The sequence below is a fragment of the Lottia gigantea genome, assembly GCF_000327385.1.
Source record: "Lottia gigantea unplaced genomic scaffold LOTGIsca_140, whole genome shotgun sequence".
In the NCBI taxonomy this organism is placed as follows: Eukaryota; Metazoa; Mollusca; class Gastropoda; family Lottiidae; genus Lottia; species Lottia gigantea.
Genome location: NW_008707618.1, coordinates 401,713 through 545,891, shown reverse-complemented (window position 1 = coordinate 545,891; position 144,179 = coordinate 401,713). Strand labels below are relative to the sequence as shown.

Here is a 144,179-nt window from a genome sequence, read left to right as displayed (position 1 = left end):
TTCAAACAAAATCGTATGTTCTAGGTTTGCCCCACCCCACCTCAATTATACCAATGATAATATGGCCATTGATAATATAGATATCAAGTACAGAATTGACAAGTTTATGAAAAGGCCAAACCAATCAATAAATAAGTCCTATAATAGTATCTACAGTAAATCATTGGTAGATTATATCCCACTGGTAATTTTATTGGAAAACTGTGGGATATTGTATGAGCACAGATGTACCACGATACATGCAAATCTTATTCACGCATTTCAAGTTTCTTTTGTTCACAAAATGCAATGCCATAAGCCTTTGTATTTCAAAGTGCACTAAAAAGGGAACAAGAATTTACAAGTTTTGATCATTACATCATCTTTCAAAAGTATTAATTGTAATTATGGCATATTTAAGTACATTTTTGAGATACATTACGATGTATAGATTGACATAACAGTGGTATGATAACTTGTCAATCCAAATCCTCAGATATTAATCGTGCAATTGCATAGTTACATTCTATATTACAGCAAGCCAGTTAGTAATTTCATCCCAATCCTTCAAATCTACCCCGACTGGATATTTTGTATATCGAGTTACATGTCGTTGATTAGACATACCAATAATATTACTGGACCAGTCAGTGATTTCGCACGAAGCTCAAACAAAATGATATGATCTATAAATAATGTATCTGTAGCCGATCTATAAATAAAACTGACATTTTTATGAGCCACCATATAAACACAATTCGTTAAATTCGTTCTTTATCAAATTGGAACAATTCGGCATCCTCAAAGACTTTAAGACTTAAACCAAACGTTTATAAATGGGTTTAGATAAGTCCTCTCCTTGGAGGTCCAGATAGTACCTTCATATATTACCCCCTCTCAGAGTTGCAGGTCGGAGAGCGAAAATGAAAAAAGTCTAGGCGTTCGACTAAGACAAACGTTTGCGTTAACAATGAAAAACCAAAAAGGGCACATGCCTTACATGGTACTCAGACATGATATATGAATGTGAATTCGTCGCATAACAATTCTGGCTTTACATGGTCCCTACTTCTCAGACGTGATATACTGATGTTAATTTGTCCTGGCCCTACTATGTGATTTGCCGGGCTACCTTTCTCCAGGCTTGTATTATAACGGATCATAAGAAAAAACACAAATACTTAACTTTAACATGACCAGATCGTCAAATAGAATCACCATTAGTTGATTCAGAAGTTCCAGCCAGACTCGCAAGGCATTTTAAACCTCGTTATAACATTTCACCAGACACAAACTTATATAGCACTAGATAATAAACAAGATACAGGTTTATGTTTAATACCCATATAATTTACAATATCTGGAATAATCGCATAACGACTGATGAAAAAGATGACGTCGTAAAGACCTGCTAACCATAATCATATAATCGACATCGTTGAATAGTAATGCATGTAGATTTGGATTGTTCTATACCTATCAATAATTTACAGTATCTGAAAGCGATCGTTGTATCTTCACTTTCCTTCGCATACTTTAATCTGCAATAGCATCGTCCAGATATAGCTGCCCTGGACGCTCTTGAAGAGAGTGACGATAGTCTAAATTTTCACAGAACGTTTTTGAATTGTAGGGTGGCCGAAAGTATTATTTTAATTCTGAAAAGTAATGCGCGCTATCAGATAAATTAGGCATATATTTAGACGACTTTAAAGCAAGTAATGATCCATTTGAATAAGTTGAATAATGAATTATGTGCATTGAATATGAATAAAAGTGACAATTGCAAAAGCTTGCATAAAAATTCGATTAGAATTTTTTTTTAGATCTTTTTTCACATGAAAACAGTGAGATAAAATCGGTTAAAAGCATTTGATGGAAATATTATTCTGAAAATGTGCCTAAATTCTACGCAATTCTTAAATATTCAAACCTGTACACACATATCATTTTTGAATTTGCTAAAGTTAAATTTAGAAATTCCCAATTGGAATAATCATGGAATTTTCCTGGAATATTTCAGAATCGCTCACAATCATGTCGAAAGCGAAACAGGAAAGACGAGGTACTGTGTCCGGTGCTGTGTACAGTGCGGGGTTATCGATACGATAAAAAATAAAAGAAACGAATCGTGTCTACACCGTGTGCAGATCCGTACACCGCACCGTACACCACACGCACATCGTACCTCATATATTCGCGCTTTTATACTATCAAATGAAACTTGACTAGGAAATAGTCCAACGTGGAAATTTAGTAACGATCAATTTCTATATTGGAGTGTCTTTACGTTAAAAAAAACGAGGGGAGGGCGGTTTTGGTATATGTTTACTAAAAGGGGCATTCCGCTTTTTTTGTAAAACATTTTCATTATCAAAAAATTATACCTGAAAATATACCTATGTATCTACTTTATCAAACTGAATTTGTTTTAAAAGGGTTAATTTACAACTGAGAGTACTGATTGTTAAACGAACTTAAAAACGTTACGTTTTAAGTTAAATATCAAAGGCTGATTTTTTTTAGTTAAAACTTTCAGATAGGTTAAGGGATACATTTCTATAGATTTTGGTTTATATTTTTCACAAATTTGAGCAAAAAAAATTATTTCGACCTAAAATAAAATGGAATGTCCTTTTAAAGTAGACGTATGTGCGAGCTTAAAAAAAATACACGAATTGTGTCAAAAAACTTTCTTCTTTTGAACACAGATTGATTAATTTTGCCTTCCATTGTAAAATCTTTAATGTCTATAGATAGAGCAATCCTTCTTTTAAGGGATAGGTTCGCCATCCGTTTGACCAAGCATACTTTAGTCTCAGAAAAACATTTTCCTTACTGAAGCTCATAAGTAATATTCTTCACAGCTCGCAATCGAAATTTATGCCTTCAAATTCATGTCTCTAGAATATCCGCGTTTGAAAGTTATAGAGACGACTCGTTTTTTCTCTGACTCTGTCATATGTAGAAAAGACATATAAAGAAATACAAAGTGAAATTTATAGTCTGGAGTATTTTTGAAGAAATTATACGCTTGTCGTACATTTCTGGTACTTCTGAAGACTATATTCAAGATCCAAATCAACCGCCCAAAATGATGAATCTGTACCTTTAAAACATGTTACTGTTACCAATAACGTGCTTTGTAACTCTGCTTTTAGACTATCATACAGTCATTCCAAAATATATGAAATAAATCGGAGCATAAACCCACCCACATCATTGGTGTGGAAAGTGTGTGATGGGCTTTCTCCATTCCTCCATTAAAGGGACACGTTCGCCACTAATTCGACCAATGGTACCTTAGTCTCAGAAACGGAAAATGTAAGCTCGCCGTCGAAATTTTAGCCTTCAAATACGTGTGCGTCCAGATTTTATCCACGTTTGAAAGTTAAATTGACGACTCGGCTAATAAATCTGTAACTATGGTTTTATATTACACTCGTACAGCTTCAAATATGCAATGGCGTTCGTCATTTTTAGCATTCGGCACTTCATTTTTATTTTCATTAGTTTTGAATGGCTATGAAGAAATGGGATAAAATGGCGACCACAATTAGCGAAAGGATTTTAAATCCCATATAAGAAAAACTACTATCCTTTAAAGTAATACTACTTAATATTTTATATCCGATTGAGGTGGTTGGCATTAAAAACTTACCCACCATTATCCCACGTTATGAATCACTGACTCTGCAAAAGGTGAGTCGAGCAAATTGTGACCACGCTATCCGATTGGCTCCTATCTGGATTTTCAAAATGGCGCTTACGTGATCATATCTGGGGCATTTATCACAAGGTTGATTTAACCACAAGGCAAGTATCACCTTTAAGTCATTTAAACAAATTTATTTGAAATTAATCCTTCCCGTGAATCCACGAGTTTCCGGTGGAGCTGGAGAAGACTAATTAACGCTTGTGAAGTGGGTAAATATTGAATTACTAAATCTATGTTAGTCTCGTCGACCAGACTAAAACCTGCGTTACTTAGAGGAAACATCCGAATTTATTTTCCTTAGTTATATAGTAACTAGTTTCGTTCCGAGATTTAAAGAGAACTGACTATTTCAAACAAAGATTGAAATAGATTCTTACTTTCCACATGTGTGAACAGAATTATCTGCGTTTTAATGTTAAAATGATGACTCGCCAATTTAAGATACTTTATAAAGACATATATAGAAATAGTGAGTAAAATTCCTAGTTTTAAGTATTTTTAGTTTTTTCCATTGTAATCTACCGCGATTTAAAACAAGGTCACGTACTGGTGACGTTTCAAGTTATTTAAAAGCACAAACAACACGCGCCACTGTTCCGTCAATTAGAATCACCTTTACAAGCCAGTATCGACAGTTTCATAATCTCATTGGTCAAATAACACTACTTTTGGTTTCGCTATCCCACAATTCATAGTCACGCATGGATGCTACATGACGCGCTTTGATTGGTTAAAATGAACGTCGACAGAACACGACCTAGGTAAAAATCTTTAGATTACAAAAAAGAAAAACAAAAAACGAAACGAAATCGTAATCTAATTACAATTAGATTAGGCTATACGAATATCCGAACATCTCATTACAGCTTTTGATTTGGCAATTCTTCCCTTTAACTCTATGGGCCGTCTCCTTTAAATGTACTACATGTCCTCCAAGTATTTCTAGAGTCAGATCTGGTTAAAGAGACCATTACCACTTGAAGAAGAGCATAACGACTTGTAAAATGGCAAAAGAAAAGCTACTCCATAATGTTATTGCCTTGTATAAGTGAAATTCCACAAAAGCATTAATCAAAGCCTACCTAATGTCCAATACGGATGGCTTTATGATTCTGGACAGCCCAATGGTACTGCTACATTTTGCTTTCCAAAAAGTTTTACATCCAAATTGCACATGACTGAGATACTGAGGACGAATAATGTATGTAATATGCTACTTCAGTAGATAATAATATTAGTTTGGCTTAATTGAGAAAACTAGACGGAGGGAGGTATCAGATGGCGAATGCTTCTGAAAGCCTGTAGCTGTCAATCCTTCAGTGTCAGCAACAGGCGGCAATAAAACATAGTTCCGACAGTCATAAATTCCCTATTACCCTCTTTCATTGCTCTATTCTATAAAATTAATCACGACTGAGTGATAAAACTGTCTCTTTAAGCCGATAACTTATTTATTGATTTTTTATTGAGCTTTAGATAATCAATATTGCAGTGGAAAGTTCCGACACGATCGGCTTACTTCTTCATCGATCGTCCGCCATTTTCGACATTGATTTGTGGAAAATGAATAGCTCTTCAATATTGGAGGTTAAGACGTTTGGCATGTTTGCTGTAGAGCATGCTATTTTTGTCGGACGCTGTCGATTTAATACTTTTTTCCTATCTCTTAAGCATGTTGCTGTTGTTGATAAAAGCTATTTTGAAATCATGAAATTTATTTGTCTAGAAATTTAATTATTATGTGTTAGAGAAACAAAATGTCGATTCGTCAATCAAGTCGTTGAGCATTGTAGCCGAGCTCATATCTAATAAAAGTTTGAACTTGGACCCAAGAGCTTAAAAACAATAATTTCAAATTGAAGTCAAGGACAAACCTGTCCCCAAATAGCCATCGAACAATCGGTACATAATAATTACAACATCACTTGATATGAATCATGTGATATGTACTCTCCGGCAAAATCGAGTTTTTCTATTACCCCTTTCAGGTTCCTTAATCGATTTCTTTACTCCCTATAGATTCTTACTATTTCTTGATTTTCTCTCAGATTTGCCGATTTGAATATAATTTTGTAATGTACGCCATTGTTATAAATCAAATATTACGTTAAGATATTCCACTTGATCGGTCAATGTTGGTTTATATAATTTACATAAAAATACAACATGAGTTGTATTCTAAATATTGTTGTATAATACTCAACAGCGCAATAGTCTTAGATGTCAAGTTGCTTATGATGACCCATTGGCAGTCATCGCTGACCTAATGACCTAAAGCGTATGCTGCGTATTAGAGCGATTGACGTCGTCGAAAATATAAACTCAACTTTCGGTCAGAATTTACCTTCAGATTACCAAAATTTCCTAGTTCGATAACTCCATAATAATTTTGACAGCTAAATAGAGGTCAGATTTTGGCCCAGTGTGCCCATTGATTAAGTGTTCATACTAGTACTACCATCTGTTGCATTCTGAAAGACTTTGTTATCTGGAATAATGGTGAATCATGGTCACAATGGCTCTAATTAAAAAGTTATGCTCTAACTTCATATACAATAGCAGTTCGATTTAAACGTTTTTATTGTGCGCCTGATTCAAGCTGTGCTTTTATCAATGCTTTACGTCTGTCACGTGCGTAGTCTCGAGAACAAAGTCTTTGCTTTACTTTGCTTCAATGTCTTCAGTCATAGAATTTGAGACTAGTTTGACAGAGTCTAGACCTATTCCATATCAGCCTCTCCTACTTGTATCGCTGACAGAGGGAAACTAGGTTCGTCATTTTATTCTGCTTACTGTATCGGACTCCATAAGCTGCAACATTCAGAGAGTTTGAGAAATCAGAACGATACGTCCACATTGCACACGAGAATAGCACTAACGGACTGAAAGTTATTATCTTGAGTTGACTATAGTGGTTAATAAATCAATGATCTGGTATGAAATCGATGTGAAATGATTTGTATCCGAAAGAAAAGATCGATCTGCCAATTGTTGGGAATTCAATGGTTATTATTGTAATCATTAACAGATGTAGATTTCTTTGTTCGTATTTTCCGTCACTTTAGTACTGAGATGGATAACCGCTTTTGGGTTTAAGTATTTCGTCTCTTTTTACTTTATGGTACGATGAGTAATGGGGATGGGTACAAAAGGCAACAAAATGTAGGAAAGGTGTAGGGTGGACCCAAAAGGCTGTAAACCAGGAGTCTGGTAGTTCGGATGCGACAGTAGCCCGATGCCCCGTTCGCTACAGACTGTGAACGTTACAGATCCATCGACATTTTGCAAAAAAATAAGTTAATGTGGCTGTCCTGGATAGCTGACAGAGGAATGCTGGGTTATCATCTCGGCCTGAATCGAGGCTTGGACCGATAAGTTAACAAGTTAGGCATTCAACTAGATGAGCACCCAAATCACTGTGAACTTTTTTTGAATCATTGGTAGGGTGAGTATGGTACACAGAATGGTCAAGGTAAAAAAATAATGAGTGATGGGGGCCAACCATTTGTTAGATTTCTGGTTCAATCCATTTCTTCCTGGTGATATCGGGCTGTAGATTTTCGAGGAGTTTGATTCCAGAAGCTTCAATCAAACGTACCAGACATCCGGTAGACAAAGACAATAGAAATTGGGCTCGGCCCCTCTCAACTAATTTTTCCTACAAACTCTACTGTTTGTTTAGCGGTTAACCTTATGTTTACACTTGAATTGGAATACCGCTAACGTTTACGTTGCTATTGCATTGTTTCAATATTGCATAATATTCACGTTTCTTTACTGCTAGGTTACTTATTGTTTACGGAATATCTATCCTTTGTTTACTGTTTGTTTACTGTAAGTTTATTGACCGTTTACTGTTTATATTGGTTTGTCTGAATTAATGATTGATATATGACAACATATCACTTAGTATAATGGCATTGACATAAAATGAAGTCTTACGACCTTCTACATTCTGCTCCTGACTGATTGCAGTGAGAAATGAGGGTATATTTGTTAAATCAGTAACATTAATTTTCTTTCCGTGCACAATGTCCCATTCCGCATCTTACCAATCTGATAATTCTAATAAGTTTCTGCTATCGTAAATTCTTTACAGGGCTTTTGGGATTAAGATATAAAGTAATGAATAATTAACAATGAAAAAAATCCATAAAAATTATAATTAAGAATTGAATAATTTAATGCATTCTAATCAAGACTTAACGATAATGAAATTACTACTGACTAACAAAGAATTGAGTTGAAACAAAGTGGTTATGAATTAACAAAAAATAGCCTGATTCAATTTCACGAATGTTGATTATGTTTTTAATGCAAATCGAAAACAAAGCAATTAGAGAAAGCCGACAACTTATTGGATTTTAAAACCTGCTTTAAGTTTAACAGACAAGAATGAAATATTCGCTTAAACTTGTTGAAGTTAGTTTCTTTTCAAATGAGGTTTTACGTCCTATAACTTTGTAAAGTCGACGCCTTGTTTTCAAGTTTGACATTGTGAATGATTTTGGCAAAGAATCCCTTCCATAACAATCGACGTTATTGCATCTAATGATCACTGCAGACGCCATGTAGCTGTGCGGGGCACAATGAGTTCACTATTTACAATTGTTTCGATGATTGGTCAAAAGCCGCATCCTTGAGCTATTGGAATAATTGACGACAACATGATGAATCAAGAGAAATATAATCAAAACCCACTTTCATACCTTTGAAGAATCTAGATGTGTAATATGATGCATCTAATGGAATGGTATATAAATGTCGTCAAACACGATAAATTACTTGGCCTTTGCCCCGCCCTGTTAATTCTAAATGTATTTAAACCATATGCAGTAATCGACACTTTTGTCCTTTTGTGACCCGAAGACGTATATGTAATTTAAATTAAGAAAGCATAGGCCGAGGAAAAAATTCAGTTACACCAATAACTGTTTATATGTGCTGAAGAATTTGCAAAAGATAAATAAAGTGCACAGTGGCAGCGCCAGCCTTCCGAGACTATAGGGGGCAGACTCAATTATTGGCAACTGAGGTAAAAATGCGGTAAATTGATATGTGCACCCTGACTCATACTTTGGGGCAAACAGGTGTAATAATCATATTGATCATATTGAAATTTATTGAAAAAAACATCCATAATCAAAACCTGCTCGCAAAGAAATGGAGGCTATGGTTAGTCTACTGCAGAAAAATCACAAACATCAAAGGATACTAAATATTTATGAAGGTCAGATATAAACTGTGTTGGCAGAATAAACCAATTATCGGATTTTATAGGCCTTTAGTCAATTATTAACATAACTTTGCTTTCAATGCCTCATGTTCTACAGATAATCTTATTCAAGAGTATTCTTGCTAATACTGTTGGTGGTCTGTGTCCAAATCCGCCTATTAAAATTATTAGAACAATTATTTAATTCTATTCTATACTTAACATAAATACCCTTAGTTTAGAATTTGACACTGCATATTAATACCACTATGCTTTCAAGGAGTTAATGCCATTGCTGGATCTTACGTTATCATATCATATTCGGCTTGATGTAACCTTCAATTAAATATATTTGTGGTCTGTGTCCAAATCCAAAAAGTGACCGACCACTATAGATAATGCTTTTTATACGCCCACACGTAAGATGGGCGTATATTGTAATCACCCCGTCGGTCCGTCGGTCGGTCCGTCCGTCCGTCCGTTCACATTTGGCTCGTGCTCACTCTACAGGCTACAGTTCTTTAGGGATTCTTTTGATTTTTATTTTGTGTGCCAATGTCATTATGAAGATGATCCCTATTGATTTTCGTGATGATCGGATAATTTTTCACCGAAATATCGTTGTCTGACTTGACGTTTTTCTCTATTAGCTATATTGTGCAACTCGTGCTCACTCTACAGGCTACAATTTTTTACAGATTCTTTTGATTTTTATTTTGTGTGTCAATGTCATTATGAAGATGATCCCTATTGATTTTCGTGATGATCGGATAATTTTTCACCGAAATATCGTTGTCTGACTTGACGTTTTTCTCTATTAGCTATATTGTGCAACTCGTGCTCACTCTACAGGCTACAATTTTTTACAGATTCTTTTGATTTTTATTTTGTGTGTCAATGTCATTATGAAGATGATCCCTATTGATTTTCGTGATGATCGGATAATTTTTCACCGAAATATCGTTGTCTGACTTTGCTGAAAGTGGGCGTATGTTACCTTGCCTGGCAAGCTATCTTTCTATTTATGGTAACCTATTAACATAACTCCGCTTTCAAAGTGTTAATGTCATTACCAAAGTAGATTTTAAATTATCCTGAATATGACTATGTGAATGTCATTCTCGTTATTTCGGCTAATTTTACCATTTTTAATAACCAAAATGGCTGTCTTAATGTAAAAGTGCTTAGTCAAGTCAAAAAAGTCATTTTTCTATCAACTTGCTCACCGTTGATAAATCTAAAGCTGGATTTCGGGTTTGGATCAAGGACCCCTGAGCTACCGAGCAGTAGTCTACCTTACCGATCCTCTCCGGCTTTACTAGATTAGTTTTATTTTGGGGAGCGTGGGTGTACAGAAATGTCAAATGCAGAAAGAGAAGAATGTGCCTAGCCGGTAATATAACATTTTGCACCATACAGGTTGTCTTGACACTGATATACATTTCATTTAAAAAAATGAAAGGAGTTTTACGTACTACTTTTCTGTACCATGTGGACTAATGAAGACGGACAACTCCATGCAGGTCAATGAGAGAAATTTTGCCAGGACAGCGGCATTATCCTTCTCTTTTTCGATTTCCATATGTCCAGGGATCTCAACTGAGGCACACGGGGCCTCGGTTTATTGTCCCATCCAAACGACTAGGCGCTTTGTCCATTGTCAGTCCCTCTTACCTGCATCACTGACAAGCGTCTAACTCACTGATCCACCGGGGCTAGTATCATAGTACTAGATAGCAGACTATGTAGTGTTCTGTGATCGAAATGAGGTCTAGGGTTTATATTTTGGTATATTATTAGTATTTATGTTATAGCATTTTGGTAAAGCAAAGCAAATTTTGAGATTATCTTTTTATACAAAAAGCCAAAATATTCCGTTTTTTATGCTGTTTTTGTCAGCTCATCAGTTGTTTTATTTCAATAATCCATCTTACATGTATTCTCTTTTACAAAATAAAATTCCATTTTTAACGACAGACATATCTAGTTACATCTCAACACTACTGGTAAAATGTGGGTGTTAGTTTGATCATTACCAGATGTCAAACTTTCAAAGTTGATTCCGTGAAAATTGAATTAATTATCCACCGGCGTTTTTACGAATGGGTGAGAGTTGCGAAAACTGCGATGATATCATCTGTATCTTTGCCGGTATAAAACCCTGGTCTTTCAGGTTAACCACCAAGTGCCTTGCTCACTTGGTTTGTCCACATAGTTAAAATTGTTTATTTGCACCTATGCCGGTATCAAACCAATCCAGTTAAGCAAACACTTCGGCTACTCACTTCAGACTCTACAAGGCTAATTTATGTTTTAGGGCTTGGCGACATTGGCTAGCTAGCACCAACACTCTAACATAGCTAATATTGTTTATTTAGTATATTCCTGGCCACTGGGGCCCCTGAAGGATTAGTTAGAAAATCACCCAATATCTTCTGGCCGTCATCAAAATTGCAGGAAAGCGTGGATTATTGAGATCTTTCATTGTCAGTTAATTACGAAAGTTGGAGTTGACCCGAGGGGGTCCTTCTGTTCTAGCTTATTATATAGTTGTCGATCTATTGGACAGCTTTAAAATGATACGACAGTCTTGTTATTCAGATTAGTATTAGTATAGAATATCTTTTACCCAAAGATTTCCAGCTTTTTATTCAAACATTTCTGGCCACTTCCCTTAACACACACTCACACACACAAATGAAATGAATGGAGCTTTACGTCCTACTATACTGCACTAAATTGGACCAGACGAGAACCTACATGCAGTGTGTGCAACGGGGGGACTTTTGTCAGGACAGTGGTCTTAGTCCTTTTCGACTTCCAACTGTCTAGGGATTTCCAACGTGCACTGCCTGTAGCACACGGGGCCTTGGTTTACTCATCCGGGCGACTAGACGCTTTTACCATGTCAGCCCCTCTTACCTGCATCACTGACAGGGGGAACAGGGTTGAAATCCGATTTTTATCGCGACCTATGCCGGAAATGAACCCGGATTCTTCAGAATAGCGAGCATGTGTCATATACTCACTGAGCCATTGCGACATATTACCGTGTATTAGAAGATGTTGAACAAGATATCAAAGACAAATTCTAGTGTTCTCATTAGTCAAATGAATTATTAGTGATAGAAAACGTGCCGGGTCATAGAAACATTCTATTCCCTACTTTTAACTTACTTTTCGTGTAACTAATTTCCATTTATATGGCGTCGAAGAGTTTAGCTGTCTATACTTCTTTGATGTACAGAAAAGATACATGACAAAGCTATGGACGTTTTGAATGTCTTTTAAATATTGTGGAAAAAGTAAACCTAACTTTGAATGTGGAGCGGACATATACATATATATGCACAATATCAAGCTTGTTCGTACTGCGTATAATACCTTAATTTCATTGGGCTCTTGTCTTGTATCACGGAAGTTAGTAAATATAGGGATAAGAATATATTGTATTGAATACAGCTAAACAGAAAGTCTTTATACCATAGATATTATGTCGACTTATAAAATATAACTAATTTAAAAATTAAATGGAACTTCAATACTGCGTTAGACGCTTGCTTATGCAACGGTCCTTGAAAGTGGCGGCTGTCGAACTTTGGAATGGATGGCTGCTGTTGCCAAATCGTTTTTTGAAGAAAATGAAGCGGTGCCACGACCCAAAGCCATTATTAGGTGCTTTGGAACCGCCACTGGTCAATATTACCCCGGTATTCCCGACATGACGTAATTTTACACGGAAGAACGACTTTAGATTAAGATTATCGTCAGTTCCGTCCGTTTGATATTTAGAACTTGTAAACAAACTGAGTGTAGGCAATACTTCTAAACATTTATCTGAAATTGAACTCTATTACCTGATAACGTCAAACTTTAGACGATTAATTAACCTCAACTTGGTTGATTGTGGTTCATTTGAAAAAGGGCACACCATAAAACTAAAGGGCAGTAAACCTGTCATACATCTTATCATTCCAGGAATTTATTTTCACTATATCGATTGTTTCTGGTAGTCTTCAGGAGGTATATAGCCATTGCCATTGTGTACTGCAAAGCTTTGTCCGATAGACCAGGAGCATTCGACGTAAATTCTCATTTACTAAATAAATACACCATCAGACGATTCCGTCCCTTTATCATTGAACATTTGAAAAAAGCACTAAACGTTAGCTGGATCTATACTGACCATTTTTTAGGGGACAGCAACCCATAAACCAGGTGCCATGACTATGAAGAATAGATTTCTATATAAGACGATATATTGTAAGCGTGTTTCAAAATTACTTATATTAATGGATTACATGTTTTACTCTTTTGGATAAAAGAGGGATTCTGTTGTATGGTTTTCACACCAGTCTACAGATGGCTAAGGTTACATTTTTTTGCCATTCTAAGCTGTAGTATGCCTTTAAAAACAACAGTAAAGACCAGCTGTATCCATCTAGGTTTAAATCAATTTAATTACCGTCTGTCTACAAACCTGTCACACATAATATCGATTTTCACTTTTCGTCAAGTTTTCACAACACCATAGGGAAATATACGTAATGATATGAAAATTTAAAAACGTCTTGATAGCCATCCTGGCAAGATTAAAATATGTGGACGATAGTTAAGAAATTTCAACATAGAAAACCTTACCCGGGTATTTTTGCATTTTACATATGCTCTCATGCATTCTTAAACCCCTGTGTAACTCAATGTTTTTTTTGAGGGGGTGGGTGGGGGGGGGGGGGGGTTGTGGACTTGGTTCATCCAGTCTCTATGATAGAGTCAATAAACGGTTTCAAAAAACAACACAAAACACCATTCTAGGAAAGAGATGAAAATATTTGCCAACTTCTGATTTGACTGGTTTGACATATTGATGACCATGCATCTTCCCTCTGTATTTTAATCGGATTGACCAACTAAGCCTTATACCTTGATTTGATTATACACTAATGAATACAGCCAACCAGAGATCTCGACAAAATAGTGTAACCAATGTGGCTGAGTTTGTATCTACTAGATCTTGTCTGCGTTTTGAACTTGTGTTATGATTTACAAATACATAAGACAATGGACGTAATTTATATTCCATAATACAAGAAAAGTGTATTATGATGTCAAGGTATCAAACGTATGTCTTGATATTGGGAAGATATGACTCTTGTATGACTATATGATTAATACTCTTGTATGCTTTTAGCTCCTGCGTGATTTCGGCTGCTCTTGTATGATTCCCCAAAACGAACGTTTTAATGATTATAAAGTAAATATTTCTATGTATTTGGTTAGAACTTCTTTGTTGACCTAACACCTATTTTATAATAGAACCATATTGACACTAGCTTTATTATAGATAAATCTTCACAGTCAGCGTCTGGCACCTACAATGATCATATTCTTACAAAGATACAATCTAACCTTTGCTGTGACAAGCGTATATTCCAGTTACTATTTTTTTTTAACTTTCAAACTATAGATCTCGTTTTTGAAGGTATGTAGAGATTATACCATGGACTTAACCTACCCTCCCTCCAATCCCGGGTAATTGGCGTCAATTTCGACCTATCAAACTATCTTTAGGTAACGGCATCACTTTCACACATTTATCAACTAAAACCTTCTCTTTGTGAACTTAGATAGATGGCTTTCAAATGTTCACGAACAAAGAAATTCAAGTCAAGTAAAAGGCCATCAAAGAAGTTAAATTTTACTTTTCATCGCTAGAATTCTATAGACACTGAGAATTGTATTAAAAGCAAAGTGTACGGTGGTTCGTTTAGGACATGTTTTAAGATATTAAATCAATCATTTTTGTTATCTATATTATCTTATCTTAGCTTATCAAATTATCACTCAAGTTTTCTAAACAATCATTTGTTTTTTGATTTATCATTTTTATTTTTCTAGAAACGATTTTATTTTAAATATACAATTTCATTTTCTGAATTTTGATTCAGTTTCTCTTTTCTGAATTTTCTTTTAAAGAAAAACAAATTGTTATTCAGAAAAATAAAAAATCACATCTGAAAATCTTTAATTTAGTAAACAAAAACGTAAATAAAAAAACTTCAACACAAAAAAAAACATCTTTTGTAATCCCGAAAAAAATTATATTCACATACGGCCTCCGTGAAAGTTACGCTAGCGCTCTGCAACATATCACAGTAATGAATGACAGATAGTTTTTTTCAAAATTGTCACGCGATTCTGGTAATTTAGACATAAGATGCTGGTCTTTCAGGTCTACAAGTATTTGTAATCTAAGTGAATGAAAACGAAACATCTGTAAGATATGGATTTAATGTGATAATATAATGCGTTATTGAATAACATAATGCAAGTGTCAGAATTATTTCTGTCGCTAAATTTAACGACTATGTTTAGGTCGCAATATTAATATCGCTATAGATAAATCACCGTTAAATACCAGAAGTAACGAGTAAGAAAAGAGTCTCACCCGAGAGGATAGAACGGAATTCACCAATATTCATTACTGAGTCAGATACAACTTCACAGAAACTGTCGAGGATTGCCGAATGTGTGGTTGAATCTTTAAAAAGTTTCCAATTAAAATTTTAAAACCTTCTTTTCATTAATAATAGACCGATATAAAGCCGGTAGATGCTTGCTTTCAGCGAAACACGCGGTAGACTTGGCTTGAGCTCAGTATCCACACAAACATACCATTTTGATTAAACCTTTTGATACTTCATTCCTTTTGATTTGAATATGAAATGGAATGAAGATTGATGCATAATTTTTCTTTGCCTAACTAGCCCAACGAGGGCGAATTTTCTCTCCCTTTTACGATATATACGAATTAATAAGTTTTAAGCATATAGAATACATTCTTGTGTGGATGATGAATGATTTTTTTCATGCAGACAGGAATGAATGAATAAATGAACAAACGAATAGATGAATGGACGGAGTCACTTAATGGAGTATGGCATGGATAAATGAATAAATGAAGGAAGGAAAGAACAAATGAATAAGGACCCTTCAAAAAATAAGTTACATGACACATTAATTATTTAAATCTATCATTTCAGATAAGTTATACTCGTCTGAAATCTGTTCATCCAATGGGCATGACATCCAATGTGGAGAGGGGGAAAAGGTGGCCATAAAGAATCTAGAATGTGGGTCAGGCAGTCATGCATGTGCACCCTTTATAAACCGCACAATATTCGCAGTATGTAACGGACAGAGATACTGTGGTGACCTCGACCTGCGCTCTATGGTGAACGTGTATTGCGACAATCTTGTGGTCAGTGCCAGAAAAATAGATGTTTATTACCGCTGTGAAACAGGTTTGTGTTTTCGCATTTAAATTCAGTTCCCCGTATCTTTTTTTTCACATTTTGTGCCATTTAAAAACAAAAAGCAGTGTTGTCTTATGTTAGGCTACTCTTTAGAATGAAAATCAATCGACACGTGTCTCAAAGCGTATCCCGTGTGATGCACAAAAAAACTACTTGTTAGAATCCAGCCAACTTTTATCATTGTATATTTATGGCAATACTGTAATACCAACAAATTTCATTTCAGGCACATCAACTTCCTGTAGAGTGAATGTTTGTCCAGAAAATAGTCCCGGGTTAAAATGTTTAAACGGCGGAGTTATACATGTGAAAAAAGTATTTTGTAAATATGAAGGGGTGATTTGTTCGTGGGAAACTTACGTGACGTTATATACTCTATGTGAGGCAAGATCACAGTGCTCCGCCGGTGCCTTAAAGACAGTACTACCGGTTTACTGCGAAGAGCCGGAAGTTTCACAGCGCAATGTTTTGGTGGATTATGTGTGCATTAATAGTAGGTATTTATTTTTATTAAAAAATACAGATATAAGATAGATTATTGCAATGTAACAAAAAGCACAAACTTCATTTTATTTTATAAGCACAATAACTAATAGAAAATTACAAATTGAAATTTAGTTAATTTCGTTCAATCTTAAAGAATAAGAACGGAACGATGGGACGCAAATTTCCATTTGGTTTCATTAGACCAATACCGGTATGTAATAAACTACATTTCATTTGTCCTTTAAGGTATAGTGAAGTAAGACAAAAAATATTTTATTTTATTAGTCCAGTAAAGTACAGAAAAATGAACACAAAATACCAATTCAGTTCATTAACCCAATAAGGTATACAGAACAGAGGTACATAAGACTGTTTTCATATACAAACTATCAAGGTCTTACAAAATCCCCAGATGGAGCAAAATTAACAAGAACGATAAATAATTGAATCGTCTGCTGTGTGTTAGAAACAGGCAGACTGATCTAATTAAGAAAACTTGAAATCAGTTTTCACGGCGATTTCATAATTACCTCGGGGTTGTTGAATAAATTCCAAAAATAGTCACATAACACGAGACCATTTTAAGCATCATCGATGTCCTGGCAAATTTACCCCATGGTCAACTGTTTTGGATGCTAATTTCATTGTTAAATTAATTTGATGTAGAAAGGATCGCTAAAAACTGGACCCTGCAATCTAATGATTTGATGATTAACAGTAGGACGTAAAACTCTTTTCATTTCATTGATTCAATCAAATGTAGAACAGTGGCTTGAAAATTTTTCTAATCACTTGTCTAATCCCTTTTCCTTTCAACTCACTTATAAAAAACGGAAGTAATCCCAAGTGACGTAAAATCTAGAAGAAATTGTTAAAACTGGAAGTTTGTAACCCATCGAATGAAGAGAACAAAGACTGAAACTTTAGTATATGTCAGTACAAATGTACTTTAAATTAACTATGTAAAACCTTGAATACATTTTTGCATTAAACTTCTTCTTCTAGTTGACCCTAGCTAGGTTTGGACTTTGGCTCATAAAAACTGGTTAAACCCTTAATTAATTAATCATTAATTCTTCTGCCTGAGAGCGCAAGTTTAAAATTCACATAATGACATTGAGCTTACAGTTTCTAAAACCCATGTATTATGAAAGGAATTCAATTATTCGCTTCACAGCTTTTAGTATAAGCAGACGACATCGATTTCATATTCTACTGGTGATATTATTAAATAATATTAATCACGACTGCATCCTACAAACTACCATCACGCCATAGGAGGTCTGACTAGTACATCTTCAAGGCACCAATAAACCAATGCACCTTCCCGCACTTATGTACCAATTGACATTATATCATTGAACCAAAGGATCACTGAGCCACAGTATCACTGTGCACTACATCACTGAACCACTGCCTCACAACCTGACTGCACTACGTCATCAATGAACCACAACACAAATGAAGCACATCATCAATAGACACTATATCAAAGAACCACAGCACCAATTTACACTACGTCAATGAACCACTGAACTCTTTGTCATGCACCAAAGCATCAGCGAACAACCACCACTGTACCACTTGACAAATGGATCACTGCACGAATGAACAACTATGCTAATGAGTCAATAGACCACTATTAGATGCACCACAAAATAAATGCGCCAATGAACTACTGCATCAATAAACCACTGAATTAATGAACCAGTGTACCAGTGGATCACTTCAATATTGGATTACTGCAACAATGGACCACTGCACTAATGGACTGCTCCAACAATGGACCACTACACTAATGGACTACTCCAACAATGGACCAATGAATCAGTGCATCAATGAACAACTGCCAAATGGATAGTTTAAACAGTATTGTGGTACATCGACGATATGATCCCTTGATGGTTGAGGATGGTACGATGCTAAAATAGCACCTTGGAATGTCGACGATGATATGATGCTAAACTTGATGTAGTCTTAATTAATATTGACGATGAGTAAAAATGGAGGTCAGGAATCGACGTGAATTCGGTTATAAACGAGTAATTTGTTTGGGAAAATAAATGGTGCGTTTAATTACAGTCTATATAGAATAGTATAGTGCTCCAAGAAACGTTTACACACATAAATATGTTGATGTAATCAACGACATCACAGACTGTTTTAGAGATATTGGTCAGAAATTGCATTGTTCCGTCTGAGGTTAATAATGACTTGTTTGGATATCTCCGGAATTATCCGATTAACAGTCACGTCAGAAATTCTGTTGAAAATGTCAGGAATTAAGAACAAAAGCCATCTCTTTGAACTCCTTATCGAATATTTCCGAAATAAACTGAAGTTCCCTTCCAATCCAGAGGTTGTTTTGATATAGATTTCCGAAATTTGCCGAAATATTTTCCGATTGTTAAAAAATAAGCTATCTTTTCGTTCTCCTTATCCGAAAAGTAAACTCTTCAGCTTCAAATAAGGAGGCGGTAATTTAGTCTAGTACTTCCAGCTCTCTCATGTTGATACAAGAAATGGTTTCAACTGTTTGTTTTACGATTTTATGGTGTATAAAAACTCATTAAGACTCATAAAACGGGACTGAGGACTGAATAGCATCGATTTGCGATGATATCTCCCTACTTAAAGCCAATGTAGTGTAAAATACCATTAGCTTGAAGTGTTTATGTCCATATACGGTTTTCATTTAGCTAAATGTTGAGTAACTATGTTGAATATTGTGTCTTTCTTCAAACCGAATTACCTGAAGTAGCGGTGTCATGGTTCCTCCGACAGAGTCCGACAGAGTCCGACACTCCGACACTTACCACATAATTCATCATTCCGTGACACTATCCAAAATGAAAATCTGACGAGTGGTACATCTGCACTTAAGAAAGTACTAATTAAGTATTACAGACCTGAAAATTCTAACATCTTGATACTACTAATGAAGTTGCTATCAAAATATAAGTAGCGGCAATTCAATGCTGACATGGATACATTTAGGCTATTGTAACTTTTGTTATTCCTTAATTGACCACAAACTAGACGTCAGGTTTTCCTCATGCACGTGATATAGAGATTAAGTTTTAGTCGCCTTTCCATTATTCGCATCTAGACAGAATTTGGGAAAGCAAGAATTTAGATAATTTCAAATATTCTTTGAATCCTAAAGAATGATTTTCGTTGAGCAGACAAATTGTGTCAAAATCTTTCTTCCATCTTCAGACATCAACTCTCATGAGAATTTAGTATTGATGTCATCTGACAGGAAGTTGACCTTCTGTCTGGAATAGCGACCAGACGAATCGCTCATCTGGCAAACCTGGGGACAAATATATTGCTAAACAAAGGCTAAAACGGGTCTTTGACGAGAAACCTTTGCTCTGTCAAGCAAATACATTTCTTAATAATGATCACAATAAAATGATTTGGTATGAGTAACTTTGTCAGAAATTGGAATACCAGGTATACTGGGCTCTTTACTCAGCAACCATTTCCAGTAAGTGGTCAATTTTAGGCATTCCCAGAGCACTTGCTTAATAAGTCGCAGTTGAAGAAAAATAGAAGCAGGGATTACGCGAGAAATGTCACCGGACAGAATGTAGAAACAATTTGTTTCAATTTTAAGGAAAACTTTTTGAGACTTAAGTTTACGTTCATATGTTGCAAAAATAACATTTGCTTTGTCTTTTCAGAAAAATCAGTGGAAAATGTCTGCTCTGGAACGGTTCGGAAACTTCAACCGACTAATGGAATCATCCTGAGTCCTGGATTCACAGAACATACTGCTTCAGCTTCTAGTCATTGTTATTGGTCCATTGATCCATTTCCAGCCACAAGAGTCAGGGTCATAGTGCATCTAGCATACCATAAAGAATCCATGCCGAACTGCAAACAGAAATTTTTACAGATACAGTTCACGGGGTGTAACGCAGGTCGGATTGAAAAAGGATCGTTTTGCGACATCCGAAAAAATAATTTGGAGATTTTGTCATGTGGAAGTGTCTATATTAGTAGTCTCGTGTCTTCAAATCAGCCGGACTTTTCGGACAAATTTCTAATATCTTATGAAGGTGAGTGGATTATTTCGGAAAAGATATTTATCATTACAAATTCATAGTACCTGGCTTTGTCATTCCAGTCAAATAATCTTCTGCTTACGTCGTTTCGTATGTCTGAAAACATTCCTGTAAGATAGTTTGCCAGACAAGGTAACATACGCCCACTACCAGCTGTCAGAAATGATGACAAAGTCTAAAGAGGCTTAATTATGAATTTTCAAATAATCAAAAGTCTAGATCAAACCTCAAAAACAGTTCATCAAGGTCTCATCGGCGCACAGTGGCAATAACTTTAAAACCGTTCATCCAATTATTATCAATTATCGACTGAGATCTCAACAATATTTTCATCAAGATCGAATAATAACTGTATTCTCTATCTTTACTATAAGCCAAATTTGGGGCGCTGTTACTAAGTCAAGGGCAATAACTCCAAAACTATTCTTGCGAAAATTACCAAAATCGATCTTGACTGAGATCTCATCAATATATACCTGCATACTGTTGGCATACCAAATTCCATAAAAGATGGGTTTCCATATTTTGTAGTGTCAAATTTGATTAATGGTGTTTATAATGAAAATGAATTATAATGTATTATTCTTATTGCATATAATTGAGAGTTTTAACTAATCATAATTGTCCATGTATGTACAGTCTGGATAAACAAAAAAGACTTTTTGACATTTCTTGATGGGTCACTCATTGGAAATCTGCTGGTAATTCTCTTCTTATTTAGCTAATTATGAATTAATTATGGACATGGTATAAGGGAACCCATCTTTAAGATTAGATAAAAAAAAACTACCTACAAAAAATGTGGACGGATGGACGGACAGGGGAGACGGCAATATACGTCCACATTCCACGTGGGCGTATAAAAATGATTAATGCGGTGACCCCTCTTCGTTGTGAAATCATTCGGTAAGGGGTGTATCTATCTTAAAGTAAGTCACGTATTCATTTTATGTAAAATCATTCTGTAGCGCCTTTTTAAAGTGACTTATTCGCCCACTTATCAAAGTAAAATTATTATGTTATGCTACCAATCTTTATGTAAAATCATTCTGTAATGCGCCTCTTTAATCACCCATTTATCTTAGTGAAATAATTCTGTAGTGTGGGTACCCCTCTTTAAAGTGAGTCACTCGCCCATCTATCTAGGTGAAATTATCAGGTCAAAACAAGTCATGTATCTTCTTCTCAACCTGCCATTTTACTATCGATTTTATAAGGAGAAATGGCTAGTCAGTGTTGAATACACCAATCATGCAATCATTACATTGTTAGAACAGTTTAAAGGGAAGCCTCGATTCATTTTTAGTAGTTGGCCACTTCAAGGCACAATACTAAGACGTGTAAAGAACTTTCCAGGAATGTCTATGAATGCAATTCAAAAACCGAAAGAGGAATGGCCTACAAATATTCAACAATATACACCTGTAATCAATACGCATAATGCAGTCGCCATTAGCCCAAATAGACCAAAAAATCCTATCTGATTTGGGATGGTAGCAAAATTCTTTAAACAAGACAGTTTGTCATTCTGTAAAAGCATCACACGAACGATCCATCAGTCTAGCTTGTATTTCTGTCGAAACTAATAATGAGTTCCGTCTTGGCATGAAAGCTGAATGGAATAATTTACAGGATGTTGGGATGACATGGGCGATAATTAAGAAATGATACATTGCCCTGATGCAAATATTTGTCATATCGCACTACAAATCCGGGTTTCCCGCAGTCAGAAATGCAGAACGCAGGGGCTGACATGAAAACAGCGTTCATATATCTGTTTCACGTGTACGAGTGAACTATTGTTTTTATTTTTAATTGTAGACGACTACTAAATTTCCTATCTATAAAGCGACATAACTTATTTATCTTTTGAATATTTTTTATTCTATTATCGAGGTTTGAACCTATCATGAAATATCTATTTTAGTTACCGACGATGCATCGATCAGCACTTTCGATGGTTCTGCTGCAGAAACCTGTGGTAGTTTTATCCAGGTCTCACCGACCAGTATACCGTCCATAGCCTCACAAGAGGTAATTAACACTCCTGATAACACCATCGAGACCAAGTCACAGACTAAAGGTAAATCTTGCTATAATCCTTAAAAGTTTTTTGTTTCTTTTTTTCTACGGATCATTCTAGATATAATGACATGTATAGATAGATACCAGGTATGTTTATCAATTCAGGAGTCAAATACCTTGTTCAAGAGTTTAACATCCATACATTAAAGATCTCCATATTTGGATTAGAGTTTGGAGGATTTGTTACGGGGGTTATTTGTATTGGTATTGCGTATGGGGAAATATAAGGTACTGATCACACACTCTAGTTTTCCGAGGTAAACTCTGTTTGTGCTGCCGATGCCGTAATTCAATTTTACCAATTACTTACATAAGGAGTATAACACTGCTAACATGCTTGCTCAAAGGAAGGATGTCCAAAGTCACGATACTTCATCCATATGTTTGGTTGCTTTTCAGATGAATCACAAATTAAATATAAGAAGCCGATTCATATTTTACGTAAATTAAGTGAGTATATACTTTTTAACTTTGATCACAGACAGAGTTCCTAAAGCCCTGGTTCCCAAACTGGTACATATGAGCAGCTCAAGATGTACTGAAAACTTTCGGATAGGCTCATACCCGTTTTATTTTAACAAATTATGGTATTTAATTCATGGAATATTGACTCATTTCACCATGTAGATGTAGGGTGTACGAATAGACCGAAAAGCCCAGATGATAATGCATTCGCGACTGACATAACAACAACGTGAGCAAATTCTGGAAATGGTACTGATGGAGCCACCCATGCCCGTATTGCAAGAACCTTCGGTTGTTCCAGCTTTACTGTAACAAACTTGATGCAACGTTATAGGCAGACAGATGTCAGGCCGATGCGTAGAACTCTACGTGATGACTTGTATTTGTGTAGTTTACCCGTGGAATCTATTTCTAACAGTGACTTCATCAGCGATCTGATCTGATTGATATTGGATTTGCAACCATTTTCTGTTTCTAGTTTCGTTTACTTATAAATCTGTTCAAAACATTTCAATCCAATCATTTATATTGTATTGTTTTTTATCCCAGGTGTCTTGAAACCGTGGTAAAGTTTCTTTTAGCTTTCATTTTATCAATGTTTTGTTCATACCAATTTTGTATATATTATTTTTCTACTTTCCAGAAATGATGTTTTTGTATATATTTTTTGGACTGGTAATAGTGGCCCTGGTCATTTCCCTAGTCATGGTCATTATCAGGTAAGGATATCTTACACTGTCGTGAAAAAGTAACTTTATAGAACTTTTCAGGTCAGCGAATATGATACTTCAGATGCAAAATCTTAACGATATCAGCGATCAGTTTGGAACTAGGTAATAAATGTCCAATTATCAGTATCTTAGTCAAGACATGTAAACAAAGTAGGCGAAATCATCACTGAATAGGAATAAGAGTCAATTATATAGCTCTAAAAACCATTATCCACCAGCATAAGATAGATAAAAACACAAACACGATATGATGGGATTTTATTGATTTTTCTTGTCGTAAAGTCTTTAGAACGTGTTAGTACTAGTGGGAGATAAGTCTGTTTGATATTGATCTTTTTCAGTTATAAGAGAATGGGACACAGAGGCCGATATCGACGAGATGCCAGTGAAAAAGTCGTCCTCGTTAGGAAGGACGATTCGCCGCCTAGAAACAAGGAAGAAACACCAATGCAGACGATTCGGAACACTAATACTGTAGGGTCAAATGTGTCTAGCTCGACGCCTGACGGAGGAGACGTTTCGCCAACACACTATGATGTTTTAGTGCCCACTAATAGTCCAAACAATACTGTAATAGCAACTATTCACCTTCGTTCCGACGAGGACAAACGTTTGAGCGCCGGAAGTGGTTTTTCAAGCTTTCGGCCTAGCAATAGAAATAGTGACATCAGCAGTGTAAATCCTTATGCATCATATTCTAGTCTGAACTCAAATAACAGTCCGCAATATTACGGACGTACGCCGGCTCCGTCAACGCAACAGTATGTGCACAGTAATGGTCAAAAACGTTACATTAGTCCGGTACGTAATAGTGAACGGCAGCCGTTATTCCGACATTCTGCGTCTCCGGCGACGTCCGACGACGTGGACCATTTTACAATTAATGAAGATGACTATGCTATAGTGAAAAAGCCGATTGTGAATAAAAAGCAGGAAAATGATAGCGATCGTGAACCAACTTACGACAACATACATGATAGAGACGTCGGTCGCTTCCGTCCAACATCGGGGCCTTACGATAAGAACCGGACTTCAACGGAAATTAATTTCCAGTTTCAGCCGCCGAGTCATATTCATGACGACGATTTATGAATGTGGATTATTTCGCATTTGTTTGAGAAAGCGCATAATGAATATTGAGATGGTTTTAGATCAAAGAATCCTCATAACTTAAGATTATCGTATCGAAAATCTGATTGATTAAATAAGGGGTTACAACAGAATCAACCAATCAGAGTTGTTAGTTTTAAATTTTACAACTGTTTGAAAAATTGTGATGTTTCTGACAAGCCAAGTGTTTTTGAACTTGCAATTCTTGCCGGGAATTTACCTCCCGAAATATATATATTATACTCTTATCACTCAAAACTCAAAAGACACATGACTGATTGCATGAACGTAGAAACCTCATAGAATGAATCTGTGTTGTTGTTCTTTAAACGTTCTGGGTAAATCCATTTTGTAAATAAAACGATTCATCTCTTATGGTTTATAGCCTACCTGCCCTACTGAAAAACATTTTGAACCACGACCTAATCCTGCAACCCACTACCTTCAACTCTCAATCACTTAGGGCCACTTGGCGTCAGAAGTGTCATATACTTCGTAACCTTTATTAAATTATGTACAGAGCGACGAACACAATATTGTGATTTCTAGTTATTTTCCCACATCGTCAGCTATACTACACATAAGTAGCCTACATCTGATTTAACGCATTTGCACTACATCATACTAGTACCAAAGTAATGACATTACTACTGTTGTAAGCACATTAGGTAATGGCGTTACTGTTGGACAACATACGAGCACATTTGTCATGGCGTTACTCATTTTCCTTAAGCAACGGTAGATTGTCTAATCTATTCGTTGCTCTCGTGATCCCATATTCTCGTCATTAGAGACTAATAACCTCTCTTGGCAAACCATATGTCAATATTTAGTTTATCCAATCAGGAATCACGTAACAATTGGTGTAAAAGGAAGGTGATTTCAAATGGCCTCCATTGAATTATCCGAAAATGTTGCATTTTCGCACCAACTACCTTTTCGATAATCTATCGATGTGAAACTTGCCGAAGCATTGATTCGCATGCCATTTCAGATAAATATGAATATTCTGTTGTAAAGATTATAGAAGATATTCTTTTCATTTGTCTTCTGAAAACTAGATGTGAGCTGTTTGAAAATTGACACTATATGACATAGAACTCAACCGTGAACTTTGAGCATCAATTATCAGAAAGGAAATTTGTTACTAAAATTTTGTGTCTGGTTATTCCCGCAATAATTTGTTTGAAGGAATCTAATTGGTAGAGAAGTAAACTCTCTGCCAATAAAAATTAACGACGAGAATATGGGTCACCACATATTATAATCATTGAGGTAATGATGTTCTACCACTTACAAACACTAAGATAATTATTCAGTAAATCTAGTACCACATACAAGCACATAGGTTACTGTTGCACCTCATACCAGCGCAAACATTATCGTTACTAGCACACGAGGTCACTCCGGGCGACACTCTTGCACACAATGCAACCTTTGTTCGAATACAAACTAACACATAAAAGTGACCGGTACAGTAACATTTGCTCTTTCTTTCAAAGTTATTTCAGCTATATCATTGTTATGACCGTAATATACGACACTGTCAAATCTTATCGACGAAAATTACTGTTACACACATAAATATCATTTCAAAGTTTTATTATATTTATCTAACTGTCTTACTTATGTTGATATCTTTTTATGGCGCACCAAGAGAGACTTTGACATGCCAATGTATCATTAGATTATTTTGGGTATTAAACCTTGTTTCTCATTTGTCCAGTACTAGAAAAACTTCTGGTCGGTTGGATATGAATCTCACTGTGCAATGAATTCCATCGATAGTTGCAATCGAAAAATTCAAAAATCTCCCTCAGAACATACTGCATGACGTTAACCGTCTTCATACTAGCCCAATCAGGTGTAGAAATGCATGACGTAAAACTCCATTTCATTTCATATAGATAACTGTGTATTCAAATAATCGTGTAACTTATATTCATAAGAGGGGTGTAATATAGGCAATAGTCTGTTCACCAATCCCTTTCATTTTTCGTGTAAATAAAATAATGTTAAGATAAAATAAGATAAATAAAAACGAGTGACCCTCCATATATTGTCTAAGTTATAGTCAAAAGATGATGTAAAACTCGATTTAAATTCGATAATACTTAACACTCATAACAATATGATTGGACATTAAACCGAAGCCCTGTGTCCTACAGACTGTGCACGTTAAAGTAGTATGTAAAACTCATTCATTTCTTATTTTTTCCTTTCGAGGTAAACCCATAATTTTCCACACGTTGCCCTCCATAAAATGTCTTAATAACCGTTCAATAAATGACAATGTCAGCTAAGTGCGTGTCACGGGAAAAAAGGAGTTATTTCAAAACTGGGACTAGCCAATTGTCTATTACTAGTGCATAGCAAGTATATTGATCCACAAACTTTTGCATGATATGTTTGAAAGGCTCATTGCTGAGGCTTCTTTCAACACAGTTAAATTCGGATTGGATAACAACGAAAATCCGCATTTGCAGCTTGTAGTTGAGTGAACAAAGACAGAGTGCTGGAAAGTTGGTCAGTTGGTGGATAGGCAATCCTTCGAAAATAATAATTAGGAGATCGCCAAAGACGTTTCAAGTATCATATCTGAAATCCAAAAAGTAGAATGCAATCCTAAGTGGCTATCCTACTAAAGGCTACACAATGTCGGTAAGTACCCTAATTAAACCGGTGTAATCTCGATAGAAATGGATTGAAATTTATTTGAAATTAGGGGCCATAGTATGTAAAGTAAATTTCATTTCATACAATTGATTAGGTGGAAATAAATATTTTTTGATTTTTCGAATAACCAGACAAGATAACACACACCCAGTACCAGCTGATAAAGTCTTAGTATAGCTTGATAATGAATTCTCAAAAAATAATCTTTAAAATATTTATAGGTTAAGACAAATCAGTTCTTCAAATTATCAAATTCAAACAGGAACAAGTTCTCATTGACACACAACGGCAATAACTCTAAAACCACTCATTTGATTATAATCGATTTGGAACCTGACCGAAATATCCATTCTTCCAATAAATATAGAACAAAAAGTCGCAAAACTCACTTCGTTCCATACGTACAAGACCATAAAAGAAATAGAGCACTAAGACATAAAATTCATTGTATTTACCATATTAGAAACAGAGCACTAAGACATAAAATTCATTGTATTTACCATATTAGAAACAGAGCACTAAGACATAAAATTCATTGTATTTACCATATTAGAAACAGAGCACTAAGACATAAAATTCATTTTATTTACCATATTAGAAACAGAGCACTTGGACATAAAATTCATTTCATTTACCACATGAGCAACAGAGCACTAAGACATATAAGTCATTTCATCTACCATAAAAGAAACAGAACATTGAGACATAAAATTCATTTCATTTTTATTAATTATATAAGAAACAGAGCACTTGGACATAAAATTCATTTCATTTACCACATGAGCAACAGAGCACTAAGACATATAGGTCATTTCATCTACCATAAAAGAAACAGAACATTGAGACATAAAATTCATTTCATTTTTATTAATTATATAAGAAACAGAGCACTTGGACATAAAATTCATTTTTATTTATTATATAAGAAACAGAGCACTTGGACATAAAATTTATTTCATTTACCATATAAGAAACAAAGAACTAAGACATAAAATTCATTGTATTTGCCATATAAGAAACAGAGCACTAAGACATAAAATTCATTTCATTTACCACATGAGCAACAGAGCACTAAGACATATATGTCATTTCATCTACCATATAAGTACCTGAGAACTAAGACATAAAATTCATTACATTTACCAAAAAAGAAACAAAACACTGAGACATAAAATTCATTTCATCTTTATTAATTATATAAGAAACAGAGCACTTGGACATAAATTCATTTCATTTACCATATTAGAAACAAAGCACTAAGATATAGAATTCATTCCATTTACCATGAACGAAACAGAACACTGAGACATAAAATTCATTTCATGCGCAAAGTAAACTACAGTTGAATGTTTTTCATTACAGTCACCAGGAGTAAGTAGTAAAGGCAGCTGGGGAAGTCAACTGGAGTTTATTCTGACGTCTATTGGTTGTGCTGTAGGTCTAGGCAATGTGTGGAGATTCCCATACCTGACTTATACCAGCGGTGGAGGTAGGTAACGGAGAGCAAAATGGAAAGCAAAATAGTTTCGTCTAAATCAGTCAAGAATTTGTGGGTGTTTACCTGCCAGAAATATAACACTTTTTAATAACAAGGGCATATTTAATATTTTCCGATTTTTCTGCTTTTTAATAGGGTTCTATCTTATGACAATAAGCCATTACACCAAGTTTATTTGAAATCTGTCGAGAATTGTGCCTTCTAGGCTGTTTACAATCTAGAAATGCAACGCGTATCAAGAACAAAGGCAGTAACTCATATTAAATATTTTTACTTTTTTTTCGATTTACTATAGGGTTCACCTTGGGGTAACAATAAACTTAAGTTTCGTCTAAATCCGTCAATAATTGTGCCTAACAGGCTGTTTACTAAAGCTAAAATTGAACGCATTTTTAAGAACAAGATCAATAACTCTTTTTAACAAAGATGTTTTTGATTTTCAATAGGGTTTATTCAAGGTTGATTACAAACACTCACATTAATTTCTGGGCGTATAAAATGAAACAGAAGAGCAGGAACGAGCCTGGAGAAACTGCTTCAACAATGTACCAAAAATACATGTATCTAGTATTATATGAATCATATCTTGAGTTTTGATAGAAATGGTGGTATGGAGGGACTGCAACATAGAATTACAAACAGACTATGTTTTTATAGGTGTGATTATGTACATCTTTTTCGTCATTTCAGGGGCTTTTCTGGTGCCATACTTTATTTGTCTGGTTTTAATTGGCATCCCTTTATTCTGTATTGATATCAGTTTTGGACAGTTCACCAGTTTAGGGGCAATCGCTGCAACTGGGCGACTTTGTCCTATATTCAAAGGTAGATCTGATAATCCTTTCACCATTACCATTACCATTAATTCGTCAGACAGCACCATCAATATGGGAACATCAACCAGACAACATAGTTCAAAACAGCAACGTAAAGGGTAGATCCCGGATCATCGTCGTCATCATTATTATCGCCATCACTAATGTTATCATAATCTGTAAATAGCACCACCAACATCGGAATAATCAGACTGCAAATATTATGATAACTATGTCATCAGGTGGATGTAGCATCATCTTCGTCTTCACACAGCACCATCAAGCATCAACCAATAAGACCATCGTCATCTTCAATCCTAATCAATTAGCCTGACAGCAACAGCCACAACTTCTCAGGTAGCTGAAGCACAGTGAGGCATGATCAATTTTAGTCGGGATTCACTGGTCATGCGTATATGGTTATCTTTGTCATCCAACTACTTCATCGTCTTAGCCATAGTCATCATTATTGTCTAGTCATTATAATGTCAAATCTCTATTTCAGGTCTGGGGATGTCGATGGTGTGTATTATGACTATTATAATGTTGTACTATAGTGTAGTAATAGCCACTTGTTTCCAGTATCTCTTCGCATCACTCACCAGTTATCTGCCATGGTCGGACTGTTTAAACGAATGGAACACATGCAACTGTAGAGTCAATAAGAACGATACAGGGTATCTCAATAATACTTATATAAATTGTGGTACGTATAATTGTTTTCCTTGGTAAAAGATATCAACTTTAACTGACGTTAAATAAACCAAAAGCTTCATATAGTCTGCGATATTAGCTATTGCTGTAATCATCTTCCAACAACTAGTGTGCGATATCAGCTTTAGCTGTACGCGGACTATCACTTGTTATCAACTACCTAGTCTTCTCCGATATCAACTTCTGATTGAAGACGTTTGGTTTAGCTCGAAGGGGACGTACACTTGTCATCTTCCAACAACTACCTAGTCTCGGATATCAGCTTTAGCTAAAAGCGGTCGTTAACTTGTCATCTTCCAACAACTACCTAGTCTGCAATATTATCTTTAGAATTCAGCTAGAAGCGGACATTAACTTGTCGGAATTATTTATTCTTCATGATTTGTGATTGTTTCATGCAAATAGACATCGTTCTTCCACCCAAAGAGCTGTCCTGTTTAAAGGCCAAGGTCGAGGGTTAATTTGGCTCTTGGATATATATAAATAGTGTCTAGAAGTACTAGAACCGCACGGAAATTGTATATTCCCTTCACATAAGAAATATCACTTTCTATTTCTATATACATGTATGTCTTTTGTATATATATGTCGTCATTTCAACTTTCAAACGCTGATAATTCTGGACACACGTGGATTTGAAGGCTCAAATTTCGACGGTGAGCTGTCAACACTATTACTGATAACTTAGCTTAAAAGCTCCCATTTCTGAGACTAATTTATGATTGATTGGTGAATCTGTCCCTTTGTACCAATGTTCGACCAAGTTTTCTATATTTTCAGATGGCTATATTCCTAGTAAAACTATTTCAGCTGGAGAAGAATATTACACGTAAGTTAATTATTGGTCCTTTGAGTCTTTCGAAACGCCCACATTTCCAGCTCAACAGGTCAAATTCGACTTAAGGCTAGGTACACACAGACATAATAGATGGATAGATGCAAATTACAGAAAGAAACGCAATCAAACATGTATTGTGTTATTGTGGAACATACGGCCTGTTATAATATTTGCTCCACGAGAATGGATAATTTCAAGGATAGGCTACTAAAATGATAATAAATCAAATCCACTCAAATCAGACTATAAAATCTCTTATTATGAGAAAAATTGTCATCTGGGGGTTTATCTGGTAGCCATTTTCAAATATTCGTTCCATACAAGTTTTTGGTATCACTAGAGTGAACTATATTTTCAGGAACCATGTTCTGGGCTTGTCACCTAGCATAAGTGTAGCAGGGTCAGTACAATGGAGGCTATGTTTAAGTCTATTGTTTACATGGTTCGTCGTTTTCTTAGTTCTTATCAAGGGAGTTAAATCTATCGGCAAGGTGAGTCAATATTTTACAGTGCACAATAATTGTGTCTTCATTATGTTTTTGTGAAGTTGTCACTTTACTGAATGTTCGTTTGCAAACGACTGTTTCGATAATTTTCTATATGAATTCACCTAAACTCTCCAAGTTCTGAAGTGAACATGTTTTACTTTGGGTATGTTCTGTGGATTCACTGTCAAAAGTTCCATGGGAATTCAATTTCAACCGTGGCCACTTCCAAATATTTTATCGTTTTACATATTGAAACATGAAGTTTTGTGGCCCTTGCACGTCTCCCCCCCACCTAATGTTTCCTAAGAACGCTACTATGATCAGAGTTATTTGGTGTTCAAATGTTTCACCAAAATGTTGTTTTGGATTTCGGGTTTTATTTTGCGGTTCGGATCGTTAGTACTTGGTTTATTTATTTGTTATAGCGTTAATATTGGTAAGGGAGTGTGGTATTTTGATTGTTTCAGGCAGTGTATGTGTTTACCATTCTACCCTACATTCTACTGACAGTATTATTGATAAGGGGGGTAACTCTTACCGGATATCAAGACGGTATCGCCTATTACCTTAATCCTAAAGTAGAACTGCTGGCCGAGCCTTCGGTAAGTGTTACACAATGATTAACTCATAAATCCAATATGAGTATGAGTGAATATCCACAATTACCAGTTTATCTTGCTTAAAGGGTTGAGATATTAAGCACCGATTCCCGCTGAAGCCCCGCGTGCTACAGTCAGTCAGTGTGCGTTGGAAATTGAAATTTAGTAGTTATTATCCCTGTGCAAGCAACATTGTCCCCATTGCTCACAACGTTAGAGTGTACATTGGCCCAAAGTGAAGCACATACATAGGTCGTAAACATCCGTCGTATTTCAATACATGAATATAAAAAGACCGATACACCAAAAACTGCCAAAATAGCTATCAGAGACTGGATAAGCTGCAGATGTTTCGGACTAAAATATAAACAGCAAAACTCTTTCTACCATTTCATGAGCAGATGATATCATCATAAGAACGTCGGGGTCAAAAAGCAAATCAATTCGATTTTTTTACAGACATGGTCGGACGCAGCCGTTCAGATTTTCTACTCCACTAGTACAAGTAGTGGAGCGTTGATAGCTATGTCTAGTTTTAATAGTTTTAAAAATAATACATTTAGGTGAGTATTAACACCCTCGAGGTCCTAGTGCCCTGCTTTCAATGGTCAAACAAAGTTTCTACTGAACGAATCTAGTTACATTATTAGGATAAAATCCACACAAATAAAATGTAGTTTTCTTCATTTCGAAAGTACACTTTGGTGAGTTGTAACATCGTTTTAAAAATATTTAATTTCGGAAAGGGGAGTTCATGGAGAATTTTAGAAGAGGTGGTCTTTGATCAGTTGGGTAGTTTCCGTTAATCTTCATAAAATAATACATTTAGGTGAGTAGTGACGCCCTGGACCTTGTACTAATAATAACATTTATTGTTTAAAGACCAATACACATAAGTCTCAACAGTCTAACAAATAGAATATAAAGATACGCTTAAAAGCATTAAATCACCCTCTAAGTGATACTACGTCTTAGAATGAACATCAAATTTAATTCTCAAGAATGGTCGATATTAGTATATATTCATCAGCGAAATTACCTGGTGTCATAAAGTTACAACAGAATCCCTGTAAAATCTAGAAAATTGGAAAATTTATAAAACCAAGTAAATATTGAAAAACGCTTAATCATAATATTAGGGCAGAGGTGTCCTTGGCACCTTGAATATTGATTGTACATTTCCTTCAATGTATAAAACAAACTAAAATCCAAATAAACTACTCATTGAGGCCGTGAAGGATTATTATGTCCTCTAAGGGCGTCATGTATAGCGCAAACAAAACTGGCCTTAAGACTGATTCTGATTCTATAGAGCACACTGACACTTTTTGAGATCAACCTCATATCATATTGTTTATCTCGGTACGCAAACTGAAATTTGCCATACAAGTTGTTAGTAATAAAATAAGGACGAAAACGCGATAGAACATACTTCTCTAGAAACTTGTCCTAAAAAGAGCAGTTAGAAACAGGACGATAGTTTTTCAGGATATTCTGATCCATCCCTAGTGGACCCTAATAGTGGTAGCCATGTTTCGTATTTTCGTTGTTTACAGGGAATCACTGAAATTGCTCCTGGGAGAAAACAAATGTAATAAAATAAACTCTCATGATGTTGAGCTATGATAGTAGTGGCCGGTGTCGAGCGCGAAGCAGACAATGCTTACTCTTTTCGAAACACCTGATGGTACTTCTTCTTGGTCCACTACTATAATATTTTTACTCTTGATTTTGCCATTCTTTGGACGAGATTTTGATTACCTATGCTATAAATACACTCATATCCATTCCTCGAAATCCAATTTCATACTTATTGTTAAAAACTAAAAACGTCGACTCTCTCACACTTCATAAAATCGTCCTTGTTATTCCAGAAATTTTCCATCGTATGACGTAACCTCCTACTTGTCTAAGGTCCGCTTTTGAACAATACCTTTTTATAAAGATTTATATTCAATCGTCTTGCAGATTGGTTGGTAAATGGCAAGCTTCTAGACGCCTGCCTATTAATCGTGTACTTTCTATAATCAAGTGCAATCTAAACATCCCTGTGACAATGCTGTATTTGTTACCTCTAGGGAATATCTATAGTGCTGGGTATCGTCAATCATGCCACGATACGATACGTATTGCGATACAAGGGTTAAGAGACGATACATATGGGGTAATGGAATAAAAATTAACATTTTATCTTCACAGTTTTAATATTTATTCATTTATAACTTTAAATAACTGTGATATTTGGTTATATAGTTAATAGAAGTAGGTTAGCCTCCACTGTCTTATTTCGCCCCATTTTACACTTATATTTTATGTGAGATTGGCATCTCGGGGCCTAACTGGCACAAAAAAATTTCATTCATAATTCAATAGGAGACCATCGGAAAAAATCGACCAATTTTCAAAAATTGGCCATGTTGAGGCTTCGTCATTGACTGGCCAGTAACACAAAAAGACATGAAAATACCATTATATTGGAATTTTTGCGATAATCACAGATCTGAAGGCACACTGTGATTAGGTTTGTGCCAATTCCATCAATAAATACGGCAAAACCCTACTACTGGGGACTGTGCAAAAATTTGCCATATAGGGGCTTCGTCTTTGACAGGCTAGTCCTCCATATTGGGTATCCGTCGCTGGCCAGATTTTAGAAACTATAGGAATAAATAGCATTTCCACCCATTGTACACCTTAATATCTTAGATTGGCATCCCAGGATCTCACTGACACTAAATATTTCATTCATATTTCGATATTGGGCATGTAGAGGCTTCATCATTGACTGGCCAGTAAAACAGTTATATTGGAATTATTTTTTTTTTTTATCTGAAGGTAGCATGTGATTGAGTACGTGGTATGACGCGAGTAAGCAAAATGTCGGAGTTTTGACATACAAGAACAGTGATATAGTTCAGAGGATGTTTTCTCATGAAGGCTCGATTGATGTTCCGCTTTGTTTATTGTCGTCTATTATTTTTACAGAGATTCGCTACTGATTCCTATAGTCAATGCCTTGACCAGTTTCTATGGAGGGTTCGCTACATTCGCTATACTTGGATTCATGGCCAACGAACAAGGCGTTCAAGTACCGGATGTTACCACTCAAGGTATTGCTTATTATCACATAATAATATGTTGGACCTAAATAAGTTAAGGCGGATACCACGGTTCGATTAAGATTGATAAATTTTATTAGCAATGAATCACACAATTTCAATTTTGGCTAAACAAGTAAAATTTTGATTAGCATTTAATAAATAATCGGTAACAATTCAGAATTTTCTGGTTACTGGTTCTGTATACTTCAGATAAATCTTGTTAGACGTTAGATACTTGTATTATGTAGACCGCCAAGGGCTGCCGCATATTTCTAGTTTTGGCAATAATATACAGTTGTATTTGATTCGCAGATAGTTGTGATATATTCTTAAATTCGGTTAATCATAGTAAAATATTTGATCGCAAAAGAGATCATTTAGAGTGGCAAAGTGCAATTCGATACTGTTGAAATTGAACTCTGGAAGATACTATTATTAACCACAGCTCTACATATTAAATCACGAGAGAGAGTATTCTCGTTGTTGAGTCTTTGCTCCTATTCAGTAGGTTCGCTTGCTTTGAACCAAAGACGTCTGACTGAAAATTGAAATGGTGCAAATTGATGAGATCAGTGTTCCCGGTACACACAGAAAGTTTAGAAAACTTTAAAACAAATAGTGGCCATTCATTTATCATTTCTAATCACATCACACATGTGTCAAAAGTAAAAGAAAAATAGTTCAATATTACTCAGTAGAGTAACCTCTTAACACGTAACAAAAAAAACTTTAACGTTTGAGTAACAGCAAATGCAAATAGCGACAGTAGCGATTGGTCTCTACTTCCCAAATACATCTTTACCGTTTATAAGACGAAAATTATATAATTCTAATTGACTTTAGCGTTATTATTGCATGATAGCTTTTATGTATTTCAGTTATAGTTCTACTCTCTTTCAGGACCTGGATTGGCGTTTGTTGTGTATCCTGAAGCTTTGTCCAAGATGCCTGTGGCCCCTCTCTGGTCGTTTTTGTTCTTTCTAATGATGGTTTCACTTGGGATTAGTTCTATGGTAGGTTATCATCGGCTTTAGCTGACAGGCCGTATAATAATCATCAATAGCTTTCCTATTATCAGCATGAGTATCATTCTCAAGAGCAATACATATAATCGTCATTCCAGCATCACAACGTAGTCTTCGCTAAAAAAGAAATAATAGTGGGCCCACATTATCCTCATTATCATCATAGGCACCCTCAACAGAGTATTTACCGTCACCATCTCAGCAGCATCCACCACGCTGTCAATATCATTATTATCATCTCCAAAAGCTTACTTGCCATCATCATCTCCTTCATCTAGTCCGAAACATCTGCCTCTATTCCAGTCTCTGGTGGACATTTTGACAGTTGTCAGGGCTCTACACCAGCTGACATCTGTCCAAATAGCTATCAGTGGCTGGAATAGAGACAGATGTTTCGGTCTACTCCTTAAGCGTGCACCACGGTGAAATCACTATAACCATCATAGTCAAAAATCATCATCATTATATACTCCAGCCAAGTAAGCATCCACCACGCTGTCATTATCATCATCACCATCATTATTATGAGCAACATCAAAAGCTTACTAGTCATCATCATCTCCTTCACCATGCTCCGTGGTGACGTCACTATCACTATCATTAGTCAAATCGCCTGCATCTACATTATTATCATTATCATCATCATGTCCTACAGTCCAGCAGCATCCAACACGCTGCCATAATCATTATCATCATGTCCTACAGTCCAGCAGCATCCAACACGCTGCCATTATATTTATCATCATCATCATATCCTCCAACCCAGCAGCATCCAACACACTGTCATTATCATTATCATCATCATCATATCCTCCAACCCAGCAGCATCCAACACTGTGTCATGCTCATAAACAAAAATCGTCATCCTCAAAAATCCATTCAGATGAAAATCTAGCTCAACACTTTTATTCTTTTGACAGCTGACTGGTGTGGAAACGTTTAATATGTCAATAATGGACGCATATCCTAAGTATCTAGTACATTATAGAAGCTACTTACTCAGAGGTGGTGTTTGTTGCATTGGTTTCCTGTTGGGAATTGCTCAAATTACTCAGGTATGTGTACTGTTGCATTGATTTTTTATTGGGAATCTCTCAAATTACTCCTGGAGCTACCTCTTCACTCGGATAACAGACCTTGGAAAGTCATCCCTAAAAGCCCTACGCTAAACTGTAATTAATTGTAATAGAGTTTTATTCTATATTTGACAGGGTGGAAGTTATATTACCAATTTATTAGATACATATATTGGTGGATTCCCTCTGTTGGTGGCTGGACTCTTTGAAATAATAGTTATCATTTACATTTATGGTAAGGCCCTCAGTTTCATTGAAACATGACACTTCAGTAACAATCTTAGATACTAGCTTACGTCCTGGAAATTTCTGTTAATATGAACTCGGTAGTCCACGTAGTTATTCATGTTAAATTATTTACGTTGGGTGATTCAAGCCGACACAGGACCGACGTTGAGAAACACTGTTCGTGGCAATAGGAATTTTGTTATCTTGAGGAGGATTGGAGCACAAGGCACGTCATTGCCTAGTAGACGACAATCCAATTCGTTACCGACTGAGACATTCTACTGTCAACTCTGTACCCTAAGAATCCACTTAACTGAAAATACTTTTGTTATATTGTGCTTTTACGCTAGATGTCAGTTTTCTATTACTATTACACTTATGTCATTCATGATGTCGACCATAAAACTTCCCAATTGTGCCCACTCATCTGCTTTCAGGTCATAAAAGGTTCTCCTCAGATATAGTAATGATGGTTGGAGAAAATATGTTTACTAAATATATCTATAAAGGTTATTTCGTGTGGTGTTGGTTGATAATCACACCTGCTGCAATCTTCGTAAGTTACAATTCATTTCTCCTGTTCAGTGATTGCGAACAATTTATTTAGTTATTTATTTATTTTATTTTTTTTTGTGTGTATCATCCCTAGCCATTAGGTCAATCAAGGATATACAGGCTATGTATTGGGTATATAAAGGGATATTTTCGTCTCGATAGTAGATTTTGCCTCTAAGGAGAGATTAGTGCCAGCTATCTGTAGTACTTTGAAATGAATTAAATGATTAGTTCTTCCGTAGTTAAAGAAATAAACGTAATATATTGAATGAAAAGTAGGACGTAAAACTCCATTCATTTTATTTTCTGAAACATAGTACAGGTCAATAGAGGCAAAAATCATAATCATAATCATTATAATATGTAGTTACAGAGACATTTGGAGAATTTGTTTTCTTTATTTTCAGGCATGTATTATATCAAAATGTATCGACTACGAATCAATTGTTGATGAACCAGTGTATCCCGGATGGTCGGGAGTTCTTGGATGGTTCGCCGCTATGACACCCATCGCTTTAATTCCCGGATACTTTCTTTACTATCTCATCAGAAACTGGAAAACACAGGTACTCGTAGCTATTTCTTCCATATCGCAGACTGTACCTGACTTGCCACACTGTCAAGGTTATAATCGTATGAATATAAGCTTACCTCATCTGAGTTATCTGAACTAATAGTTATTGAAAGCGTCCGGCTCGTATGTAATAAATAAACGTGACAATGGAAATTTATTTTTTTTCCAGACTTTTAGAGAGATGTTTAAACCAGCAAAAGAATGGGGGCCGTTTAATTCAGAGCATCGTGAAGGCATTTACGCTCGGCACGTAGAGATGAAAGATACGAATATAGAACACGATGGTGGCAAAGTCCTTGAAGCTAAAATCGAGAATGGTTTAGATAGTGGAGTTGCAAATGAAGGATTCGATAATAAAGAATAGGGGCACGGTGGCGGCTGCAGAATTGTGTATTCGGAGGAGCGACCCCCGGTAAAAAATTGTATTTAAAGGACTTAAATTTTGATTAGATAGATGTGATCACACAATTGCAGAATATAACAAACATGTCTTTAGACAACTTTACAAACATTACGATCTGATACTTTGATAGTATTTACAATAAAAAAGTTATGTAGTAAATCTAATTTCTTCTTTGTTTCATCCCAGTTCCTTCTGTCATTGAAGCAGGCTGCGTGGCTGACATGGAAAAAGCGTCAATCGTTCATGTGGGGCAATAAATCGAGTTAAGAAATCAGTAAAGGACACCTCTTTATGACCCTTAAACTTAACTTTCCAGAAAGCTAGTGCGTACTATGTTTTATTATACAAGCTGTACACGTTAAAGGTCTCTCGATTGGAAGCAACGAACTAAAGCAGGTGTTCCTGGCAATATTTCTTTCGGTTTTTTGTTGTTCCAGCAATCATTCTCCATTGTAAATCAAAATGAAAATAATGATTATGTACCTGCTGTACCAAGGGTAAGAAGTCGTATGACCTTGCATACCTTCAAATACAAAATACACTAGACTTATGTTGTTCACGCTACGAAAGATAAATCCTTGTGACTAGCAAAATATGCTAATTTCTATCATTATTTACAACACTTATAAAGCCGGCAAACCGGATAACAGCACATATCCTTAAAAAGCAAACAACCTTAATCAAAGTACGAGATAGAAAACTCAAACCTAATTTGGACCTAACTTCTAAATGTCACTAACAAATATTGACAGAAGCTGAAAAGTGAATTGACTAGTTTTTTCAACCAATAAGAAAACCTGTTAGAACATTCAATGTCATTATTGTCCAATGGTATCGATCGTTGCAAATTGTCGTCTACTATAAAATTGGCTAAAAGTGTTCGTCTGTAAGTTGTGGTATAAAAGAGAAGGTGAATAAACGAATGCATCATTTCTCACGTGGGATTGCTTAAAGCCTAGTGAGAACTTTACCTATTTATTTTTTTTACAACTTTGCAAATTGAGGTCTTTCTTGAAAACAACTAACTGTCACCATGGTAAGTGAAGTTTTTTTTTCCTTTAGTTTTGAAATACTGAGCGCACACAGATAATCTGATCAAGCCTATTTTTCTTCCAGAAAATAGGCCTATGCGTTTCACATAGCAGCGCAATTTTACGGGAGCCACTGGCTTTGTCCTAAAAGGAAAAAGAAAGCCAGGAGCTGACTTGTCAGATTATCCATGGAATTATTTTTGTGAAACAAAAGTTGGTAGGCCTACTGATAATAAAACTTTGGTGGAATGTCGGAATCGATTTCAAATCGATTTCTTTATGCAGATGACAATATTGTGACAATCTAAATATGCCGGGTATAAAGATTGAAATTCCGGTCGGTGCAACAGGTTGTATGGCCACGCCCACAAATTTCTGTAAGATCAGTAGACACTAGAAGTTTAGACAGAAACGTATTGAAGGGATGTAATCGTCTATATATTAACTATGCGTGCTGATAGATCCCAGTTTCTAATTATCCGTAGATTGGGGTTGATTTTGTCGCCCTTGCTGTACCATAGAAGACTCGAATAAAAGAGTTTAAAAGAGGTTTTCTCAGCATTGTGTGTATCGGAACACTGATAGCGTCGATTTCCACCATTCAATCAGACGTCTGTGGAAATCTACAAGTTTAGTGTTCCCGTTCACGTAATCTTTTTTTTAAGAGAAACTCTAAGAGAAACTCTTTACAATCCCTTTAATTTTCTCTCTTCCATGCTGTAGATTTCTTAGACGATCAACGTCGTAATGCAATAGCACACACGTATATATGCCACTCATATTTAATCAAATGACAGTGTATGTAGATTGGATGTTCCTCATCTTTTTGAGATATTTAATGTCCAAACCCCCAAAATAAAGAGAAATAACACAAGAGTGGATGCTATACTGTCGTACAGGGGATAATAAAGAAGGATGGGTATATGGGAATGTGAAATTTGACATCAAGACTATGATTCTAAATGTCGTCTGTTGTAACAGGTTGTCTCGTCTGTTTACTCTGTCAATATTGGAACAGACGAGACAAAATTTCTGTATGCAGTGTAAATTAACCCATCTTGGTGTTGGTGTTTAACAAAATTTCTAGTAAACCATCACCAAGCTTTCGGTTGCAATTTGTAAACCGGACAAACACCAGGCATCGCTTAAAGCTTGATTCGGGAAAGGTGTTATTGCTCCCAAATGCATGGCAGCTCTGAGCTACAAATATAGATTGCCACCAGGGCTCTGTGCAAGCATTAAGTGATAGCTAGCAGAAACCTTGCACATGAAACTCAGTTGGTTGGCGAGAAATTTAAATATGAAAATAACAATAGTAGTAGTGCAAATTCTGCACTCACGCGACAAATCTTTATCGCAAGATAACGAGAATCTGAGCTACAAACGGAGATTGCCACAGGCTGTATACGCGTTTGATCATGAGACCTTATTTTAGAAACTGAAAAGTAGTTCAGGCAAATCTGTTACCATTGCAATGTACAAGCGTACAACTGTGCAAGCAAACAAAAACATTGCATATAAAACTCAATTGGCAAGTTGAGAAATGTAAATATAAAAAAAAAGAATGATATAAACTATGTATGTCATGGTGTTCTATTATAATACGTGACATATTTCAAATTAATGAAGAATTAGAAACAGTCGCAAGATGTTGCCAAAGTTTAGTTAAGAATTGAGTCATTCTACTAAAACGTATAAAATATGCCAGGTACATAAATAACGTGACTGAAAGAGAAAACCGCGAGGTTAAGTCATTAGGCTTATAAAAGACGTTTTCTTGCCTTTGTATGTGTATCGGCAATCTACTCAAAATGAGATTACAAATTCGTATCTTTTGTTTGTTTTCTGATATTTTGTTTTTTGTTTCCAATGTTATCTAACAAGATAAACAATCTCAATCTAATGACCCAAAGAGTATCTATGATACAATACTAACATATTTTCACTTTTAAAATAGTGCTCAATTATATATCAATTATTGTAGGGCGATATAGAAATATTAAACAGAATCTGAAACATGTAGTTACTCAAGAGTTTCACAGTTCGCGGTCTTTGCCATGTCTACACTTCGAGCCAAGTTCGGAACGTTTGTGACCTGTTCTTGCGAGCATTTATGATGGAAAGCTTTTCAGTAAACGTATTTTAGACAGAAATCAGAATTGCCCCCATTGATCCTCGCCTCAATGAAAAACAAAAGCACCAAGAATTTGATCCAAGATGTTTCTTGTTTTTTTCAGCGCGAGTGTATCTCTATCCATGTTGGTCAAGCTGGTGTCCAGATGGGCAATGCCTGTTGGGAGTTGTACTGTTTAGAACATGGTATCCAACCCGATGGTTTAATGCCCAGTGACAAAACGTCAGGGGTTGCTGACGACTCGTTCAACACTTTCTTCAGCGAAACCGATGCTGGCAAACACGTACCAAGAGCAGTTTTCGTTGATTTGGAGCCAACCGTAGTCGGTAAGTATCGTCTAGTCGTAGACTTAGAATTCACTTGTTTTGGACGAGGCATTAACCCATGACATACAAGGAGCAGCGAGATCTAGCTAATAAGACCATCATGGTGATACTAAAGAGTAAAGTGACCCAATAGAATCAGATACCAAACATAAAAATCCCCAGCGTGGAAAGTTTATTTTGGGGTAAGGTACTAAATTGTTAAGCTACCCTTTGAACCATATACTGACCTTAAAAATTCAACATAAAAACTTTCACAGTAAAAGGTCAATTTGGGTGGAGAAATCTAAGATAAGGCCTACACACTACTATGCAATTTTAATGACTAAATACTAATGCGATACTTTCAGTTACTAAAAATGAACAAATGGTAGGTAGTCTAAATTATTAAGAAATTCATTTCAATCTATTTCGTGGGAGAATTTTCTGGATGAAAATAGTTTGTATGATCAAGAATATTTTCCACGGGTTATTTAAGGTGAAAGGTCAAATTATATTAAAGGTCAATAAGATGATGTTTATATACACCTGTGTAAAGAATTGAGAGTTTCTTCCTCAAAAGTAAACAGTGGCGTGTTTAAAGGATTGACTCATCAAGCTCATCTCACAGGCACTTGTTACGTTAATCCGAAATCTTGAGACTGTTAACTGGATTCAGATAGCTACCGGTACTTACTGTCGTCAAGCATAAAAGCTTATTTACTCATACATAGCTTGATTCAACCAAAAACACATTAAATTTTATCCAGCTTCCAATAGCTTTTATTGACATTAGCTAGAAACTTGTCGGTTCTCGGTTGAGACCTATCAGTAAACAATAACATATATTAACTCTTATCTATCTTCTGATATCGATTATCGGCACTTAGAAACTTCTGATAGCGATTGTTGACACTTGTCAGCTAGTTATAAACTTGCTGACTCTTACTTAGCTTCTGATAGCTATTGTTGACATTAATAAGCTAGATAGAAATTTCAGTAAACAAAAACATATATAGCATATATGACTCTAAGCTAGCTATTTTTGACATTTGTAAGCTCGCTTGAAACTTGCTGTTTCTCGGCTGAGAGCTATCAGTAAACACTAACATAAATTAACTCTTATCAGTCTTTTGATGGCGATTGTTGACATTTGTAGGCTAGCTAGAAACTTCCTAATTCCCGGTTAAGAGCTATCAGTAAACAAAAATATATATTAACTCTTAGCTAGCTTCTAATAGCGATTGTTGACACGTGTCATCTAGTTAGAAACTTGCTGGCCCTTACTAAGCTTCTGATAGCTATTGTCGACAGTAAGCTAGGTACAAACTTGATGATCCTCGGCTAAGAGATATCAGTAAATAAAAACATATATTAACCCTGAGATAGCGATTATTGACACTTGCCAGCTAGTTATAAACTTGCTGACTCTTACTTAGTCTCTGCTAGCAATTGTTGACAGGTGGTAGTTACATAAAAACTAAGTAGCTTAGTTAGTTGACAACACTGTCAACTAGAGTAGGTAAGAGTCAGCAAGTTTCTAGCTAGCCATCAATAATCAACAATAACTATCACAGAAATTTTAAGAGTTTGCAAGTTTCGGGCAAAGCTCCAACCACTTGTTGTACATGTCTTTATAAATACATGTACACTCTTGTCGTTTAGATCGTATCTATAAATGGTATTCCATATTTAGAGCAAACTTTAGGAGTGTCTATTATACTTTTGTTATACAGTTTCACCCTTAACACATTAAGCCACATGATAAAAAATGAATACAATCTAAAAAAAATTCTTACGTAATCTTTACAATTGACTTCAAAAACATAAGGTTATACTTTTTAAGTCTATCTGCTTTTTTTCTGTCGTGCGTTCACTGCCAAATAATTTTTTTTTTTGCTTAAAAGTTTTGGGTTTCAAAAGTATACGCCTATTAGAATGTAGCAAATAGAGTTTATATTATAGTTTTGTACTAAGGTTGATAAATAAAAATACCAGTCAACATTCAGCGTTGACAAATGCAGTCACAGAATGACATTGGGTGTTACGGATGAGTGAGCTATTCGTTGTTGCCAAAAGTATTTGAACAGAGCCTTAAAATCAAATTTAAAGAAATGGTTTTAATTGTGATTTGAAGGCTAGTTTAAACAATAGGGCATTTTAAAAGATTCAACTTATTGAAGTCGAGGAAGACATTCAAAATGGTTGTGAACTGCGTTCGTGTTTTATTGCCATTAGAAGCATAGTACTTAGTTTCGTGTGTATTAGTGTGCAACAAATATTAGTCTACTAGATAAACATGAAGGTTGAAGAACACGAGATTCTCAATGTGTCAGTATATTCTCACTTCGTTTATCATTGCAGATGAAGTCCGAACTGGTACTTATCGTCAACTCTTCCATCCTGAACAACTCATCACCGGTAAGGAAGATGCTGCTAATAACTATGCACGAGGTCATTACACCATTGGTAAGGAGATCGTCGATAGCGTTCTCGATAGGATCCGAAAGCTTACCGATAACTGCACCGGACTTCAAGGATTCCTCATCTTCCACAGCTTTGGTGGAGGAACCGGATCTGGTTTTTCTTCCTTGTTGATGGAACGATTGAGTGTCGACTACGGCAAGAAATCCAAACTAGAATTTTCCATCTACCCAGCTCCACAAGTTTCAACTGCTGTTGTCGAGCCTTACAACTCTATCCTAACAACCCATACCACTTTGGAGCATTCCGACTGTGCCTTCATGGTGGACAACGAGGCCATCTACGACATCTGTCGACGAAACCTCGACATCGACCGACCAACGTACACCAATCTTAATCGTCTGATTGGTCAAATCGTCAGCTCCATCACTGCTTCATTAAGATTTGACGGTGCTCTTAATGTTGATCTCACTGAGTTCCAAACTAACTTGGTCCCTTATCCACGAATTCATTTCCCATTGGCCACATACGCACCGGTCATCTCCGCAGAAAAAGCCTTCCACGAACAAATTTCTGTAGCTGAAATAACCAACGCCTGTTTCGAGCCAGCCAACCAGATGGTCAAATGTGATCCTCGCCATGGTAAATACATGGCTTGCTGTTTATTATACCGAGGTGATGTTGTTCCCAAGGACGTCAATGCTGCCATTGCTACCATCAAGACCAAGAGAACCATCCAATTCGTCGACTGGTGTCCAACTGGTTTCAAAGTCGGTATCAACTACCAACCACCAACTGTTGTACCAGGAGGTGATTTGGCTAAGGTCCACAGAGCAATGTGCATGTTAAGCAACACGACTGCTATTGCAGAAGCTTGGGCTCGTCTTGATCATAAATTTGATCTCATGTACGCCAAGAGGGCTTTCGTCCATTGGTATGTAGGTGAAGGTATGGAAGAGGGTGAATTCTCTGAAGCCAGAGAAGATTTAGCTGCTCTAGAGAAAGATTATGAAGAAGTTGGAATTGATTCAAATGATGGCGAGGGCAATGACGATGGCGATGAATATTAAGTATACGAATCTCTTCCAACCGCGAATCTCAATAAAATATGTATTTAGATATTTCGTTTTCTTTCTTCGGTGAGTCACTTCATGCATTCAAGATCAAGTCACAGATCTAGTCCTATTTTTAAAAAATATAATCCTTATTGCATTCTGATGAATTTGAGATACAGGTTGGGTCTGTGAAATAAAAGATCAGTGCATATTAATTATTTACTCAGACTTCCAAATAATAAATTACGTCTTGCAAATCTGGCCCTATCAATTCCTCAAATGTGATAAATAGATCTGATTTCGTCACAATCATAGGCCCCTATCTAAATATTACGCCTCTAAGGAACGATATCAAGAACGAAGTGGTAAAGGCGACAGTCTAAACCTTTGCTTTGTTGAAATGCATAATAACTGTTCGTCAACTTTTCATCCTAAAAGAGATATTCAGCCACAAGAGCTGTTAGGGAAATATAGATATAATTATACATACCCCTTTGAAACGATTTTTGTCCTTGATAACAAGCCAATAACGAACTATTCATGGAAGGTTGTAAATGAAAAAAATATCGCTTTCGGAGTCGGAGATGTTTGTCGCCGACTAGTCTTGTTAAGAGTTTCACCAACTGGCACGGGCACAGGAAGAGACAAAAAACTCCAGTCGGTCGTTTTTCACCATGTCGATAATCACGTGCAGATCATGCAATTGAAAGAAAATGAATCTGATAATGACGGCCTCTCTTGCAGACGATAAAAATGTCGGAGACAATTATCAAACTTGTTTGATATTATAAATCCTGTCGGGGACGCGATCTTGTCGTGGAAGCACGGGCACACGCGAGATTAACTCAAGACTCCAATAGGCGACAAAAATCTCATACCAAGACCGCTCGTGTGCTCTCACCTTTAAATGTATAGTTTACGGAGAGATTTTTCAGAGAGGCTCTTTCTAGATGTCTACACATACACCCTCACACAAACACAAAACAAGTCTAAATTCTTTTACTTAAAAATTTGTACAGGGTTCAATTTAGATTGAACGTTTTTATGGGCAATTAGTCACGCCAAATTTCAGTTTTGGTTAATCAAGTTAAAGACCAAGTCCACCATTTTGGTGGTTGATTTGGGTCTTGAATACATGTAAATGGTCTTCAGAACTAGGCTACTGCATGAGAATCGCAAAATCTCTTCAAATAGGCCTACTACATAATGATCGGCGATCATTCAATTAGGCCTATATAATGATCAGTGATAATTCAATTAACAGAAAGATCAGAGGTAACCGATTAATCAACATTGATATGGCTTCCGAAAACGCATATTATTAATAGAACGTTGTTCGACATTCATTCATTTATGTCTGAAAATGTTCAACTCTTGTATTAAATGTGAGAAGTAAGTAGGGACTTAGCGTGCGATAATTATAGCAGATGGCAGCATCGTAGGCTATATTATGCGGTATTAACTTTAAAACCAGAACAGATTATATAATATAGGCAACTGATTAAAGATGATAGAGATTTCCCTTGGTGATGTTCTGCATATGTAGCGACTAAGATATCCATTCTGTATTGGATAATATGCCTTTACCAGATGCCCCTATTGACGACACGGTTTGCAACATACCTTATGTTCGTAGGAACGAAACCACTGAAGAGTAGCCGGTCTAGCCTAATTAAGTTGTTTTAGCTAGATTTTTTTTACAATTTGAAATCCCATTTAGATGATAGGCCTACGGGAATCATTGGGCTGTATTTAGGAAAATTCAGGCCTTAGGCTTTCAAGCCTCTTATTTCCAGAAAAATGCTTATGTGCAAGGAATTTTTCGAATAGCCTACATTGAGTGTAGACTGTAGGCCTACGTGGATGACTAGGCCTAGTGTGGTGTGGTCTGTGGACGAATAGAGTTTGTTTGATCAGACGATTCGGACGTTGAATCAACATGCCAAACACGTGTCCCTGCATATATTATGCTTGTTCCTTTGTTGTACACAGGGGCACAGCTTGTGGATGTGACATACAAACCTATCTCTGAAAGAAATATTAAAAGGTTACAATCGAAACGTACAAGAACACAACAGCCAACTATTATCGAAATGTGGGCCAACTATGATTCCGGGATGTCGATGAACAAACTATTAGAGATACAGAGATTGGCCGAGTAGTGGCGATGTCTGATAATCTACATGTGTGTTGAAAAGATAAACATTATCATTTTCAAATTAAGCCAACATTCTTTAAAAATTTAAATTTTTGAAGCATTTCTTATTGCACTTATCGACACGCTTTTCACTGTATTTTAGAGGCTTTCGAGTTTTGTATCATCACGTGACGATCACGTGAGTTCACAGAAAAATTATCTCCGTGATAGAAGAGCTGAGCTGTCAACTTAAATGTGAAAAACATTGGCGAATCTTCCAAGTTTTGAAAGTTTTTGACAATGTTTAGGCTAATTTTGTCTTACTATCTGCTGTTTTTGGCGCAGTTGAGTTTGTCAACTAACCTAAGCACGCTGAGACTGGTCAATGTGGTAAGTTTTGTTGACTTTTTTTTGTACCGTTTGTGATTTTGGTTTACAGAAAAGGACACCACTCATTGAATTTTTTCTCTCATTTCACAAATCTTTGAAGGCACAGATTCGCCGTTTTGTTGATTTTGGCGTTGTATACTTGAAATGGTATTCATATATACTTGAACTGTACAAAAATCACATTAATCCCTTCAAACAGATCTGAAACAAGAAATTTCAATTTACTTTACCAGTCAGGAAACCTAATTTCGTGCATCTCCGGAAAGGATTAAATAATTTACATGTGTGACCTTGTGTGATCTCCGCATTTGCTTGTTTGTGCAATGTCAGTTAGTAGAATGAATCCAGTAGTTTCAAGCAAGGTAAAATGTATTAATGTATACTTTGACAAATACAAATTAATGGCTTATTTCAATTATTACTAAATGTCACAATTTTTATCGGCGTATTTCCTTATAATCCCAAGCTGTAATCAGAATTCCAAGTGTCATCTGCTAGAATGTAGTCAAATGAACCAGCAGATTCCATGTGAGCAGAAAAATTATATGGTACACAATGTAGGCAGTATTCTTATGTTGTTTCAATGACTTTTAGCAATGAATCACTCATACCCTTTAGCCTACTTAATATCTTATTTTGTCAGTCACTATATTTTCCAAAATCATTATTCTTTGAAGGAATTGTCATTAGTTATAATGACTTGATATTAAAGATAAATACTAATAGAAGTTAATTATACCACATGGTATGCATACAACATGTTTTTCTTGACTTTTTTTGTAGATTAAACATTTTACACACGAAAATAGTTGGCGCATTTAGAATCCATTGTTGAGTTGGTTACTCATGAAATATAGTTCAAGTTGAGAGATTCATAAAGAAAATCGAAACAAACCAATTTTAATTATTTTGTATAATATCTGAGGAAACATATAGGACATAAAAAAAAAGTGTATTGTTTTTAATTTTGACGAAATTTAATGTTGAATCCTTATATGCACCAAAATAGGTTACATCACTGTATATTTATTTCATTCACAGGCCTATGTTGTCTGGAAATTTGCATACCGGTACCAAAAAATGTTGAATATCTTGTTATAGTCACTGACACCAAACATCTTTCATCGCAGATGTGCCTAGACAGAGTGGGACAGGATGATAGAGTCAATTGTACAGGCCTACATATATCATAAACCAACTTATAAAAATCTCCACTTTTTTATGGAATGAAAAGTCTTGATACTTGACGTTGTGATAAGATACTTGTGTAGCATGTCGTATCACTGATATATCATGCCGGCACTAATAGAAGTATTAAGTTTGCAATTTTGTTGAAATTAATACGCTTCCAACCCAGAAATGTCCTGTGAAACTGATCCTTGTTTTGGACTGAATATTCTATTCCTCACTGTAAAATCGAATTTTTAACTAATAATTTTTTCATTGGTTGGAATTTTCATCAACCCAAAGCCAATCCATAAGTTCCAGACAAATCTGGCCTTACTGAGTTCCTCTGACGTGATTATGTCTTGAAGTGTAGACATGAAAACAAGTTCTACTTGACAAACTCAACATGTGTCAGGTTCTGTTTAATTTTTCTGTAACGCTCTACAATATTTATTTTTAGCACTATTTTAACAGTGGTACAGTATTTCTATATCACTCTGAAATTGGTTTTTTTAACGGTGTATTTCTATATTGTTCTACAATATGTATTTCAGAGCACTAATTTAACTTAATATTTCTATATTGCCCTACAGTTGATGTATTGAGTGCTTTTTTAACAGTGGTATTTTTATCTTGCTCTGCAGTTGATGTATTGAGCACTATGTTAATAGTGGTATTTCTATATCAATTGATATATTGAGCACTATTTTAACAATAATAGTATTTTTCTATCACTCTACAATTGATGTACTGGTATTGAGCATTATTTTAACAATAGTATTTCGCTCTACAATTAATTTATTGGGTCCTATTTTAGCAGTGAAAATATTTTGTGGTACAATATTTCTATATCGCTCTGAAATTGATTATTTTAACAGTGTATTTCTATATTGTTCTACAATATGTATTTCAGAGCACTATTTTAACTTGATATTTCTATATTGCTCTACAATTGATGTATTGAGTGCTTTTTTAACAGTGGTATTTCAATCTTGCTCTGCAGTTGATGTATTGAGCACTATGTTAATAGTGGTATTTCTATATCACTCTACAATTGATATATTGAGCACTATTTTAACAATAATAGTATTTATCTATCACTCTACAATTGATGTACCGGTATTGAGCACTATTTTAACAATAGTATTTCACTCTACAATTGATGTATTGGGTCCTATTTTAGCAGTGAAAATATTTTGTCACTATAAACTGAATTTTGATCAAAGTAATATTCTAGGTTATCTGTGCAGTTCTAGAGTTATTTCAAAAGATTAACTTACATATTTACATTGTTAGGATTAATATTTGAAGTCTTAGATTGTCACAAAGTTATTTCTTTCCCATAAGTGACTAAAAGGGAAGTCAAGAATTATATATTTGAAATATTGAGTGATATTTGTTAATTTGATTTAGTTCTCTCTTCTGACCCTTGCAACACAATCTAACCTGCTATATTTGTGAATTATTGATTATTGATTTAATATGTAAACTAATTAAATATCGGAGTTCATAGATTTTGAAAAATAAAATGGTTTAAAAGTTCATTATTGATTGTTTTCATTATTATACAATTTTTAAATTGAGAAAAAACAAATCCACTCAAACAAGACAATTCTGTTAATCAAATCTCATCAATATTGTTTTAATCATTAAGACTTTATGCCCTTCTTTTGAGAACATTGTAAATGTGATGGTATATTGTCATCGCTGTCCATCAGTCCATCCATCTGAGACTGGATAATCAGTACTAACCATTCCCCATTTTAATTTGTCATTTCTTCATTCTTATCATGATAATAACTTACAAATTCAGTGTTGAAAAAGCTTATATGTAAATAGTCTTCAGAAGTACTAGAAATGTGAGAAAATCGCAGAATTTCTCTAAAAGTACTTCAAACTAGGAATTTAAAATTACATGTGTACAGGTCAGGAAAACAAATCTGGAGATTTGCCTTGAAAAATCTGGAGATTGGGTGAAAAGTCGGGAGATTTTTCCAAAGCGCGTGAATTCGTGATTTGAAACTCTAAATTGATTGTTTTTTTCTTTTTTCCTGCAACACTCTCACGAAGTATTGAATTGAATTTTTCCGCTTCCATTTTGACGTTCTTCAGAATGGAAACAGTTGTAATAAGTAAGCCCGTTATGCAGGCAATCAAATGAATGGTTACAGGCTACAGTAAAATTACAAAACGATTTTATGAAACGAAGTTTGAGTTTACATAAGAATTAGACATCCAGTCGCGTATGATAATCTACCGATAATGAAAAATAATTCTGAAACGACGTCTATGTTATATAGGCCTATTATAGACCTCACAGATTGACACTGACTGTATAAAATACTGAGAAGACTTCAAGATTTCGTTTTTTAGTAAAAGTAGGGCTACCGTAAAATTTATTATAAAAGCGAACGTAGAATCTACCGGATGATGTTATAAAAAGTGTCATATGGGCTTAAAATACACATTATTGGGTGAAAATAGATCAAATTACCATCTTAATTGGGAGATTAATTAATCAGGCAATGATAATATTATTACGTGATGAGATTAACGCGTGTTACTGGCAATTAAGATACAAGTGATGATAGATATTCTGTTGATTTATGGTAGAGAATTTGAACATTGAAAACGGTAGGTCCCGTGAAAATTTGATCAGGAAAAAAACAAAAAATCGGTAGAATCAGGTATCCCGCCGGTAGAGCGGTAGACAACATGCAAAAGCGGTAGAAACCCGACAATATCAGTAGATTACACATGTATGCCTGGGAATTTTACTCATTATTTCTATGTCTTTTTTTATATATCACAGCATATCTTAAAATGACAAGTCGTTAAATTATAACATTCAAATGAGGATAATTCTGGACACACATGGATTTGAAGGCTCAAATTTCAACGGTGAGCTGTGAACACTACTAATGATTGGCTTAGCTGAAAAAAATTATAGTTTCTGAGACTAAGGTTTGCTTAGTCAAATTAAGTTAATGAAGAAGAATTTTTTTTTTAAAGCGAAAATGAAAGTAAAAGTAAAATGATTTTAAAAACAAAACGAAAGTGAAAGTAAAATAAAAAGTTAAATGAAAGTACAAGTAAAATGATTTTAAAAACAAAACGAAAGTAAAATAAAAATAATAGTAAAATAAAAAACGATATGAAAGTAAAACGAATTTAAAACAAAATGAAAGTAAAATAAAAACGAAATGAAAGTAAAATAAAAAACGAAATGAAAGTAAAATGAATTTAAAATCAAAATGAAAGTGAAATAAAAATGAATTCAAATTAAAAAGAATATTTTTTTCATAAATAAATTAATAAAACAGCTATGCGCTCATGGGCCACCATACACTAGTTATAATGAATTGATATTAAAGATAGATACTAAGAGAAGTTAATTATACCACTGGGTATCCATACAACGTGTTTTTCTAGACTTATTTATAAATCAAACATTGTACATGAAAAAAGGTGACGCATTCCGCCGCCGTTGCCGAGTTGGTTGCTCATGAAATATGGGTCAAAGTGAAGGATTCATAAAGAAAATCGAAATAAACCAATATTAATTATTTTGTAGAATATCTGAGGAAACATCTAAGACATAAAAATTCGTTTTTTTAAACTTTGACAAAATTCGGTGTTGAATCCTTATATCCACGAAAATAGGTTACACCACTGTATATATATATATATGAGGTATTATTTGGTAATTATTGTAGTTATGGAGGCATGGAGATCGGTCACCTGTCATGGCTTTTCCCACAGATCCCAATACTGCCTCTTCTTGGCCACAAGGCTTTGGGTATTTATCAGAGGTAGGTCAGATATTGCACATCTTTCTGGAATTTTGAATACTTGATGCCTTATTCTATAACACTCAAAAAAGATGAATTTCAGTAACAATCATCTGATTGGTCAATTACTAAGATCAATTTTATTTAAGTTTTTGAGAAGAAAGTCAGTGGTCGACAAGCATCAACCACCCCATACTTAAAACGAGTAACCACAAATACGGTAAACATGAAGTAACTTGCTGTGCTGTTATTCGTTTAATGGTCACAGACCAAATTGTGAAAGGCTTCATTCCACCCTTAGGTTTCTAATTGAAAATTCAATATGGCATACATTCAAGATAATGTATTTTTGTCTTGTAGATAGGAATAAGACAGCATTATCATTTAGGTAAATATCTTAGAGACAGATATGATGGTTATCTAAACAAGACATTTCTACAGTCAGAGGTGAGCTTCTCTTTCTATTTCTAGGTAGATTGTAGTGCTGGCACAATTTATCAGTGACTCAATACATAGTGATATGACATGCCACAATACTTGTATTTTATTGCTTGGTCATTCATAGAAACTTGATGATATAAGTGTACTAGATTAACATACATGTATTCAAATTTAACAAAATCAACCATATGTATGAAAAATAATAAAAATTCCATTTGTGAATGTGAACATGGTAACAGTAAACATATTGACAATAACCTACTAGTAATATTATTCTATATTATTGTGTATTTTACTCATAATTTTGTTTTCTATAGATTTACATCAACAGTTCAAATGTAGATAGATGTTTGATGTCAGCGTATTCCAACATGGCGGGTCTGTTTCCACCATATGGCTGGCAGGAATGGAAAGAAAACCTCACCTGGCAACCAATTCCAGTTCACACAATACCTGAGCCACTTGACAATGTAAGATAATGTTATAAACATAATTATTTGAAAACAGATCCCTGACAACATTTCCCTCATTGCACAAAGCATCACATTTCCTATCTTCATTAGCTCAATCAGGAGCAGAAATTTCACACAATGATGGTGTGCCCTGATTTTATTAGCTCAATTAGAAGCAGAATAGTTTGACTTTAAACTCAGTTTATTATTTCAGATGCTAGCCATTCAAGCTGATTGTCCAAAATACACTCAACTTTATCAGAAGTCTTTGAAATCTGCTGAAGTTCTAAAAGAGGAAAACGAAAACAAGGTTTGATTTTAAATTATTTGGGGAAACTTACATAATTAATTGTGCATGTTTCACAGAAACTTTAACTAAGATAAAATCAAGATTATAAGAAGTACAGTAATGATGTAATTTATACATGTACTTGCTGTTTGAGATAATTTACAGTATAAATTGAACCTGTTACACAAAATATAAGATAAGAATATAGATAAAAGATCTAAGATAAGATAATCATAATTTATATTGTATTTTTGAACATACAAATAGTCTCCATACTTACCTACTAGAACTGCCCAGAAATTACATCATTCCTATAAATACCCCAAAATACGAATTTCACTTTTTGTTTCCACGTATTATGTCTTTTCTATTATGGCAGAGTCTCAAGAAAAAAACAAGTCATCATTTTAATTTTAAAACTAGAATAATTCTGGCTCATGGATTTAAAGGTTCATATTTTAGACAGTGTGCTGTGAACATTTTTACTGATTAGCTTAGCTAGAAAATGAGACTAAGGTATGACTCTGAGACTAAGGTATGATTGGTCAAACAGATGTTGAATTTGTCCTTTTAATGTCATATATTGTAATCACCAAATTCTGCTAAATGTAGTGAAATCCAATTTTGGAAAAGTAATTTATATTGAAAAAGTCATTTTTTTCAGGATTTTTATGCATTTGTGTCAAAAATGAGTGGAGTCAAGCATGAAGCTATAAATAATATCTGGGCTATAGCAGATTCTCTCTTCTGTGAGGTAAGTTCACTTATTTAGTAAGAGATGACCTGTTTTGTTCCTTTCTTTCTAAGGATTTATGGAATAAGGGAATCGTTTTTATAGTTACGATACCAGGCAAGTCCACTCATGAATGTATGCTCTTATTGACCAAGTTTGAGATTAAAATTTTATTTTCATTTTAGGAGGTACCATTTAGTGATGCAATCATCATATTATTTGTTTTTGACTGATGCAAAAACAATTCCAGCTAAATGAAATTTTAGGCATTAGATGTGCCTGTTATTCCATTTATTGTTCTAATCTATTATAAGCTTGCAATTCAATGATGTCTGTTAAGTTTGACTCGTGAACATAATACAGACTACAGTTTTTATCTGATTTGAATGGAATTTGGTATGATCATTAATATGATGATATCTTGGACAAGTTTGAATTTGAAGATCTTTCGATGTAAATCCACATCGTAAATGGTTTGTGAACACTATAGAGACCACAGTTTTCATCTGATTTTAATTAAATTTGCTGTGATCATGGTCAAGTTTGAATTTGACGAATTTTCAATGAAGTGAATTATAGTTATTACCCTTGGCTTAGTAAAAATGCATCAAAGTTTGTTGACTTGTGAACTCGATAGAGGTGAAAGTGTATGTCAGAATTGTATGAAATATTGTGTGTTTGATTAAATCAAGAATATCTTTGACAAATTAGATTTTTGATACCAGATTGGCGCCCACCCTTGATATACTGAAAATTTATCAGGGAAGTAGGCACATATATCTAGGAAACACTTGTTGTATTTACTGATTCATACGAAGCCCCTAAGGCGCAATTGTAAACATATTTATTTATTATTTCGTTTAAACGAAAGTGTTGAAAATTGCGCTTAAGGGGCTCCGTAGATTCACATTCATTTTCACCATTTCAAGTTTCAATCAGAAGTCTGGTTCTTGCTTCTTGAAATTCCACTAAAACTAAGTGTTTTATGATGTCACTATTGCAAAAACTGTAAACAATATCTAGGAGACTTTAAGACAGACTTGACATCATAAAATGGATAGTTTTAGAGTATTTATAAGAACTAAAGAGGTCTGATTGAAAATTAGAATGGTGCATGCTATTAGTGTCCTGATAATCATAAAAAATTAAGAAAAATATCTTTAACCATGATCAGAATGGTTTTGAAAACTTATCTCTCTTTTTCAGAAAAATCACAATAAAACATGGGCACCTTGGGTTAATGAAACTATTTACCAGAAACTGTTGCGATTAGAAACATGGGGTTTTGAATTGCTCTTCAAAGGCCCAATAGAGAGCAGATTGAAGGGAGGTAAGTCTTGGAAAATTTCATCTTGATGTCACATTGGTAGCTAGAGTCTATAACATATAACCCTTTGATCCATCAAGCATCAGTTACTTACAATCTATTACTTATTTTTTGTGCTACTTTCGACATCTAATTTTACTGATTTACAGTATTGCTTGGTGTCAGTCAGTCAGTAAATTAATGTAATTGGACAAAGACTAAATCCTCGACCAATCAAAATGATGAAATGTTGGTTTGCTGGAATAAGATCTTGATGTTGGCATATTCAAATTTCAACAATTTTCTGTGAATTATAACATCAGCATCAGAATTGTATTGATAGTCTTGAAGGATAAAATATAACAATGGGCACATATTATCATGCATCTTCACAATAATGTCAAGCTGTAAAAAACTTCCAATTCACTTTAAAATAATCAGCAAATTTTTGTTCTACAAAATGAAAACGAAGACCATTGGTATTTTTATTGTTAGATTTGTGATCTTACAGGTCCTATATTGAAGAGATTTATAGATAACATGCAGGCCAAAGTCATGAAAGCAACGACTAGCTTTTCTCAGAAAGTAATGTTCTACTCAGGGGTAAGTTTGCATATTACAATTTTTTGTAACTTTGAACAACTTGATTTCTGTAAAGAAAGTGACAAACATGGTAATTATAACTAAACTTTGAAAGAACGTCATGATTGCTGTGACACAGTGACACACAAGTTGATAATAGCTGTATGCAAATCAATCTGATGTTCATTATTAAACATTGACTTAATATACAATTTGGTCAAATTTTAATGGAAAATGATTTTAAAAAAAGGGGTTGTCATTTGGCTGGGTGCTCTAGTAATGAAGATTTTCCTCATGTAACACTGTACAGTTAACAATGGCTAAATATGGAGCATGTAGAATGTAAATTTGAAAATTCCATTTCATTTCTTAGAAACTAACTCTCTTTTGGATTTAATCAGCAGTAGCTAATTTTCTATCAAGTGGCTCACATCTAAAGAATTTCTGTGACATTTTAACTGACATCTAGGTTCGGTTCTAGTTTGTTAGATCTTATCATGTAAAATTTGTGTGGTTCTGTATTGCATTTAACCACTAAAAGTTTACTTGATTTAATCGATTACATGGTTATGATTTTTTTTTGCTTTGCAGCATGACACAACTGTAGCAGCCCTATTGAATGCCTTGCAAGTTTTCAACAAAATCAGTCCACCATATACGGCAGCAGTTATAATGGAACTCCACGAAAAGAACAATAACTACTCTGTCAATCTGTTTTATAAAAACAACACGTATCCTGAACCAACATCTCTTCACAAGCTCTCTATTCCAGGTAAGTTGGTATACTTTAAGGGATTGTAAAGAGGTTTTCTTTTGTGTTGTTCCTGCAATTGCACTAAAACTAAGTGTTTAATTACATCACTAATCGCGAAGGGCCTTTTCTGGTACAAGCATACTTTGCTATTGGTGATGTCATTAAACACTTATTTTCTTTTGGAACTGCAAAAACCGCCTGACTGAAAATTGGAATGGTACAGGTTGATGCTCTCAGTGTCTCTGATACACATAAATCTTTTTACTAAACCTCTTTTCAATAGCATTTTTCTGGGATTGATTTGGGCCTTAAGTATGTGTAAATAGTCTTCACAACTATTAGAACTGCAAGAAAATACCTTCAAATAGACCTTAAACTAGAATTTTTCTTTCTATTTCTATCTTCACTGCTATTCTATATCAAGAAAAGATGAGTTATGACGATAATTATTGAAACAAATGGATAAAAATTTGGACAGTGAGCACTATTATTGCTTTACTTTTCCTGGCCTTGTCGTAAGGATTGCAATATCTTGGCTTTACTGAGATAAATTTTGGAATGATGACATTTTTATTTGTAGATTGTCAATTTGATTGCCCATTGGACCAGTTTATAAAGTTAACAAAAGATCGTGTACCTGTCGACTGGCATGCTGAATGTCGGATTGATGATCCTAACAGTCCAAATTCTGCAAACATATCTAATGGAGGTTTGTTCAAAATCTGTTTATCTTTTCTACTGTATATTTGTTTGTATTATAATAGTGTATAGTTTTTATCATAAAAAGGGCTTGCTGAACTGGATGAATAAAGGACATTAAGGACATAAGGCATCTTCTGTAATTGAATTAGGTGGTTAAAGTAGGACATGAAAGACCAACTTAAGTCACTCCCTTTTCTCTATCCATTTACAGAGTTCAATTTAAACTAGTTATACCTTAGTTAACCACTACCAAAACATTTGCACAACAAAAAGCTCAAAGAAAATGTTTGGTATCATGTCACAAAAAGAATTTTTTGATTTTTTCAGTGGCAGCCTTAATTATGGCAGTAATAGCTGGTATGATATTAATCCTAGCTTTAATAATTACAATATTTGAAATTAAAAATAGACATAACCAGCGTGGCAAATACACCCTGCTAGAAGAGAAGTCCTAGCTACCATAGTAACCAACACCTACCTCCCATCATCATTCCTAATCTAATTAAAATTAGATAAACAGTTTTGTATCTTTTTAGTGTACATGGTAATCTTGATAGTTTTCTACCAAAAGTAGTGTTTTCAACCAATCAAAGTGCATCATATAGAATCCGTTTTTGATAAAATAAGAAATTGTGGGATATATGGACACCTAAAAAAAGAACACAATGACACCCTTTTTGGGCTTCGCTATACCACTATTCCTTCTTTATTACGAAAGAGGTTTTACATGACACATGACGATTGGTTTAAAATAACATTCTTGGGACAGGTTTTAAGTAGGAAACTTGTTAGATTACCTTTGAGACTAAAAATATCACAAAACAAATAAGATTATATTAGATGAGTAAAATTAGATTGCATCATTCCCACATAATACTCATTCTATGATAATTAAAGGGACACATTCGTCATGCCTTAGACCCATCGTACCAGACATTTTAAAATACTGTGTTCACAGCTTACAGACGAAATTTGAGCCTTCAAATCAAGGTGTGTCCAGAATTATCAGCATTTGAAAGTTTAAATGCTGACTTGTCTTGTATTAAAAATGGAAATAGAAAGTTTGTATATTTAAAAGAAATGTACGTCTTCCGCTTTGCATATATATTTACATACATTCAAGATCCAAATTAACCACTGACAATGGCCAACCTGTCCCTTTAAAGGGATAGTTAAGACCTTTTGAAAACATTTTATGAGCATTGGAGACATCAACTTGCCTCATTCCCATTTTCAGAAAGATTGTCTCTTTAATTTCTAATAGCATAATACTTCCAATGGAAACTTAGGACATTGCTAAGCTATTGATGAATTTTTAGCCAAATTTTTATTGCTGAGTCTACTACCTAGTTAATTAGCCTTCCGTATTTAGGCCAAATAGATATTGTAAATAACTTTTGTCTTTCAATTGGAAATCATTCCATTATGCATAATGAAACACAGATATTTCTGCGCATCCAGAACAATTCAAATAGAAACAAGAACAGTCTATTTTGTTTGAAGGTAGAATAAATAGTAACTGAAACAATATTCTAGACTTTTGTTGTGTACATGACTACTTAAATAACCTAAAAATAAAGTGGACTGTTCATGATGAAGTTGCATACAGATATGCTCAAATATCTTTGCTTGTCTGTAGTCTATCGTTTAGTGCTAGCTAGATACAAAACCAGATTTTACCACCACTTGTTGATAAAATGCCAAGAGCTGATTGGTTAATTCTATCTTAGATTCTATATTATCCAATCAGGATCTTGTTTTCAAAAACTTCATAACTTGATTACTCTTTACTAGAATTCTAATCACAATGATTTATATTAATTTAAATGTTATTATTGTCAACCAATCAGTTCACTGTATTTCTAAAAAATTTTAGAAATATTTAAGTAGTCTGATTTGGTTCATAAATCAAATTGAATTTAAATTTGATCATTAACTTGAAATTCTGATTTAATATTAGTTCAGTAATTGAGAAACTGGTAGTAATTAAAATATTTAGTTATTTTGCTACTAAATTAAAATGTGCAAAAATTTATTTTTGATTAAAAAAAATACTTTTGATTTTACTCTATGTGAATTTTTTTCCCCTCATATATCCAAAGCTATATTAAAGTGATGCAATCATCTAAACAATTACTTTCTCAATTGATAAATTGAGCTCTACCAGCTGGTGAAGCAATCTTTTAGATGACTCTACCTCTATGCATTGCATATTAGCATCACAATTATTGTAAACATAATTTTAACCCTGTGCCAGTGCATTATATTGAATAGTAACTTGTAAAAACTTTCCCTCGACTATATCCAGCATAGTCAAAACCATGAAAAATTGAGATATTTGTCTCACATACATGTATAAATATATAGTAATACATAAAACTTGCTTACTTTTTTTCATGCTGTCAGGTTAGGTTTTTTGCATTGTATAAGTGTTGGTTTTATCCAGTCTTGGCTGTGTTATTTTTACTTTGCAAATCAGCTAAAAACTGAGTATGATACTCAGTTGCATGTGATTTGCTCCTGTATTTGAAGACAGGTTTATTGCACTAAATATTTAACTTATTGCTTTAAATTTTTACATGAATGATATAACTGCTTGGTTATTTATCTTGTGTTTTGCTATGTAAACAATTTTCTCTGATACTTTGTTTTTTTAAAGTAGGAGCATATTTTTTTTTTGAACATGATATATATTCTAAATAATTTTGTTTTGCATGATGATTTACATTTCTGTTGCTAATTATTATAATTATTAGTTCACAAGGTTTTATAATATCATGATGTGTGATGTTTTATTATGATATTTGGGTTTTTGGTGCATGATTTCTTATTTTTTCTATTTTGTATGTTATAGAAGCCTTTCTATGGTTGTGGAAATACTAACTGCTTCAGACCTTACTAATACACCAGACCAAACTGTTACAGAATCTGAACAAATCATGCGATACTTCAATATTTACAGACAAGACAATCAAATCTGGCAACATTTATGGACAACTCTTTCATACGGAAGAGTGAACACATTAGTGGGCGGTTGGTTTTCAGATTATTTGCTACAGAATTCTTGTTTGCTTTTAACCAGTTATACAGTCTTAAAAATATTTATTAAAGGTTGTCTGTAGCATATCAATTAAATAGTAGTTATTACCCTTGTATGGAATGTATAAATAAGGTCACTAAGCTTAGTAATCGAATTGCAATATCAGCATCCACTGGAAGCGAACATTAACTTGTCATCTACCTGCCTTAGTAATCGAATTTGAGTTGATGGGTCGGATTAGTGGAATGACTGAGCTTAGTGAACTTATTAAATCATGGGTTTTTAAACCTGGGAGTAATTACCCCCCAAGGGATTCATTTTGAAACCTCCCCATTATTTCATGGTAAGTTGTCAGATCAGTGTTCATATTCTTCGGGTTTGTGCGTCATTTCCGGTTAACCCTTTCTGGAATTGCAGTTACCACCGGCTTGAACAAAGGATTGCAATGTCCCAAATAGAAGTCGAAGGTGTCCCGGATACACATAAAAGGCAATAAAAATTAATCCGTTTAATTTGGGTTTCGCTTTCCAAAATAAGTCTTTGTCATCAAGAATCGTGCCCATGGCACGATTTGATTTGTTAAAAAATGTAATCTAATTTGATTTCATTTCCTACGATTGACATACTTTAGGTGTGCGTTTACTCAACTGATGTTTTAGTTTAACCTTGTGTCATTTCCACTCGTCAATAATTAGGCCTAAACTAACGTTTTTTAATAACCGACTTTCAAGACAACATAACGTTGGTCCTTTCGAACAGATTGCCCAGCGGTTTCATTTTAATAATATATTAAAATCACATTTTGTTGAATATTATTAATACACCCTATTGTTACACTTTTTATTTGGTTAAGGTCACGAGCACTTGGCCTGTCAATCAACTCTTCAATACGGAGATTGATTTGTACTCAATGCCCCGCCCGATATTCGAATTTTCAAAAAGCGGATTATGAGTTATGAGACTAAAGATCTCTAGAAATTAATTGAGTGAAAATCCGTTTTTTGTTGTATGAGTTTAGATTTGAAGATGGGGGCTCCAAGATTAAGAATGATCTTCCCTTTTCAATTGTGATCGTCAAAATAAACGGTTTGTACCTTATACTCTTGGAACGCGAAATTACGTTTAGGCCCTAATCATTTATTTCAATGAAAAAAATGCCGAACTTTGTGAATATATATAGGTCAAGTTTTCTACCTTTTTGCATTTTTTTTAGAAATTTTCAGATTAATATACATCTTAACAATAAATTGTATATATTTTTTGTTAAAGAGTTTCTTGCACATTATACTGATGTAGCCGACATAAAAAGAAACATTCAATTCATTCTTCAAGGAATTGTAAAACCAATTCCTTATCTTTCAGGACTAATAAAACTCGGAGAATCATCCTAATCAATTACTAAATCCTCGACCAACAAAATTTCAGTGAAAACCGCACCGATCTATTGTATCAAGGGTTTATTATGTCGTATGACTCATACATTCTTCATAATTCAAGGAGCAAAATATCTTGATAACGGGCTACCGCAGTCAATGTTCAGCTGGCGCTCTGAAAAATATCTAGATTGAGCTTTACGGAAATGTCGAGAGTTGCCGAAATAAAAATTGAATTTTAAATCTCCACGTTTACCTTTTACCCTAAAATTCTCAAAAAAAAAGAATAAAAGTAAAAGAGTTAACCCTACATTTAAACGTGGGGGGTTTAAAGGGTTAATTCGTGTATTCAATCGTGTTTCAGTCAATTTTGATCTAAGCCACTTGTCAGGGTCTTTTAATAACTCATACAAAGACCACTGACCATATTAACCGAACTGAATAGAACGAACAGGTACAAATTCGCTCATTTTGATACTGTTTAATTTTCAAATTGTATTGAGAAAAGATTATTTTAGTCAAAACCGTTCCAGTTATCGCCCCATTCACACTAAATTACCCCTTTTATAGCCGGCACCTTTCAACTCTTTTCGTGTTCGTCTCGCGCATCGTTTCACGTGAGTTAAAGAATATCCCAATCTCGTGTTTTCTCGTCATTTCCTGTTCCGCCATCTTGGAATATTCTTTGCACAGATTTTATCAGGCGTTGAAAATGGCAATTTTAAATTAATTTATGGTGTTAGACAAAAAGTCAGGACTGTGGCTACAGTGGTTTAAGTAGAATTAAGACATTTTCATCTGATTCTGATGCCATTATGACCAGTAGGCCGACAAACCCGCCCGTTTAAGTCAGGCGCAGAGGACGGAATAAGCCTATTATTGACTCCTGAATACAAAAAGCATTGTTATGAGTTCACGTTTTCATTAGCACATTATTTTTTTTAAATGAAGTATATGTTAAGCAGGCTTAGAATTCGTCATTTAGTTTGATGTTGTTTTCTGTTCGTTTTTCTGTTCGGTTCCTATAGGTCTAGTGGTTTCGCGTTTTCTATATGGTCGTTTCCTGGTCAGTTCATGTTTAAGTAACTTGTAGGCCTACGTTCCTGAAACGTCGATTTGGAATAACATTTTTGACTATTTCGCAGTTCATTTAATAGTCTCGTATGAAGCTATGATGTCTCCATGTGGATGTTACATAGTTTAGAATACTTCTTGTACAGAAATTAAATGGAGTTTTATGTCCTTTCACTTCTCAGTTTCTAAGCTATCTAAGACGGGCAACGTGCACATTGGTGGAAATGATGCCTTAGCTTACTCTATATTTTATTTCTAACAGTCGCGGGATCTGTGGTGGCTTGTATCAAACAAAACCCAAATTGTCAAGGAATCGCGACTAGACCCTTTTACAATGTAAGCTTTTCAAACTAACGGCATATTCTTTTTAGTATTTAGCTGTTTTGGAGCGGTAAGCTATGTAGAAAGGAAGTTTCTACTATTAAAGATAATTTTTCGAGTAAAAATTGTGAGAGATATTTAACGCGTTATAGGCTAACATTTGAAAGGACTTTCACCTTTAGGTTAACAGTTGAATTAAACGCCAACATTCCGGAAATGAACCGTCTAATGTTTTACTTTGTACACATTTTTCGTTTTAATCGCTTCAAAGAAGTCGCCACTTTTTTGTACTCTTTATGAGACCTCAATTTTCAAAAAGTTCTGCTTTCTACATCGAATGAAGACGGGTAACGCCCTGTAGTGTGCGGAGAGGGAAATTTTGCAACGATTGTTGTCGAATCTTGAGTAAAATCTCGCTTTGTGCTTTCACGACAAGATTATCGCGTTCGGGACAAGATTTATAATATCAAACAAGTTTAAGTTTGATAATAATTGTCTGTTTTATCGTCTGCGTGATTATGGATAAAAAATGACGAGATTTTTGTCTCTTCGTGTGGCCGTGCCGGTCAGTGACAAAAATTGCCGACCAAGACGGTTTGTGTGCCCGCAGATTAAGATATATGGATATACTATCCTCTGAATTTTTTGCAGACTACTTTTAAAACACATACAAATAGCGTTATCATCTAAATTTCGAAAAACCACAATTATAAAATTATTACCACTTTACAAATATATATTTGAAGTCGACAAGAAAATACAAAACAAACACACTTATTTTTCTTTTGAAGAAAAATGTTTTTGAACATATCCTATCATGTCGTTGAAGGCGATGTCTTTTATCTTGGTTACACCAATGTAATAAGGTATTAACCCTTCCTTTCATCTTTGTAGTTTAACCTTTATAAGTTCACTTTTTCCTTTCTTTTATTTCGTCTCACACATATTGCTTATTTCCTACTTGGCGTTTCCAAAATTAGTCTATCAGACATATTTTCGGTATGCTGTCATAGTGTCCTCTGTGAAGTCTGCGTTAATTTTAGTATTGGTCATTACAGACTTGTTCGGAAACACTGGCCAAGAAAGAAGAATAATTATATCATAATCTGCCAAGACGTTTAATTCTGAATGATTTTATTATTTCACGCGTCATTGGAGTTCCGCTAAATTTGCCATTCCAAAATATATTTAACTGTATTGTACTTTGAAAAATTCCACATTTCGAATTTGAAAATGGACGGTTTAATATTGATTCAATTTGCATCTAAGATATCTCGACCCTTTCTTTATGTAGTTCGTTGAATCGTTGCATATACTAATAGTCAACTATATAAAAATGACTTCCATCAAGTAACTTCTCTGTGCTTTTGAAAGTGAGGAATTTTGTTTGATCACGGCTTTCAAAATTCAAAGAAAATATGCTGTTTCCGACAGATAAAAACAGACTTCATTGTGCATATAGACTGGAATAACAAGTTTAAATATTTCTTTAAAACCGGCTTGAAAATTCTTATTTGATTTATTTTTATCTGAATTTATATTTTTACCTGGTCCAATAAATACCTGACTAACTCCAATTACAATATTTATTACATTCTTTTATTCTTATAGACATCAAAGAACACCGCCTTCTTTGAAATTTGCCGTAAACCAACATTAGGCCTTTCAATAACATGTTTGAAGTTTTTCTTGTCGAGGTATTTGATAATCAAACGAAAGCGAGACTAAAATTACTGGCTAGTTTTCCGTATCGTTTTAAGATTTCTAGAAATTTCAAATTTGTAGTAAGAGAGTTAAGTTTGACCAAAACTTCTCTCATTGATCATTGTGTCGTAGAAGTTTAGTTCTCTGTGGTCACAATAAGTCCATTGGCATGCACAATACTCTACAGAATAGTTTTCGTTACATTTACAAAAGGAGGAAAAGAAAAGACCGCTTATTTTAATGAAACCGATACAGTACAGAACAGGCTTTAAAAAGAATTCATTTAGAATTTCTGAGATAGAGAATAGGCTTAGCTCGATGCAAAACTATATTTCATGTCATTTCCTAATGTACAGAATAGGACAGTCTAATTAAAATTAGACCTAACTGCAGAATAGGATTAATTGATGCATCGTGTCAAAACCACAGACCCATTCGTCATACTTCCTTGTCAAAACCCGTATTGGGAAATTTCATTTCATTAATTAACACAGTACAAAATAAAATGACGTAAAACTCAATATTTATATACTTTATTTAATATAATTATATTTAATAATATATTATATTTGGCTATGATTTTATTGTATAAGAATATTTAGATAGCAGTTATTATCGTTGTATAACATGCTTTTTAAGGACTTGTGTACATGTTTCGGTATCTTGAGCTAGCGAGTCAGCTTAAACACCTATTCCTTTTGATAAAGTCTAATTTACCCTTTGATCAAAAGGTTAAATTATTTTCAGCCGTACACAATTTTGTGTTAAGTTTTAATACATTTGTTCAATGTTCACATTAGAGTATGACGTAGGTAACACAAAAGAGAGTTATTATAAAATCATCCAACGACTGCATCAAGGGTTGATGTCGTATAACTGACTCACATTACTCGTGACAAATCATTTTTTTAAGCTGGCTTTAAAGTTGATTTCATTGTTTCGTGTCACACTTTCAAGATAAGGTACAGAAGGTGGTAAAAAACTAATGATTCTCCATATTCACCGAATTCACTTAGCCGTTTTTGACTTTAACTTAACAAGTCCTTTACTGGCGATGGATTTAGTTTTCGAAATTCGCATGTTTACCATGAGAGAAAAATATTTTCCTAAATTCTACAGCACTATAGGACTAGTTTGTAATGAAAGGGTTGAGCACTTAAGACCCACTCTCGATCTCATCGAGTTTCTCTAAGTCGATATCGTCAGAAATATCAGATTCCACGTCGACGTCGATATCCTCGTCGTCAGTCAAGTGTCCTGAATCATCGTCACTTCCGATAGATTTGACACTCACTGTGCGTTTTCCATCATGCGTTTTCACGTGCTTACTTAGATGGTCACTGCGCATAAATCTTTTCCCACACTCTTGACAAGCAAATCGTTTTTCTCCAGTGTGCGTTCGCAAATGTCTCTGAAGTTCATCAGATCTGGTGAAGCTCTTTCCACAAAACAGCCAGTTGCATACAAAAGGCCGCTCCCCGGAGTGCCACCGTAAATGGGCCTTCAGATGTGATGTCTTGCCATAAACTTTACCACATCCGGGTATGTGACATATATGTTGTTTTCGTTTGGAAGAATTTCCAGAGTTTGTGGAATTTTGACAATTAGGACATCGACAACGTCTACATCTCCGAGTCGGTGCTATCCCGGATTTGAGTCCATGGATAACACTAGCTAATTGCAAGCCGTTTGGAGAATTCGCACCAAATCCAATTCCTGGAGGAATCGAAAATCTATCCGGGTGAGGCTGCGGAGGGGAATGGACACTCCACCAAGGTATATCTGAGTCTGGAGAAGACGGTGGCGACATCTTCGCCATATTTGGTAAAGACATCATTGGTGACGTAGGACCTGTCGTCATAGCAATAGAATTTGGCGGGAATCCATGACCAGTCGCCATGATATTTTGTTGCAAAAGGCGATTTTGGTATTGTTCATAGTTAAATGCTTGACTAGGATGTGGCGAATGTGGAGTTGGGATCCGCAGACTGGCACTAGAGATAGGTATCGGATGTTGTATTTGAGGCTTCGAGGCCACAACACCATGAAAAGGTGACAACTGAAGTTGTTGAGGCCCATGCCATCCATTATGAACTGGTAAAAACGGGAGTGGTTTGGCGATTTCGAGTCCATGGTGATTCATTCGTCCACAGTTTCCAGCTAAATTGGTAAGTGGTGACCGTGGTACCATTTCTAAAGAGTCCTGTAAAATAGAAAAAAATTTCTCATGAGGATTTGTGCAAAGAAGGTCGACTCTCAAAAGCATTTGAAGTGAAAAGGGTTCTTACCTATGGCACTCAATCGTCTAGCAGACAACTGCTATTTGAGCTTAATGGTCCTACATACTATAAACTTTATTTTTGCATCAAAAATAAGCCTACAAAGCATTATTTGTGAATTTTGAAAAATATCAAAAGAATAGGGTCTATGCTAACGCTGCATGGAAAACAAATTAAAAACACTTGAGGAAAAATTGTATTAACATACATATAAATAAATATTTAAGGTTTTACCAAAAACTGTAAAATCGAGAAATTTTGTTGAATATGAAAAAGTGTTTCAAAAATAAAAAGAAAAGGTGTCAAAGAGATCGAAACTTAAAATTGCATTAAAAATTGGCGCCGTTAAGGATAGAACGAAATCCAAGAGAAAGTACAAAATGCTTGATTACTTGCATGAAAACAAAGAAATAATTGTCAAGACTGGTAAGAAATAAACTTTTAAGAAAATAAAACTTCACAAAGGAGTACGAATTAAAGGAGAGATTAGAAAAACAGAAAATGAAAAATAAAGAAGCTTTAGAAACAAACGTAAGAGAGAGAAGATCTAAGACTTGTGTTTTGAGTTTAAAAAAATTGAAAGTTGTTTGAAGGTTTGGAAGTAAAAGAAAGTTGAAAGACGTGAGGCATGTGTGAAAAGTTTATTGTACGTTTCATTATTTCCCCCGGGTCGTCTGGGTTCGCGAGTAATTTGACTGTAAGGTCGCTGGTTTGTTACAATTAAATGTAATATGCGTTACAGATGATGGGCAGATCCCTTTCCTTTAGTTAAAGGGATAGATTCACCATTCGTTTGATCAATAATATTTTAGTCTCAGAGAAAATTCTTGGTTATCTAATCAGAAATAGTGTTCACAGCTCACCGTTGAAATTTCAGCCTTGAAATCTGTGCGTGTCCAGAATATCCGCGTTTAAATGTTTAAATGGCGACTCGTCTTTTCTTGAGACTCTGTCTTATTAAGATCGAAATCAATTCACGCAAATGGCGAATCTGTCCCTTTAAGGTATATCAGTGGTTTGGAAGCAAGTTTTTTATTCAAGAGATACAGTCGGCCAAATATTAGGCTTTGCCAGTTTTTGCAGATCGATTTAAGCAATCCGTATCACTTTTCAGTTTGATAAATTAAAGCCTATATATAATTAGTCTACAGTTAGATTAAACCTTGTTCATGACAAGGGTCATAGATTGTCTTAATTTAAGCTTTGTATAAACTAATGCAGTTCTATTTCAGTAATCCGTATTGCTTTTTAGATCGAAAATTTAACACCTGATCAGTCTAGAAAAAGATGAAACCCGGTCCTTTTCGATAATTACAAAAAATTTTGATAGGAGTCTTAATTTAGGTTTTGCAAGCTGATGCAGTTCTATTTCAGCAAATCTTTTGATTTTTCTGATTTATATTATTTCCGACTAAATATTTACACCATGAACATAACGAAAGCGATGAGTTTTCATTCCTGCTTTGTCCATGCCATCCAAAAGTATGGCCTAAGTATAAAATGCGTTTTGAAATCTCGAATCATTTTAGAAATTTGACTATTAAATTCGGCTCTATAGTACAATAAACCCTGAAGAAAATAAATAATGTTTTTTTGAAATATGGAATTACACTCCCAGAAATATGATCGTCAATTGGCACCAAGCCTGCCAGATTTTTGAAAACATCTAAGAGAATTCCGTATCACAGGACAGCGATATCCCTGTAACTGGGTGCTGATTTCGTTCTATTTAAAAGTGGAATTTTTCAAGAATTTCAGACTCGAAGCACAGGTGTGGTCTTTACGACCACCCAATTATTTACTGTAGAATTATGTAGATTTCTCACTCCTATTAAGTGAGTTCGTTATTGCGTTGGAAATTCAAACAATTTTCAAACAATCTTGTCCAAAGCAAATTATCTATGCTTCGCACTGTAATCTTCCATAAATTTGTTTACATTTGAATTGTTGAAACGTTGTCTATATAAAGCATTAGGGGGAGAACACAACAAAGTAAATAATAATTTTAAAAAAAAAATAGGATTAGTTTACCATGTAAAATACTGATGTAAATGTAAATTATTGATAAGAGTAGTATATATCATACTATGTTACATTTTATAACGTGACAAGATAAATATTGTCTTGACATAATAATTTTACACTACAATTGCCAAATTTTTCAAAATGTTCATGATTACAATTACTACATGTATAATATTACCCTCCTTTTCTTTTTTTAAATGATATATTACATTTCAATTACTTTGTATAATCAATTCAGAATTAGATGTACATTTTCACATTCGATTAGAGTTATTATTTAGAAATGGATAACATAATGTTTGATTTTTATAAATATATAATCCATAACAATTACTCGCTAGATTTCTATTAGACTTTCAAATTATTTTCAAATAATATAACATTCGCATTTAAGTTACCAGAGGAGCTTTCTTCTGTGGTTGTAATATTTATCATATTTCCAAACGTGCAATCAGCAATGACAAAACAATTACAATTACTTTAAAGGATTCCTGAAATTTGACAACACCACCCCCTCCCCATCTCAAAAAAATAAATAATCAACTCACCTGATAAAAAGGCAAACCATTGGGGTAGGCCACTGTAGCAGCCATTCTTTAAATAATATTCCTGAAATGATTCAACTTTCTTAAAACATTCTTTCCAAATCCTTGCAGGAACAGTCCTTTGGAATTTTTCTCGTATTCCAGCAAAATCAGTTCTTTGACTTTCCTACAAATGTTAGCTTGCAGCCGTTTGCTTTCTTCTACTCAGAATTTACTCCAAAAATTCCTCTCTTTCACTCTTTAGCGAAAATCTGAGTTAACTATTGATGAGTTGATATGTAGATGAGTTGACTGAACACCTTCGAAGATTCCGAAATCACATGATGGTTGAAACTATCCCAAATATTTCGCGTTTTGCAGGAAGTTAATGTCGCAGAGGTCGGAGAGGTATGTTGATGCCCGTCTGTAGACAACTTGCTTCCAGAAATGACTAGGAAAAGCGTGAAAGTTTTTCAAATTGTCAATGAATAAGACGAATAGCTCGTGAAGACATTCTTGAATAAGAGTGAAATCACAAAAGTATCACCCGAATATCTCGCGTTTTGCATTAAGTCAAAGTCGCAGTTAACTGCAGTGGTTGGAGAAGTATGTTGTTGTAACGTCCGTCTGTTGACAACCTGCTTCCAGAAATGACTAGAAACGGCGTGAAAGTTTTTCGAATTGTCAATGAATAAGTCGACTAGCTCGTGAAGACGTTTTTGAATAAGCGTGAAATGACGTCACGGTAGCACGCCCGTTATCTTATTAAGTACACCGCCCCCAATCGCTTTGCCATTCCTTTTTCTTTCATCTCAGCCGCCAGCCAATTATGAAGTGAAGTCGGTTGGTTTTTAAAAGGAAATTAAATCCCTTGAATCCATACGGTTCACCACTCGAGAATATTGACACAAACAATGGCGAGGATTATATTGACTTGTTTAAGAGGTAAAAATGGGAGGGACCCTAATCGCTTTTCACACAACCGAACATGAATACACATACACAAATAATTGGATTTTCAAGATCAAAGACACCGGGAGGTGAAAATCTTATTCGCGATTGGATAACGTTATCACGTGATGTGAATAGCCCGTAAATCAAAGACTTGGCGAGGACATAAGGAGTTAGTTATTTTCGTCATTGTGTATTCGGTTGTTAAAAGTTAGGTAATTTCTATTGAGAGAGGAACATGTAGCCGTGAGGTGAACAATAGGGGGAAATAATTTTGAGACCGACGGCAAGATAAGAATGGAGATAAATAGAACTAGAAATGTATATACGATACAATTGCATTATAGCTCCCATCATCATAGAACAATAAAAGGTGCTTCATTCGTTTTTGTCCACTTTAAGTGGCGTTGTACGTTGATGATTTTATCACTGACAGACTAATTAACGGAGCTCAGTGTGTAATTTGTCACATCACAAGGAAGCGGCTGATAAATCGTATTTTCTTATACAAGCTCCAATATTGTTGGGTACTTATCAGTAAATTAAAGGGCAGACCCCTGCTGTTCCGAGCAGTGAACAAGGGATAGGTTTTGATATGATAAAAATTATGACAATAAAAGGGACATTACGATAATATAGTGTTCAATATGGTTCCCTAATTCAAACGCATCAAAATATTTAAAGGGGAGTGTGTGCCGTGCGAAACTGGAATGTTACTAAATCCTTCCTGTGTCCATCATTATCTGGATTTTGTTCATTCTAATATTTGTCGGTAAAGAAAAAAATTGGAAAATGAGACCCACGCGTAGAATGGCAATTTAATATAATTGCAGAAAACGATCTGTCATTTCTCTGATCAAATTCATGATTTTCTGCAGAATATTCCAATCAAATTTCCAAATTAAAGAGGAAAACTTGCGAAAATACACGTGGTGAAGGAAATTTCGTTTTTATCATTTTTGATTATTGTCTTCATGAGGCCCATGTTGGGTTTTATATAACACCAAGAACACATGTTAACCCCTCCGAGGCCGCACATACTTACTTTCAACTCGGCATATCAAAGAATTGAAAAATACACACAGTTACCAGGTGAAACAATAATCCAGTTTGTTTTCTCCTGTTTTTCATTTTCAAACTTCAGAAGAAATCAACCGCATATTTACACAATATCTTCGTCTGTAGCTTACGGCATAAAAATATACGAAACCAATATGGCGGACTGGCATACCGTTATGTAATTTCCTCAACATTTGGACGATAATATTTTCAATTCTAACAAATGTACCTTTGATAAATTTTTTTGCACATTTTTCTCACAATATTTAGGGTTTATAAAAGGATGTTCTACAAGTTTTTGTGTGTTAATGGTGGATAAAAATGATAGAAGGCGGTTTTTAGACCACCCTATAATTGAGAACAGAAAATAAACATCAATCGCTATGTTTTGACTAGCAGAGAATTTAGTCAATACACAATCAGTATCTTTGAATTTGGTAAAACAACATCTTTGGGTTCTCTGTAAGCCACTTTGGGCCTATTAAGAGTTTTGGATTCGTGAGGTTTTTTTTTACTAAGGTACCTTAAAGTCGCCTTTCCTGATTATTACAGTCGATCTAGTTATACGAATTTTTGGAGAAATGGACGGATAATCAGCTTGTAGACAAGATTTTCAAGAACCTTAGTTGTTACCTTTGTATAATACGATTGTTTCGTTCTTTCCAACACATGAAAATGAGACGCCTTGGCCCCTATAATCATTTCAAAGAAACATTTCATAGTCCTAATAAAAGTATTACAATTAGTTAAATATTCGGTCCGAAAAATTTCTTGTTCCAAGAAAGAGTCATAACGCAGTAGGCCTATACAAGATTGGATTATAAACCAAAAAAGACGTACAATGGCACACATTCAATAAAAATGTTATCCAAAAAATCAACAAAAAATAACTTCACACGACTGCGGAAGAACAAAAAATCTTCAATGTTAATAGAAAATATACAACAATATTGTTTACTTGTTTGTTTTTCACGCCTGAAACAACACAGATAAAAAAAATACCGCCAAGCATATATTGTTAGCTCACGCAACGCCATGTGTGACGTACGTTCATTTAATGTTCCGTCACAGCTGATGGCGTCACGTCACAACCGACTAAGTTCTTCTTCTACAAACACAGCATATATTTTGATTAAAATTATCAGAAAATTGGTTCAATTACAACTGATTTGATTGAGTTAAGATGAGTGTTATTATTTTATTGAGGCGTAACGTCTGTTAAGGAGCGGTCGACCCTTTTATGTGTTAACCTTACCCCCACGGGCTCGTCGTGTTAATTCAGTGCCCCGTAACCACCACGCTCCTTTTTTTTTAAATACAACTATATTATATGGCTTGATTGCAATGAACAATACGAAGTAAAGCCACGCAATTTCGATACATAGCTTTCACTTTAAAGGAGATATCATTTATTGAACAGTGCAATGGGTGAATGAAAATGGAAAGCGCAATTCAGCAGGCAATGCGGTATATTTATATGTAAGGCTCTACGTATCTTCATTAACCCGATTGGGCTGATGAAAAGAGACAACGTCATGCAGTGTGCAAAGAGAAAAACCTTCATACGAAATTAGCTCCCGTCTGATTCAATATTAATTTGCGTTTTACAAGCTTCAAAGGAGGGTAAACTTTAAAAAAATCTAAAAGCCTAAAATATTCAAGGCCAAGTGATCTTCCGCCAATTTGGAGAGGACGATAAGTCGGTAAGATTGTAAAAAGGTTCGGCAATCCTGCACGATTACACCACTTTGATCCGGCTAATTCCCTCACATTTAAACGCCGAACTTAAATCCCTCTCACGTCGTCTAAAACTTCAAACGAAAAAGATTTTGACAAAGAAATATAAATTAAGACTCGAGGGAGATGTACGATTGGCAAGATGGCAACTCTACACCTTACAACATACTTTTTTGTTATGAAAAGAAATTTGTGGTAGGGAGTGAACGAGGCAATCAAATTTGATCGTCTCCATATTGAACTGAGAATGGAACCCATTGACGTCTTTGATGTAGCAATTCTATACCCACATACCCTTTCCTTAGAGAGTTTAGACTCGACCACTAACTAATGTATTTAGCTCAATGACTTAAGGCGGGTAACTTCAAAAGATTCCTAACTAAATAACGTGTAAGATCCACGCCTCGTCGCCGCCTTTTTGATGATACGCAACATGAATACCTCGGCGAGAATCTTATAAACAAACTGATATGAAACTCACACAGCCGCGGGCTCTGTAACACAACTTAAAGGAGCTTTTTTTCTTTCTTGTTCAAGAAATGGGGCGACGCCAATACTTGGCAATGGGAATTTTAAAATGTGTTTTCCTTCAAATGTAAACATGTATTTGACTCAAAGCAACTCGAATGTTGAAATGTTTTCTGATAGAAAAATATTGTGTTTGCTAAATGAAACAAATTTGATGGACGGATCGTAGTAAATTAAATTTCTTGAAGCATTTTTGTCTTCGGTCGTGTTGAAAGGAAATGGGTTAACGTAATGAAGAGTGTACAATGTGTAAATTTTGGCAGGACAGCGAACATCTTTTCGATGTCGGGAGATTTTAATTTAAATATAAATTGATTAAATGAAATGGTGTTTTACATTCTATCTTTTTGCACCTTATTGAACAAAGGAAACTCTACTTTTCTGCGCCTGAAATAATGGTTTAATGGAATGGGATTTTCCTCACTTTACATTCCACTTCTCTTCACGTCATTAGACTACAAGATTGACTACCTTATTGGGCTCAAGAAGGCAAGAACTGGACATCAGAGACTACTGACTTTATTATAAATATATAGGAGGAAAGTAGTTAAACTGATATTGTATATTGGTGTAGAGTAAAACAATCAATACTCCACTGTTTAAAGTGTTCAAATATGAAAACATTGGGTATGTTCGTCAGTGAATTAAAGCTTCTAATGCAGGAAAAAAAGTACAATTGTGCATACCTAATGTATTTGTTCGGCTTTACCCTGCTCTATCTATGCTTTCATTATTTCAATTACATTGCTTTAACAACCCCTTTTACCTAACTCTGGTTGATTACTGCACAGAAACATATCAACTAGCAGAGGGTGATGTACAATATTTTACAAGATCTAAGTTTAATTCTTGAGGTTGGTTTAATTTTGTACTAGTAGAAACAATCATCTAACTTCCAGAGGTGAACCGCTTTTATACTACTGTCAGCTTAATGACACAATAGACATCAACTAACTCTGATTTAAATTTTAGCAGAGGATGATCCACTGATGTTATATTTTCAGCTTAAAGAAACGTTAGCCATTAACGTTCTATGCGTATGTGAGTTTACAAAATATAAGAAACTCCCGAGAAGATAACTGTTTTTGCGTTTCTATTGCACATGGTAGCTTTAAACCCCTTGAACAATTCAATATAAACGCCTTTTCTACTTTAAAGTAACTTCTATCAGAAAAGTCAACACAATCCCGTCTTTAATCTTTTATCATTCTCGTTTTATATACATCTAGGTATCTTTAAACTTTATAAAAAAAAATAAACGTCCATTATTTATGTTATATGTATACGTTAAAATTGGGTAACGTTCTCCAATGAAAATGTAAAGTTTTAAAACGTTGTGTACAAAATTACACAGAAGAAATAGACCATAAAATTGGGCTGCATTATGGCAATGTAAATTGTTGAAACGTTATGCACAAGTTAACACCGGAGAAATATACGACAAAATTGAGTTGCTTTATCTAATGACTATGTAAATTGTAGCAAAGTATAACATACACAATATAAAACTGATGTAAATAGCTGAAACCGTTGCTTAGATTCTGTGGAACTAAACAAATAAAGGGAAATAACTACAATTAACAAACCTGTAGGTAGCATTCTTTTGGTTTGTAGTTCAAGGTCTTAGATAGTCTGCAGGACGCGTTCTGAAATAATCAAATAAAGGAAGATTATTACAATAATCACCGTAAATAATAAACTAACACCCTTTCGGTCTGTAGCCAGGAGTTTTTCAGGCGTGGCTTGTTTTGCCAGAGAATGTCGTGACTTTCTCCAGGCGTTTATCTTTTATCTTATCGTAGAAGTAGAGCGATTTTCAAAACTCTTAACAGAATTTGTCTGATCGTGATACCTGGCAACATGAGCTCTCTGTTTCTTATTGCTGCTATCGTGGTTTGTTCTGGTAATTATTTTGATTTTTGAAAATGAACTCTTTTTATGGTAGTAATAATGGTAGGAGCACGTTCACAATGTCAAACTATTACGAATTTAGTCTTATACTTTGACTACAATAGCTGCATTTATTGCATCACGGAATGCGCCGATAGGATGGGATTGTACGCAAATCAGAGCCCTCGACAGAATAACTGTAAATATTATAATGAGTCTTTTGAGAGCCTATTCGTTAGCGTACAAGCCAATCAAGTCGCTGCATTTACAAACTTCCGTGACTCAAGGAAGTTATTCTACACGACTAGCCTTTTTCCCCTATTTCAGCCTATGGAGATGGTGTTGGTAGTCAATTATTAAAATCAGTAAGTTCTCCACCTTTTTATGAAAACAGAGTTTTACGTTTTAATTTTCTTCTTATTTTCTATGAAAATGGGCAATGTTAAGCAGTGCGCAATGATGGGAATGGGCAAAGAAAACAATTGTGAAATTATCAAACAGCCTTTAACCTTTAACAGCAAAAGCTTTATGAAATTATTTAATACGTCAGAAACCCAAAGGGTCACAAAATTAAGTATGGTTTTACTGTTGATGTTTCTCCACTATATTGAAGTCAAATTGAAGGATAAGACAATATAGGAAGTGAAGAATGTTCATTAATGATTGTTATAATAAAAAGTGCCCAATTAAAAGTAGGCCTATATTTGTGACATGCAATTACATTGTGGTAGAAATAAAATCTAACACAGCTATCATGTGATCAGAGAGTCACAAGGATTTTGCTACAGAATTCATGTAAAATGTCAAGGTATAAAAGTATCTTTTTAAATATTCCAGTTAAGAATTTGTCCTATTGTGGAATGTGCATTCATTGCCTGTCTAGATGATATGAGTACACACACCCAGACTTTTCATTTTAATGGCATGAACTGTCCAGGCTGTCCAACTTGTGCCAGACCTAGGCCTATTGATATCAAGAGAGCCTTAAACCCATTAAACGTTGTAAGTATATATACCGTATACCTATGTCTGCGCTTTCGGAACACTTAAGCTACTGTGGTTATTGCTATTTTTTTTTTTTCATTTATTCTCTTTAATTTTCCTTTCATTTTCTTTTTCTTTGTTCCTTTCTTTCTTCTTAGTCGCCTTATATATGCATACAGACGGATTCAATGTCGATCATCCATATGAATATTCAGAATGAAAATCCAATGACTATCACAAAAGTGACCTTTTAGGTTTGCACAATATTATGTTACCCTACATTAGGTATAATTTGTCCGATTACTAGAGGTTTTACCCAATCGGCTGTCCCGCAGAAAACCTGATGCAAGGCTATTTCAGTTATCATGGTAAAAAATGTCCATCCTGTATGATGTGTGCTGACCATAACTAAGTATAATGATTCGACCTTTATATGGCAATTAAAACATTTTGGTGTTATCGTTTGTATTTGTTGGCAATATATAACGGGCTTTCGAAAAGATGATGTGGGTTTTACGACCCACAATTAAAGGGCAAGCAGTGTCCGGTAAGGAAATTTTCTCCGGAAATGCCATAGCCTCATCTTTTCCGATTTCTGTCAGGCAATCATTGCACAATCAATTGTAAGGGGTAAAGATGTTTGTCTCTTACTAAGCTTATAAAACTAAAAAAATATTGTATATTTCAACATGGAGCATTTCATATTTCATAGCAATTTACAAGGTTGTCGTTATCCCCGCTACTACCTTCACAGTGTCTCGCTCTTAAAACCTTCGACTTATACCTTGACTGCAATAGCCACTATTCATATATCACAGAATGCAGAGATTTGATTGGATTGTACGCCAGCGAATATCTAAGTCGATGGCGGTAATAGCTTGACGTTGTGAAGATTGACCTATCCCGAGATACCACATTACACCCTATTTCGTACCTTGTATCTCGAAGCTATAGTAATGTATATTCCATGTATAGTATAATATGTACTTACTTCAATTTGTATTTTCTAGGGTCACATGATCAAACTAGATATTTGCCCTATTCCAATGTGTATGGCTCTGTATAACTGCCCTAAAGAAAACCAAGTTCAAGGTTACTTCAATATCAATGGAAAAAAATGTCCATCCTGCATGATGTGTACCGGTCAGAATTTGACACCCATCAAAAACCCAGTCATTCAACTATAAAAAGCCATTAAATTTTTTGATAAACTGTCTGTATTTTTTATGAACGTAGTCTAAGATGATTGGGTCGGGTTTTTTTGAAAGGCGGTTGATATTTGCCACATATTTTTCTCAAGGCCATTGCCAAAGTTACCATTGTCTGGCTCAAATTCTTCCGGTTAATATATATATATTATATCATATATCTGCAAATATAGGTAATTTGGACCTAAGTTAAATTAATAACGGGAATTTGATCACAAGGTAAATTGATCACAAGCAAAATTGTCTGCGACTAATTTTCCGCTTGACCTTTGAATTTTTATTTTTAATGTTACAGTGGTCAATTTCGCTTACCATATTACTGTGAACATGTTTCCTGTGGCTATATTTCATATAACCAAATTACCTACCTTGGCAGAGAACTTGTAGACATCAAACAGAGATATGTGCCAGAAAAAAAACTGCGAAAGCGGAAGACAATGGTAACTTTTGCGCAAGTACGAAACCAATAATGGTAATCATCCATCCAAAATAACCAGCTTGTTTGATCAAGGGTACAATCAAAACCTTGTAAGTAAGATCCACCGTGTGTCACGAGTTCAACCCCATGTTTTGTTTCTTATAGGGTTCCTTGATTCATCTTGATATGTGTCCAATGACCATGTGTGCTCAACTGGTTGATTGTTCAAGTGATCAGGCCGTTATGGGTTATTTTGATTTCCATGGTAAGAAATGTCCAGGATGTTTACATTGCCCAAAGATCATTGCTTAAAATTCAAGATTTTGACACCGATGTTTGCCACGTAAAGCTACAGAAGATTCTATGTTGGAGTAAATAAAATAATAAGAGCAATTTTGTTTAAATTATATTATATAGAACTAAGTTTTACAACCTACTTCTCTCCATTGCTATGCAGTAGGCAGTAAAAAAAATTTTGCAATGTCTCTACCGAAAAATTATGCTAACGCTCTGCCTCAAATCTAGCTTTAAGGAAACTGCAGAGGATTTTCGAATGCCACAATATTTATAATCATTATAACTGACGCAACTGAATCTCACCTTTGAAATCCAACCTATTGAATCAAATGACATATTTCAAACATGTTATCGATTAGATTTATCTGACCTTTTGACCTTTGTATGCGTTCTCTAACAACTTCAGTTTATCGCGATTATAGATAAGATGAAATGGAATGTTCCCTTAATGACCTAATAAAACGAAATGAATTTTCTTGCACTTTAATGGTGAAAATAAGTTTGACCTCCTGCCTTTCTGCATCTCCACAATATCAGGCTATTACGAACTTCGTCTCATACCTGACTGAAATGCCACTGTCATAACCAAATATTACATGTTAGAGTCATTGTATATGTATATGGCCAGTCAGTTTCGATTGTTTCATGATGATCATGTAAGATCGCGTGATTGAGAGATTTCTTAGAGTGAATTTGGACATGGACGATACTATTTGGATTTGGAATAAACGAAGTTCTTTATCATCTCTACTTTGATTTATTAAACCTATGGTCACGACAGTCACTATTCTTGTATCTCAGACGTTTGTGAATGTATCCACAACGGCAACTGCAACGATTTTTATGGATTGTTTTGTTTTGTACGTTAGCGATTACAGCCAATTATAACCCACCACAGAAACTCAATAAACAATAAGCCATGGTAGGTAGGTGGATGACAAGTTAACGTTCGGTTCTAGCGGATGCTGATATCGCAAACTAGGTAGTTGTTGGTATATGTTCAGCATACTTGTAGAGGGCCCTGATTGTATTAGCCAATCAAATCTCTGCATTCCGTGATACAAGAATAGTGATTATTACAGTCAAAGTATAAAACAATATGACCTTTCTGTACAATAACAATTCATAAGGTTCTAGATGGCAATTTGAATCATCCACGAGAAAACAAGAAACGAAACTTCTAGATCTATATTTAATTTTAATTGTAATCTTTATTTCAGTATATAAGGCCTCCAACCCATAGTACATAATGTGCAATTACAATAATTGAAGATATAAATATAAATAAGATAACTTTGTATAGATGCATACTTCTTTACAATTATATCAAATTACAAAATACCTATCAAATATATAAAGTAATATCTAATTACAAAATACCTTTCAAATATTTGAAAGAAAAGAAATACCAAATTACAAAATACTTTTCAAATATTTAAATCTAATCCCCACACATTTATAAACATATTCACCTAATTCACAATAACTTTCGATATTCATGACTTTTACAAATTAAGAAACATCACTATAAATATTAGACATCCATGGGAAATAATCTAACCTGATTTGAAGGTATAATGGACATATCATCATGAAATGTATTTCATCTTCAATCGTTTTCTGATTAAAATTAAGGAAACAAAAACTACAGATTCGATCAGATCTATCTAAATATTGCCATCGTCTTGATTCTATTGCAAGGCTATGGCTACTACACCTAAATCTAGTCAATGCTATTCTGTGTTTTTTATTTAAAATACAATTTAAATACTTTTCAGGTTGTAACTGTGTTTTATATAAACGATAATTAGCCTATCTAACTTGGAGTTGGACACTAAATTCTGAGACCAGTCCTGAGCGTTACAATCGATGAGCCTTTGTTTGAAATTTGAAAAAAACACATTCTTATCTCCAACAAATTGACAGTTCCATACATATCCGTAACCATAACTGAACAATAAGAGTTTAACATATTTATGTTGCCCATGTTAATCTACCAGCCGCATCCAATGTAATTAACATATCATACCAGGCTTTTGGGTACCTAAGGTTTGACATTTCCAGCAGTTTTAACCAAAACTTGATGCATTTTATCATATAATTGACATAGATGGGATGTCTGCCCAGTTCACCATATACAGCTGAATTACTGGTACATGAATTAACATTTAATACATATTTACAAAAGTTAAGATGCAAGGTTTCAATTTGTACATATGATGTATGACCCCAAACTTCTGATCCGTAACAAAGTATAGGAACAACCACTCTATCAAATAGGAATAATGAATTGTTGACGCTGATGTTACACTTTTTGACAAATAGTTTCAACATATTACATACTTTTATAGTTTGTGATACGAGAGTCCTGATACCCTCTGACCAACAAAGTTCTGGAGTGAAAATTATACCAAGATATTTATAACTGGAGACAATCTCAACTTCAGAGCCGTTTAGGTACCATTTTTCATTACCTTTAATGATTCCGTCCCTTCGAAAGACTACAATTTTAGTTTTATTCAAATTGACAGACATACCAAATTTGTTACAGAATTCTTTAATGCAATTGAGTTGAGATTGTAACTTTCCCATAGTATCAGACAGTGCAGAAATATCATCAGCATATTCGAGTGAAATTATATTATCAATATTTTGATTAACAAATATGCCTTGGTAGTTATGAGACTTAAACATTTCTTGTAACTCATTTAAAAATAATACGAATAATAAAGAACTTAACATGCAACCTTGTCTAGTACCAATCGTGCAATCGAAGTACTCAGTTAGTCACAATTTATCTGATTGATTTTATTACTTGATAAAATTTACTACTTATATTATTTTTGATTAAGACATATTTTAGCAGCTGATGCTGCAAACTAACATAGGCCCGGGAAAAATCAACAAATAAGCAATAAAAGCGACCACATTTCTTTGACAGGTACTTCTGGGTAAGTGCTTGCAAGGTAAAAATGTGGTCGACAGTGCTATATCCTTCCCTGTATCCAGCCTGACTCTCAAGAAGTATATCCTGACTTTCACACCAGTTGGCTAATCTGGTATTAAATATCTTGGTGAAGATTTTTCAAATAGAAGAGATGAGTGACATTCCCCTGTAGTTGGATGGACTTTCGGATCTCCTTTCTTTAGGATTGGATGGATTACAGCCTTGCTCCAACTTTTAGGAAACAAACCAGAGGACATGATTGATCTGAGTATAAGAAAAAGATATGGCAAGATCACTTTTATGGACTGCTTCAGTACTTCATTAACTATACCATCCGGACCGGGAGCTATTGAGATTGGTAAGTTTCTTACAGTTGACACGATTTTTGCTCTGGTGATTTCTGCATCAAGTGTTGGATTGGAGTTATCGTTGGTGTATCCATTTAGTGTTTGTAGAACATCCAGCTCAAACTCATCGTCTAAAATGGGTGTTGTCTCAGTAAAGAGAGCTTCCAAGTACTTGAACCATTCATTTGCTTCGATATTAACAGTTTCACTAGCTTGGTTCTTGTGCATCTTCTTTTGACTCACAACATGCTTTAAATCGTGCCTTCAATTGTTTGTGTTTCATCAAATCATCTTCAGAATTACTGTTTCTATAAACATCGAGCATGTTATATTTCGTGTTCTTGAGATACTGGCATTCGTTGTTCCACCATTGCGGTTGACCAAGTTGTTGTTGTCGACGGTCATATGTCTTCATTTCCATTCTGGAGGCGGCGTTATGTAGCACTGCAGAGAGATCCAACACTGAGTTGTCGATATCCTGTGTTTCTATCATTTGCTCAAGTCTGTTAAACCTTTCACGGGCTGCATCACTGTTTAGGTTATGAATGAAATTATCAGTCGGCTTTGGGTTCCATTTTAGTCGTCCACTCACCTCCACATCTATATTATAAGCACATAGTAAAAAATTAATTTCCAAAAAGTGAACATGTCCACAGCGAGCCATCATAGTTTTTGGTGTTTGATGGTATTTGAAAGTGTTTAGCATCCAGTCATTAGCTATTAACTTGATTGCCTCTCGGCCTCGCTGAATAATTCATATGAAATACTAACTCATATCGTGGTAATCATGTAAAACATGCTACAGAGCTGTGATAAATTTCACTGGATTAAGTGGTGATGGCATAGTGAATAATGCGTTTATTCGTTAACCTGAAATTCGGACTCTAGCAATGGCGTTCTATATAATTTGAAAGTGAGGATTTCGATTATGACACAACTTGAGAGAGTGTCTTCTGTTAACATTATCAACCGTAAGCTATAAATGCTTGCTCGGTTGTGAAGTAGGCATGGGTCAAGATATATGGGCAACTCAAAGGCCAGAGGAACTGACCTGGAAAGAACGCATAGTGGTTCCATGTATAGGACCATTTGTTCGTGCAATATTGTCCCGATTCTTCAGTGCTTTGTTTGTTTTCCAATCGGAAAAAGAAAGAAGAAACCTATCTCCTATTTAATATGTCATACAGTATCCTGATTGTTTGAGGTACATGTATATCTTATCTTTATAGGTTACATCTCCACAATGTCAAGCTATTACGACCTGCGTCTAATACCTTGACATTATTGGACACACTTACAAACTTGTGATACAAGAAAAGTGCCTTATAATGTTAAGAACGGATTTATAAGATACAGAAGTGGATCACATGAAAATGTTATGTCGCTCAGTTCTGTAAAAAGAAATGTCATGGAATATCAAGGAATGTAAAGGTAGCTGTTAAAATAAAGTCATTGCTGTTGAAAGAATGTCAAAGGAAATGGGCAGCTGATAAAGATATGTCAAAGTGTTTTGTTTGCAATGTTACAGCAGCTGTTAAAGAAATGTCAATATGTGAAGAGAGTCTTTAATTGAATTGCCTAGGTACCCCCTCTTGCATCATTCTTGAACACTTTCATGTCAGTAGGACGTCTGTGGTTCCTGCCATTCCACCGAAACCGAACGTTTTATGACGTAGTCACCCCATTAATAAATATTATTAGCAGGTTTTGCTTTTATAGTGACGTGAAATACGGTATTATTACTACAAGAACCACAGCTATCTGACGAAAACTTGGAATGTGGTATAAATATAAGCGGGGAATGGCTCCAAAACACATATAAAGCTAAAAGACCCCTTTGAACCCCTCTAAGCACCAGCTTCCTTTGTAGGTACATTCGGTTATTCCTGGCGAAATTTGAAAATTTTAATGTTTTAAAGTTTGATAAATTCAGTCACGTATGAACAAATGCTCGTGTGTTTGTGTCAAGCTTATCGTATCTGCCTTTAATGAGAAACCTACACAATAAACACAAAATGTTGGTTGTTTGTGTGATGCCTTGGTCTACCGTGCAAGTTCTGCCACGTATTCAACTTTACGGAAATCGAGGATTGCCGAATGGACTTTGTAATGATTTGTTATTCAGTATTTATTGATAACTAAAATATCAGTGAATATTTCTATAGACCAGCTGTTGAACTGTTAATAAACTTCATGTACAGTATATGAATGGTCTATATTTAGTTTTAATTACTTTGTATTCCAGTCATTATTGGAGTACTGTTTACTATATAAATGTATGAAACTGTGGTGACCAAGTAGATGTGCCTAGTTCCTCTTGATCGGAAACTCCTAATCGTCACCACACGCGAGCTATCGTTAAAGAGAACACCATTAATTTTATTCTATTACCCCAATAAAGTAAGAATAGGGTAGGACATATTACAATCCCACCATTCTCATTTTATAAAGTACAAAAAGGAAGACATGGAACCCCAAAACATTGTATTCTATGGCATTTATATCGGGTCGGTGGTTGGTGGCCATATTTCTTCACCAAGTATGGCGACTGCTAGTAGTATATATGGCGAACCAAGCAGACTTATATTTTTTTCAAATATTCAATTTTAGTGTAGTTAAATCATGATATCTGTTCATGATGGTTAGTTATCAAAGAAGCGTTCATTTTGAATTGCGTTCTTGAAACGATTCAGTGATGAATGGGTTAATTTGGCTCACGTGGATACACAATTATAAGAATTTAAGTCAGATAAGGTAGTCCAGTGTCACCGCTTTTAATTAGGTCATAGACGAACACCGTGCAATGTTACATGAGGTAAATATGGCTAATTAATGTTAATAGTCAAATTTGGTATTCCAAAGCTGAAGCTGGGATATAGACAGACACCATGCAGTGTTCCATAGAGTAAATTTGACTCACAGAATACACACACTTAATAGATAATGAGTCAAATGGTGTATTCCTAATTAAAAGATTATGAGTATTCCGGTGTTGCCGGCAAATAGACATTAAAGACAGACAGTGTTGCATAGGGAAATTGTTTAAATTTGCACAAAAAGACCGTAACATATGTATTACTTTTTTATTTAGTATAGAATAACAATATTTAAATACAATAGTATAAATCATCGTACTAAATGGCAAGATTATAAAAGATTGTTATGGTATGCGCCATTTTGGTTTAACATTGAAAAGACGTGATTAGAGAGAGAGAAAGAGAGAGAGAGAGAGCGTCGCAACATTCTGCGCATGAGTACAAACTACACATATTTTTTGTTTTATACAGTAAACAAACTCTAAATCTACCCCCCTAATACCTAACAGAGACCCTGAAAACAGCTGCACTCTTTTCAACAAAAGGCAAAAGGCAGCCTGATTAGGTATAAATTTTCAACCACATTTCGGATGTGCTGTATGTACTCATGCGCAGAGTACGGATTACAGTCTCTCCCAAAATGTTTATATTGAAAAGAGGTTTTCTAGCCTTAGTATGTTTTTCTGGAAAAACATTTGTACATTTTAATTTACAGTCGAACGTTTGTGGTTTCTGTTTATTACAGAACAGATTATGGCGCCACTTACACAAATATCATATATATGTTTGGATTGCAAGTGTAGGCTAGTAGTGACGACATAGTCTGATCAAGTTTTCTAAATGTAAAGGATTTCAGGGGCAGTTACGTTTCTACCGGGGTGGGGGGTCTACCCTCCACCAGAAAAGAGGCTGGCCCGGCTTTGCCCCCCCCCCCCTTTTTGGTGAAAAAAGAAGGCTAGAAAAACCCTTTAGAACCACACATGCATACATACCTACATACATATAGGCCTAATATGAAATGATAATATGACGACCATTGATATAGAATATTCCAGTTCAGTGATTTCACTTAGTTTACTCATAAATCTTAAGCATAATTATTAGTTGTAAATCTACACCCATAGAAACTGGATCTTAAACCTCACATTCTTATCTACGTTCTATTTTTAACAGATGTAAAAGTCAAGGTCAGGATTAAATGCCGCCATTTAAAAACCATGGTTAACGATTGCTGTAACAAATGATATATATTGCGCAACAAGGGTAAACAATGTTGCATTTTGTCAAAAAGCACCGAAGGCTAAATGAGTAGCGTAAGGCACCAAAGCAAAGGCACGTGTTCAACAAGATACAAAACAGATTCAGAGTGAGGCCGCGAAACCAGGGCATAGCTACCCCTATACGTAAACAAAATGGGCAAATTAACCCTGCATTGAAAGTATATATATCTCTAATTGGAGTTCAAAAGGTCATGAGCCAAAAAAAGTAAACATTTTTTCTTGTTTGTATAGGTTTTCTCATCATATATCAAAAACAAGATGGCGTCGATGGGTTGAGTGAGCAGCCGATAGTTTGCAGAAAAATTCCCGTCTCCTGTTATTAATAAGAAGTTTACTATGCACATTAGTAACCATTTTCAAACCAGTGAGAAATTTCCCATACCACACAGCAAACCGGAGATTGTGCGTTTCACATCTTGGAAATAATTGGCGAGTAGGCCTACTGCAAGTAGGCTATAGTGTTCCAGATCCAAAAGTTAAAAAGTGTCTAAAGCTAGAAGTTTTCAAAGGAATTGCCTCATTGTGCACATAAACAGCTATGCCAAAATCCAGATTGCAAAGCTTCAAATTGTTCTAATTTCCAATCGATCCAAAATGTCATACGATGACACGTCACACATTCCAATCTAAATGACCATCATCCTTAACTATTTAAAAATGGCGTCCACAAACTTCTGCAGCTGACGAACTTGAATGTGGCCTAGCGCTAATTGCCTATTTTTAGTGGTTAGAAAAGATAATAAAGCATGCCGTAGAAAGGTTTTGTATAGAGTAAATCTAGCTTCCTGCAATATGTTCTCTGTTCACTGACGAGCGATGGACTGCACGACCACACCCTCGAGTTCCTGTGATTCTTGGACCAGCGAACAACACGGACAGCAGAACCAATACAGCAGATCCGTCACAAAGCTGCCCTGTATGCCTTTCGAGTCCCTGATTTTGGTTCTAATATGAGCACCGAGAATAAGATCCAATATTGGAACTAGAGAAAGAACTCCGCACAAGATGCAACTTTCTCCAACTTTTTCGGCATTTTTGCCAAACTGGTAGCAAGGAATCAACCAGGAGATGACACATAAGCCAATGTTGTCAAAACATCCGAATAATCCGTGTTGAAAACTGTTCGACATTTTCTATAAGTTGATCGTTCTCTATCCTGCTGTAACGTACTGTTGAACGTGAAGTATGTTGCCAACTGACGACAAGCCGTGTATAATTTACAGTCTATAGCCTTCTCTACCTACACAATTACTGCACGACAAAACTAAGGCAATATTCATCATTGGTTAAAGTGGAGGTTTATAGTAACATGTGGCCGTCCAACTGGTTTCATTTTGTTTATTTACTTGTTGAACTGTATACACTATCAATGATATCTCGGTCCTTGTTTCGTGCCATGGCCACGAACTTGTGTGAAGTAACGTATATACGAAGTTTTTACTGAATTGTAAATAGGGTGCTGTTTTAGATTCAGACCGGTGTCTCAGATGTTTTGATGATCTTGATAGAGTGTGATTGATTTTGGCACCACAAATATTATTTTAATTGACCATATTTCATTATTTCACTCCAACAAATTTAGTGAGCAAAATTATTTAAAGCATGGGACTTTGTCCATCTAGACGTTGACAGATACACTAGGTAGCGGGACATCTCATAATTTACATTATTACCAATGTGGACTCTCTAGAGATCCCGAAATAAGGCACAAAAAAACTCTTATTTATTACAAACACTGACAATCAATTGAAATGATTTATTATTAAATCAGAATAAGTATTATTTGTGGTCAGTGACAAACCGCGTACCATGCTCATGGATTTAGAGCAATATTGTTTCTTAATGATATCAGAAATTCCAGCATGGTTCAATCAGTTTTCATAACGCCAAACATGGCTTTGGAAATTTTGTAGCTTTCAGCCAGTCAGTTAATGATATTTCTACCCGCTTTGAGTTAAACCGTTAGGTTTCCGCAATGTCCATGTCAGTTAGTTTTTCTAAATAAGAACAAAATCATGGTTCATCCTATTCATTCCATGTTATCACGTGAGTTTTCTGTTCGAGCAAATAACCAAAATCTTTTGGTGATCGTTAGATTACAAATTACAACTCTATTGGAAAGCCTGAACCCTTTTTTATTACAGGAAGGTGTACTGCGCAGAAAGTAATCGTTAGCCTAAGAAATAAATTATTTTCGGGATGGGCCATTGGGTAATGCGCCCTTCCTCAATCAGACCTGTGAAAAGTCTGATTTTGAAGTGAAATTTAAGATTTTAAATGCTCCAAGTTCATTTCAAGCCACCTGAAATCCACTGCCGCGCTTCAGAGAGACACCTCTCATTAATTTTTAACTAATGATTTGCGCCAATAAAGTCTTTAAGTGAAAATGATTTACACCAGACTAAGAGATGATGTCACCAATCGCGTGATATAGGCCTAGGTCTTAAGCATATTTTGCACATTTAAATTTAGTGGAATTGCAGGAACTACAGGTGTCTGATTGAAATTTGGATTGGTGTAAATTGATGCTGTCAGTGCGTGCGATACACATAGAAAAAACCTCTTTACAATCCCTTTAAAATCGACATAAAATAGAAGCGTTCAACATTTTGTTGTTAGCAATCATTGACTCTTCGAATTTAACTCCATCGGTCACCCTAATGTCCGCTAAAATAGTGCAATTCCATATGACAAGGTCTATTCAATTTAGGCCTTAATATTTATTAGTCTCTCAAAGATTCGTATCAAAAATCAACCCGTCTTTAGCAGTGAAAGATGCACTTTTATATTGTGTTAATTAGTAGCTTACTGGGGACCTTCTCTTAAACTTCAGTATAATGCTTGTGTCGATTAAAATATTACTATTGTATTTTCCGAAATTCATTAATGTTTCTTTTTTTTTTTGCAATAAAACTTCTTTCTTTGGATTTTACATTAGCGGCCACTATGTAGAGGTTTGACTGTTAAGTAGAAAAATTAAAGGGACGTAACTCTTAACTCAAAAATGGCGACTTCCACCCAAGGAAACATATTGAACTAAATTTGCATCATTTCTTTCGACGTTAATTTAAAAAGAGTAGTTATATTGTGTTTGCTGTTTCAGAAACAAGAGTTATGCAGAAAGACACAGAAGTAAATAAGCGCAAAAATGCGAAAAGCAGACGTGATACCGCGGTAAGACAAACTTTTCGGAGTTTCACTCCCAACAAATTCAGAAATTGAAGTTCAACCCTTTTTGTTCTTGTAGCTTTGACTTGTAGAAAGTTCATATCTCAGTTACAACCATGCATTAATATTTCGGGCATTTTATCAATGAAGGGTCTACATACTACCATTGATTTATCAAAGGAGTTCTGCAAAACGATCATAAAATTTCCTACATGACATATGAAGTTTGTATACAAGTAACCTTGTTGCAGCAATTTCAAAGTTGATACTCGACCTCTAGCTAGGTAATCCTCATAAAGCGAATAAGCCCTACCAAGCAAATGATTATTATTACAGTGGAGTGGTGTAACCTATATTCATGCGTATAATTAAAACTGGTTTGTTTCTATTTTCTCTATAAATCCCCCACTTTGACCCATATTTCATGAACAACCAACTCAACAACGGCTGCTAAATGTGTCACCTATTTTCGTGTACAATGTTTGATCTATAGGTAAGTCGATAAACACATGTATTGATACCCATTGGAATAATTATCATTTCTAAGTATTTATCTTTAATATCAATTCTTTATAATAAGTGACAATTCTTTCAAAGAACAACGATTTGAAAAAAAAAAAATCAGTGACTGACAAAATATATTACTAAAAAATATTGCTAAAATTCATTGAAATGAATATGGCCTACTTTTTGTTCCATACAATTTTTCCACTAGTTTGTCATGTGACTTTGTTCACTGGAATATATTCTAGCAGACTTGGAATTCTGAGTACAACTGGGGATTATAAGGAAATTTGACTGATAAAAAATTGTGACATTTGGTAATAACTGAAATCCGCCATTTAGATGAATAGATAATAAATTTGACATTACTTTGAAACCCATGTCTATCAAAACATGCTAATGCGGAGGTCATGCAAGGTCGCAGCACATGTAAATTATTTATCAATTCCAGAGAAATTAGGTTACATGACTGGATTAATATTACCATATTATAGGTTCAAGGCACAAATGATAGCAGTATCATCAGTAAAGCCTCAATGGTGACCCAGGGATATTTTGAAGATCCGTTCTATGAATATTTTGTCAACAAACAACTCAGACGTGCCCCTTTAATCAACAGGTCAGACTTCTTTCCTAATTTTTTTTTGAGAGGCTTCACATTCAAAACTGGAGTTTTGCCATAATTTCACTCATTTACTCAATCATGGTACTTTGAAATACTTCGTTGGTAAATCAAATACCCTAGGTTTTTGACATGACAATTACAATAATGTACTTTATCATGATAACATTACGGTACATTTAAAATTTGCCCACTGCATAGCTTGATGTGTCTCTATAAGACAAGGATAGATCTTAAAAGAAATAATGATGTAAAACTCCATTTCCTATTTAGTATCATTATGTTTCAGAGGTTATTTTATTCGTGTGAGAACAGTGGATCATGTGATCCAGAATTTTCTACAGAGATTTCCAGGAAGGAAACAGATTATTTCTATTGGCGCTGGTTTTGACACTAGTTATTTTAGGCTAAAATCAAAACAACTTTTACGAGACACAGTTTTTGTTGAGGTAGGTGGAGCACTTATTGGGCTGATCAAGACAGGCACTACCAGTGTGCAATTAGGGTGATTTTGCCAGGACAGTGGCATTAACTTACTCTTCTAACATGCACAACCTATTGCACACTGGGCCATAGGTTTATTGTCTCATACAAATAACAAATTTATGAGACCTTTGTAGCCTTTACTATAGTGACTTGATAAAACACTTACTTTTAGTGGAAGTGCGAGAACCCCAGATGTCTGATTGAAAATTGGAATGGTGGAAATCGAAGCTATGAGTGTCCTGTATACACAAAAAAATTTTGAAAACTCTTTTCAATCTGTTTAAAGGAGTTGTGAAGAAGCTTGTGTTTTTTTAGGATACTGATAGAGTTGATTTACATCTTCACAAGTTACTGTCAGACTTCTCGTTTTGCAATTCCACCAAAACTTAACATTTTATGATATAAGTAGAAACATTTAGAAAACCTCTTTATAATCCCTTTCCTATATCTGCTGAAAAAACAAAAATTACATACATTACCACGATTCTTCTTTTCAGATTGACTTTCCAGAGTTAGTGAAAAGAAAACACAATTTGATTTCATATCATAAAGAATTAAATGAACTTCTCAGTGAAAATGTGGTCAGTAATGAAAAATCTCCACTCCTAGGTAAGTTATAAGTGTAGTTGATTTCATAGAACTCCTGCTTTCCTTGATTAAAGGGAAAAATTAGTCATTTTCAGGGGGGTTGGTTTGGGTTATATCATTAGTCTTCATTGATAAGCTTAGCTAATGGACTCTTCATAGACTCTTGCAATTTTGGTGCTGTACATGTACGCCCAAAAATGCTCACAGGTACCCCAATTTGTAGCCAAGGATGTAGATAACGTTTCCCAAAAGCACTCTTTAGCACCTGTAATTTTTTTGTCTTTTTTTGTACTTTTCTGTTCATAAAGATGGGCAGTACTAAACTGTGTGCAATGAGGAAATTTCTGACTGTTTCTTGTTTTAAATTTCAGAGTTGAACACAGTGGACTATAAATTATTAGGAGTAGATTTAACTCAGTTGAATATTCTCGATGCAGCTCTTCTGATGTGTGGAGTAGATTTTGAATTACCTACTCTTATTTTGTCAGAATGTGTTTTAACATACATGACACGAAGATGGTTGGTAACATTTTTATCTTTCTTATGTTTGTCCCCATGGGCTGAATGTTAGACAGGACCATGTTACTTTGCTGTATTCATAGGGAGTAATTTTGCTCTACCAGTCTGATTCAAGTCCATTCAAGTGCTCAGTTGTGATTTGGAAGATTAGGTCATTTTCATGTGCCAATTTTGAAATATTTTATCAATTTAAGATGTTGAAAATAAATGTTCATATGGTGTGAAAATTTGAAATCGACAAATTTTAGTCATTGGTTCTGATCTCTGTGAGTGTTTTGTGAACTTGTTTAAGTCATCATTCCAGTCAACTCAGCTGTAAATGGGTATTGAATCTAACAGGTTTTCTATCACAGTCCTGTTCTTATGACATTATTTTTAACCAATCATAATGTGACACCTATTTCTATATAATACAAAGAATCTGTCATTATTGGTTCACTATGAGTTTTGTTATCCCATATTTCTTCCACGTTATCAAGAAACGGATCCTGCATGACTGGCTGTTTGGTTTTAATGAAGTCATTAGAACAAAACTTGTTCGATTACAATGAAGGTCCAAAATGTCAGAAAACAAAGGAAATTAAATGGTAGTCTAATCTTAATTTGGTCTATAATAGAGGTTTTTTTATGATTTCAGTTCTACATCAGTAGTAGGCTGGGGTAGTGAAACTTTCTCTAATTCAATCTTTGTTTTATATGAACAAATACATCCTAATGATGCCTTCGGTCTTTTTATGTAAGTATTGGATTTGTATTATTTTTAGAGAGTCCCGTGACAGCCTAACGGAACTGGTGGTACAAATAAGGGGCATACTTAATGGGAGGGCTAGTATGGTGATTGAGATTTAAAATGTAGAAGCCAAAAGTGCAAGCCTGCCATTATTATTGTAGACAAATCAAATGTTAAATTCTCATTCTGAAAAGGAACATGGATAGCTATAATTGAGCTGGTAAAATCAATATTCAATAACTATATCCCTTTTATGTTAATATTAAGTTCCCAAATTTGAATGATACAAGTTTGGAATTTATTTTTAGGCAAAATCATTTCCATATGGTTGGTTCACCGTTAAAATGTATCAATTCTTACCCAACTATAGACTCACAGAAACAAAGATTTCTTAAACAGGTAACAGTTCCTATTATAAACAATTCTAAGACAACTCTTGAGCAGTACTTTCAGACTGTAAATATAAGAGAAAGATAGAAACAAGGATATATTACAAGGATATCAACTAATGCTGACAGCACCCCATCAGTTTTTGTACCTGACATGAATCTTCAGTAAAATTTCACTGCCTGATATTTGTAGCTGATTTTTTTCTCCTCAGCAATTGTTTTCTTCATGTGACTGTTCTCACAACAAGACAAGACTCCACAGAGTATGATCATCTCCTGATTATCAACATGGGAATTTTTCCCTCATTGTACTCTGAAAAGTGTCACTGTTTTCATTTGTCAAATCAAATGCAGAAAATAAGAATGTAAAACTCTACTTCATTTGTTACATTAAGGGTTGGAAATGGTGTGAATCATACAATATGAACCAGTTTTATTACAAACTGCTCACTGAAGAAGAGCGACAGAAAGTGGAAAAGTTAGAACCTTTTGACGAACATGAAGAATGGCACGTCAAGTGTAGTCACTATATGATACTGATTGCCTATTCAACAAGTGATATACACAGCATCATGGTTCCTGATCCTGGCTCCTTAGGTAAGTCTACGGCTTACTGGATGGTGCTGGAAAGGAACATTAGGCACTGTACTTAAAGGGACAGGTTCGCCAACCATTTGACCAATTGTACCACAACCCAAAATCTGTCCCATTAATCTAAAAATATACTAGCAAGAATAAAAAATTTTAAAGCTATTTTTCAAACAGAAGCGATTTGTTATGAACCATTGAGCTGTATAATGTTGAAATATATACCTATAGACCTAATTTACGCCTTGTTCTGGAACCATCAAATACAAGACTCTCCTGTCAAATCTTTACGTCATCTATTGAAAAGATGGCTACGTCATATATGACGTCATTAAGCCCTTGATAAACAGCTAGAAAAAGGGCTTTTTCGGAAATGTGTCAAGATATAAAGTATTAAAAGATTAATCAATTCTGATTTTAATGATGTAAAATATGATTAGTTTTGATCTAGTGGAATTTGAAACGGAGGCACCAATGCCACCTTTTCCGTTATAAACCTCGTTCTTGATTTAATATGGCAGATGCCTGAAGAAGTTATCCTAGATAGGTTGTTAATAGTTCATCAAAATTCTAAATAATAATTCAAAGCAAGCATCACAGAAAATAAATAGAAATATTTTTTGCAGATCTGGAAAAAAGACCCATGTGTTTAGGTGATGCTATACCAAATAAAATCAGCATGACACGTGTTGAGTTAGGTGATCACACCATCAAAAGATACAGCCATATTTCTGGTTACCTAGGCAACAAGCATATTTTGATATTTGGTGGTTTTGGTGAACAAGATGGCCGTCATCAGCGTCTGACTGAAATTTATGTTTATGATGTGGAAAACAATAAAATCTGCCCCAAGCAATTGAAGATGTACAACACAGATTGTAAGTTGTGTTATTTTTTGTGTGTGATTTTGTGAAAGCTGGTCTGTTGAGGGATGTGTGTCATGTAATTGTCACGCCTTTGTAAACACCATTAAACACCATTGATATACACTGTATAGTATAAAAGACTATGGTTAGAACAGATCAGTTTCACGATGTTTCACTTGAATCTAACCTATGCCTAATTCCATGTTGGTGATGGCTGGTATTCCTTCAAATAGTTTTTTAAAAAGCAGTTATTTCCTGTTTTTCATGAATTTAAATTAGAAATGTCTGACTGTGAAAATTTCAAAATGATAAAGTCCTGATAATAACATTTAATTTCAGATCCCAGAATGCATTTGGATGCAGTAACCTTGACCAATGGCAGCATTGTAATAGTGGGTGGTCGAAATTCTCCTTATAAAGTCTCAAAAGGTGTCTTAGTTGTGTCTTTAGCTTCTGATGATATGGACTCTGTAATTGATGATGTTGAAAAAGTGTGATATTCAAAATTCTGAATTAGCAAGCAGACAATCCAATTCATATCGAGAATGAATCAGGAAGCATCCCAGAACCAAGATGGCGTCATGCAATATGTAGTGTTATCATCAAAGGTATGTGCCAAGTATTTTAATACAAATTATATTCATTAATGGCAACAAAGTATGTATTTTTGGGTAATGTTTGGTATTGTATTGTATCTTCTAGGTATTTTAGTAGGAATAGAAAATGTATCTCTGTATATTTTTCTATACTCTATGTATATACAGTCAAGTAACCTAATTTCGTGGAAACCTATTATTCGTGGATTTCTGGAAAGGATTAATAATTTACATGAGCGACCTTGCGCGACCTCCGCATTAGTTTGTTTTGATAAACATGGGTTTTATCTACAATATCAGCTAATAGAATGAATTCAGTAGTTTCAAGCAAGGTAAAATGTAATAATGTATACTTTGACAAATACAAAATGGCGGATTTCACTTATTACCAAACGATGCCATTTTTTATCGGCCGAATTTCCTTATAATCTCTTGCGGTAATCCGAATTCCAACTGTCGTCTGCTAGATTATATTCCAACGAATGAAGTCACGTGATCAACTAGCGGATTCCGTGTCAGCAGAAAATTTCTATGAAACACAAAGTGGACCGTATTCTTATGTTGTTTCAGTGACTTTTAGCAATAAATCACGATACGTGTCTTATTTTGTCAGTCACTATTTTATTTTAAAATCGTGGTTCTTTGAAGGAATTGACACTAGTTATAATATACTATACTAAGAGAAGTTAATTATACCACCCGGTATCCATACAACGTGTTTTTCTTGACTTATTTATAGATCAAACATTGTACACGAAAATGAGTGACGCATTCTGCCGCCATTGCCGAGTTGGTTGCTCATGAAATATGGGTCAAAGTGAAGAATTCATAAAGAAAATCGAAATAAACCAATTTTAATTATTTTGTAGAATATCTGAGGAAACATCTAAGACATAAAAATTTGTTTTCGTTTTTTTAACTTCGACGAAATTCAGTGTTGAATCCTTATATCCACGAAAATAGTTTACACCACTGTATATTTGTATATATATCATACATATGTTATCTACCGATGTTGTCGGGTTTCTACCCCTTTTGCATGTTGTCCACTGTCCAAATTCTCTATGATAAATCAACAAAATATCTATCATTACTTGTATTTTGATTGCCGGTAACACATGTTAATCTCATCATGTAATAATATTATCATTGCCTGATTAATTAATCTCCCAATTAAGATGTTAATTTGATTTATTTTCACCCGATAATGTGTATTTTAAACCCACAAGACACACAACATCCGGTAGATTCTACTTTTTGCAATAAATTTTACACCAGCCTTAATAATGAAATCTTGAAGTCTCCATAATATATTATAATAACTGTCAATCATTTCACCTTGACATTATTTCTTTTCAATCAATACTAATGAATGACAATATTAAAGTTTTTTGGGCTCCTAAATATGAAATCTCCGGCACTATTTCTAGAATTAGTTTTCCTTGGTAGCTCTAACCTATAGATTTGTTAATTTTTCCTGTGTCATGTAGGTCTATAGGCCTATGATAAATAATTTTAAAAAAAAGCAATTTGGGGCTTAAAATTGGCGAATTTTCACACTTTGAAAAAATCTCCCGACTTTTCACCCAATCTCCACATTTGTTTTCCTGACCTGTACATAATAATTATGTATGTATATAATGTAGATACAGAAGATGTAATATTGTATACTGTATTATTGTATTTCTGTAAATTACAGGTATAGAATATGGTTTTTTGGTTTTATCTATGATGTTTTATATATGTTTGTATATTATAGATACAGAATGTATATATTGTAATATATTTCTGTATATTGCAGGTACAGAATATGTGTATCTCTATGGTGGAAGAACTATGTTAAATTTATGCCTGAGAGATTCTTATTTATTAAATACTAAAACAGGACATTGGAAACAGGTATTATGATTTTTTCCTTTTGTGTTAAAATGTTAGCTTGGATATAAGAATAGTTAAAACCAAATGTTTTCCATTTGATGAAAAAAAAAAGAAATAACTATATTTTACAAGGATAACAACTTAGGTTCACAAAGCCTCCTTTGTGCTAGGTGGTTCTTTGCCAAACCTCTTGGTATTGATTTTCCCTCGAATTATGTTATCCAAATTACAGCTTGGTTGACTGGAATTATGAGTGAAGGTGATTTATTCAAAGTGATTGTGCTGACCAAGATTACAACCCATAGCCACCATTTGTTTGACGTAACCAAGCAAACGAGAACCAACGCTCTGACTTACTGTGCTACAGAAACTGCACATTGAAGTACAATTACAGCTATCTGTGTCACCAAAATCTAACACCTGGTTTGTTTGCAATAAAAGAAAATGTATTTTTAGATGTTCTGACAGTCTAAATATTCTAGATTACCTTTAAATTAAGGATAAAAGAGATATTCTAGCCTGTGAGTATATCGGAAATTGCAGTAATTGTTCAAAATAAGTTTGAAATTTGTATCTTTCAGCTGAGTTTTAAAGGAGTTACACCAGGTTCTGTTCAATCCCACACTCTAACAGTATGGAAAGATCAGATAGTCTTGTATGGTGGCCTAGATGCTTTAATACAGCCCTTGTGTTCTGTTTACATTCTAAATATAGAAACATGGTCATGGAACCAACTTGACATAACTGGAACACTCTATCCAAGGTGAGAAAAAAAATCAGAATTACAAATTTATTGGATGTCTGGACCATCTAAAAGAGAGATTACATAGTTGATTAGCCATATATCAAAAGCACATAATTAGCTATGTGGACTCTTTGAAAATAGTGCAGAGTTTACAGCTTTGACTGGCAGTGTGTTAGATTCAGAAGAGGGAATATTTTAGCTAAGCTAACCAGTAACAGTGTTCACAGCTCAATGTCCAAATTTCGGCCTTTAAATCCCCAATACTTTATACATTTAATGTGGATGAAGACCTTGATACAAAATAAGTTGTTATACTCTCAACAAATAGGAGCATTTCTTTTTTTGGAGATTGCTTTAGCAAATCAAACAGATGTCTTAGGATCAAATTTTGAATGAGATGAATTTAATTTCTCATATCTATTTGTATATTGTAGATATTCTCATACTAGTCATGTGATTGGTGATAAATTGATCGTAACTGGTGGCGTGAATCTATCCCACAATCCACCAGGCATTGGTGTTATCAATCTTCAAACAGGACAGAGTCAAGAATTTAAATTACCAGTAAGTTCTTTAACTTACATCTATTTGTTGATGATAATTCCTTGACATGGTGATGCAAGACTTGTTGTCATAGTAACGAAAAACTTATCACGGTGAAGTTTTTTGCAAAAATCAACTAGCCTTTGTCTATTAGCTGGTCTTTGGTCTATCAGCTGGTCCTTGATCTATCAGTTGGTACTATCTACTGATCTGTTGTCTGTCAGCTGATCCTTGGTCTATCAGCTGTTTCTGTTTGTTAGTTGATCTTCAATCTTTCAAGTTCTGAAGCTCATATAAGAATAACAAAATAACAATCAAATAACAATTAAATACACTATCTTGACTTTTTTGCAGGAAATGGAAAAGGAGAAAATGATTTTATTTCATCAACATTCAAGTGTGTTGTTGTCTGAGTCCAGGTTAATGGTGATTGGAGGAGGGGGCAATTGTTTTTCGTTCGGAACCCATCTCAATATTACCCCTTTTATTATTGGCCTGAAACCTATTCTTGAGGAACAGCAATTTCCGACTGAATGAAATTGAAATTTTGAGCCATCTGTAACCTTTGATCCAACAGAATGTTACTCCCATTATAATAATCTATAATCTTAAGATGTAGGATTTACTTGAGAGCTCAAATGTCTTGAAAGATGTTTAAGATATTTTAGATTAACACAAAGGGAAATTATAAGTTTGCATAGATAACCTTTTAAGGAGAGGCATTTCAATTTCAGCCATCCGTATCACTTTTAAGAATCAAATTTTGTTTTTGGTTCTTCTATGATAAAAAACAACAAAATATATCTTGGAATGTTTTACTGTTACCACTTTGAGGGCATGATAACACTTGATCAGTGGTTATAACTAATGACAATGTTGTGATATTGATAGTGAGTACACAAGAGAATTTTGATAACACCCTAGATAGCTTCCTAGATGTTAGTTTATTTAATCGGAGGGAAACCAGATATCAAATTTTGATTATGAAAAGTGACATATATATATACCTTGGAATAGAAATATTAAAACAGAACCTAAAGAAAAATTTCTGTTTTGGTATTTCTCTACAATTAATGAGCACTATTTTAACAGTAAAATACTTTTATTGTATACCTTGAGATATTCAATTCTTGTCTTTTTGAGCGTGTTCTGAACACTCTCGTGCAGTTATATATTGTTTAATACGAGTGCAAGTGAAAGGTTTAGCAAAATCCTTGAAGCTTCCAAGGTATGGATTAATTTACTGAAAATGTAAATTTTATTATGAAAAGTGACACAGATGTAATTGAAATTTTCCCTATCGGTAAAGCAAATGTTAAAAGGACTGAAACAGTATCAGTATCTTCAGCTTCAGCTATTTTTTTGGGTTTGTAAAGGGACAGGTAGACCAGGTAGACCAATCATACTTTAGTCTCAGAAACTGGAATTTTTCAGCTGAGCTAATCAGTAATAGTGTTCACAGCTTACCATCGAAATTTGAGCCCTCAAATCCATGTGTGTACAGAATTATCTGTTTAAGAATGTTAAAAATCGTCAATTTAAGATACTCTGTGATATAGAGAAAAGACATATATAGAAATAGTGAGTAAAATTCTTAGTTTGAAGTATTGTGATCTTTGTACATTTCTAGTAGTTCTGAAGACTATTTACATGTATTCAAGACTAAAATCAACTTCCCAAAGTTGCAAACCTGTCCCTTTAATGTTAAATCCTGACCTAATGTTTAAACCAAACCTTAGATATCAAGATTCATTTTTTTGTCCTAATGGGGTTTCCTCATTTTTTTGTCTTAATGGGCTTTCCTCATTTTTTTGTCTAATGGGCTTTCCTCATTTTTTTTGTCTAATGGGCTTTCCTCATTTTTTTTGTCAAACTGCACTCATTTTTTTTTTGTCAAGTGGACTTTACTCATTTTTTTTGTCAAGTGGACTTTTTGTCAAGTGGACTTTACTCATTTTTTTTGTCAAGTGGACTTTACTCATTTTTTTTGTCAAGTGGGCTTTCTCATTTTTTTGTCAAGTGGACTTTACTCATTTTTTTGTCAAGTGGACTTTACTCATTTTTTTGTCAAGTGGACTTTACTCATTTTTTTTGTCAAGTGGACTTTACTCATTTTTTTTGTCAAGTGGGCTTTCTCATTTTTTTGTCAAGTGGACTTTACTCATTTTTTTTTGTCCTGTGGGCTTTTCTCATTTTTGTCCAAAAGACTCTGCTCATTTTTTCGTCAAAATGGCTTTCCTCTATTTTTTTCCTATCCCATAGGCTCACCTCAATTTTTTCTCCAATGAGCTCTCCTCAAATTGTTTAATGCTATGGGCTCTCCTTTTTTTATCATAAAACATTCAAACATTTCACATTTTCTTTTTCGTGCATTTATACAAAAAAAAGGTAATAGTAATTCTTGGTAAAAAGTAATTGCCATTGTCAACAAATTAAAATCCAATGGTCAAAGTATTACAAACTTTGTCTTAAACCTAGACTTCAATTGCCACTGTTTTTGTATCACAGAATACAGAAATTTGATTTAATTGTGCACCAGCGAATACAGCCAATCAGTGCCCTGGACAGAGAGACAACCCAACCAAATCGCAGCATTTACATACTTCTGTGATACAAGAAAGATGTAATACCTTTACCATTATGAAGAGGACATAAGTATTCCCTCAGAAAAAATGTTTTTTCATTCTTAGCATATTCTAATATCTTGTTATTCCTCTGTTGTCATGGATACTTTTGAAATTAAAGGATGGTTTCAACAGATATTTTAGAAATTTCACTTTTGCATTATTATTATTCCCATTTTCAAGATTTTTTAGAAGTTGTCCTTATCTTCCTTTTTTCATTGAAATATAAAAAAAAAAAAATTTGATCATTTCAACAAGTTTTACATATAGGCTGGGGAAATATTTTCTCATAAACTTGTTATTTGTAGAAGACAAAAGAACGCAGGGAGATAGCTGACCCACATGAGAATGTAGAGATATGTTACCATCAAACCTGTCAGTGCATCAAATTTTCTTGTGATCACAATAGAGACTACAGCTCTGATTTTAATTAAATAGGGTGTGATCATTAAAATTGATGAGATCTTGCACATCTCATCTCATCCATCGATGAGTGATTTTTTAGTAATTGCCGTCGAGTTAAGAAAAACATGTCAAAATTTATATGTAAACACAATACAGGCTTCGGTTTAATCTAATTTGCAATTGAGTCTGATCATTTATTTCAATAAGATCTCTGACAAGATGATACCTTGTCTGGCAAGCTAATTTTACTGAAGGCATCACACCTTATCATTATTTTAATTATAAAAATAAACAATGTATCACAAATTTCTGATTTCTTAATAAATAATGCCCAAGCAATTTATTTGGATAAACATACAGGATGATTTTAATATTTTATATGCATACAATGGATGAAGATACTGATACTGTATTGAGGATGTCCTAAAAAATTTGCTTGAATGCAAGCTTTTGTAGTCGTATTATTTCACATCAGAGAAAGTTTTGTTGAATATTATTTTTGTAAATGGTTACAAATTGATCATGAAAACTTTAACAAGACGTTGAAATTCAGTTGAAGAGATTGTTTTCTGAATTTTTTCCACAAAAAATGTGTTTGATGACACTAGTTGAAACACACGCTTCTTCACACAAGGCCATACGTGATTTAGAGTTGTCATCAAACACTTAGTTTTAGTGTAATAGCAGGAACAACTGAAAAGTGGAATGATGCAACAGTGCCCCCCCCCCCCAACCCCCAACCCAGATATAAAACATATGTAGATAACCTCTGTACAATCCCTTTAATGAACATTTGATGGATGTTCTATTAAGGTTTAATATCTGGCTAAAAAATTGTAAAAGTGTTTATTCAAGTCTGTATAATTATTGTTGTAAAATGTGTATAAATGGTGTTTATTAAAGAAAAATATGTTCATACAAAAAGTGTATACATTCCTTTTCCATCAAATGGAAACATGATTAATGACAAATAATCTGAATAACGGGTCAGTCTGCTTGTCATAAGATTACAACAAATGGATAAGGATTTCCTTTAATAATCCCTTTAAGCCTTGCACTACATTAAAAACATGGCCACACGCTTTGGACACTTTGTAGGCGTGATTTGGGGGGGAGGAAAGAATGAGAAAGTACTGAATTTTTATTTTTTTTTATTTTCATAATCTTCAAATTTAGTCCCTCATTTTTGCCTTTTGACGAGCCAGCTTCTTCTTGGAAACTTTTCGTTTGACAGGCTCATCTTCACCACCAGCTGGTTTTGGTACCATTTCTTCTTTTTCAGTCAAAATCAACTCAATATGACAGGGGGTGCTCATGAAGGGATTGATTCTACCATGAGCTCTATAAAGTCGTCTTCGAATTTTAGGGGCCATGTTAATCTGCATGTGGGTAATGGCCAAATGATCAGTATCCAAACCCTTAAATTCAGCATTGCTTTCAGCATTTTTTAAAAGCTGAAGCAGAAAATCTGCACTTTTCTTTGGCCATCGACCCTGCATGGATTTGAAATTCTTGGCCTGGGCATGATTACTGACAGCGCCATTGAATCTGTTGAAGGGAACTATTTCTTTCTTCTCCATGACATTTTTCAAATATCTTGTGGCTCTGGCTAATGGCATGCCTGAAATACACAGAAAATATGCTAGATACAGGTATTACATCATTTACTTAACCACCATCAAATTGGTTTATATTATTCCGTAAATTTTATTCACAAACGAACGAGTGCTTGTGTGTATGGATAACAACTCTAAGCATTGATTTTGTGGATGTAAAAATATCTTAATTTTGAGTGAAAAAGGTATGAATTGTCATCTTTCATTGTTCACTTTGTAGGTGCTAAGATTTAATAGACCATAAAAATTTTTGCTTGCTATTTGACTATTGTTTTAGGGGCCATTTTGCCTTTTTCGAGTGGTTATAACGCAATCCGCTTTCTCAAGACCTAACAAACACAAACTACGTCATTAAGTGTTGTAGACCTACTAAAGACAACCGGGGAAAATTTTGACAAGACAAACTACACTTTACATCTTTTCTGTCAGGGGATCTGTAAAATGCACAGCCTGTAGTGTAGGTAACTAACAAATTCAAAGGGATTGTACTCCCTCCTATCTCTCTATAGCATAGCAACCATGTTCATTTTTAATGTAATGTTATGATACAGACAAACCATAGCCGGATTGAAAGCAGCATTTCCTTTGACATGGACATAGAATACATACGTGTAGAAGAGATCATACAAGAATTTTTATTTGAAAAAGCAGCATAATCACTTATGTTGTGAAATAACAGTCACAAAATAGCCAGTCAACCCAAACGGGGTGTTTTTATAAATATTGTACGCACCTTTAATGGTATTGGCTGTTTCTCTCATGTTCTTGAAACTTGTACGGAGGTATGCGCCTCGTGCTTTCGCACATTTTGAAGGATTATCGGGCTCAGATGAGTATCTAACCATTGTGAAGGATCAAGGCACGTGTATCCTTCTTGAAAGATGGCGACAAAAGGAAGTAGCAAGAGCGCATGTCCGACATTTTCATGATGGACGAGTTATGTCCCTTCGAGCACCTGCTTCCGGTTAGTTGCTAAACACAACATCAATGGCTGCCTCAGACGTACTTTCGACTGTCAGTGTGAGTTTACACGAATATAACTTGGCAGAACAGGAATTACAAGATCATATTTTGAAGGTTTATGGCACCAACCAAAATGAACTTGACCTTTTCAGGTTAGCAATAAAAATATATGTATACAATCTCTTTTGTAAACTATTAAGGGCCTAACCTAAAGTTTAGAGAATTGTGACCTACACTTACAAAAATAATAAGCCCTGTTTTAAATGGGGGCATTCCGCATCTCCGTAGATGCAGGATGTTTTAAACCTATTTAGATACCTAGCATCTGAAAACCCAGGTACATTTGGAAAGATGAATATTTTTGTAGTTCAGTCATACCATCATTTCTCCCTACACCATTTATGTCATGTCTCCGGTTCCATCAAATTTAATTTTAGCAGAACTGATCTAGCATCAGCCATTTAAAACTGCGTGGGCAGCCAAAAGTTCAAAGGTCACAGAGTCACTAATTAAATGTGACTACTTATTTAACGAAAGTTAAACAAAACACTAATTTACAATCATCTTAAAGGTACTTCAATATTATGTAAGAGAACACGTATCTTTGGAGGTGTTGAAAATCCCCATTTAACAGGGTCTTTTTCCGGACCCTTAAAAAAAGACCTTCATTTTTTGTGTTAATTCCTAATTTCTTCTGGAGAGACAATTGTTGTACATTGTTAACAAGAATGCTATGATACATACATATCAAACCTAATTTTTAAAATTTTCTTCAACTCACAAAAAGAGTTGGTTGCATGGCACTAAAGCTTTTTTCTGTTAGTTTCTTTACTGTCAATAATACAAAAGTGATCCATTTAAATGTCTTAAACTGTCCTAATTTAATTATTACATTCTTAATATTAGCCCTAAAATGTCTAAATTTTAGCCTTAAAATAAGCTCTTATTTTTCGTCAATGAGTGCTGGACATCCTGCTATTACACAATAAATGATCATTATGACATCACAATGGATATGACATCACAATATCTGTGATGTCACAAATCAAAATGGCAACCATTTTGAGAGTATTTTAAGCTAATTATCCGAGTTATTTGGAATAACGAAAGTTGAAAAGTCACAAAATAGTATCATGGCACACGAGGCATCGGCCACAGTGCAGAGCACTAATGTGTTCAATCCCAATACCATGTTCCAAGGTCTAGTGATGTACAAGTCAGTTGGAGTTGGGACACCAAAGAGGTTTGTCTTCTGTATCTCAATAATTATTGCCAAACCTTGTCCTTGTTAAAGATCATAATAAGCCCTGATTAGCTATTTGTTACTACCAATGCAAAGAAAAATTGATTACACACTTATTTATATTTTTTGTAAGTGACTTATTTTATTTGTTAAACGAGAAACAACATCATATAGGCCCTATTGGTTAATTTTTTTTTTATTAGGTTGTTTAAGCTATAACCGACTAAAAATATTACAAAAAAAGAATGTAAACTTGTGGTCATGTTTTTATCCATAGGAGCAATGCTTTCATCTGTATCAGGGTCATGGCTTTTATTTCCATCATTCCAATTTTCTGTCAGATGTCTATCGTTCCTGTTATAATAGAAACACATAGCCATATTTATTGTGTCACTATTGCCACAGCTGCTATAGTATCTTAAAGCCTTTGCCATAACTTGGTCATAAAATGATTAGTTTTAGTGGAATTGCAAGGACCACAGATGTCTGACTGAAAATTTTAATGGTGCAAATCGATGCTATCAGCGTCCCTGATACACATAAAAAGTTTCAAAAACATCTTAACAAAACAGTGATCAGATGACTTATTTGAACACTATCTGTATCATCTGAATTATCCTTCAGGCCGTCCCTGGCAGACCAACAGAAGATTGGATTCTTCAGTTTGGATAGAGGATCCCAAACTGAACTTACAGAAGTTTTGGATCTTAAAGAAATGACAGAAGTGATACAGATCTTATTACAGGTGAGAGCAAGGCACTCCTCATCACTTTATTGAACTCTCCCACTTATGCATTATGTCAATGTGATGTGATTTTAACTTGATATAGTGGGCATTACGTATGACTAGAAGAATTTATTGAATTCTCCCCACTCATGCATTATGTCAATTTACCATGATATAGTGTTTGATATGACTTGAAAAATTCATTTAAACAATGAAAGGTATTTTGATTGCTTGTCATGCAAATCTTAAAGGTATACTACTTCTAAGGATGACCAAAGAATTGAAAGTTTTGAAATTGACCAATTGAGTCTTTGTTCATCAGTGAACTTACCTGGTGTTAAATTATCCTCTATAATCCAATAAAACTAAGTAATATTCCATTGAAATAAGTAATCTTGAAACATGCTTAGTTTAATGGATATATCATGTTATTTTATAGAAATCTATTCTTTAGTCATGGCACCTGGTAAGTCCAACTAATGAATATATACACTTGTTGACTAAGAGAATTTAAATTGTTTGTCCATTCTAAGAGGTTATATTCCTTTAACAACGATGAGAGCCAGATAGGAAATGGGCAGGGCCTTAACTAGGGTCTTTTGTCTATGATCCAAAAATCCTGTTGTTTTGAAGATCTGATATGTCTATCATCGCAACATTTTCTGTAGACTTCAAATTGTAAACATATTTACCATAAACATCAAATGGGTCATATACTTATTTACTAGACATCATATTTATATTTTTAATTTTTTAAACAAATTTCTTTATTGATAGATTTGGCATCAAACATATTTCTTATTTACCTTGATGTAGTTATGGCCCTAGCAAGTCACGGGTCTGACACCACTCAACACTACTGAACTCTTCCACTCTTGCATTATGTAAATTTAAAAAACTAGGGTTGCCATACGATTGGAAGAATTCATTTTTAAAATTAGAGAAGTGGCATGTTGCTTGTCATACAAATCTTGTAAAGTGTCATTGGTAGTATCTGAAAGTAGATAACTACCTGGAAACTTTCACTGGTCTTTCATTGGCCAGTATTTAGCCTGTATCATCAACAAACTGAAAGTCAGATGATATTTTATAAAAATGATGATTTACATAAGAACTAGTAACAAGTATATTTAGATGACGCAGTGTGTATTATATTGCAGGATGTAGAAACTTTAAGAAAAGATATTAACGTTACCAAACATGTGATGCAAGCTGATTACGAAGCCAAATTACAAGAAAAATCATTAGATTTGTAAGTCTTTTTAAAGGATAAAGGATTTGTAAATAAACTCTCTAACTTTTTCTTTATGGATCATTCACATTTTTGTGACAAGATTTATTCAGTCCAAGTGATTTTGAAGCAGAATTTTTTATGAAAGGCTAGGGGGTTCATTCACACCTTGAATATATATGTAAATAGTCTTCACAACTACTAAATAACTAACTGTCAATTATACTTCAAACTAGAAATTTGTGATACAGAATCTCTCAAGGTTCAGGATGTAGGAATAAGATATAATTATTGGTATTATTTCAGGTATTGCCGTATCAATGATAAAGTTGCTGCTTTAGAGAAGATGCATGAAGATGTAAGTTGTAGAACTACTTACACTACTCTACTTCAGTGGGTATTATTTATAAGGGCTTGAGGTTTGATTTTCGAAGCAGCCAATAAACAGCTGGTATATGATTTGTGTTAGATGGTGGTGAGAACCAATTAAAGAGATTGTTAAGAGGTTATTTAAATTTTTAACGTGTATTGGGGACACTGGTAGCATCAATTAGCACCATTCCAATTTTCAATCAGACTGTGTCTCTTTCCTTTCCACTAAAATAAGTGTAATTGCAAAATATGCTCAATCATATAAGACTCTTGCAATTAGTGATATCATCATACAATAAGTTTTAGTGGAATTGCAGCAAACCCAGACATCTGACTAAAAATTGGATTGGTGCAAATTGATGCTAACAGTGTCCCTAATACACATAGAATATCAGTTATGAACTGAAAATTATAAATGACAGTGTAATATTACTTTTCTATTGACTTATAGAGAATAGATGTTATAAGGAAAGCCTATAGACAACAGTTATCTGATGCTATTTCTAGAGTTGCTGTTCTGTATAATGTAAGTAACAATCTTTGTATTTTGAGTCTGCGTGAGGCACTCCAATTTTTTCCAAGTGATTGTGAGGAGAAAAACTGACTTAAACCAATCATGATTGCAATCTATGAGTCACACATGTCAACAAAGTCAATTGCTTAAAATATGGTCGTTATCCTTTATATTTTTAAGTATTTTCTATAATTGCTATCTTACTCTTTTTAGATGTCTGTGGTTACTGCAATTCCACTAATACTAGGCGTTTTTTGGCGTCATTATCATAAAGGTCACTATATGATATAAGCAGATTTTGTCATCAAACTGTTAGTTGTAGTGAAATTGCAGGAACCACAGATCTCTGACTGAAAATTGGAGTGGTGAAAATCAGTGTCCCCAAAACATATCAAAAGAAATCCCTTTAAAAGAACACAATTTATAGAAAAATGTCATCAGATTATGGATGGCAAGTGTTACAGGTGAAACATTCAGATCAGATCATTATAATTAAAATTGGTTTGAATTTGCAAAAAAGATTTGTTTTTCAGAAAAATTTAGAGAATAAAATATCCAAAGTGAAGAAGAAACAAGATCGTGAGAGCGGTAAAGTTGATGAGAAATATCGTGATCTTCAGAATCAGATTCAGAAAGATGAAGCTGTCATACATATGTTACGTTTACAGCTTCAACAATACCAACAAAATACCTTTATTGATGATCAGATGGTAATTATCAGGATTTGGGGGAAAAGGGGTGGGCTTCCAAACCAAATCCAAGGGAAGCGCCAATAGGGTACTGGAGGAGCCTCCATTGAAGTCTTGCCAGATTTTCCACATTTTGAATTCAGCCTCAACAGTTGTCCCCCTGTCTCAAAGGCTTCACTGAGTGATCCCTTTTTGAAAATAATTATTTTAGAAGAGTAAAAACTGATCTCCCAGTTACTCCCAGGACTCTGATTACCAAATCATCTGGCCTACTATTGGATTATACGCCCAAAGCACATGACCTATTGTCAAATATTTTTTGAATATCATCTGAATGTTGTATTTTAGAGTAAAGGAAGGAATTCATCTTCAGTAGTTATGGTGGTAATTAGTATATAGAATGATCTTGAACCCAGTTCTTATAGCCTTCACCTTTTTATAACCTTGACCTAGTTGTTCAAACCTGCACCTTGTTATAACCTTGACCCAGTTGGTTTAACCATCACTTTTATAACCTTGACCCAGTTGTTGTAACCTTTACCTTTCATATTCTCACCTTTAACCTTTTATCAGGACTTGACTTCTAATCTTTGATCTAATTTTTGACATTTTATCCCACTACTTACACACAGACTAAATTTTACCCTTGACACCACATATTTAACCTTGACATAATTCTTTTTGCAATGACCTCATTTTTATTAGAACTGACCCATAAATTTCAATTTTGATCCAACTGTGATGAACCACAATCACTCAAATGCATTATAACTTTTTCAATTTGCACATATTTTACATATTCAAGTTACTTTCACCCCAGCCTGGTTTTATATTGACCTCTTCACATGACCTTCTGTAACCTTGTGACCTAGTTGAAATGACCTTACAGGTCCTATACAGGTTGAGATTGTATTTATGATTGATATTTCAAATTGTAGATTAAGTTATATTTCCTATTCATGTAACCCTTTAAGAGCCACACAAGTCACAGAACTAGTCTCTGTGAAAACAGCTTTTGTTCAAATGGGTAAATCAGGAGTCATCAGGTTAGGTCAAAAAGTTACTGGGATGGATGTTCAAAAGAGCCGTTGTTAGACCCTTACTGTAGTGGCTACATTAAAGAAATTTGGTCTTATTTAGATTGTGGGGTAATGTCTATTTGATTTATAGAATAACTCTGAATTTCAGTTGGATGAAGAGTCAGTAGTGTCAGAGTCACCAGAGATTAATCCAGAGCTTGAGGAACTACGAGAGAGAGTGGTGGATCTGGAAGACAAGTCTCAAAGACTACAAGAACAGCTGGAAAATAAGAAAAAGGAAACTTACAAAATAAGTGAGTGAATGTTCTAATGGTAATGTCACTAATCCAATTAAAAACTCTATATGTTACACTGATAGATATCTCATTACACATTTATACAAATTGACATTGACTAGGGATTCACTGATGAGTTGATGAACTGTGATTCCTTCCCTCTTATAGATGCATTGTATTGTGATCTATCCGCACAATTATTTTATTAAAAAACACACAGAATCCTTGTGTTTATATAAGAAATTGGGACATGATTTGAATTTTTGAATACAATTTCCACATCAAAATTTGCAAAAAAACACATTTCCGAATTCAAAGATTGAGAATATTTTTTCACAATTCTATAGATCTCATTCTCATGTGTTAAATACTGACAAAATTATTAAATTTAAAAAGTTGTGATTATTATTATAGTATATAGTATAGTTGGATGAGTATCGTTTAGTGTATCAAATCATTATAGCTCTAATGTGGACCGACATTTATCTCGAAATTTACTAAGTCAAGTCAATAGTGTTTTACAAATTTGATTGTCTCATAAGGTAATGAATTGGAGCCTGTATAGATCAGGGAGTTAGATACTTGCTCACTAACCTGAAAGTTCAGGGTTCAATTCTGGCATAGGTTAAGATATTATTCCCTTTTATGGAAGTATTTTATTGAGAAGCTGACATGAAAAGAACTTTAGGCAGGATTAGACAATAAACTGAGGCCCATATCCATTGGAATTGAAAAAGAATAGCCTAATGCTACTGTCCACATTACTCACTGCATGGCATTGCCTGTTTTCATTAGTGCAGAAAAGGTGCAGAATAGTAGAAGTTAAAACTCCATTTCATTTCATTTTGTAGGTAATGACATGATTGCATTAAAAGAACAGTTGCAGAAAGAAAAAAATTTTGTCAAGCAGGTAAAGTAATTCTATTTCACTTAGCAAGTTTTCTAGCATAATCGATGGTGACCAATACAAGCATCAAGCATTGGCCATATCAATTGAAAGTAAAAACAGGGATTACTTACTGGCCATGGAATCAGAATATTTCTTACCTTGAAAGGGATTAACTGGTTAACAAACTGTTATTGCCGACGATTACCCGGTTCATAAAATTCACTAACCGTTTCAACACTACTAGCAGATACCATTCAACTTGCTACCAATGTACCTACTGAGCATTGCCCTAGCAGATGACAATACAACTTGCTACCCACTGAGCATTGCCATAGTAGATGACTATACAACTTGCTACCCACTGAGCATTGCCATAGTAGATGACAATACAACTTGCTACCCACTGAGCATTGCCATAGTAGATGACTATACAACTTGCTACCCACTGAGCATTGCCATAGTAGATGACAATACAACTTGCTACCCATTGAGCATTGCCATAGTAGATGACAATACAACTTGCTACCCACTGAGCATTGCCATAGTAGATGACAATACAACTTGCTACCCATTGAACTACTCCACTCTCTAACACACGACAATGGAACTCATTACTGACTGAGCTATTCCATTGCCCTAGCTGATAACAATCCACACACTACAAACTGAGCTATTCCACTGCCACAATTGTTTAGGATGAGATTTATTGAAAAAATATGAGACCATGGTCTAGCATATTTTCTCATAAACTTTAATCATGAAAGATACCAATTTTTTCAGTTACAAAATGACAAGCTAGAATTAAAACAATCAATGGAACAGAGTAAAGTCTCCAATAAAAGACTGGTAAGTGATTCTTGCTTCCTCTCTTTTTTTATATAAAAGTGAAAGGTCAAATGCTAAAAGGTCAATCGCAATTGGAAAATATTTTTTCTTCAAATTTTTCATTAAAATTACATGATTCCTTAAATATACCTACCGGAGAACCTAATGCAACTGGGTTTTTCAACTGAACATGAAATATACCTTTGATAGGGACATTTTTATTTTTGATGGTGTTTTTTTTTTATTTTGAATGGGGTTACATGTATTTTATTAATATTGATGAGATGTTATAATTTTTAAAGAGTTATTTTGTAATTTTGATGTAGTATATTTATTATTGATAGGATATTTTTTTTTATCTTTTATGAGGTATTTTATTATTGACAGGGTATTTTTTTATTTTTGATAGGATATTTTTTATCTTTCATGAGGTATTTTTATTATTGATAGGGTATTTTTTTTCATTATTGGTAGGATATTTTTATTATATATTTATTTATTTTTGATGGGGTATTTTTATTATTGATAGGATATTTTTTTTTTTTTGATGGATTATTTTTTTCATTATTGATAGGATATCTTTTTATTCATTATGTAATTTTATTATTGATAAAGTATTTTTTTATTATATATTTTTTTATTATGTATTTTTTTTATTTTTGATAGGATATCTTTTTTATTCATAGGGTAATTTTATTATTGATAGGATATTTTTTAATTTTGATGGGGTATTTTTTTTTATTATTGATAGGATATCTTTTTATTCATAGGGTAATTTTATTATTGATAGGATATTTTTTATTTTTGTTGAGTATTTTTTTGTTATTGATAGGATATCTTTTTATTCATAGGGTAATTTTATTATTGATAGGATATTTTTTTATTTTTGACGGGGTATTTTTTTATTATTGATAGGATATCTTTTTATTCATAGGGTAATTTTATTATTGATAGGATATTTTTTTATTTTTGATGGGGTATTTTTTTTATTTTTGATAGGATATCTTTTTTATTCATAGGGTAATTTTATTATTGATAGGATATTTTTTATTTTTGTTGAGTATTTTTTGTTATTGATAGGATATCTTTTTATTCATAGGGTAATTTTATTATTGATAGGATATTTTTTTATTTTTGATGGGGTATTTTTTTTATTTTTGATAGGATATCTTTTTTATTCATAGGGTAATTTTATTATTGATAGGATATCTTTTTTATTTTTGTTGAGTATTTTTTTGTTATTGATAGGATATCTTTTTTATTCATAGGGTTATTTTATTATTGATAGGATATCTTTTTTATTTTTGTTGAGTATTTTTTTGTTATTGATAGGATATCTTTTTTATTCATAGGGTTATTTTATTTTTGATAGGATATCTTTTTTATTCATAGGGTAATTTTATTATTGATAGGATATCTTTTTTATTTTTGTTGAGTATTTTTTTGTTATTGATAGGATATCTTTTTTATTCATAGGGTTATTTTATTATTGATAGGATATTTTCTTATTATATATTTTTGTATTATTGATCAAGTATTTTTTTATTATATATTTTTTTTTATTTTTATAGATTATATTTATTATTGATAGGATTTTTTTTTTTTTTGATAGGGTATTTTTATTATTGACAGGATATTTTTTTTATTCTAGATGGAGTATTTTTATTATTGGATATCTTGTATTTTTTAGGGGGGGTATTTTTATATTTGATGGGGTATCTTTATTATTGACATGATATTTTTTATTCTTGATGGGGTATTTTATTATTGGATATCTTGTATTTTTTAGGGGGGTATTTTTATATTTGATGGGGTATTTTTAATTTTGATGTTGTTTATTTCTATAGATAGATGATGAGGTAGAGGATTTTAATTTTAAAGATTGTGCATAAACTAATTTTTGATAAAGTCATTCAATTTCTAAAAATGCCAATTCAAGAAATATTTTTAACTTAATTGAAAATTATCCACACATTGTGAATACAATTAATATTTCTTGATGTCATTCATTCATTCATTCATTCATCCAACATTTGAAAAATATGCCCACCTATTTTTTTAGTAATATTTTTGGTGTTTCTACCCATAAGAAAGAAAAACAAAATTTGCTTCCAAATAATATTAATGTGTATATTTAGATTTGAATGACTTTGAGTGATGTTGAAACCTAACTAACATGTAATCATTTTACTAACAATTCTTATTATACCCCCACATGGAAATGTGTTCAATAAAATAGAAGACACACAAATCATTTCACAAAGTTTTTTACTGATCCATTTTTAGTTGATCCAAATAATGTGGATACTCTATAGCACAACACATGGGTAAACATTCAAAAAAATAATCTGCTATAGAAAACATTAATCCTAAAGTCCAACATGTTTCAAGGGCACAAAATTCAAGAGCATCTCTAGTCCATCTAGTTTGGTGATATTTTGTTTGGTGGTCTTTACTTGCCTTATGTGATCTGATAAAATTGTTGGATTACAGACCAACTAGACATCAGATTTTCATTCAGATACAAAAAGCTGAAAGAGAGCATGAAAAGCAAATATTTACAGGAATGCATCCCTTTATTTTATGTTATAATGTTACTAATACATAACTTTACACTTTGAGCTTTGCACTGCAAGTCTGTTTTATAACTGCAAACAACACAATTACTAGTTAGACTCTAGTTCTATAAGATAGTGTGATGGACACCTCTGGGCCGCTCGATGTGTGCCGAAAAAATAGTAGATGCTGAGAGAATGGCGGAGAAAGAAATAAAACGGGAAATTTTGAATGACATAACCATTTCTGTACTGTTCACTTGAGTTCAGAATTGAAACAAATAGAACATGTTCAGAACTTACCAATCAAGGGCCACCTAAATGTCATTTGCTTGGATACATCATTAACAAAACTCCAACCGATTCCAGTAGATGATTAGAGAGTAGGGTTCAATCCCAGCTATGCTATACATTCAGATTTTATAATGAACTGAATCAAGAGCATAAAAGTAGGATGTAAAATTTGCTTCCACTAAGAAAAAATTGAAACACAACATACTTAGTATCTTTCACACAGCTGTCTAGTGCTGACATGATATATCAATGGTTCGATGTATTGTGATACGACATGCCACGAAGCGAAGGTCATGTATCGATAATTGACCATACCTTTCATTCTTTTTTCTCAACTTTTGTGGACATTAACCACTCCTATCAACTACATTACCAAATATTACAGTTTTAAAGTTAAAAATTAATAAATATTGAAAACTTTGATGATAAAATTTTGTTATCCCATTACCCCATATGGCTTTACATTATTCTTGTATCATACCATGGCATGATCGTCAATATCCAGTGCTACAGCTTTCCCTTAGGTCCTCATTGTCTTGTGTTGAGCACTCTTTTGAATGTGTTTGCTAAATACATGTGCAATAATAACTTATCTCATTAAGAAATCTCTTTGAAGAATAATGAAGGATTGGCTTAATTAAGCCAAACTTAAACAGCATGATTCGCCATTTTGAGGGGTTGATTTGAGTCTTGAATATATATAAGTAGTCTCAGAAGTACTAGAATTGAATGAAAATGGCCTAATCCTTTCAAATAATCCTCAAACTAGAAAATTCACTTCTTTTCTATTCTATATATAGCGGCTTCTCAAGAAAAAATATATTTTAACTTTCAAATACTTCTGGACACACATGGATTTGAAAAGCTCAAATTTGGATAGAGGGCTGTGAACACTATAACTGATTAACTTAGCTAAAATAAAATCACAGGTTTGATTAGATGATCCTGTATGATATCATTGTTGAAGAGAGTTTTAACAATATTAATTGTAGGCTGACAAACAACAGAGAGAAATGCAGAAAATGATGGAAGAAAAGTTACATCAGGCTAAGGAGGAGGTATACCTTGAACTTAATTATGTGCCCTGGATTATTTGCCCCTATTGTAAAATAGTTGTTTGGATGGGGCAATAAACCAAGGCCTTATTTGCTAATGTCCTAATATTGCACATAGCACTGTATAGTCTGTCTTCAGTAGCCCTATCAAGTGCAGAAAAGTATAATGTAAAACTCTATTTCATTTTATTGGAACACAAGTATGTTCCCTAAAGATTCTGTGAAATTAGATTATGAGTGAGACACTGACTTAACAAAATTTTCCTCATTGCACACAGCCCAGTTTTGCAAAAAAAAAAAAGACATATTTCAGCTCAGAGCACACAACACATTGATTTCCTTCATTATAGTGTACAATTGATGAAAGGCTTAATTTGATTTCATTTTTAGATGGAAACCAAAGCTCAGAAAGCTCAAGAGATTTCTGAAAAGGAAACTGTTAAAATCAAGGAATTAGAAGAATTGAACATAAAGCTTCAAGAACAGATAGAAGTGGTAGGACCTCTTTTATAATTGTTCTATGCAACGAGTTCAATAGTGGTATAGTGATTCTGGCGGGCACTGCTTATATTTGAAATGATCTTATCTAGGATTGATCCTAGGCACATGGGACAGGTATTAAGTCATCCTAAATTTAAGATTCTTCCTATGTGTCTTCTTGTTAGGCTGCTTTGTAACCTGGAAACTTGTCCTTAGAACTATCTGGCATAGGTCAAAAATTGTGCCTTTAAATTTTTCAGCCTGGTTTCTACTGTCAGTGATGGCTGACAATGAGAAGGTTTCTCAGGCACAGTTTATAATAACATATATCAGGGTCGTAACTAGGATCTTTTTTATATGAGGCAAAAAACGGTAATATCTTTCATGGCAACACTTTCAATAGACTTCTAACAGGAACCACCTTTACTGTAGACATCCATCAAATAAGTGATATATTTAAAATATATTTATATTCATATTTTTAATTTTTGAAACCAAATTTCTTTTTGTCTACTAAGACATGAGGCATTGAATTTTTTTTTTTTCTTGGTAACTCTCTTGTCATTGATGCAGGTCTCATATTTAAAAAGGCTATATGATGTCGGTAACATTTGCAGGCAATAATACTAGTAATTAAGACTATCACTTACACCAAAACTTTTTTATGCGATTATAGACAAATTAGATGTTGGCTGATAAGAGATACAGATACTTGAAATTTCGTAGTAAATTTAGTCAGCTCTTTAAATTTGTGTCATGATATATTATTGATATATGTTGGAAAATATACAGGACCAAACTGTGGAATTTCTCTGTAATTGCAGGAAAAGAAAAAGGCAGGAAAAGTGGTAGAAAATAAAGTGGAAAAACCAAAAACGCCACCACCCTCAAATGATGCTGTTCTTAAAACTGAGATCTCAAGGTGAATTTGACATGTCTTTGACAAAACTTTTAGGAAAAAAAAATGGTGATGAGTCGGCTCACTTGATTGATGAGTTCTGCATATTCAGGATTCATGGAATCAACCAAACATTCAAATTTATTATGCTTTTACATTGCTACCAATGTATTGATAATGGATTGATAAATCACACTTGACAACACTAATCTAACCAATGTGTCAGACCTGGGCCAGGAGAGTTTTGCTAGCTGGGATCTGTATATGAAAGGGAAGTGGGATTTTTTAAAACAATTCTTGTTCTTTTGAAGCTAATGCATACTGCACCTTTAAGTGAATTTTCTTATGATATAAGACATGATTTTTCAACCTTTTTCTTTCTATTAGCCCTTTGAGGATGCTTGATTGATTGCATTATCACCTTTCCCTATGAATCCTTACTATTTCATGATTTTCTCTTAGGTTATCTCTGCAATCTTTTTCTTGTTGGCGAATATAGCCTGACTAAAATAATTTAGATTAAAATTGTCAAAAATTGTATGCTAGACTACAAAACGCCTCATTACCCCACAAAATTTCAAATTTACTCTCTGAGGGGGTCATTACACCCTAGTTGAAAAGTAGTAAAGGTGGATGGAACTTGTTGAATCAATCACGTATGAGTAGGTTTGACAATTTTAACCCTTGATACAAATGCACTATATTTACAGTATATGTAACTTTTTAGTGCTGCCTGGCTTATTATTAAATATTATAGCTTACCTAACGGCTTTGTGAATATTTCTATTTAACACATTTGGTATTTACTTTTGGTTATAATTTTTAATTTTTTATTTCAACTCACCTTATAGCTTCACATATCTTATTTTTGTACTCATTTGATATCAACTAGTTATATGTTGTAAATCACATTTGATTTTGGTTTTCTTTCAACTATATATTTCAGATTGAAAAAAGAAATTGAACGAATCCATAAAACTTGGGAGAAGAAATTTGCTATTTTACAACAGAGGTTTGACCATGTTTTTTTAGCACTTATCTGCTCCTTAGTTTATCTACTATAAATTGAAAAAATAACAGTGTTGTGTACAGTGCATGGCATTGTTTGTCATTATTCAGCTTATCTAGTTCAGAAAAGGAGGTTGATTTTTATTTTCTATCGTTAACATAATTTCTTTGTGAGATTCTGTAACACAGTTGCTTAGAGCCTGTGTTTTTTTTTTACATGCCTTCATTTGTTTGGGTTTCTCGATTAAATTCGTGTCGACCCAGCTGTAAATGGGTATGGATCTATGCCAAGAGGTTTTGTCAAGAACCAGCTGGTAGACAGGATTCTCATGAATCAAAGTTGTTATTGTTGTAAAATATAGTTTTCTTTGTTTCTTTCATGTCATTTGCAATTTTAGTTTGCATGCTTTAAAAGATGAGAGTTATCTACGACAAACTTTACAACGTCAAGCTGCAAATCTTCACCAAGCTGCTGTCAGTTATGCTGTAAGTCCTGTTATTTGAGTTACTTGAATTATTTCTAGCTCCATCAGCTAATGGTGAGGGCACATGAATGGTTTTAGTCGCTGATTTTTATTAAATACTAGAGTCTTGTCAAGAGTTTCACGTACCAGCTGTGGGCACGACGAGTCGTTTTTTGCCATGTTGATAATCATGTGATGATCGGGTTATTAAAGTAAAAATGAATTTGATTGGATGACGACGCTCTGTTGAGTCTTGTTTCGTCATGAGTGTAGTCACAGGAAGAAAACAATTGCCAACAAGAACAAAAATCGCTGACAAATATCAAACAGGTTTGCTGTTCAAAATCCCGTTGGCTGCTCGATAATCTTGTGAGATTTTACTACAAACTGGCTTCGGTGACAAAAACTGTTCAAGTGCCCTGACCATAAAGTGTTGAAATCATCTTACAAAGATCACTTCGTTATCTTTCACTCATATTGATTACTTGATTTTGTTGCTGATCTCCCTATTAGATTTTTTAGTTCCTAATCACTCTAGAAAGAAAAATTCTTCATTGATTTAGAGGAAACTTGATGAAATTGTTTATGATGAGCCCTATTGAAAATGAAAAGAAAGTAAAAGGCTGTGAAGAAAGCTCTTGTATAAAAATGTTACTCTCGCAATGTTTCATTTACTAACAGCTCTTGTCAACCTGGACAACTTAGCTGCCATTACACTTGTGGACGTATTACAATTGCCATTGCTATTTTTTATTAATTTTTCAGGTTGACAGTCCAGCTGGAATAGTGCCTGCTAAAATACCTTCAGCTAACCCTAAAAAACCTTTGGTAAGTGGAATATGTTATTCATAAACCAGTATGTTTTAAAGGCCATGGTTTGCCCTTTAAAGGGGTTGATTTGGGTCTTGAATATATGTAAATAGTCTTTAGAAGTACTAGAAATGTATAATTCCTTCAATATTATACATCAAACTAGACATTTTATTTTCAAACATGGATAATTTTAGACATACATGTATTTGAATGCTCATATTTAGACTAGGAACTGTGAACACTAAATTACTGATTAGCTCAGCTCAAAATACTCAGACTAAAGTGTCAAACAGATGGTGAATCTATCCCTATAACAATGAATTCAGGGCATTAACCTCTTACTTCCTCATTTTTTCAAAAAAATCATCAACTAAAATCAAAAGTTACAAAGTGGTAAGCTTATATAAGTTGTGTGGATTTATATAGGGAAACATGTGATATGCCAGAAGCTAATGCTGTTGCCATAGCAAAAATTTGCATCATGGTATAATACTGCATTTTATTTTATCTTTAGCCTGATATAGGTAAACATGTGAAAGGTTATGGTGGTAGTCATGGTGATAAGAATGTTGATAAAGATTGTTTATCTTATACAGTTTCAGCACCTAGTGGACGTGGAACAACTATTCTTTCTGTTGATGGTGTGTTCCTTTTACTTTGCTTGTTCACTTTTCTTTTTACTTTTCTGGTTACTTTCCATTGCCTTATTGTTTACTTTATTGTTTAGTTTTCTGTTTACTTCTATTATTTACTTTTCTGTTTGTTTATTATTTACTTTTCTGTTTGTTTATTATTTTATATTTTTCCTTTGTTTCTATGGACTTTATGCCCTTATATTCCTGTTTTTTTAACAATGCTGTTTTAAATTTTTCTATTTCTAAGTACATTCCTGTTTAACCCTATTCTTTTTTATATGCCCAAATGGAAATGTGAACGTATATAGCAGTCGGCCCTGTACATCGGTCCACATTTCTTGTATGCACGATAGAGGCTAGAGTTTTTGTTTGATCATGATGAAACTTGATATGCATGTATATATTGATGAGATCTCAATCAAGTTGGTAATAGTCAGATGAACGGGTTCAGAGTTATTGCCCTTGACTTAGTAAAACAAAACAAATTTGGCTTGTAGGCACAATAGAAACTATAGTTTTATCTCATCTTGATGAAATTCGGTATGCTCGTATATAGATCTCTAGTCTGTTTTCTCTTCTTCTTACTTTCAGGTATACGTTTCTGTATATTTACATTTCTACTATCACTCCCTTAAATGAACCAGTTATGCAAAATTGCAATTATTTTTTGATCAACTGTAGTTTGTTTGTCACGTGACACAATGATGTCGTCAAAGCACAACAATGATGCAATCTAAGATTTGTGGCAAATTCACGTAACGGATCATATAAAACAGTAAAAATTGTATTAATAAAAGTATCTGAATATAAATATAAATATTAAATGTTGGTCTCACTAGCATTATTGTTGTGTACATTGATCACTCTATAAACGAACATTGAACGACTTCTTCAGTTATTCAGTTTGTCATGTGATTAATTATGTGTACACACCAATAATGCTAGCGAGACCAACATTTAATTCTTTATTGTTTCCATATTTGCCATTCTGATGAGTATTATTTTTGTTTCCATTTTTGTAGAAAATCAGGTAATGTCTGATGACAATGATCAAGATTTTCCTGTGGATGTTAAGCTGTTACCTCAACCCCCTATCAGGTAAGTCAATTGGTAGACCAATATGTTTTGAAGGAATAGTAAAGAGGTTTTCTTATAGCAACTGATAGCATTATCAAAAACGTAGTAAATAATACCTGAAAATATTTCTAAGGTATTCTATTTATATCTATGTATCTACCTGATCAAACTGAACTTGTTTTAATAGGGTTAATTAAAAACAGATAGTACTAATTGTAAATTAAGCTTGTCCTAGTTTTGGTGTTTGGCTTTATAATGGCTTTATAATATTTTGTTTGTTTCTTTAGTGTCAAATAAGCAAAAATAATCCATTTAAATGTCTAAAACTACCCGAATTCAGTTATAAAATTCCTAATTTAAGTCTTTAATTAACCTAAAATTTCTTATTATTTGTCAATGAGTACTGGACAGTCTACCAGATGTTTTTTTTATATTTTTAATCTAGAAATCAAAGTGAAAGTGAAGTGTTAGAAGATGGTCGACCAACCTCAGTATCTCATGTTGTAGTTTTACCATCTGCACAGTTATAAGTGAAACTTTCAGGATAGCTTAGGAATTACAGGCACTGTGAAAAAGAACTTTTCCCATTTTACAAAAATCTACAAGGTTTTTGTTTACATTGTAACATCATCATAAAATTCATTTGCTAAAAATAGTCTAATTTTCAACATTTAAACATAAGGTCACAATTTAAACTAAAAAAATACTATATTTATTTGAAAGCTACTGGTTTCACAATTGTATCAATAGTCCCATAATTCAAATTTTATCAGATATTTTTGGAATACCAGTCTTGATAACAATGTAAACATGGGAACCTGCTACTATTTTTTGTACTTTATTTACTGTTTTTATCGACACAATGTTATGATAAGACTATGGTTATTTGTTTTGAAACTGATATCTAACTTGACTTGACAAGTAGTTCTTGAAAAACTCTTAAAAATATTAAGGGTTTTTCAATACTTACTTGTAGTTTATGCATGATCACTTGTAGTTTTATGGAATTATCAGATTATTGAGGAATTATGTCCACTGATGAACAAAGACTCATTTTGGCAAAGTTTAAAAGAATTTTTCGGTCATCCAAATATGGAAATTTATAAAAGGTGGTGTTTATTATTTTATTTCTGTGTTACTTTAGAGAATTATTTTATCTTGATGCCTGAGATAGATCATTTAGCCATCCATCAGAATTACCATTATTTTATTTGCAAAGAGTCTGTAACCAAAAGTTGTGATTTTACAGCATTATTAACTTATACTGTGATATTTATGAAAAATATATTAATTTTTGATTTAATGTGATATTTCATCCATTAGCATTATCTATCACATAGAGTCCTTATGAAGCCATCTTCATAATGATAAGTTATTACATACTCCTCTTATACCTTGACCATGTAATTTGGTCGGATAGTATGCAAGCAAATACAGCCAATCAGACCCTTATCGCTTATTGCTTAGATAGATCATTAGATTTGGTTTGGGTATTTCGTTAGAGTATACCAGCTTGTTGCATCAGGGGATGAACATCGAATACTTCAGTATTCTTCACAATTTAAACTATACAGGCACGATCGTCAATTGACATTTGAATAGTTTTGACGTCGGCAGATGCATCAGTGGTGGGGAAATACCAACTTGTTGCATCACAGGATGGAAATCGAATACTCCGATTACCTTTCAGAAATCACAATATGAATTATCATACCTTTATCACTATTAAATCTATCAAAATATTCGCTAGAGTATCCATGTTACCATACAAAGACAACTTGGATCCAAGACAATCCGTAAATTTGTCTCCCAGCTCTTCTCGGTTACATGACTTTTCGTGATATATATGTATTAAGGAAGGACCAACTGTCCTTAACACGTGCAGGTCGGATCTCTGAATAAACTTTTCATACAATTCCTGATCCTCTCTACCCCATCCCTGGATTTTTAAATTGAATCCGCCAACTTTGATCAAGTCTTGCCTGTACATGAATGCAATCCCGAATCCAAATTCTCGCCACAAACCGAAATTGTCTCCGTGATTGTTCTCCGTTGAGCAATGATCCTTTCTGTAACACGCGATTATCGGATTGAATTGGCTGAAGCAGATAGGAAACCAGACCTGTTTGCCTCGGATAGTGTTGAGTACTGCGCGGTGGAGAAAGTACTCCTCAATGTACATGTCTACGTCCATGAAAATCAACAGAGAATTCAACGACAGTTGCTCAACTGGATATGGCTCGTCATCGCGAAAATGGTCCTTTAGTTAGAATTGTCAGGATCAACAATTTTTTGGAAGAGTTCCGGAAATGATTTGAAATCTTTTGCGTCAGACGGAATTGGCCTCGGCCATATTCGTAAAGCACTACCTTCAGCTTGATCAACTTTCCATTTTATGTGACACTCGATATATATAATTCCTTGGTATATGTAGTCATTATATAAATCTTATAATAGTTACATAGATTTGACAGAGTATGATAACTTGTAATCAGCTTGGTGTTGACACGAAATAAATAATCATTAAACTAGTCGCGGTCATTGACCTTGTCAGCAGGTGTGCCATTAGTAAAAGAAGAAGAATATAAAGCCTAAAGTTGGGATGCCTATAAACAGATTATTCACAATCTATTATTCTATTATAATTTACCTGTTCTCTTTATGTGATAAATATCTTTGCTTTGCATCGATAATTTACCGCCTGATAGAGCTAAATTTCAGCTCTACGCTTCAGCAATACGCTTTTGTTAAATTGTAAGAGTACTGATTTAAATTTTGAAAAATAATACAGATAGTTGAAATAGATGGTACAAACGTATTCAATTAGCTAAGTCCCCATAGTAGATCTCGGTTTAATTTTGTGTTTTTTCCGTGTTACACTGTACCTGTGATTTAACAAAATGTTCCAAGGTATATTATATATATTTTATTAGCGGATTTTATGCGAGCAATGTCAATTGCATTTTTTTATGTGGAGCATAACCTTTTATATCACATTAGCTATCGACATCATTAATCTATGGCAATTATCGACATGTCACTAGACCTTCTTTTCAAATTATACCATTAATTTTTGATCCACAAAGTCTATATAACCTGCACCAAATGTGGTCGAAATCTTGACTAATAGGGTCAACTGAATCAATGATCCAATTGGGTGTCTTTTTGTATCGCCGTCCCTTATCAAATGTAACACGATAGCCGATTGGTCATTTGTGATGACGTCGGTATATTAATATTCCACAGATAGTAGTTTGGGTGTGGCCTAGAAAAACGATAACACTTTTCAAATTCAATATATTTCATAAAGTATGCTATAATCATATTTTTAGTGATATTAGACCTATTTTCACCAAATTACAGGTTTATAGGTCGAAATAGGTTTGAAATCTCGGCTTTTTTTTCAAAATATCTTGTAAAATTATATAATGCCGAAAATATTTACGATAATTTTACTTTATTAATTGAATTAATGCTCAATATTGCCACCATTTTTAGCAAAAATCGCCCGAATTACTTTTTTCCATGACAAGATATTAACTGTCGAGTTAAGATGTATTTGTTCCATTTCTTACTAACTCTGTCCTTCAGTTCTACCAGCTATCTCATTGTTAATTCTGTCAGCTGGAGAAGACACAATATTCTGATCAAAGCTTTGATACTTTTTTGAAAAATTCTAAAATAATTAGTGTCATCGTTTTTACTGAGCCACTCGATACATTGACGAAAACACCAGCTTATTGCATCAAGAGATAGATGCTGAATACTCCACAGGACATTTCACGATCTTAATTATCATACCTTTATCACTCTTAAATCCATCACAATAGTCGCTAGAGTATCCATGTTACCATACAAAGACAACTTGGATCCAAGACAATCCGTAAATTTGTCTCCCAGCTCTTCTCGGTTACATGACTTTTCGTGATATATATGTATTAAGGAAGGATCAACTGTCCTTAACACGTGCAGGTCGGATCTCTGAATAATCTTTTCATACAATTCCTGATCCTCTCTACCCCATCCCTGGATTTTTAAATTGAATCCGCCAACTTTGATCAAGTCTTGTCTGTACATGGATGCAATCCCGAATCCAAATTCTCGCCACAGACCGAAATCGTCTCCGTGATTGTTCTCCATTGAGCAATGATGCTTTCTGTAACACGCGATTATCGGATTGAATTGACTGAAGCAGATAGGAAACCAGACCTGTTTGCCTCGGATAGTGTTGAGTACTGCGCGGTGGAGAAAGTACTCGTCAATGTACATGTCTACGTCCATGAAAATCAACAGAGAATTCAACGACAGTTGCTCAACTCCTTTGGATATGGCTCGTCCTCGCGAAAATGGTCCTTTAGTTAGAATTGTCAGGATCGACAAATTTTTGGAAGAGTTCCGGAAATGATTTGAGATCTTTTGCGTCAGACGGAATTGGCCTCCGCCATCTTCGTAAAGCACTACCTTCAGCTTGATCAACTTTCCATTCTTTTCAACAGCTCGAACCAACGTGTCCAAAAATCGTCGATATTCTATTGATCTCCCCAACAGTGGCAGGATGATCCAGGTTTCAGGGTGTGGAAGCGGCATCATCTCTCGGAATTGTATACCAGAAAACTTTTGGATAGTTTTTATGAGATGCTTCTTGTTGTTGTTGTCTTTGTGTTGAAGTATGAACTCTATATCCGTTCCTGATTTAAGACGCAAGTAGATAAACGGTAACAATTTTTTGAATTCCAACTTTGAACCGTATTTGATTTCGAGCTCAGTGGCTATTTTAGGAATAAAAATAGATGAAGTGAAGTACATCTTTGTTTTGTGGTATTCGCTACCTTGAGTATTCAGACGCCGGTTCCTCCAGTCTAAAGAATCCCATTCGTACTCTATCTCCTTTTCAATGAGTCTAGGTAGGTCCTCTATCTTTGCACGGGATTCGGGTGCATTTTCAAATTTAAATGCGATATCTGACCCCAAAACCACATCGTCGTCCAGAATCTCAACATCGCCTGCAGTAGTCATCAATGTCCCCATCTTGGTCTTCAAAGTCTCATCCGAATCGAAAATTTCTTGTTGTAAACTGTTCATTTTTTGTACAAGTTGTTGAACTTTGAGATCGGAGTAAAGAGAGTCTATCCTCAGCATATGAGGATGAACCTTTATGGGATGAAGAGTAATGGCGCCCACTTCCAGCCAACTAAATTTTATAGCATGGGTTATATATCTTCCTGGGTTCTGGACAAACGTCGACCACAGCTGAAAAAAAAAACACATTCAAATGAAATGAAATGAAATGGAGTTTTACGCCTTTTACTGTCCCAGATTTTGCTAATGGCAGGCAACGCAGTATGCAATAAGGGACATTAAAACTAGAAACACCCCCATATTTGCCAACCATATACGTGAGATATTGTCAAAGATCTAAATATTAAAATTTGGAGAATTCAACTTGTACCAAAAGTTGCTTTTGAATCTTCGCTAAGAATACAGGTAATGAGAAAGAAAGAAGCCGCCATTTTATGTCAACGATATCAATTTCAAGTTCACGAGGATCCTGTCTACCATTTGGTCCTTTGTCAAATGTGTTGGCATGGGTCTTTCCCGGATTATCTATATCCATGAACAGCTGAGACGATTGGAATACGATTAAAGATTTCAGATTTAAGACTTTCACACTCACAACGACCATTTGTTCGACGTATAGCTGAGTTAAACAATATTTTGAGTTCCCCTACCTTTGAAGAAGTGGTACAAGGCAGGCCAGTAAATTTGTAGATGCAGCGACCAAGCTCTGTGTCCTCATGTGTCGTAACCGTATTGTTCAGACAATCTGAAACAAGGTGTTTTCCGACCTCCACTAACACACTCCTTGAAAAAGTGATTCCCACGCCGCCCATACAAAATGGCTTAACCAATCCAAGTTTGCCTCTTTCATGCTTTAAACCATAGCCTGGCTGTCCGATATACCAGGCCTTTGAACTGTCCAGTCGCCTGAGCAAGAGTTCCAGCTTGTCCGTGCGGATATATATGTCATCGTCCGAACGCACGAACCACTCATAATGATCTGTTAATGTTTTGGAGATGAATTCTATCATGGTGAAGGATTTGCGTTGTGGTGGATAAGAAGTATCGTTGATATTGTTTAACGTCACTACAGGTAGATCACCAGCGTACGTTTCAGCATCTCCAACGAAATAAAGGATGCTTCCTGGTACCCTCGAACCCCATGTTTCATGAATATCCAATGCTCTTGTTTCGAGGAACTTTCTAGAGGTCATCACGGCCATTAGCATGAACTGTTTCTTCACGGGTAGCTTAAAATTATAGATAGTGACGTCGGATCGGTCTTGCAGACAGACTAAACGTTGCGGCAGCAGTTGCGACATCGCTGTCCAGAACATTACGGAATATCCGACACAAAAACCAAACAAGAGGAAAAATACTTCATTTGTTTTAAAACTACGCAGCGGTCTCTTTATACTTCGCGGCTTTGGTTTTGGTATACGAATTTGCTTCAATCCGAATCCTTGGTCCCGAGGACGATTTTTGGCAGTTTCTTGCATTATGAAGATTTTTAGGTCTACTTTCATTTTCCACCGATACACCGTCTACATGATAAATCCCGGAATATCTCAGCGTTGAACTACATCCTGTACCTAAAATATAAACAGATGTTATCTTGACACTCCTGTTCGAGTAAAGGTACTGTAGGTCTAGGTCATTTCAGACTGTAAAATGAATTGTTTCGAAATCAGAACTCCCTCTTCCACGGCATTAACTGAAATTGACAAAAACTGATTTAATTCAGAACAGGTAGTTTTTAAAGAATCTCAGCTCTTATGCGATTTTCTGAAATCATACCTCAAGAATGCAGACTGTGGTACAGACAGATAGAGGCCATTCTAAACATTAAATTCTCATAGATACCTTACATAAATACCTGTTCTGAATCACTTTGTCACAGATTTTGTCCATTTTAGTTAATGCTGTGGAGTAGCTATAGGGAGGTCTGATTTCGAAACACCATGTATAATCGAAACAATTCGTTTCACCGTCGGAAATATATATATATATTTAGTTTATGGTATAAAAGGAGGTGGGAGAAGTTTGATTTCAAAACACCTGGTACATACATTTTCAATTATGAATTCATGGTCTGGAACATTGAAATGATATCAGCTGGAAAATCTAATAATTAAACGTCGACTATTATATAAACAAAGTAAAAAGTCTTTTCAATTAAATGTTTGCTTAGATACTGGATATAGATATAAACAAAGACTAGAACCACTCGTGGTACTGAGTGGGACTTTGCTCATGTGCTAATATGCAACAGAATCTGAAAAAATCAACGTTCTTAGCCAATTAGGTCACGTGCTAAAGCAGTCAAAATTTTTGAAAATTTCTCTTTTTTTGGAAGGTTGTGAAAGCGGAAGTAGAAGTCAGACATAAAATATGAAAGTATGATTAGATTTCCAAGGTCAATGACCTTTAACCATGGTAAGGGGAAGGTCATTTAAGGTCAAGGTCACTAGATATATGCCATCAAACTTGAAAATGCAAACATTATAAAACCGGAAGTTGACGTTGAACATCAGATATGAAGGTATTAATCTTTAGCCAAGGTCAATTACTTTCGATCCTACAAAGGTCAAGGTCATCAAAGATAAAGATCAAAAGTTGAAAATTTGTAAAATTTAAACCCTGTACCTTTTTTTGAAATACGAAGCTGAAACAACTGTCCTTTTGACACAAACTGGCCAAAAGGGTGAGGTAATTGTGTGCATGGTCCTGTTTTGAACAAATGTATTGTATGCAAGTTATACCCCTGATAAAAAATAAATAATAAGTACTTTAACCCTAATGTGCCACGCACACCTCAACTTTTTTGTCATAGGATAATTCATATTTAAAATGTCTCGTTATGTTCCGAATTCCAAGCTTCTACATCAAATAAGTCATAAGATATACATACACCCAGCTCAAAGAAGCGAAAATATTGTAAAAAAAACACCGAAATTTCAAAAATTCAGAAATTTCAACTTTGCACTGGAAAGAGCATGATGAGCACATTGAGAATCCACAAAAAATAACCCTCTGAGTTAAATAGGTCACGATCTAGAGCAGTCCAATTTTGCGAATTTGGCTCCTTTTGGACAGCTATAATACCGGAAGCATAAACTGAAAGCCAAGGTCAATGACCTTTGACCCAAAAATTGAAAATATTGAATTTCCAAAGCCTGTTCCTTTTTTATGAATTATGAATCTGAAACAACCGAACTTCTAAGACAAAATGGCTCTAAGGATGAGGTAATTGTATGTGAAGTTTAATTTTGAACAAAAGTATTCTTTACGAGTTAAGCACCTGGCCAAAAATGTCAATAATGAGTAATTTAACCCGGATGTGCCATGCCCAATGTTGTGTTCCAAATTTCAAACTTCTACATCATACAGGTCAAAAGATATAGGTCAACAAAGGTCAAAACCGAAAATTGAAAATATGGAAATTTTAAAACCCGTTCCTTTTTTGGAACTGTAAAGCTGTAACAACTGAACTGTTAAAACAAACTGGCCAAAAGGATGAGGTAACTGTGTGCAAAGTCCCTTTTTGAACAAATGTATCCTATGCGAGTTGTGCCACTGTCCTATTATGTAAACAATTAGTAATTCAACTTGGATGTGCCATGCCCACCTCAACTTTTTTGTCATTGGTGAATTCATATTAAAAATGTCTAGTTGCGTTCTAAATTTCTAGGTTCTACATCAAATAGGTCATAAGATATACATACACCAAGCTCAAAGAGACACATATTTCAAACGTATTCAAATATATTCATGACAGTTAATGCATCATTTTGTACTTAATGTTTTATAATTATATTCCATGTTGCGATGATTTCCATTGTAAATGTATGTTCTTTGGGCTTCTGCCTTGAAACAATAAACTTATTATTATTATTATATTATTATTATAAGAGACACATATATTGTAAAAAAAACACTCAAATCTGAAAAAAATCACGAATTTCAGTTTTGCCTTAAAAACGATTGTAATGTATCACCGGAAAGAGCATGAAATGCACATGGAGAATCCGAAAAAATTAAACCTCTAGGTTAATTATCACGTGCTATCATGTGCTACTGCCGTCTAAAGTTGCGAATTAGACTGTTTTCGGACAGCTATTAAACCGTAAGTACAAGTCGGACGTCAAATGTGAAAGAATCAACTGATAGCCAAAGTCAATGACCTTTGACCCATTAAAGGTCAAGGTCATCACAGGTCAAGGTCACGAAATATGAAACCTTCAAACTTTCAAAAATTTCAACCGGAAATTGCAAAAAAGCGAAAATAAAATATCGGGCTTCTGGAGGCCTCTTGTTTTTTTTTTATGTTCTTTCATTTAACACCAAAATCATCTAAATCGGATAAGCTGTTATCTCTGAATACATTTTGACGCATTTCAGGAAAAATCAAAATGGCGGCCAAAGTGTCACTTCCGGAATGGATTTTATTTTAAAATCGGCTGTAGAACAACGATGGCTACCCATGAGCAAAATTTTGTTGACACCGGAAGTTTTTCAACCGGAAGTTAAAATCGATTTCCCGTTTAAACCGGAAGTGAAGTAAAAAAAATTACTCTGCCTTTTTGTTTACATTCCAGACCTGTCTTTGCATAAAAAAAAATTCAGGTTAATCCGACAATAAACAAAAAAGTTTTTTTTTTGTAAAAAATTGCAAAATTTGGCCGAAAAAAATGTGCGACAAATGTGATTTTTTTTTAACTGCTTATATCATATCAGATATTACATGTAGATTCCAAATATGAAATTCCGAAGAAAATCGATCCGAAATACTGACTTTGCAAAAATGTTCCAATTTATATTTAATAACAACGTTGCCACTACAGAAGGTCTACAGATGTAGAAATGTTGCTGCAACTACTGCAACGATAAAGCATGCAACATGCACCAAGCAAAGAAAAACAGGCGCAAAACCTAGGCGTAGACACACACCTAGCATGGCACAACATAAAGTACTTAACGTAACGCAATACAAAATAAACAAACATCTAGTTAGTTAGTTCTAAACAGGTACCGCCTATTCCAATTCTGGTTCCAATCGAACTGTACGGTACATGTCACATTCAAAATTGTCCTATTATTCCTTTCTCCACATTTTGAATTCTGTATACACCTACTTTTTCGGCACAAGTGTAACGCATTTTGAACTCTGATCCAAATTGTTTTAATGTGCTAATACTTCTTTACATCACGAACGTGCAGAACTGTTTAATCGAACGGCCCCGTACTCACGCACTTGCAGTATAACATATCGATACAGAATCATTCAAGATGGCCGGTCATGAAATATCGAATTGAGGTAAATTCCTTTAGTGTTTTGTCATTTAACTTAATCTTTAGTGATTATTGTATATCATAACAAAACGTTTAACATAACATAAAACAAATTACGTTTAACATAATATAAAACAAATACCAATGTAATACTAATATATTACGTATAACATAAGTATAATAAATAAATTTAATAAAATAATATCAAATAACGTAAAGCATAATGACATAAATAAAACAATGCATATATAATACATAGCCGTACAAGCAAGACAATATCGTCCAAAGTATGGCAAAATCGAGAGTAAAAGTTGTATAGTAGTGGACTCCTTCAAAGAAAAGTACCATCAGGTGTTTCGAAAAGAGTAAGCATTGTCTGCTTCGCGCGCAACACCCGCCACTAAAATATGTTTACGTGTAACATAACTTCACATTAAAGGGATTGTAAAGAGGTTTTCAAAATTGTTTTTATGTATAACGGGCACACTAGTAGCATCAATTTGCACCATTTCAATCGTGAACTATGGTAGTATTAATTTCATGATCCAATTTTTTCAATCAGACGTCTGTGGTTCCTGCAATTCCACATGACGTCACTAATTGAAAAATATGCTTTAAATATCACACAAGGCCCTTTGCGATTAGTGACGTTACCAAACACCTAGTTTTTGTGTTTTTGCAAGAACCACAGACGCCTGATTGAAAATTTGAATGGTTAAAATTAATGCTACCAATGTTCCCGATACACATACAAAATACTATAGCCTGGTGGCCAAACACAAGATTTTGATGAAAGTAGTGATTAGTGATGTGATGTTGTTGGACTGGTAGTGGGTGATATTGTTCCACTGTTGGTCAGTGAAGTTGTTGGACTTATAATAGGGGAGACTGGTGTACTGGTAGTAGGCGCTATTGTTGCACTTGTAGTAGGCGATGTTGTTGGACTGCTAGTGGGTGATGTTGTTGCACTTGTAGTAGGCGATGTTGTTGCAGTGGTAGTGGGTGATGTTGTTGAACTGGTAGTGAGTGATGTTGCTGGACTGGTAGTGGGTGATGTTGTGGGACTGGTAGAGGGTGATGTTGTTGAACTGGTAGTGAGTGATGTTGTTGAAGTGATGGTGAGTGATGTGGGACTGGTAGTGGGTGGTGTTGTCGGACTAGTGATAAGGGATGTTGCAGGACTGGTTGTTGGGGATGTTTGTCGACTGGAAGTATAAGACTTGGTTAGACTGATAGTAGGGGATGTCGGTGGAACGTTAGTAGGGAATATTATAGGACTGGTAGTAAAAGTTACAGTTACAATGTAAGGAACTTCTGTCGATTCTTACCGAGTAATGTATATTTTATTTTTATTTAATTTAATTTTTACGATAATAACCTGTCCACACAGTCATAAATGAATTCCCTGAATCCTGAAAACATATATGTTGAAACCCACCAAATTTATATCTATCTGTGCCCTAAAAGTTATGACAGAAATAGCTTTCGGAATTTCGGGGATGGCGGCCATTTTGAATTTGGTCCATCACAAAATTTCCCCAAGGGTGCCAAAGTTCTACTCGTGCTTAACGTCAGAACTAGAGGTAGAATATAACGAGCCATATAAAAAGGGGACGTGTTTCAAAATTTGTATATGACATACAAAGCGTGTTTGGTATGTAACCCGATGCAGATTCTACGTCTTCGATAACATCGGGTCACATATCAAAATGCTTATCTACGTCCACTCGGAAATTCTCGCAGTTCTCGCAGTTTCCGTTTTCAGCTGAATCTGAATCGGTAATGAATGGTGAATTCCACTGTGTCTTCTTCGGCGAGACTCTTTACATCCTGTATTTAGCAGTGATTTGTCTAGTGATAGTAATGTTGTGACCTAATAGTTCTTAAATTTAGAGACTTTGGGAGATAATACTGACACTTCCATAAGCATTTAATGCTATATTGTGACTATTGCTTATCTAATTACACATTTTATTATCAGTTTGAAAACATATCTTACGGATGTTTTTTATCATTGACTTTATTTACAAACACGTGTAGTCGCGAACAACCAGTCTCTGATAATTGAAATACCAGATTCACGTGATTACGTGACAATATTGACATAGTTCCGGTAAAAATGTCTGTCATGCATTGGCCTACCGTGATATGTTGCAGAGCGCTAGCATAACTTTCACGGAGCCCGTATGATCTAAGTCGTCGAACATATTATGACTGGTGATCTTTAACCTCAAGTTCTGACTGCACTAGCAGAATATTGGTAAACTTTTGAGTAACAGTTGTTGGTGGTTTGTGTGATTGATTTCAGCAGAGAAACATTTTCTATCAATTTGTCCAAACGTTACCAAACACCTAGTTTTTGTGTTTTTGCAAGAACCGCAGACGCCTGATTGAAAATTTGAATGGTTAAATTTAATGCTACCAATGTTCCCGATACACATACAAAATACTATAGCCTGGTGGCCAAACACAAGATTTTGATGAAAGTAGTGATTAGTGATGTGATGTTGTTGGACTGGTAGTGGGTGATATTGTTCCACTGTTGGTGAGTGAAGTTGTTGGACTAATAATAGGGGAGACTGGTGTAGTAGGCGCTATTGTTGCACTTGTAGTAGGCGATGTTGTTGGACTGCTAGTGGGTGATGTTGTTGCACTTGTAGTAGGCGATGTTGTTGCAGTGGTAGTGGGTGATGTTGTTGAACTGGTAGTGAGTGATGTTGCTGGACTGGTAGTGGGTGATGTTGTGGGACTGGTAGAGGGTGATGTTGTTGAACTGGTAGTGAGTGATGTTGTTGAAGTGATAGTAAGTGATAAGGTACAGAATAGTAGGTTTCAATCCACCATATTATTTCGTTATCTCAATAAGGTACAGAATAGTAGGTTTCAAATACCCATATTATTTCGTCATCTCAATAAGGTACAGAATAGTAGGTTTCAAACCCCCATGTTATTTCTTCATCTCAATAAGGTACAGAATAGTAGGTTTCAAACCCCGATATTATTTCGTTATCTCAATAAGGTACAGAATAGTAGAGTGTAAAAACTTAAATTATTTCGTTATGAGGTGTAGAATAGTATTTCAATAAGGTATAGACTAGTATGTTTATTTCGTTATTCTTTATAAAGATACACAATAGTAAGACGTAAACCTCAGGATGTAAAACTCAATGTACTAAAGTAGGACATAAAGATTCATTACCCCACTGATGATGAAGTCATTACCTGAAACGCAATAGCTTTGCCAAACCTTACCTTGCTATTTGAGCAGTTCCTTGGAAATGATAGTCACCTTGATTTCAGGTAAACTTTGTTACTATTTCCCAAATGAATAATAAATCATCAAATTTTCAAAGCATGTGCTTACAAGTTGAAACATGAGATAGAGTCATAGATCACCCCCTCGAGGGGTATTTCTCAATATTTATATTATTGTTACTCAGTTATCGACAGAAATTCGACACCCTAGTTAGTGATACCTGACCCCCACGGCACTTATTAATAGATAATTTCCCAACCAAATAGAGCGGAAAAACGATAGATATTAATATCATATTGGCCGTGAATATGGGGTGAGATAAAGTACTAAGGGGGCGGGGGGGGGGGGGGGATTTCCGTAAGGGAGAGGCGGGGCGAGTCCGTAAATTTTATAATCTCTACATCATATTTTCGAGCAGCGACCGAACAAACCTCGGCCAGATAGTCGTAATATCTTGACGTTTTGCGGGTGTTGGCAATTGTTAAAATTTCTATAATTTTTGGCATTGCTCACTACATCATGTCATCGATCTACTTTAGTTAATTATAGTGCTGAAACGCACAATAAAATTCATTTGCAAGTAATAAAAGTGTTAACTGAGAATGTCATTGGTACATACTGGGCTCCGTAGTTTAAAAATAGAAATAGCTAGTATCAAAATAAACTCAAGTTTTGAGAGGCGGAACGACGAAGAAGGGAAACATGGCTTCACTTGCAAATAAAGTCATTTTGATCACTGGTAAGAATTGTCTTAAGCTTTTTTTGTTTTGTTTGACTCATGTCATGATGGACTGCATAGAAGGTTGCCATCACAAAATTTTAGCTTGGCTGGCCTACACTGTTTTGTCGAGTCATAGTTCATGTTACTGAATGAATTGAACGTATATTGTACTACGAGATTAAATACGGCACAGGTTAAACGAGAAGTAGCCTAGCAAACGTAATCAACCCACAGTCAGGCATTGTAAAACCAAACCAAAAAGGTGTTCGTATGAAGTTAGCATGATTGCATCGTGTGAAAGTATGCCAGTAAAAAATGTACAATTTTGTAGGGATGATACACTTCCCCCATGAAAAGACCTGCAAACAGGACTGAGCGTGGTACGAAGTACCTTGTAATGTCTCTTTTAGATCGGATATCCAAGACGTTCCGTTTGAACGGTTGAAATTGGTATGTTATTGAGTGAACATTTATTAAGAAGGCTTCATTAAATATGAATTGTATTCTAAACTAAACATTATTATACAAACAGCAGTGATTCATGATTATTGTATTAACGGTTAAGATGAGAGATTCATTGACTTCATCTTAAAAAGTTAAAGGGACAGTATTCTGCATAATTATCAGACAACACTTAACCCTATTAGTTTAAACCAGAGCCGTATATAGAGAGAGTCTGGCCAACTTGTGATCTCGCCGCGCTGAACCATGATTGGCGCAGAGCGGTCACGTGATTGAAGGCCGCCATATTGTTACCCTTCCCGCGACGTTTAGGCGTAGGAGCCTGGGTATTCTTTACGTTGTTTAAGCCTAATTCCTGGTCTTGTCTGGCAACAGAATGCTTCGATGTGTGGCATAGAAATGCTCTGTCAAATCTGGAGAAGGTATAGTGATGCACAGGTTCCTTAAGGATAAAAGGAGACGCAGAGAATGGGAAGTAAAGGTCAAACGATCCGACTGGACTTCCCACGACAACTCTTTTCTATGCGATGTAAGTACATTCGATGATTTCAGGGGTTTTGCAAATTGTGTTATGTTCAGGTCTAAAAACTGGATATAATAGATATGAAAACTTTGTGAGAGGGTTTCTTTCCACGCACTGGCTATCTAAACCTAGGACTAGACGAGGAGCATGCACCATGAGACACTGTCAGTGTCAACAACATTTCTGATACTGATAGGCCTACACATAATCGATCGATTTATGTTTTTCTATAAATGTGAAATTCTAAGACTATTTACTTTTTTAGTATTTAGTATTATTTACTTCCAATCACCAAAACAAACAGTATAATTTAAAGGTGTGCACCATATTGGTGCTTGTACGGTGAGGCAAGGGGCCATGGCTCCTAATCCTAATAATTGTGCTGGTCCTGATTTTCAACCCAAAACCCCCCCACCACCACCCTTCTCCCTATCAATATCATTGATTTCCTAAATGCCTATCAGTATTACCCCACCCCCTTTAGAGATCAAATGAAACGCCACCATTGTTTATGTTATTTCATTATTGACATTCGCAGAAAAATATGGAAGGGCAATGTAGACTGTGGGTTTAGACTATAATGTGAACACTAAGTCTTTTGGGCCAGTCACTTGTGTAAATTTTGGTTTCTCTTCCAGAATCACTTCGACGATAGTCAAAGAGAAACAGATCGCCAGGACAACAGCCGACAGCTGAAGCAAAATGGTTTCAAAGCTGAAATGATGATTATTGAGTGGTGTGATATAACTTTCATGCCTTCATGACATAAAATAAATTGTGCTGATTGAAACTGAATAATGAGCCTTTTTCTGTTTCAGGTCCACAAGTAAAAGAGACAGGGGTGGGGAGTGGGGTGGGGCGGCGCTTTCTTGAATTATTTTCCCCCTCCTCCACTGCAAAATTCAAACAAGTTCTCAATCGAAGCTGAAATCAGTCTCTATCAGCTATTTCAGCCTCCGTGCAAATGCATTCGCCCCCCTTGGCACATTGGTCTGGTTACGGGCCTGTTTCTGTTGATAACGATTTATGGTGTAAATCTTGCTTTGAGCCATTTTCATGATGACTAAATTTCTTCGACAAAGATGGAGTTCAGTCCTTTATACTAACTTCACTATATTCTAAAGCTTTATGTAACAAAAATCATCGGTTATAGTTTATGCACCGTTTTGACAGTCGTCAGGCACACGGGCCTATTGATCAAAAACAATATGAACTATATTATACATTATATTACTTATAAATATGTTGCATAAACTATAACTAGTGATTAGCCTATTGTTCCATATAGCTGTAGAATATACAGCTAGGCCCTAGCTATTTTAATATGGAAGATTACAGGTTTAATATTTCGGTGGTTAATATTTGGAAAGTGCTAAAATTCAAAATTTGTCTTCTTTTTGTGTTTTTGTATAGACATACCAAATTTTATCAAAATCGGTTAAAAACTGTAAATTCTAGAGCGTTTACGAGGGATAACGTCGGCCGCCTTGTAGCTAAGAGAGGGTAACAAGATGGCGCCTTGTGACGTAGTTGGCCAGACTCTCTCTATATACGGCTCTGGTTTAAACATCCTCTAGGAATTTAAAATAAATTTTTAAAAAAACCTATTTAAGGAAGCAGTGCTGGAATCGGTGCAGGTATAGCAGTCCATTTGTCGACATATAAACCTCGACTTGTTCTCACTGGCAGAGATTCTGATAATCTGAAGAAAATTGCAGGAAAATGCCAAGCAACTGGTCTACCAGCCAATCAGGTAACTTTATTGTTTTCTGTGTAAGAACTTTTGTGCATGACATAGATATAGATTTTTTTTTAATTCTTTTTTATATTGGCGACTTCTTTCTGTTTACACTGTCCTGCATTACGAGTGTAATTATTAGATCATTAACCAATCAAATGACTTGTCCAATTAAAGGAATGTCCACTGCATATGAGGAATTCTTACAATGTCAAGCTATTATGAACTGTATCTAATACCTTGACATCAATGAACACTTTCCTGTATCACAAGAGTTTGTAAATGAAGCAATTTGATTGGATTGCGCGCTTCCACATACAACAAATCGGGGCCCTCACAGATAACTATATTGTCAGAATCTTTCTGTAAAGGGCTCTGATTGATTGTATTTGCTTGAGGAATCAAATGAAATTGGTGCATTGAAAAACTTTCGTGATACAAGAAATATGCATTATGATGTCAAGGTATTAGACACAGTTCGTGATACCAAATTGTGATTGTACTTTTTGAACAGGAGAAATGATTCTGATTTCAGATATTCACGGTACCTGCCGACATCCACAATGAAAATGATTTGAAAAGACTGATATATGAAACAACCAAACATTTCAATCAACTAGATGTGCTGGTATGTTCTTAATATAATTGTTGTCTTCTGGACACCTGACGCCACTTGTCCACTTCTGATTGATATACCCAGTGGCGGCGCCAGTGGGGGGAGGAGAAGGTCCAGGGAGGGGGGGGGGGGGGGGGGGGACTTGGAAAATGATTTGCCCCTCTACTTCCTCATGTGAAAGGTTTATTAGCTGTTACCATTGTTGCGTAAATATGTTGTTTCAGATTCTTGGTTTATTTCGCTATTGAACAAAGGAACATTTTGATGCTAAAGTGAATGCATCGGAGCCGAATGACTGCAGATATGGTTTGATAGAGTTGAGACGATAATGAATTTCACATGAAATGATGTGATAAAGTGTTGTTAACACCAAACCGAGTCTTTGTGTACAGATTATAAAAGGTGCTATGAGTCCTCACCATGTTGCCCTTGATCTTGCAAGCCAAAAATCTCTTTTATAGTGCGAATGGCTTTCCAGTCCAAATAGATCAGATCCGGACTCTGGGCGTCATAAACTCGCCCTGTCTCTGGGTCTCTTCTGGCGCAGTGGGTTGGGTGAAAATTAATGTCTGAAACTGGGAGAAGCGAATACACGAGTTACGGGAACGGGCCGAAACACGATCTGAACGCTACGTTTTTTGCAAAACCGGGAATGATGTAATCCCAGATACGAATTCCAGTTGGCTCGAAACAAACGATCTTTTTATCTCTTATGAATTTGATTGGCCAATATGTACATCCTTGATGAAGTATCCGTAGATCAATATCTATTTTAAGGTAAACAATGCCGGAATATCCAACTACAAGACAACCCAGCAGACCGAAACACCCATTTTTGATGAAATCATGTCGGTCAATCTTCGAGCTCCTTTCATTTTGTCTAGACTTGCTATTCCTCATCTCATTAAAACTAAAGGTTTGGAATTTTTTTGTTTCATCAGTAAACGACATGTTAAGCGAGGGAAGATGGGGTGTAAGGGTGTTCCGCATTGAACACAATATGACGTTGTCCAACTTCATTAGTACATAAGATGCAGAAAAGTACGACGTTTAACTCTAGTCATTTCATTTCTCGTTTACGCATATGTATTCACAAGAAAAGAACCACTCATCCACGTAGATCTGAATCCCCTTCTGGCCCATATATCTTATTACGCCTGTGCGCTAACCTGAAGGTTCCGGGTTCAATCCCAGCAAAATACCTGCAGATATTTCAACCCGGTTTCCCCATGTCATTGATGCAGGTCGACTGGGCTGACATTAAAAACGTGTTTACCTAGTAATCGGATGGGAAAATAAACCGATACCCTATGTGCTACATTCTGTGTACGTTAAAGATCCCTCTACAGTTTGAATTGAAATCGAAAAGGAAAGCTAATGCCGTTGTCCTGGTAAACGTTCACTTATGGCATACTGCATGGCGTTGCCCGTCTTTATCAGACCAAGATAGAACAACGAAGAGTAGGACGTAAAACTCCATTCATTTCATTTTTTGTGCCTCTATTACATATTTCTTTGTTCCAATTATAGGGACCATAATCAACATATCCAGTGCCTTATCACAAAGAGGGGTTGGTATATTTTTTTTGTCATATATTAAAGAAGGAGTATGTGCAGCATCAAAATATCAAGAATCGTCCCACTTTAATTTTGTGGCGGCGCGAGTCGGAGTATAGGCGGCCAATTTGTCTCTCCCAGGTTTGCGATCTACAGTTTAAGAGTTATTAAGAGTTGAAACAGCAAAAACACTTGCTCTTCCAAGGGTACCAAGAGTCTCTATAGCCCAAGCCCCTTGATCAAGCAAGTAGGCTTTTCAGATAGACATTCTGACACAATCTTTTTAAAAATCAATTAACGTACTCCGACTCGATGACGAAATAGCAGGGGCATTTCCTAAGGTTTTTTGTATTTTGCAGATTCCACAAGCCTCGGCTTATTGTATGAGTAAAGCCGCTATAGACCATTTTACTCGAGTTCTCGCCATAGGTAAGAAATCATTGTGCCCTTCCACACCCCCATTCGTCATACAAGTAAGAGAAATTACATAATCAACATTGATCCTGAAATCTTTCTAGGAAATCTCAGCCAACCATTTCACTCGTTATAGACGCTTTGTTCGCGATGGTTAACAAAACGAAATGTTTTGATTAATATGGACGATAAAGAATCGATTAAGATTCTCGGTAAAGAATTGAAGAAAATCAAAACCGCATTGTGTTTTGTTTACATGACCTTCTCCCTTTTTCATTTCTGTTCTACCTTAACCGCGATCTGATTGGTCAGATAAAATAAATAATATAAATGGCACAAATCTCATTTCCTAGCCCACAAAACTAAGTGTAACGGGCTTAGTTTATACGGGTTAATAAGACCATGTTAAATAATATTTTCTTTACCACCAGACAGAACACATGTATGAAAAAGTACCGCGCCTGATTTATTTACATTTAAAAAACCTTATCTTAACGAGACGATTTTACAGGCACAGTTTTGATTTGCTGATTCTTCAAGCCATCTCTAATTTTTTCTAACAAAAACACAAATGCTATTCGACCTTGCAAAGTATTTATAGACGTATAGCATAAATTGTATACAAACTATGTGTCTTGGAAATTTCACTATGTGACAAATCAGTTGAAAAAACGTAGGACGTTAAACCCCGTTTTATCTCATTCTTTTCATCTCATTCTTTTCATCTCATTCTTTTCATTTTCAGAGCTAGGACCTCACAGAGTCAGAGTGAACACAGTTAGGTAAGACTGAAATATTTTACTAAATATTAACCAATTACTCTACTAGACATCGTAAGTTCGTTGCCATTTCAAATTGTATAAAAGTGAATTTGAACCCCTTCGGCCCTTCAATTTTAAAAATGAATAAAATGTCTTTTTAGCGAAACAATATTTCATTTGAACGATTTAATTATTTCGTTTATAGAAATATACCAACTCCATAAAGATTTGTAGTCACAATTTACTGTTAGTTTTTCATACTGAGCCACAACATCGTTTTAAATCAATAGCAATATCATCGTAAACAAAAATATTCAGAAATAGTTACATCTCTTAGCGAATTTATTTCTCATGAGGCATTGAAATTGATGAAGAGACTAGGACCCTTTTCAACAGCAGATGCAAAGATTTACCTATATTCCCACCAGCTTTGCTTTCCAGCAAAAATTTTTAAAAGACTTCAAAAATATCTAGACTTTCAGTGAACTCCAAACAATCTCCTTCTAATATCATCATTATCCCACCAGCACCATTTAATATTAAGACAGTGAATGATTTACTGGGAACTCAAGACAGCTGTTGAAATCATACAACACTGGATTAATCA

The 144,179-nt window shown here is 34.6% G+C and overlaps 14 protein-coding genes across 14 annotated transcripts in view; 10 read left to right on the top strand and 4 right to left on the bottom strand.

Annotated features, from left to right (window-relative positions):
* Positions 1–13,511: 13,511 nt before the first annotated feature.
* LOTGIDRAFT_172730 (hypothetical protein) lies at positions 13,512–16,762 on the top strand (the record flags this gene model as incomplete). The annotated part of the gene is made up of 3 exons (XM_009049898.1): positions 13,512–13,557; positions 15,956–16,216; positions 16,455–16,762. The coding sequence occupies 3 exons, from the start codon at positions 13,512–13,514 to the stop codon at positions 16,760–16,762; spliced, it is 615 nt and encodes a 204-aa protein (XP_009048146.1).
* A 1,805-nt stretch (positions 16,763–18,567) lies between these two features.
* On the top strand, positions 18,568–25,160 carry LOTGIDRAFT_172729 (hypothetical protein; the record flags this gene model as incomplete). Its single annotated transcript, XM_009049897.1, has 6 exons — positions 18,568–18,628; positions 20,404–20,781; positions 22,715–22,870; positions 23,272–23,322; positions 23,981–24,056; positions 24,410–25,160. 6 exons carry the CDS (start codon positions 18,568–18,570, stop codon positions 25,158–25,160), a joined length of 1,473 nt encoding a protein of 490 aa, XP_009048145.1.
* A 2,372-nt stretch (positions 25,161–27,532) lies between these two features.
* LOTGIDRAFT_238321 (hypothetical protein) lies at positions 27,533–39,930 on the top strand. The gene is made up of 15 exons (XM_009049896.1): positions 27,533–27,839; positions 29,217–29,343; positions 30,043–30,177; positions 30,673–30,873; positions 31,662–31,710; positions 32,078–32,210; positions 32,675–32,809; positions 33,266–33,369; positions 35,792–35,916; positions 36,808–36,920; positions 37,853–37,987; positions 38,144–38,243; positions 38,674–38,792; positions 39,199–39,357; positions 39,535–39,930. The coding sequence occupies exons 1-15, from the start codon at positions 27,834–27,836 to the stop codon at positions 39,727–39,729; spliced, it is 1,836 nt and encodes a 611-aa protein (XP_009048144.1). The 5' UTR covers positions 27,533–27,833; the 3' UTR covers positions 39,730–39,930.
* A 784-nt stretch (positions 39,931–40,714) lies between these two features.
* Positions 40,715–46,775, top strand: LOTGIDRAFT_200382 (hypothetical protein). The gene is made up of 3 exons (XM_009049895.1): positions 40,715–40,804; positions 43,037–43,259; positions 45,600–46,775. Exons 1-3 carry the CDS (start codon positions 40,802–40,804, stop codon positions 46,727–46,729), a joined length of 1,356 nt encoding a protein of 451 aa, XP_009048143.1. The 5' UTR covers positions 40,715–40,801; the 3' UTR covers positions 46,730–46,775.
* Positions 46,776–49,151: 2,376 nt separating this feature from the next.
* Positions 49,152–59,527, top strand: LOTGIDRAFT_139839 (hypothetical protein; the record flags this gene model as incomplete). The annotated part of the gene is made up of 10 exons (XM_009049894.1): positions 49,152–49,241; positions 54,125–54,220; positions 54,560–54,646; positions 54,958–55,110; positions 55,307–55,402; positions 56,046–56,135; positions 57,321–57,448; positions 57,948–58,023; positions 58,594–58,774; positions 59,337–59,527. 10 exons carry the CDS (start codon positions 49,152–49,154, stop codon positions 59,525–59,527), a joined length of 1,188 nt encoding a protein of 395 aa, XP_009048142.1.
* An 8,734-nt stretch (positions 59,528–68,261) lies between these two features.
* On the bottom strand, positions 68,262–68,549 carry LOTGIDRAFT_58417 (hypothetical protein; the record flags this gene model as incomplete). Its single annotated transcript, XM_009049893.1, has 1 exon — positions 68,262–68,549. A coding segment is annotated over one exon (288 nt), but the record flags the coding sequence as incomplete, so codon positions are not given.
* A 9,358-nt stretch (positions 68,550–77,907) lies between these two features.
* LOTGIDRAFT_238318 (hypothetical protein) lies at positions 77,908–82,113 on the top strand (the record flags this gene model as incomplete). The annotated part of the gene is made up of 5 exons (XM_009049892.1): positions 77,908–77,976; positions 78,291–78,328; positions 78,801–78,965; positions 80,739–80,838; positions 82,091–82,113. Exons 1-5 carry the CDS (start codon positions 77,934–77,936, stop codon positions 82,111–82,113), a joined length of 369 nt encoding a protein of 122 aa, XP_009048140.1. The 5' UTR covers positions 77,908–77,933.
* Positions 82,114–88,609: 6,496 nt separating this feature from the next.
* On the bottom strand, positions 88,610–89,495 carry LOTGIDRAFT_225418 (hypothetical protein). The gene has a single exon (XM_009049891.1). The coding sequence runs from the start codon at positions 89,388–89,390 to the stop codon at positions 89,064–89,066; it is 327 nt and encodes a 108-aa protein (XP_009048139.1). The 5' UTR covers positions 89,391–89,495; the 3' UTR covers positions 88,610–89,063.
* Positions 89,496–92,426: 2,931 nt separating this feature from the next.
* Positions 92,427–101,019, top strand: LOTGIDRAFT_139773 (hypothetical protein; the record flags this gene model as incomplete). The annotated part of the gene is made up of 14 exons (XM_009049890.1): positions 92,427–92,551; positions 92,844–93,003; positions 93,538–93,649; positions 94,000–94,147; positions 94,785–94,883; positions 95,186–95,276; positions 95,662–95,867; positions 96,494–96,741; positions 97,060–97,190; positions 97,238–97,328; positions 99,118–99,215; positions 99,776–99,957; positions 100,374–100,503; positions 100,837–101,019. Coding segments are annotated over 14 exons (2,004 nt in total), but the record flags the coding sequence as incomplete, so codon positions are not given.
* A 3,365-nt stretch (positions 101,020–104,384) lies between these two features.
* Positions 104,385–106,014, bottom strand: LOTGIDRAFT_207717 (hypothetical protein). The gene is made up of 2 exons (XM_009049889.1): positions 105,861–106,014; positions 104,385–105,132 (listed from the first exon to the last, which is right to left on the bottom strand). The coding sequence occupies exons 1-2, from the start codon at positions 105,970–105,972 to the stop codon at positions 104,684–104,686; spliced, it is 561 nt and encodes a 186-aa protein (XP_009048137.1). The 5' UTR covers positions 105,973–106,014; the 3' UTR covers positions 104,385–104,683.
* A 1,209-nt stretch (positions 106,015–107,223) lies between these two features.
* On the top strand, positions 107,224–115,787 carry LOTGIDRAFT_172717 (hypothetical protein; the record flags this gene model as incomplete). Its single annotated transcript, XM_009049888.1, has 10 exons — positions 107,224–107,333; positions 107,958–108,078; positions 109,221–109,312; positions 109,598–109,649; positions 110,115–110,189; positions 110,711–110,887; positions 112,055–112,199; positions 113,033–113,091; positions 113,851–113,916; positions 115,743–115,787. 10 exons carry the CDS (start codon positions 107,224–107,226, stop codon positions 115,785–115,787), a joined length of 942 nt encoding a protein of 313 aa, XP_009048136.1.
* Positions 115,788–117,757: 1,970 nt separating this feature from the next.
* LOTGIDRAFT_238311 (hypothetical protein) lies at positions 117,758–124,475 on the top strand (the record flags this gene model as incomplete). The annotated part of the gene is made up of 9 exons (XM_009049887.1): positions 117,758–117,802; positions 118,190–118,294; positions 119,104–119,201; positions 120,124–120,189; positions 120,584–120,671; positions 121,415–121,477; positions 121,977–122,103; positions 123,120–123,195; positions 123,620–124,475. 9 exons carry the CDS (start codon positions 117,758–117,760, stop codon positions 123,702–123,704), a joined length of 753 nt encoding a protein of 250 aa, XP_009048135.1. The 3' UTR covers positions 123,705–124,475.
* Positions 124,476–126,969: 2,494 nt separating this feature from the next.
* LOTGIDRAFT_139814 (hypothetical protein) lies at positions 126,970–129,461 on the bottom strand (the record flags this gene model as incomplete). Its single annotated transcript, XM_009049886.1, has 2 exons — positions 126,970–128,365; positions 128,845–129,461. 2 exons carry the CDS (start codon positions 129,459–129,461, stop codon positions 126,970–126,972), a joined length of 2,013 nt encoding a protein of 670 aa, XP_009048134.1.
* A 7,971-nt stretch (positions 129,462–137,432) lies between these two features.
* LOTGIDRAFT_207716 (hypothetical protein) overlaps positions 137,433–144,179 on the top strand; it is an 8,567-nt gene continuing 1,820 nt past the window's right edge. Inside the window, exons 1-7 of the mRNA XM_009049885.1 lie at positions 137,433–137,519; positions 140,100–140,239; positions 140,760–140,852; positions 141,618–141,756; positions 142,371–142,411; positions 142,757–142,826; positions 143,557–143,593. Coding sequence (XP_009048133.1) covers positions 137,483–137,519; positions 140,100–140,239; positions 140,760–140,852; positions 141,618–141,756; positions 142,371–142,411; positions 142,757–142,826; positions 143,557–143,593 — 557 coding nt within the window. The 5' untranslated portion in view covers positions 137,433–137,482. The remainder of the gene's footprint in view (positions 137,520–140,099; positions 140,240–140,759; positions 140,853–141,617; positions 141,757–142,370; positions 142,412–142,756; positions 142,827–143,556; positions 143,594–144,179) is intronic.

Bases quoted from the DNA above. Each gene is read 5' to 3' on its own strand.
- LOTGIDRAFT_207717 (XM_009049889.1), bottom strand. From the start codon at position 105,972: ATGGTTAGATACTCATCTGAGCCCGATAATCCTTCAAAATGTGCGAAA. The intron at 105,133-105,860 runs GTGCGTACAATA...TGTGTATTTCAG, and splicing joins AACAGCCAATACCATTAAAG to GCATGCCATTAGCCAGAGCC.
- LOTGIDRAFT_238321 (XM_009049896.1), top strand. The intron at 33,370-35,791 runs GTGAGTATTAAC...TTATTTTTACAG, and splicing joins TTTAAAAATAATACATTTAG to AGATTCGCTACTGATTCCTA. The intron at 35,917-36,807 runs GTATTGCTTATT...ACTCTCTTTCAG, and splicing joins ACCGGATGTTACCACTCAAG to GACCTGGATTGGCGTTTGTT.
- LOTGIDRAFT_225418 (XM_009049891.1), bottom strand. From the start codon at position 89,390: ATGTCGAACAGTTTTCAACACGGATTATTCGGATGTTTTGACAACATT.
- LOTGIDRAFT_200382 (XM_009049895.1), top strand. The intron at 43,260-45,599 runs GTAAGTATCGTC...TTATCATTGCAG, and splicing joins TTTGGAGCCAACCGTAGTCG to ATGAAGTCCGAACTGGTACT.